At 49.5% G+C, this 121,896-nt stretch overlaps 5 protein-coding genes and 2 pseudogenes across 29 annotated transcripts; 1 reads left to right on the top strand and 6 right to left on the bottom strand.

The window, feature by feature from the left end:
- Positions 1–1,459: 1,459 nt before the first annotated feature.
- Positions 1,460–18,604, bottom strand: G6PD (glucose-6-phosphate dehydrogenase). 7 transcript variants are annotated; one of them, XM_086389418.1, is made up of 14 exons: positions 18,414–18,604; positions 17,413–17,540; positions 10,932–11,021; positions 10,314–10,351; positions 10,131–10,239; positions 9,474–9,691; positions 4,140–4,298; positions 3,929–4,054; positions 3,518–3,611; positions 2,981–3,167; positions 2,647–2,882; positions 2,480–2,556; positions 2,259–2,351; positions 1,460–2,125 (listed from the first exon to the last, which is right to left on the bottom strand). In XM_086389418.1, exons 1-14 carry the CDS (start codon positions 18,523–18,525, stop codon positions 2,035–2,037), a joined length of 1,758 nt encoding a protein of 585 aa, XP_086245544.1. In that variant the 5' UTR covers positions 18,526–18,604; the 3' UTR covers positions 1,460–2,034. The 7 variants fall into 7 exon arrangements, with proteins under 7 accessions (XP_086245544.1, XP_086245545.1, XP_086245546.1 ...); XM_086389419.1 differs by lacking the exon at positions 18,414–18,604 and adding an exon at positions 18,127–18,310; XM_086389420.1 differs by lacking the exon at positions 10,932–11,021.
- On the top strand, positions 13,993–69,300 carry IKBKG (inhibitor of nuclear factor kappa B kinase regulatory subunit gamma). 18 transcript variants are annotated; one of them, XR_015159745.1, is made up of 11 exons: positions 18,960–19,086; positions 22,522–22,723; positions 24,487–24,698; positions 29,827–29,945; positions 32,055–32,207; positions 33,012–33,108; positions 34,105–34,248; positions 34,517–34,659; positions 34,836–34,897; positions 37,107–37,213; positions 66,961–69,300. XR_015159745.1 is itself a non-coding variant. In XM_086389432.1 (10 exons), exons 2-10 carry the CDS (start codon positions 22,537–22,539, stop codon positions 35,279–35,281), a joined length of 1,260 nt encoding a protein of 419 aa, XP_086245558.1. In that variant the 5' UTR covers positions 13,993–14,188; positions 22,522–22,536; the 3' UTR covers positions 35,282–38,553. The 18 variants fall into 18 exon arrangements, 15 of the variants coding, with proteins under 15 accessions (XP_086245558.1, XP_086245564.1, XP_086245555.1 ...); XR_015159746.1 differs by having other exon boundaries at positions 66,904–69,300; XR_015159747.1 differs by having other exon boundaries at positions 33,012–33,087; positions 66,904–68,870.
- Positions 59,885–61,071, bottom strand: LOC147341012 (uncharacterized). Its single transcript, XM_086387151.1, has 3 exons — positions 60,689–61,071; positions 60,223–60,351; positions 59,885–60,035 (listed from the first exon to the last, which is right to left on the bottom strand). Exons 1-3 carry the CDS (start codon positions 61,069–61,071, stop codon positions 59,885–59,887), a joined length of 663 nt encoding a protein of 220 aa, XP_086243277.1.
- On the bottom strand, positions 62,666–65,649 carry LOC147341011 (putative RNA-binding protein 15B; annotated as a pseudogene). Its single transcript, XR_015159743.1, has one exon. The product of XR_015159743.1 is annotated as a putative RNA-binding protein 15B (transcript).
- Positions 66,061–67,326, bottom strand: LOC147341010 (EKC/KEOPS complex subunit LAGE3-like). Its single transcript, XM_086389451.1, has 3 exons — positions 67,027–67,326; positions 66,570–66,698; positions 66,061–66,395 (listed from the first exon to the last, which is right to left on the bottom strand). The coding sequence occupies exons 1-3, from the start codon at positions 67,293–67,295 to the stop codon at positions 66,272–66,274; spliced, it is 522 nt and encodes a 173-aa protein (XP_086245577.1). The 5' UTR covers positions 67,296–67,326; the 3' UTR covers positions 66,061–66,271.
- Positions 69,301–73,513: 4,213 nt separating the features above from the next.
- LOC147341008 (uncharacterized) lies at positions 73,514–74,380 on the bottom strand (annotated as a pseudogene).
- Positions 74,381–89,033: 14,653 nt separating this feature from the next.
- LOC147341007 (EKC/KEOPS complex subunit LAGE3-like) lies at positions 89,034–90,686 on the bottom strand. The gene is made up of 3 exons (XM_086389412.1): positions 90,237–90,686; positions 89,780–89,908; positions 89,034–89,605 (listed from the first exon to the last, which is right to left on the bottom strand). The coding sequence occupies exons 1-3, from the start codon at positions 90,503–90,505 to the stop codon at positions 89,482–89,484; spliced, it is 522 nt and encodes a 173-aa protein (XP_086245538.1). The 5' UTR covers positions 90,506–90,686; the 3' UTR covers positions 89,034–89,481.
- Between the last annotated feature and the right edge of the window lie 31,210 nt (positions 90,687–121,896).

Genomic DNA, 121,896 nt, shown 5'->3' with positions numbered 1-121,896 from the left:
TGCTTTTTCTCCTGAGGGCTTCCCTGGTGGCTCAGATGGTAAAGAATCCGCCTGCAATGCCGGAGACCGTGGTTGGATCCCTGGGTGGGGAAGAGCCCCTGGAGAAGGGAATGGCAACCCACTCCAGTGTTCTGGCCTGGAGAATTCCATGGACAGAGGAGCCTGGCGGACTACAGTCCACAGGGTCGCAAAGAATCAGACATGACTGAACGACTAAGCACAGCGTCTGGCCTTTGTGGGCACACAGCTGCCCCATAGCATCCAGGACAGGACAGGACTCTTTGTAGCTATGCAGGAGCCAGAGCATTAGAACGAAGGACTCACTGCCCCTTCCCCAGGCCACCGGCACAGGGAAGAGAACCAAGGCCAGCGTCCCCACCCCAAATGAAGCCCAAATGTCCACAAGGGGCTTTCTCAGCTGCTCCATGCGGACCTGAAGGCACCATGGGTCTGGATTCCAGCTGTCCCTAGCCCAGCAAGTCCTTTTCTGCTCAATCTAGGTCCACGTGAACCTGGTGGTCTCCCTACATAGCCCAAGCTCAAGTGAGGAGCCATGGTGGCCAAGCTCTTACCAACAAACAGCCTACGGGCCTGGCCCCGCGGTCACAGACCTCCCTGGCTCCATGACCCCTGAGCCCTGCCAGCCGCGGGGACCTGTGGAGTGGACCTTGCCTGCTCAGGTCACATGTTGGGTGGCTGGCTTGGTCCCTCCATGAAACATCCCGGCAAACGAGGAGCATCCTGTATGTTTGTTTTGGGTTAGCCACACGTCCCAGAACTCAGGCCCAGGGCGGGGACCACAGGAGCGGCTGCAGCCCCCTTCCTGATGCTTGGTCGAGGGAAAAGGCTGGACAGACGCCCGGGGGGGCACTGCCTTTGGGGGGCAGGCTCACCTGGACCCTTGTGCCCTTGTTCAGCAATGAGGCATGTGCAGAGATAATCTGGCTAGTTGAGATTAAGGTCATTCTGGGGGAGATTGGGCCTCCAGTCCAGGATGACTGGTGTCCTGGTCAAGGGAGAAGCTTATGTGAAGATGGAGCCAGAGGCAGCCAGGCTCAAGGAAGCCAGCAGATCCCCTGGAGGGCGCCTGCTCTTGGTCTCAGGCGCGAAGGCCAGCTGTGTACCACTCCGTGGTGCCAGACTGTTGTGTGCCCTGGACTCGCCTGTCCCCCTTGGTTTATGTCCCCAAGTCCCTTAGCCACTCCTTCCTAAATACTTTGTCGTGGCGGGGGGAAATGAATGAAAGGAACATGACCTGTTCTTGTGCCACAAGTGGTCTTCTGACAAGATCCCACGGCTCGGTTGGGGTGGAGGTAATCCACGTGCCCACCCAATCTGGTGGTCAAGGGAAGTGGGTGTTGGGGCAAGCCGATGGTGGGGACAGGGCAGGTGGGCAGGCAGCCACAGGGGTGCCCTTCCACGGTCGCAGGAGGCAAGAAAGGACCCAGAGCCGGGTGGCTTAGTTTGCTGATTTAATGGCACTTTGCTGCTTTTGCTTTTCTGGTGGTGAGGGTGCCACCTTGGGGCGGGGGGTGGGGGGTGCTGTAGGAGTGAGACGGGGTGGTTGTGGAGTGCTGAGTTATGGTGATGGGGGGCCTGGGGGGCACACGGACATTTGGAGGGCCCAGCGCAGGGAGGGCACTGGGTGGCGTGAACGTCCCTTCTGTGGGGGGACCAGGAATGTGGAATGGCGCTGAGACTGGGGGTGCAGGGGGCCCATTCTCGGCCTTCTGAGGACCTTGCCCCTGTCTTCCCCAACTATAGCCCTCCTCTTCCTTGCTCCGGGCGGTGGGGTGGGGGGGGGGCTCAGTCCCGGGGATACAGGCTGGCTGGGGTCGGGTGCGGGTGGGGTCACAGTGCTGGCTGGCCGAGGAATGCGACTGGGCCGAGGAGTGGGTGGGGGGTGGCCCCAGCCCAGGGCAGGAATGTGGGGCTGGGGGCAGTGGTCCCGAGTCCTCTGGAGCTGGGTCTGGTGGGAGGGGGTGTGGAGCGAGAGAGGTGGGCAGGCCCAGGGCGCACAGGAGGGGGGCCGGCTCAGAGCTTGTGGGGGTTCACCCACTTGTAGGTGCCCTCGTACTGGAAGCCCACACGCTTCATCAGCTCGTCTGCCTCCACAGGGCCCCGGCTGGCAGGGGGACAGGCAGTGGGGAGCGGTGAGGGAGCCCTGAGCCACAGGGTCCCCCTTCGCCCCCCCTCCACTCCCGTCACCCCCCGATCCACACCCCGTCTTGTCCGCCGCACCTTCTGCATAGACGTACCTGCCGTACACGTAGGGGATGGGCCGGGCCTTCTCGCGTTCGATGTGGTGGAGCAGTGGAGTGAAGATCCGCCAGGCCTCCCGCAGTTCATCACTGAAGGGACAGGGGTGGGGATGGGAGGCCAGTGTGACCACGGAGGGAGGGGGACGAAGAGGGGGATGGAGAGGGGGATGGAGAGGGGGCGGGGGAGGAGGGAGGGCGAGGGGGGTGCCTCTCCTCACCTGCGCACGAAGTGCATCTGGCTCCCGCAAAAGACGTCCAGGATGAGGCGCTCGTAGGCGTCAGGGAGCTTCACGTTCTGTGGGCGGGCCACAGGGTGTCACCAAGGTGCTGAGCCCTGTGGAGCCCTGGGCTGCCGCCCCTGCCCAGGGGGTGGGCGAGTGCCCACCTTGTATCGGTTGCCATAGGTCAGGTCAAGCTCCGACTCCTCGGGGTTGAAGAACATGCCAGGCTTCTTGGTCATCATCTTGGTGTACACGGCCTCGTTGGGCTGCACGCGGATTACCAGCTCGTTGCGCTTGCACTGCTGCCGGAAGATGTCCCCGGCCACGTCACGAAACTGCAGGCGCACCTCGGCCTTGCGCTCGTTCAGGGCTTTGCCGCAGCGCAGGATGAAGGGCACCCCTGTGAGGAGACGGGGGATGGACACAGCAGGCTTTGGGGAGCGCTTGGCTGGCTGCAGGGGCCGGCTCCCATCCCCACGGGATGGCGGCGCCACCTACCGTCCCAGCGCTCATTTTCCACATAGAGGACGGCGGCCGCAAAGGTGGCTGTGGTGGACCCGCGGGGCACCGTGGGGTCATCCAGGTACCCTTTGGTGGCCTCCCCCTCTCCGTCAGGGTTCCCCACATACTGGCCCAGGACCACGTTGCTCGCCTGCACCTCTGAGATACACTTCAGCACCTTGACCTGCAGGAGAGCCAGGAAGACAGGCCCCTTGGGTAAAGAGGACACCGGGCACCAGGGAGCCATGTTAACGCCCAGGGGTGGCCTTCCTGGATGGGCGAGTGGCCCTGATAGTCAGTAGGTGTCCCGCGTGCAGCTTTGCTCCTGCTGCCAGAGCCGGGCTTCAGGCTCCATCCCGCAAGGGCCCTCTGGGACCACCTCACCCCACCCTCGGTTCTTCTCCAGGAGAAGCTCGGTTGCATGGCCCTGCCAGTTCTCTGACAGGCTGCCTGCCTCCTGGCCCAGGGCACCTGGTGCTCAGGATGGGTGGCTAAGGAAAGGGGGCTGGGCAGGGAGGGGGCGGCCCCACCCACCTTCTCATCCCGCACGTCATCTGAGTCAGTGGAGGCGGGCTTCTCCATGGCCACCAGACACAGCATCTGCAGGAGGTGGTTCTGCATCACGTCCCTAGGGGCAAGAAGGAGTGAGGCATGAGCTCCCTTCGCCCCTCGTCGGCCACCTTCCCGGCATTCAGGGCCTCAAAGTCGGCCTTCCAGCAACAAGCAGTGAGCTTCCTTCCTGATCCCCAGTGTCTGCCAGGTCCCCTTGAGGAAAGACAGAAGACAGTGACCCCACCCTTTACAGTCCCCACTGACTGCTCGGACACTCATGCTGCCCAACTTGAACATCAGGGTCCAGGAGCCCAGAGCGGGGCGGGGGGACCTGCAGGGGAAGTGGGATGGTGCCTGTGCCCACCTCCCCAGATAAGGGAGTCAGGCTCTCACCGGATGATCCCAAATTCATCAAAGTAGCCCCCACGACCCTCAGTGCCAAAGGGCTCTTTGAAGGTGAGAATGACGCAGGCGATGTTGTCCCGGTTCCAAATGGGCCCGAAGATCCTGTTGGCAAACCTGGGGGAGGGGCACACGGAGGCTGACTGTGCATCGGAGGGGGGCGGCCCAGGACCCCTGGCCCCCAACCCCTGCCCCAGCGCACCTCAGCACCATGAGGTTCTGGACCATCTCTTTGCCCAGGTAGTGGTCAATGCGGTAGATCTGGTCCTCGTGGAACAGGGAGGCGATGTGGTTGGACAGCTGGTTGGAGCTCTGCAGGTCCCTCCCAAACGGCTTCTCCACGATGATGCGGTTCCAGCCTCTGTGACAACCCAGAACTACATCACCCTCCCTGGGGTGGGGCATGGCTCAGCATCCCATCCCCGTCCACCCTCCCTTCCCTAGAGAGTGAAGGCAGAGACTCCCTGCCTCCTCTCAACAGTCAGCTGGGCCAGCCAAGTTCTGCAGGGCTGGGTCTCTTCCGGCCTCTGCCCAGAGGACACCCCTTCTAATTCCCAGCCCTTGGGGCTAGGCTCAGAGCTTCCTCGGAAGCCTTCTAGCCTGACTGGCTGGCGACTGGGAGGAGCACCTCCTGCCCTCTCTGCTCCCTCCTGGCAACGCAGGGTTCCTGCAGGGTCTGGGGGTGCCCTGAGCTAGTGGGAAAATAGGGGGAGGGGATGACAAAGGCATAGCTCCCCCCAAGGGTTTAAACGTGGGGAAGTAAATAAGTGTTAGTCGCTCACTTGTGCCTGACTCTTTGCGACCCCATGGACTGCAGCCCACCAAGCTCCTCTGTCCATATTTTACAGGCAAGGATATTGGACTGGGTTGCCATTTCCTTCTCCGAGAGATCTTCCCCACCCAGGGATCAAACCTGGGTCTCCTGCACTGCAGGCAAATGCTTTACCGACTGAGCTACAAGGGAAGCCCCCTTTATCCTAACGGACAGTTAATGTGGCCATTCCACATCCAAACCTTGGACAAAGTGGAACAGACATGGTCCTGGTTTGGGGGACATAAGCAAGCACGCAGGAGCTACTGCGTCACAGGAAGCAGGGTTCCGTGGAGCAACACCGCCCCCTGGTGGTGGTCGACGGGACCGTGGGAAGTGCTGAGGGCCTGAGAATAAGCCAGCACCAGTGAAAAAGTTTCGTGGAGCAACACTGCCACCTTGTAGTGTTAGTCGGGACTGCTGCCAGGGACAGTGGGATTTCTGGGGAGCTGACTCTGAGGGTCTATATAGGGATCTGGATGCGTGACGGCGGCTGCGACTGGCGCACTGAGCATGGCCGAGAGGAGCTACCCCACGTCCGAGGTCAGGGGCAGAAGCCGGGAGGACCCCATGCCCGAAGGGTGGCGGCCAAGAGGAGTTACCCCACGTCCGAGATCAGGGGCAGCGGCCGAGAGTGCCAGGCTGCAACGGCGCATGAACGGCAGAGAAGAGTTACCCAAGTCCGAGGTCAGGGGCGGTGGCCAGGAGGAGCTACCCCACGCCCAAGGCTAGGGGCGGCGGCCGGGAGGACCAACCCCATATCCAAGGAGTGGTGGCTGCGCGGGTGCAGGAGGGCCTAGAGGCGCTATCCCATGTTGAAGGTCAGGAAGGGCGGCTGTGAGGAGATACCCCTCGTCCAAGGAAAGGAGCAGCGGCTGCACTTTGCTGGAGCAACCGTGAAGAGACACCCCACGTCCAAGGTCCAAGGTAAGAGAAACCCAAGTAAGATGGTAGGTGTTGCAAGAGGGCATCAGAGGGCAAACACACTGAAACCATACTCAGAAAACAAGTCAATCTAATCACACTAGGACCACAGCCTTGTCTAACTCAATGAAACTAAGCCATGCCCATGGGGCAACCCAAGACGGGCGGGTCATGGTGGAGAGATCTGACAGAATGTGGTCCACTGGAGAAGGGAATGGCAAACCACTTCAGTATTCTTGCCTTGAGAACCCCATGAACAGTATGAAAAGGCAAAATGATAGGATACTGAAAAAGGAACTCCCCAGGTCAGTAAGTGCCCAATATGCTACTGGAGATCAGTGGAGAAATAACTCCAGAAAGAACAAAGCGATGGAGCCAAAGCAAAAACAATACCCAGCTGTGGATGTGACTGGTGATAGAAGCAAGGTCCGATGCTGTAAAGAGCAATATTGCATAGGAACCTGGAATGTCAGGTCCATGAATCAAGGCAAATTGGAAGTGGTCAAACAAGAGATGGCAAGAGTGAATGTCGACATTCTAGGAATCAGCGAACTGAAATGGACTGGAATGGGTGAATTTAACTCAGATGACCATTATATCTACTACTGCGGGCAGGAATCCCTCAGAAGAAATGGAGTAGCCATCATGGTCAACAAAAGAGTCCGAAATGCAATACTTAGATGCAATCTCAAAAACGACAGAATGATCTCTGTTCGTTTCCAAGGCAAACCATTCAATATCACAGTAATCCAAGTCTATGCCCCAACCAGTAACGCTGATGAGGCTGAAGTTGAACGGTTCGATGAAGACCTACAAGACCTTTTAGAACTAACACCCAAAAAAGATGTCCTTTTCATTATAGGGGACTGGAATGCAAAAGTAGGAAGTCAAGAAACACCTGGAGTAACAGGCAAATTTGGCCTTAGAATACAGAATGAAGCAGGGCAAAGACTAATAGAGTTTTGCCAAGAAAATGCACTGGTCATAGCAAACACCCTCTTCCAACAACACAAGAGAAGGCTCTACACATGGACATCACCAGATGGTCAACACCGAAATCAGACTAATTATGTTCTTTGCAGCCAAAGATGGAGAAGCTCTATACAGTCAACAAAAACAAGACTGGGAGCTGACTGTGGCTCAGATCATGAACTCCTTATTACCAAATTCAGACTTAAATTGAAGAAAGTAGGGAAAACCACTAGACCATTCAGGTATGACCTAAATCAAATCCCTTATGATTATACAGTGGAAGTGAGAAATAGATTTAAGGGCCTAGATCTGATAGATAGAGTGCCTGATGAACTATAGCATGAGGTTCGTGACATTGTACAGGAGACAGGGATCAAGACCATCCCCATGGAAAAGAAATGCAAAAAAGCAAAATGGCTGTCTGGGGAGGCCTTACAAATAGCTGTGAAAAGAAGAGAAGCGAAAAGCAAAGGAGAAAAGGAAAGATATAAGCATCTGAATGCAGAGTTCCAAAGAATAGCAAGAAGAGATAAGAAAGCCTTCCTCAGTGATCAATGCAAAGAAATAGAGGAAAACAACAGAATGGGAAAGATTAGAAATCTCTTCAAGAAAATTAGAGATACCAAGGGAACATTTCATGCAAAGATGGGCTCGATAAAGGACAGAAATGGTATGGACCTAACAGAAGCAGAAGATATTAAAAAGAGGTGGCAAGAATACACAGAAGAACTGTACAAAAAAGATCTTCATGACCCAGATAATCACGATGGTGTGATCACTGACCTAGAGCCAGACATCCTGGAATGTGAAGTCCAGTGGGCCGTAGAAGGCATCACTACGAACAAAGCTAGTGGAGGTGATGGAATTCCAGTTGAGCTATTTCAAATCCTGAAAGATGATGCTGTGAAAGTGCTGCACTCAATATGCCAGCAAATTTGGAAAACTCATCAGTGGCCACAGAACTGGAAAAGGTCAGTTTTCATTCCAATCCCAAAGAAAGGCAATGCCAAGGAATGCTCAAACTACCGCACAACTGCACTCATCTCACATGCTAGTAAAGTAACGCTCAAAGGTCTCCAAGCCAGGCTTCAGAAATACGTGAACCGTGAACTTCCTGATGTTCAGGTTGGTTTTAGAAAAGGCAAAGAAACCAGAGATCAAATTGCCAACATCCGCTGGATCATGGAAAAAACAACAGCGTTCCAGAAAAACATCTATTTCTGCTTTATTGACTATGCCAAGTCCTTTGACTGTGTGGATCACAATCAACTGTGGAAAATTTTTCAAGAGATGGGAATACCAGACCACCTGACCTGCCTTTTGAGAAATCTGTATACAGGTCAGGAAGCAACAGTTAGAAATGGACATGGAACAACAGACTGGTTCCAAATAGGAAAAGGAGTACGTCAAGGTTGTATATTGTCACCCTGCTTATTTAACTTACATGCAGAGTACATCATGAGAAACGCTGGACTGGAAGAAACACAAGCTGGAATCAAGACTGCCGGGAGAAATATCAATAAGCTCAGATATGCAGATGACACCACCCTTATGGCAGAAAGTGAAGAGGAACTAAAAAGCCTCTTGATGAAAGTGAAAGAGGAGAGTGAAAAAGTTGGCTTAAAGCTCAACATTCAGAAAACTAAGATCATGGCATCCGGTCCCATCACTTCATGGGAAATAGATGGGGAAACTGGAAACAGTGTCAGACTTTATTTTTTGGGGCTCCAAAATCACTGCAGATGGTGACTGCAGCCATGAAATTAAAATACGCTTACTCCTTGGAAGGAAAGTTATGACCAACCTAGACAGAATATTCAAAAGCAGAGACATTACTTTGCTAACAAAGGTCCGTCTAGTCAAGGCTATGGTTTTTCCTGTGGTCATGTATGGATGTGAGAGCTGGACTGTGAAGAAGGCTGAGCACTGAAGAATTGATGCTTTTGAACTGTGGTATTGGAGAAGACTCTTGAGAGTCCCTTGGACTGCAAGGACATCCAACCAGTCCATTCTGAAGGAGATCAGCCCTGGATTTCTTTGGAAGGAATGATGCTGAAGCTGAAACTCCAGTACTTTGGCCACCTCATGTGAAGAGCTGACTGATTGGAAAAGACTCTGATGCTGGGAGGGATTGGGGGCAGGAGGAGAAGGGGACAACAGAGGATGAGATGGCTGGATGGCATCACTGACTCGATGGACATGAGTCTGAGTGAACTCCAGGTGTTTGTGATGGACAGGGAGGCCTGGCGTGCTGTGATTCATGGGGTCGCAAAGAGTCGGACACGACTGAGCGACTGAACTGAACTGAACTGAACTGGATGGTAAATACGGGTGTGAGCATTTTTGGGAAACTTCCAGAAAACAGAAAATGCCCATTCTCCATAGACTGAATTCATGGAAGTAACAAACCAGGGGCATCTATCTTTTTCAGACTCCCTAGACCGGTTGGCCGGAGAAGGCAATGGCACCCCACTCCAGTGCCCTTGCCTGGAAAATCCCATGGACGGAAGAGCCTGGTAAGCTGCAGTCCATGGGGTCACTAAGAGTCGGGCACGACTGAACGACTTCACTTTCACCTTTCACTTTCATGCACTGGAGAAGGAAATGGCAACCCACTCCAGTGTTCTTGCCTGGAGAATCCCAGGGACAGAGGAGACTGCTGGGCTGCCATCTATGGGGTCGCACAAAGTCGGATATGACTGAAGCGACTTAACAGCAGCAGCAGCAGACCGGTTGGCCCTGGGGGCTCTGCTTAGCTTGCTGGGGCAGGTCACACCAGGGTAGGGCACACCCTGGAGGCAGGAAGGTAGGGACAAAGACCAGCCTTACGTCTGGCTCATGCAGGTCTCATGGATGTTTTTGGTGACAGCCTCATAGACAGTCGGGGGCAAGGCCAGGTAGAAGAGGCGGTTGGTCTGTGTGCCCTGGTGAAGGGCATTTATGTGGCTGTTGAGGCGCTTGTAGGAGGCAGTGTCATCGTACTGGCCGGCCACGTAGGAGTTGCGGGCAAAGAACTCCTCCAGCTTGGACTTCTCCTCCGGGGTAGCCTGGGCAACACGGACACAAGCATCTTGGCTTCCTGCCCTTGCTCTCCTGTGAGCCCATAGGCAGAGCGGGCTTCCTGAGAGGTCAGCCATCCTAGCCTCGCACTGGGGTCACTCACAGCTCCAGCACGCCCATGGGGGTGGGGGTGGGGGCCTCAATGCCCTAAGACAGAAGCCAGAGTCCAGCCAACTGGGACCTGGGAGAAAGCTGTCTCTCCAAAGTCATGCCACCTAAGTACCATGTGTTGAGAGAAGGCAGGTATCTCCATGTTTGAGAGGTCACAGGGTACAGTGGGAAGGAAGTGGTAAGCCCAAGTCACAGGGGGCTGGGAGGTGCCAGGGAGGGGGTGGCCTGGCACAGGAGGGGCAGGACGAAGGGCCTCTGTGATGGGACGGGGGGTGGTGGTGTGTGCCACCTGCCGAGACCCCAGAAGCCACTCACTTTGAAGAAGGGCTCGCTCTGCTTGCGGATGTCAGCCACTGTGAGGCGGGAGCGGGCATAGCCCACGATGTAGGTGTCTTCGGGCAAAAGGCCATCTCGGAACAGCCACCTGAGGGCAGAGCATGGCTGTGGCAAGGGCGAGGGGGCGCGGGGCCACAGAGGGTAGTGGGGACACAGGCTTACCAGATGGTGGGGTAGATCTTCTTCTTGGCCAGGTCCCCCTGTGGCAGAGAAACAGGCGTGGTTAGGAGCTGAGGACATACCCCAGATCACCCCCATGGGGGTAAACCTGCGCATGCTTGTCCTGCCCACTGTGTATAGTCTGAGCCGCTTGAACTGGGGCCCAGTCTAGCCCTTGACCCTGGCCTGGAGTGCCCACACATTGCTGGGGGGCACCTTAAGGGAAAGAGACCTCGCGCTGGCCAGGAGGTACCCCATTAACCCGCTGGTCCCACGATCCACAGACTCATCTTATGGTTGAATGGGCAAAACCAAAGCCAACACAAGAAGCTTGCTTCTAAAGAGCTCATGGGCTAAAGAAAACCCTAGACTCACTGGAATTGAATGGCATTGGAAGTAGCATGCGACAAAACTGAGGCATGACTTTAAATGCTTATGTTAGCAAATAAAAGAATGGCTCGAAGCTGATGAACTCAGCGTTCAACTGAAAAAGTTCGAAAAAGGACCATCCATCGTTGCTCGGTCATGCCTGATTCTTTGCGACCCCATGGACTGCAGCCTGCCAGGCTCTGCTGTCCATGGAATGCTCCAGGCAAAAACACTGGAGTGGGTAGCCGTTACCTCCTCCAGGAGATCTTCCTGGCTCAGGGATTGAACCCGAGTCTCCTGCATTGCAGGCAGATTCTTTACTACTGAGCCACCAGGGAAGCCCTAGAAAAAGGACAGCAGAATTTAAAAGCCAAACAAATCACAAGGCAGGAAACACTGCAAAGTAAAAATGAATAAAATGGAAAACAAGCCAAAAGAATAGCTCAACAAAGCCCCATCTTGGTATTTGAAAAAGACTAATTAAATTAATTCAAACAGTCCCCTGGGAAAGATTGCTTTTTAAAAAGGCACCAAGAATCATGGGGGCAGTGGGACAAAACTACTGACAGGAAAGACCGCAGAGGGTTCTGTGAACGACCTTATCCCACATCTGGTAAGTTACATGAAATGGACACTTTTCTGGAAAATTCCAACATACCACAATGAAATGAGTGACCTAGGGAGGCAATGGTCATTAAGGAGACAGAATGGCATTCACACCCTTCCCAGCAAGCCCAGCCTGGCCCCTGACAACTGTCCCTTACAGAGACAGCTCTGCTAATAGGTCTCACAAAATGCCACGGAGACTGCCATTCAGAGGCAAAGCCTGACTGGGGAGTGTTTGCCAAGCCGTGTGGTGGCCCCAGGACCCTGCGGCCAGAGAGTCTGAGAAATGCGCACAGGTGGTCCCAAGCCTGTCTCATCCATGAACACAGATACAGGTGCAAACAATTCTGCAGGAGATACCAGCAAACCCAACCCTGCAATGTCAAACATGGAGTATGTCCTAACTAAGTTGGGATCATCCTGCAAGTGAAAGCTTGGTTTGATATTGAAAAGAAAAAAAAAGTCATTAACATTCACTACATGAACAGATTAGAGGAAAAAAGCTCTAAGCCATAAGTCTACTCCTTTAGAGTTTTTAATCTAGGAACCTTGTTAAAACTCACCAGATGGAGATTAAATGTTCCAGAAAATTTCGATACCTAGCATGATAGGACCTCTTCCCAGACTAGGCATAAAAGGGAACTTTCTCACCTTGCTAAGCAGCCCCTGTTAAAACTCCACAAACATCATATACTGTAGAGAAACGTTGAAATAATCCTCTTTCAACAACCAGAAGCAAGAAAAGAGGGCCTGTCTTCAGTTCTTTACTCAACACCCCACCAGAAGCCCCACCAGCAGCAGGCAGAGAACAAGAAACATGACAAGGTGGGGAAGAAAGTGTCACGCAGGCCTGGTCTCTAGCTGACCACCTGTCCATTTAAAAAAAGAAAACCACTTGAAACCAAGATTTATGAAAATTATTACAATTAATGAGATTTTAGGTTTGAAAAAGTTAATAGATGGGAGTAGAAACAGATTTCTTAGCTAGGACACAAAATGCAGTAACTGGAAAAATGGATGAATGAAGGCTTGAGCAAAATTAGAAACTCCTGGTCATCATAAGACACTATTAAGAGGATGAATTGGGAAAAAAACAAGATGAATAGACAAGCCACAGACTGGGAGAAAAGATTCACCAGATGTAGAATCTAGAATATATAACCCACTCCCCTCGATATCATGAAATGTGTTAAATGCCACTGGTTAGTACCTTGAACGTGGTTAAAAAGGTCAATTAAAAAGAAAAAAACCCACTGTACAACAAAACAAGAAAAGAATTCAAGATCAGTAAAGGCTTGACCACATACTTCACAACAAGAAAAATCAATGGTTACTTAACACACAAGAAAGTGTTCAAGATGACCAGTTGTCAGAAAAATACAAATTAAACCACAGTGAGATCCAGCTTGACCTTCACCAGAAGGTTGTAATCTGAAAAAACTAATGCCATCTGGTGTTGGAGGTGGTGTGGAGCAAACACTTGCACCAAGGTTCACAGCAGCCATAATTCCCAATAGCCCTGAGCTGGGACACAGTGAAAGGCCATCAACAGGAGATGGACAAGCTGGATATCCACACAGTGGGACACCCACTCAGCAACACCAAGGGATGAGCCAGGGGGATTCCCTGGTGGTCCAGTGGTTAGGACTCCACCACAGGGGGTTGCGGGTTTGATCCCTGGTAGGGGAACGAAGATCCTGCAAGCTGTGCAGGGGGCAAGAACAAAGATTACAAACCAAGAAAAAAGGGACAAGCCAGTGACCTACTCAGCACAAGCAATTCTCAGAACCAGAATGCTGGACACACAAGACTGAACACCTTGAGTTGATTTAAGGGAAGCTTTAGAAAAGGCAAAGCAGCCACAGTGACATAAGTGAGAGTTCAGAGCAGGAGGTGGACTGGCTGGGGAGATGGAAACGTTGTCTCTGGTTATAAAGGTCAGAACCGATTGGACAGAGATGTCTTTCGATGTGTGCGAATGTTGCCTACAAATGAAAAGACTGAAAAGAACAACTGAGCAGACAGTGGGCGGCCCTGGCTGCGTATCGCACTTGCCGTTGACCATGTGAAACTTTCCAAGATAATGGCAAGTGTGTGAAGACACAGCAACTGTGAGCAACAATGTTGTCATCGCACGAAGTCACCCAGTCCCTTCTCTCCAGGCTGGTTTAGCTGCTGTAGCCACGGCCACCTGCTTGCTTTTGGTGACCTGACAAAGGAATTCTCCACTGTGGGTGGAAGAGGTGGTGAGCCTGGGTATGGCGTGGGTGCAGAGCAGGTGCCCTCTCATGCCCCCTGCCCTGTAATCAGCAAGGGCTGCTGGGCAGAGCTGCTAGTCTCGCACTGGGCAGGAAAACCACCTCCAGGGGTGAGGACCTGAGTCTTCAGGGCAAAATGACCGTTTAAGAGTCATGTCAGCACTGGATGTGGTCACATCGGTGGACTGTTGCAGAGAGGAGCTGCAGGACAAGAACTGATTGCAATCTGCACCCCTAGACAGGCCATGAGGAAGGTAGTTGGGGAGCTACTAGGTGGGCAAGTCCTCCTCTGGCTGGGGGCAAGGGCAGGCCACTTTTGAGGCTTGCATGCTCAGTTCCCATTTGTGGGTTCACTCTGCGTCTCCTGGGCCGAGCCAACATCCACACGTGGACAAGTCCATGTGTCTGCTCTGGCCCAGGTCTTGGCTAGTGCCCAGCCCACATGGGCCAGTATTTCTCTGCCACCTCCGGGCTCTAGCAGAACCTGGAGTGCTCCAGTGGGTGGTTCCCAAACCAGGGTGCTCTGTGTCGCAGCCCTTGACCCTGTCTGACAGCCGCTCAGAACTGATTGCCAAAGGCTCTGGAGCAGGGACCTGTCTTGCCGACCACCTTCCCTGGGAAGACTGGAGATAACAGCGCTTCAAGGTCGGTGTCTGACCCCCAGCTGGGGTCTCCCTGGAGCCCAGCTGCAACCCCTGTGGCCCCTCTCCTCCCAGTGCCCAGCAGTGCCCACTTTCCGCTACCCACCTCCTGTTGTGGGGATCTGGCAGGAGAAGCCATCAATCCCCCGTCAGTGAGCACCTCCTGGCCCAGAGGAATGTTTGCTTCTGATCAAATTCCAGTGGGCTAGTGTCCTGTCTGCTGAGTCACAGTGCCCCATAGCTGACTGCCCTCACAGGTTCCTTTGGGATTAGCAAGGGGTGGAACCTGCTCGCCTTGTTCAGCTCAGCCCTGCCACCAGCGGCCCAGGGCTCTGAGTCACTCACCCAAGGGAGGAGTGAGGTAGGACCCAGACTGCGGCGGGGGCGCAGAGGCCTAGGAGGGCCCCCTACCCAGTGGCCTGGGCTCGATTGCTCTGCCGGAAGTACCGTGGGCCAAGAGCACAGTGCTCATGGGGTCTGGAGGAGTCTGGGGCCACATGGTGGCTTAGCAGCAGGATGCGGCCTGCTGCCGCATCTGGCCTGCACCGCAATCTTATCTCAAGTATCCAGGGTGTTAGGGTAGAGCACGCGGCAGTAGAACTTGGGAGACCGGGGTGGGCTCAATCCCCTCGAGTCAAGGATCTGCCTGGCCTCCCTCCTAGGCCGTGGGGCTCATGACTCATAAGCCCTTTGGGGGAGCGCCAGAGTCACTGTGACACAGCAGGAATCTTATCACCCCAGGAGGGGAGGCAGCCCAGAAACACCCCCCGAGGAGAGAGGGCCCGGGTCCTCCTGCTCAGCCCTTGCGGGACCCCATCTCTGGGATGGGCCCTGGAGCACTCATGGAGCCCATGGCCCAGACGGGGAAACTGAGGCCCAGAGGCAAAGACCACCCTGCAGACCCTGCAGGGAGCCACTTCTGCCCGAGGGGGCTCCTTAGCCTGTTCTTTCTCTCATCTCAATTGCTCTGTTTCCACTGGGGATTAGAGTGGCTCGAGCCTGGCAGGCCCAGGGTTCCTCTCTCAACACCAGTCTGGAAGGAGAAATGGGGTTCTTGGGTTCCAGAGGCCTCCGGACCAGTCCTGTAAGTACCTCCACTGCCCTCCTACCGAGGGTGGGAGTCTGGAGGAGGGAGCAGGGAGCGGCTGCAGCTGCAAGGCCATCGGGTAACTCCTCAGCCGGCCTTCGGACAGGGCGGAACTTAGGCGCCTGGGTGCGGGTTGGGCAAAGCCGGCAGGGAGGAGAGGCGCGGAGGACAGCTCATCCTTTTTGCACTTGCAGGCTCCGCTCCAAGGCCCTGGCTCTGCAGGCCTTGGAGCCTCCCAAGGCCTGGGGCATGAAGGCCTGGCAGTGTTTGCTGTCACACACACTCACCTTGGGGCCCAGCCCCCAGGCACGGCTCCCATGGTGGGGAGTGGGGCGTGGGGGGCCTCAGGGCAGGTGCCTACTGTGCTGTGAACTCCTTGGTCTCCCGGAGTAGCAGGTTTCTGCTGCCTGCCTGCCTCCCACACATCCCAGCAGTAACGGGAGAAACAAAACAACAACAAAAAAACAGGCTCTACTCCCGCCCCCCTCCGCCGTCCCGCCGGCTGCAGCAGGCACTTCCCCTTTCTGCCCTAGAAGCCTCTGCTGATTGCTCTCAGAGCAGAGAAGAGCAAAGGGGAACTGCTCGGATTGCAAAGAAACAGTGTTGCCCAATGCCAAGGCCGCCACACATGAAGGCAGGGAGGAGTCACCGAATGAGCTCAACAGAACCCCAGGGCCCCTTGATACTCCAAAGACTTCCATTGCCAAGTGGAGACTGTGGGGTTGAGAGAGGAGGAGACACTTGGCCCAGGCCACAGAACACACTTGGTTGCTCTCAGTGAGGTGTTTAATCGGAGTTGAGGGTCTAGGGTCATAGGCCATTTACTGAAGTCAGGGATCCTCTGCTGGAGTGTCTTGGGACATGCTGGGATGGGGATGGGGGAAGGAGGAAAAATAATCCTGAGTAACTTTCTTTGTCAACCTATTTCTTGGACCTAGTCCCAGGTGTTAATCTTTCTGGCACCTCGAGGGACGAGGCTGGGGCCAGGGTAGGGGCTAAGCCGCCCCCTGTGCGCCCCTACTGGGCATCCTACAGTCTTGGGGTGATAAGATGGTCAGGGGAGAGTTTCGGGCGGCCTTCCCTTCCCTCCCAGTGGCACAGCCCTCCTCACCCACAAAGCCCTGCATTCTGGCTCTTTTTCCAAATTCTGACCAGAATCACACAACCGGCAGGAAGCACATTCTGCAAAGGGCGGTGACCTGTTATGATACATGAATGAAGAATCGAATTCCTCCAGAGCTGAAGGGACAGGGGTGTGGAAGGGACAGAGAGACCATGCCTGCCCTGTCAAGAGCTCACTAGCTTGGTAGAACTCTCGCTTCAGGTTTATACAGTAAGTCACCACCAGAGATGCTCGTAATCCCGGGGAGCGGATTCTTGGTCCCGTCCAGGGTGAAAAGTTTCCCTTTGAGATGAAATGTCGACAGTGTTCCAGCCCTTTCTCATGTCTTGCCACCGGGTCAATCTTATTTCCATGTGGCACATGGAGAGAGTGCTTTTAGTCAGGGGGACCGGTCATGGCTCTCTGAGGACCCACCAATCCTCTCATGTTCCACCACCCCCGACATGTATGGTCAGCACGCTGTTTCTGCCTTTGCTTCTAGTATCTGGCCTTTCTGATCACAGAAAAGTGGCAGTTCCACTGGCTGGACAATGGGGCTGGTCTCAGCTCCTTGAGAGGCCTTGGAAGTTGGGGCAAACAGATGGGGTTTCAAGAAGGGTCAAGTGTGTGTCTTTGGCAACCTTGAGGGTAGACAGACAAGGTACAGATCGGGCCCTGGATCCTACCTCTGGCAATGACTGTGTGACATCTGTCAAGTCAGAAACATGTTTGGAAAACACCCTTCTGGAATGGACTGCTTCCCCTGTTTACCTCTCTGTCTCCCCTGTGGAGGAGGAAGTCCAACCAGACAGTCCCGAAGGGCCTCCCAGCTCCAGGACAGAGGTCTACACTCAATGGCTACACACGGACTTCAGAAATGCCTCACGGTGTGTATACACTGGGTGGTAACGGGTTGACAGTGGCCCCTGAGCAGGGGCAAGAGCCCGAAGGGCCCAGCTGCAAGCAGTTGGGAAAGCACCGGCACCCTGAGGTCCCTTCTGCTGCGTTTAAGCTGTGGGGTTTGGTAGGGGAGACTCACCGATGCACCCATGATGATAAAGATGTGCGTATCGGCCTGATGGAAGTCATCACCCTGGTACAGCTCTTCTCGCAGGATCCCGCACACCTGGGTCCGGCTCAGAGCCACCTGCTCTGCCATGGCGCTCTCTAGTGAAAGAAAAACTCAGTTGACAAGGCAGAAGCTGAGAGGAGCACTGAGAAGCTGGCCCCTTTCTGGAGGAGTCCTTTGGGCTCTCCTCCAGCTTATGTTTCATTACTGAAACCACTGACTGTGAATACCCGGGGAGCAAGATGTTCGGGAAATTAGAAACTGCTGGCCCTGGGCTCCAGCCATCCTCTCTGGGCAACCTTCTTCTGTGGTGTATATTACAAAATGACCCAAAGCATTACTGGATTCTTACTAGGGCCTCAGCTCTGGGGCGACTGAGTAAAACTCCGCTGGAGCAGCGTATGATCTGCCTAAGACCATGTCGCCCAGGATGCAGGCAGAAACTCTACAATGAGCTGGAGCATGTGAGGTAGTGCAGCTGATGGGAGTGTCGCTCCAGCCCTCCTCCTGCCACGCTGGGCAGACCCCCAGCAAGTCCCTGGCCCTCTCGGGGTCTCCGTCTCCTCGGGGGTCCCATGAGGGCAACTCAGGGTACCAGATCGGTTAGGCCCTCTGGATTTTGCCTCGTTCCCAAGTCTGGGCAATCAAAGTGCCTCGCAGCGCCGCGATGGCCCACTCGGTTACCTGTGCTTCGCTGCTCTCGCCCGTCACACCCGCAGACCCCGAGTCCCCGGCCGTTTCCCCGGGCTGTGCCCCGCCGGCCCATTTAACTGGCGGGGGCGGGAACCTGGGCTGAGCTGACCGGCCTCAGGCGAGATACGGGGGTGTGGCCTCCTCGGGCCCCTCCCTCGTGGGGCGGGGAAGGTCGAGGGCGCGGGCAGGTGCGCGCGCATCCCGGCCAGGCCGGGCACCACCCCCCCCCCCCCCCCCCGTGGAGGCCCCAGCCCTGGCCCGCCCTGCCCCTCGAGCACCTGCGCCGGCCGCTGAGCCGCGGGCCGCCTGCTGTCTCGGCTGCGGCTGTGCCGTGTCCCCGCTACCTCGCGAGTCCGCCTGCAGCTCCCCGCAGCTCGCCCGCGTCCCCATCCCTGGCCCGACCCCGCCCCTAGAGTCTGGCTTTCGGCGCAGGGCGGGGAGGTCCTGCGCTTTCGCGCAGGCCTCCACTTCCGCCAGCTGCTTGACCCTGCCCCTTGACCCTGTTGGTGGGTGGGGTCTTCTGCAGCTCCGTCCCCTCGCCGGACCGGTCGCCGGAGCAGGTCAAACCAGCCCTATTAGATAATAGCCTCGTTGTGGTTCCAACCCTAGCGGGAGGGGGGACGGCCCTGCCGGAGAGACAAGAGGGAATGCAGGTCGCGACGCTAATTACTGGGGAATGCCCCGCGGGCCAACCAAGGCTGGCGGGTTCAGGTTTCCGGCTTGGGCAGCCTCCCTTCTAACTTCCGCCGGCCGGCCAGGCAGGGGCGGGACCTGAGCGTTTTACTTCCGGATGCCACAGCTTAGACACCGGAAGCCGGATGTGAGAAGTTGGCAGCGGGAGAAGGGAAGGGCTACAGCGGAACTCGGACTTTCTCGGAGCGCCGGGGGTCCGAGGAACGCTCGGGGCCCGCCGTTCCCGCCCTTCTCACGTCGGACCGACTCAGCTGACAGGTGTGGCCCTCTTCCGAAGACAGGGTACCATTGGTGGGCGTTCTGCCGCCACCGACATCCCCTCCCCGGATGACCAGGCTTCCCCCTCCTATTCGGTCCGGCCGGGTTCTGCTGCGCACTTCCAGAGCACCGGCGGAGGCAGGCCGATTGAGGACTCAGGTTACTTTGGCGGCGAGCGGGTTTGTTTCCGCCTCTCTTTTCTCCGCCAGCGCCGAGTCTGACCACACCCCTAGTTTGTGAATGACTCTTCTAGGTCGGAGACATTTTCTATTCATCATCTGTGCATTTCAGGTTAAAGTTCTTTAAAAAGGCGTCAAATATGACTTGCCAGCTAAGTATCTTACCTCATGTGCATCATTTTGCTCCTTTGCAAAACGATAAATGTCTCCCGGACCTCGTATCATTTCTGACTTGAGGATGAATGGGCCATCCTGACATGTTCGAGGAACTCAGTAACGAGGCCGCTATACCTGGAGTAGAGTGAGCGAAGGAATACTTAGAGTGGGAGCCGGTTTGATTCCTGGGTCGGGAAGATCCGCTGGAGGAGGGATAGGCTACCCACTCCAGTATTCTTGGGCTTCCCTGGTGGCTCAGCTGGTAAAGAATCCGCCTGCAATGTAGGAGACCTGGGTTCGATCCCTCGGTTTGGAAGATCCCCTGGAGAAGGGAAAGGCTACCCACTCCATTATTCTGGCCTGGAGAATTCCATGGACTGTCGCAAAGAGTTGGACACAGCTGAGCGACTTTCACTTTAATGGGAGAACAGATAGCGCACGGCCTTGTACATGGTGGTAGAGACTTTGGGTTTTAAGCTATCGGCAACAAGGAACCATTGTAGGGAATCCCAGCAGAGGAGGGATGTGATCAGAATCACCTTTCAGGCTGACTGGTCTGGCGCGGTGGGGAGAACTGACTATGGGGGTGGCATGTGTAGGAGCCGGGTGGCTTTTAGGAGGTTATTACAATAATTATGTGAACAGTGATGTTGCTCTTATCATTTTATTGTGTAAAATTTCAAAGGTGTAGAAAAGTATAATAGTCTAGTAAATTCAATGTACTCACTTCCCAGCTTCAACAGTTATGAACTCGTGGATATTTTTAATTAATTCACATACCTCACAAATCACCCATTTAAAGTATACAGTTCACTGGTTTTTCAGTGCATTCACAGACTTGCACAACCATCACCATTAATTCCAGAACATTTTCATCGCTCCAAAAAGAAACCCCATGAACTTCAGCCATCACTCTCACCACCCCATCTACCCCTGCTCTAAGCATCCACTAGTCTTTCTGTCTCTATGTATTTACCTATTCTGGACATTTCATGTAAATGGAATCATAATATGTGGTCTTTTGTGAGTTGTTTCTTTTTATTAGCATAATGTTGCAGCATGGGAATGTACTGGATTTTGTCTATTCATCAGTTGATAAACATCTGGGTCATTTTCACTGTGGCTGTTCAGAGTAATGCTGCTACGAACATTCCTGTGCGGACATGAGTTTTCATTTCTTTCAGGTAGATACCTAGCAGTTCACCCATTATTTAGAACCAAATCCCAGACGCCGTGTGATTTCTTTCATAAAAATTTCCGTGTGCATCTCTAAGAAATGACTTTGAAAGAAACATAACCACACCAGCACTATCACATGTAAAATAGTACCATTACCTGCTAAGTGTCATCAAATGGACTCTAAGATACATCTTGACAGGATTTCGTGCTGAATCCTGAGCAGGAATGAGCTGTGAGATGAGCTGTGAGATGAGCTCAGTGACGTGAGCTGTGAGACAGATGTGATTCAAGAAGGACTTGAAGGTTTTGTCCTGCCAACTAGAGCATGGGTTAGCCATCTACTGGTAACAAGGAAGGCCATGAATGGAACTGGCCTCTGGGGATGATCAGGAGTGTAGTTTTACCGAGGTTAGTTTTGAAAGGATGACTGGATATCCAAGTGGAGATCTGGAATTTGATGTGTGAGTTGGGAGTTCAGGAAAGAGTTCTGATTTGGGGCATCATTAGCATTAAGATGAGGGCTACAGTTTTGAGTCTGGATGGAATTAGTACTAGAGTGACTGAAATTAGAGAAAAGGTCCCAGGACAGAGCCCTAGGGCACGACCACATGAAGGGCTGGGTTGATGAGGATGGGCCAGTGAAAGAGCCTGAGAGGGAGCAGCCAGTGAGGTAGGCGGGAAACCAGGAGAGTGGGCTGTTCTGGAATCAGGGATCAGTGATCCATCAGATACTGCTAATGGGTTAGTAGGGTGTTCAAGTCTATTGATGCAGCTCAGGCCCTACTCCTGGAAACTTCTCTTGGAATTAGCTTCCTCTTCATGTAGCCAGTCTTCTTGGGCAGGACTTAAAAGGGCTCCAGGTTGATGCTGTCTAGTGTAGACTCCCTCTCTGTACTCCAGGTAACAAGAGAACACAAATGGCTCAGCCTTTCTCTGTCTCCCTGCCTTCATCTGTGAGCCCAGGCCCTGCTTTCAGATGTCTCAGTACACGTCAAACGCTGGATGATCCACTTCAGCCCCTCAGTTCCAAAGAACACTCACCAGGCTCAGAGTGATCTCTGTGAAGACCCTCTTACTTGGTGTATGGATTTCCTAGGGTTGCTGTAAGAGATAGCCACAAGTGGGGGCGAGGGTTTAAAACAACTGAAGTTTATCCTTTCCTGGCTCTGGAGACCAAGAGCCTGAGGTCAAGGTGTTGGTAAGGCTGTGCTTCCTTCGGAGGCTCCAGGGCAGGGTCCTTTGGGCTTCGTCCAGCCTGTGGGAGCTTCAGGTGTCCCTGGGCTTGTGACCACATCCCTCCTGTTTCTGCCTCTATTTTCACATGGCGTCTCCTCTGTGTCTGTGTCTCTCCTCTTTTGTGTCTCATAAGGACACTTGTTGGATTTAGGGCCTTTCTCATCCAGGATTATCTTATCTCCAGATCCTTAATTTTATCACATCTGCAAAGAACCTTTTCCGCAGTTAACAGTCACAGGTTCTGGGTGTCATAAGGCATGTCACATGGGCATACCTTATTGGGGGTCATCATTCAACTCACTATACTAGGTGAGGGGCCACTCACCTCCACTCATGCTTGGAAGTGTGTGTGTGTGGGGTAGGATTCCCAGCACACTGACACATCCCTCCAAAACTAATTTTCTATGTGATTTCTCCTCTCTGGTGACGTTCTTAACTTCAATTTAGAGTTTACAAGCAGTGCTGAACCATGACCTTTCCAAGCCCCACAGAAGAGCCTGTACCTCCCTTAGGAATGTGACTATGTGCTACCTCTTAGACCAGAAAGCCCATGTTAACATCTCTTTCCACTTGCCAGCATGCTCATCATTCTGCTTGAAGTGTGACGCCAGGACTCCTCGTCCTGCAGGGTAGGAGAATTCTGCATAGGTCTCTTCATATCCTCCCCCTGCTAACTCTCTTTCAGGCCCTGACGTGTTGGATGAGCAGGCCCCCCTGGAAGAGTCCACTGTGTGAGATGGTGCAGCCGAGTGGCAGTCCGGCAGGGGACCAGGACATGCTGGGTGAAGAGTCTTCTCTGGGGAAGCCAGCCATGCTCCACGTGCCTTCAGAGCAGGGCACCCCTGAGACCTTCCAGCGCTGTCTGGAGGAGAATCAAGAGCTCCGAGGTGAGGGCGACAGCGGGTGGGCAGAGTCAAATGTCTGGGGAGCAGGCCCTGCTGGGGGAATTGACCCCACTCACCCAGTGCCTCTGTGTTTTCTGGGACTGGGGTGGGCAGGCGTTCGAGAGCCAGTTGGTGGCTCTGGCTCAGCCAGCCTCCTTCCTTCGTTTCCTGTGGGGTTCTCTGGAAGTGACTCACAGCTACAGAGTGCCATCCAGAATGTTTAGAGTTAGGACCAACACCGGGGAGGGGAGGGGATGGGAAGGGCAGGGCAGGGCAGTGAAGAAGAAGGGGCAGGCAGAGGGAGAAGCTGGGCTGCCCTCCCTCCAAGGAGCTCTGGAGCTGAGGTGACCTTTTTGGGTTGTCCCTGTCGGGCCAATGCCGCCAGGCCCCTGTGTCTCCGTACTGATCAGCCATTGTTGTCATTCAGTCACTCAGTCGTGTGTCTGACTCTCTGCAACCCCATGGACAGAAGCCTGGAAAGGGGCGTGGCTATCTGAGAAAGGGCGTGGCTATCTGGAAGGGGCATGACCTGCTCCAGAAAGGGGTGTGGTCTGCTCTGGGCTAGGCAGGGGCTTCCTAGAAAGGGCCCGTGGGCGGCTTTGGGGAAGGGACGTCCGGGCCACTGTGGGTGGAGCATGAGCCTGTCAATCGTCCCCTCTCCAGGTATGACAACCAACAATATCCCCCAGGTGTCGTTAAATATGTTTCTGTGTTGGGGCCACGTTGAGCTGGCAGCCAAGTTTGGGGCAGGGCGACAGCTCGCTCTCCACATGTGTGGTCTGAGCTCATCCCCAGGACAGTGGGGGCTGGTGGGGGCACCGTGGGCTTGAGGCAGGAAGCCCTGTCTCAGATCAGTCGTTCCTTGCAGGGCTGGAGTCTTACGGGGACTGTGGTGCATAGAAGGTGACTCTGGAGCCAGGCTCAGGGGCCATTGTGGTTCTAGCGAAAGAATGTTCCATCAGTAGGCCTATTTAGCTCGTTGGGGGTTCTGAACAGAGAGGGGGCCCCCTCTAATCCAGTTCTGTGGTGGCTAGCACCTTTACAGGCCATGGATCCGTTTTGTCAGTACCAGTGGTGGGCTGCTGCTTGGGGGTGTCCTGGGTGGGTGGCTCTCCTTTCCTCAGCCCTTGCTGACTGCCCGGGAAGAGGAGGACAAAGTGGTTCTTGAAGCTGTCTCGTGCACCAGGCACTTTGGCTGCTTTTCCATGTTACCCGTCCTGTCTCTGAGATGGGGATGCTTGTCCCCATTGAACGTGTACACGAGGATGGCGAGGCTCAGAGAACTCGCTTGCTCCCAGACTTCTGGCCCTGCCCCCCCAGACCCCCCTCAGTCTGGGGCCAGCAGAGCTCGGGGAAGTTTGCCCCCAGTCTGATCCCGAAGGCAGTGACCCAGGGGCCTGCTCTGACCCACGCAAAAGGCAGATGAGTTCCAGAGTCACTTACAAAGAACAAAGAAACTGACATTTGACATGTTTTTTGTTTTTTGCCACACTGTGTGGCTTGTGGGACCTCAGTTCCCTGACCAGGAATTGAACCCGGGCCAGGGCAGTGAAAGCCCTGGGTCCCAACCACAAGGCCACTAGGGACTCCCTGACACGTATTTTTAAGTGAAGCTCTCGTGGACACTGGGCTTGTCATTTGTGCAGCTGACCTTGAAAGTGATTGGCGAAATGAGGGAGCATTGGGAAGCCGTCCCAGTTGGGGAGTCCTCGGGGCGGTGGGGGGCCGTGGGCCCTGGGCTTATCTGGCCCCAGCCATCTCTGCAGACGCCATCCGCCAGAGCAACCAGATGCTGCGCGAGCGCTGTGAGGAGCTGCAGCGTTTCCAGGGCAACCAGAGGGAGGAGAAGGCCTTCCTCATGCAGAAGTTCCAGGAGGCCCGGGACTTGGTGGTGAGGCTGAGCCTGGAGAAGCGTGAACTGCGCCAGCAGAGGGAGCAGGCCCTGAAGGAGGTGGAGCGCCTGAAGACGTGCCAGCAGGTAAAGACATGGCTGCCTGCCTGGGAACGCCGGGGTGGGGGGCTCCTGGAGTTGGGGAAAGCTGTTGTCCTCCCAGTTATGGCATTAGGGTGAGCCGTTGGCTGGGATACGGGTTAAAATCAGTAAAGATAAAGGGATGGAGGGCAAGTCCAGGAGAGACGGAGCCATGCATGACAGTGTGCCCTCTGGGGGCTTGTGGGGGAGTCATTCCTGGAGGCCTGGGGCGCCTGTACGGCTCCCCTTAGGTACTTGATTTCTGGGCCCCGGAGATCAAGCTGGTACATGTGGCCCAGGGTCCAGCCAGAAATCATGCTGCTGGCAGCGTAGACAGCCTGGCGGGGCCCTTGGGGAGTGTCTCAGGTTCCCAGGGCTGCTGTAACAGAGTACCACAAACAGGGTAGTTGGAAGCCACAGAAACGTGTGGTCTGCCAGTCATGGAGGCCGGAAGTCCATGATCTAGGCGTGGACAGGGTCGGTTCTTTCTGAGGGCAGGATCTGGTCCAAGCCTGTCTCCTAGCCTCAGGGAGGACTCAGTGTTCCGTGGTTTGCAAACATACTGTCACGTGGCCTTCTCCCTGGGTGTCTGGGCATCTTTCCTCATCTTATGAAGACACAAGTGTCAAAGAGCAGTTAAACTGGCCTTTAGGTAAAGGGGTGGGAACCGGTTTTGTTTGGTAACCACTGTCAGCAGGCGAAAGTGCCAGGCACCCTTCTGATTGGCACAGGGGTGCCAGTGATTTGAAGGGAGAGTGAGGTGGGTTCAGCGAGCAGGGTCTCCAGTGAAAACCCACAGCGGGTTGGTCAGGGTCAACGTGGTGAGGTCAGCAACATCTGTCCCCGGGGTCAGTTCTTGGATGTTACGATTCCATCCTACTCAGAGATGGGTAGACTCAGGCCCTGTCCTTCCTGAGGATCCCATTTCAAAGGAATGACTCTCAGGTCCCCTAGAAAGCCTCTCCTGGGTTGTTGGAGGTACACGGACATCTCAAAGGGATAGAGAAGGCAATGGCACCCCACTCCAGTACTCTTGCCTGGAAAATCCCATGGACGGAGGAGCCTGGTAGGCTGCAGTCCATGGGGTCACTAAGAGTCAGACACGACTGAGCAACTTCACTTTCACTTTTCACTTTCATGCATTGGAGGAGGAAATGGCAACCCACTCCAGTGTTCTTGCCTAGAGAATCCCAGGGATGGTGGGGCCTGGTGGGCTGCCGTCTATGGGGTCGCACAGAGTCGGACATGACTAAAGCGACTTAGCAGTAGCAGCAGGGGTTCACATGTCGGGAGCCTTCTTAGGAAAGACTTGGAGAAAGGGGATGCTCAGTCAAATGTTGGCTGGAACAAACTGTACATTCTTTTGCCAGCCTTGTTTTCTCAGATGGGAACTGAAAAGGGAGCTGAGTCGGCCCAGGGTTGTGACCTTTGGCTGCAAGAAGTCACAGTAGAGCTTGCTCAATTGTCCAAGTCTTTTGTAGTTCTCAGGAGTCACTGGATCAGAGGCCCGCTCTCCTCCAGTATGACCTCATCTTCACACCACCACATCTGCAGTGACCGTGTCTCTAGGTCAGATGCCATTGACACGTACTGCGGGTTAGTTCAGTTTAGTTCAGTCACTCAGTTGTTTCCGACTCTATGCAACCGGGGGAGCCTGGTGGGCTGCCGTCTGTGGGGTCGCACAGAATCGGATACGACTGAAGTGACTTAGCAGCAGCATGCAACCCCATGGACTGCAGCATGCCAGGCCTCCCTGTCCATTACCAACTCCCGAAGTTTACTCAAAACTCATGTCCATTGAGTCAGTGATGCCATCCAACCATCTCATCCTCTGTCATCCCGTCTCTTTCTGTCTTCAATCTTTCCCAGCATCAGGGTCTTTTCCAGTGAGTCAGCTCTTCGTATCAGGTGGCCAAAGGATTGGAGTTTCAGCTTCAACATCAGTCCTTGCAGTGAACATTCAGGACTGATTTCCTTTAAGCTGGACTGGTTGGATCTCCTTCCAGTCCAAGGGACTCTCAAGAGTCTTCTTCAACATCTAGTTCAAAAGCATCAATTCTTCGGTGCTCAGGTTAGGCCTAACTGTGGGTTAGGCCGTGGCCATACCATTTTGGGGCCACCAGTAAAGCCACTACCACCCTGAACCAGTGCAGAAGGGAGAAGGAGAAGGCTGCGGTTCTCAGAATGCCTGCAGAGCATCCGCCTGCCCTGTACTCACGGGATGGGATGCTGGCTTCACAGTAGCGATCAGAGCCACTGCCAAAGCCCTATTGCTAGCTGACAAGTCTGACAGTAGTGGGTATTGGAGAGGCCGTGGCTTCATGTTGCTGCTGGAAGCATCAATTGGTGACACTGCTTTGAAAAACCATCTGGCATTTTTTCTTCAAGTTGAAAGTTCAGGTCACTCTCACCTTGTCAGTTGTACCCCAGATATATACATAAGAGAAACTCTTGCACATGGACAGCAGGTGATAGGGGTAAGATGTTAACCATGGAGAAACCATACTAAAACACAAATACCATAAAATTCGCCCTTTGAAAGTGTAGAATTCAATTGTTTTTAGTATAGTCTTAGAGTTGGCCAACCATCTCTTTCCTTTATGTAGTTCCAAAACCGCAAGAAGAAACCCCAGGAAGAAATTGTGTCCCCATGAGCTGTCACTCCGCAGTCCCATCCCCCCAAGCCCCAGGTACCTGCACATCTCCTGTGAGTGGAATCCTGCAATGTGTGGCTCTTGTGTCTGGCTATTTTCTCTCAGCATCATATTTTTGAGGTTCATCCATGCTGTAGTTTGTCCAGATACTTCATTTCACTTTATGGCTGGATGATATTCCAGTATAGAGAGAGACTACATTTTTTTTTTTTATCCAGTCTTCATTTGATGGACATCTGGGTCATTTCTACTCTGGCTGTTAGGAGTAATGCTGCTATGAACATTTCTGTGCCAACATGAGTCTTCATTTCTTTCAGGTAGATACCTAGGAGTTCACCCATTTTTTAGAACCAAATTCCAGACACTGTGATTTTTTCCATAGAAAGTTCCATGTGGATCTCTAAGAAATGACTTGGAAAGAAACATAACCACAGCAGCACTGTCACACATAAAATAGTACCATTACCTGCTAAGTGTCATCAAATAGATTCTAAGATACATCTTGAGAGGATTTCCTGATGGATCTGATGTGAGTTGTGAGAGGCAGATGGGACTCAAGAAGGACTTGAAGGTTTTGTCCTACCAACTACAGCATGGGTTAGTCATCTACTGGTAACAAGGAAGGCCGTGAGTGGAACTGGCTTCTGGGTATGATCAGGAGTATAGTTTTACTGAGGTTAGTTTTGAGGGGATGACTAGATATCCAAGTGGAGATATTCATCTAACAGGACAGGTGGTATGGGCTATTCGCACTCTTAGATGGGGAAGGTCTCACTGAGTTGCCACCGAGTAAGCCTGGAATACAGTGAGGACATGAGCCATATGGATTTCTGGGGAAAGACTGTTTTAGAGGAGAGGAAAGTATGTGCAAAGGTCCTGAGGCAGAAGCATACCTGTAATGTTCAGGGAAGACTAAAGAGGCAAGCATAGCTGGGGCAGAATGGAGAGGGGCTGAGGAGGTAGTCATGGTGGGGACTAGTCATGTGGGATTAGTAAGCCAGTGGAAGGATTCAGGCTTTGATCCTGAGTGTGACAGGAACTGGGGGAGGGGGCTGTGCTATGTGGATTCCTCTGAAGTGTGGGGGATATTATGGATTGTTATGTTACCCCCCAAAAATGTCCATATCCTGACTCCTAGTACCTCAGTAACCTAGTACCTTAGTTAAACATGAGGTCTTTGCAGATATAACCAAGTTAAGGTGAGGTCACAGTGGCTGAGGATGGGTTTAAATCCAATGACTGGTGTCCTTAGAAGAGAAACAGACATACAGGGAAGATGGTCACGTGATGATGGAGGCAGAGATGGAGTGATGCAGCTACAGCTGGTGAATACCAAGGACCTCTGGCCACCCCCAGAAGCCAAGGCAGTGGCCTGGAGCTGATCCTCCCCCAAAGCCCTCAGAATGATCCAGCACTGCTGACACCTTGCTCTTGGACTCCTGGCCTCTAGAAAGCGATCTGTTTCTGTTATCCTAACCACCTGCCAAATTTGTGGTCCTTTTGGGCAGCCCTGGGGAACTCCTACAGCCACAGGGGTGGAACTAGGAGCCTGGGCAAGCTTATTGTAGCTGCTCAGCAAGGGGCTCTCAGCGGGCTGGGCCCAGTGGTGGGTTGCAGTGTGGGCATTAATCCATAGGGTGTGACCATAGGCTTCGAGGTGGAGAAGTTAGGCAGTCAGATAGCTAAGTTGGGTTGCAAGAGACAAGTCTGTCCTGGAGGTAGGACTCTGGAAAGTCTTAGCCTGTGGAGGGTACTGAAGGCCTTGAGACAGAGCAGGTCATCTTCACATGTGTATACATGGAGAGGGTCACGGGCCTGAGACTGCCCTTGAGGAGGAATGGTGGGCGGGGCTGGGTGCACATGTGTGAGTGCATGAGTGCGTGTGTGCAGGCCCCAAGGCCTGGCTGGGAGGTCTGCGTGGTGGTTGGTACTGAGGGGCAGGGAAAGCCGAGGACTGGGGCTTGACCCTGGGCTTGAGCAGGCCACGGTCTCGGGACTGGAGTCTGGACAGCTTGATGAAGGGAGCTGGGCAAAGGGGAGTTGGGCCAACTCTTGCATCTTGTTGCTTGTGCAAGTCTTCTGGAAACGGTGTCAGTCCACATCACCTTCCAATGGCCTGGAGCCCGTGGAGCGGAGTGTGTATCTTTGTCACTCTGTTTGAGTCTTGCCTTCCTTGGCACTGAGTCTCAGAGGTGGAGAAGCTCCCATGTCCCTGCCTCTCCTTTTGCCCCATCTGCAGGGATGAGGAAGGCCTGGGATGGGGAGCTCACGGGACGGGATCTCTTTCCACCGCTTCAGTTGCCTGGATGAGGGGGAGACGCTTCCAGAGGTGGAGGTTAGGTGAGGGGGGCCGCTGAGGGCAGCCCTCAGGAGGCCTGTCACCGTGTTTCCAGGCTTCCCCGGGGACTTGAGGGTGCAAGGGGCAGGCAGCTGGCAAGAAACCACTGCTGACAGAAAGTGGCTCTTTTTTTTTCATGCAGCAGATGGCTGAGGACAAGGCCTCAGTGAAAGCCCAGGTAACGTCCTTGCTGGGGGAGCTGCAAGAGAGCCAGAGTCGCTTGGAGGCTGCCACTAAGGAGCGCCAGGCTTTGGAGAGCAGGTGAAGTGGCAGGGAGGGCAAGCCCAGCCCGAGGCCACTGCCAGGGCTCCTGAGGAGAACAGGACCCTTTGGGAGCCTCCAGAGATGTCCTCTGTGACAGGACACACAGGACTGGGGGTACTGGGCATCCAGGACCTGGGTCCCAGTGCACCTGTGGGCTCTCTGACCTTCTGCCGGAGTTTGGCTTCTTTACTGAGTGGGTGTTTCTGGGGTGGCATGGAAGGGCAAGCCCATGGGCTGCAGGGAAGCCCTCGCAGCTGAGATTGATGACAAGGAATGGGCACACACCAGGACCCCCAAGGGCAGAAGACATGGGTCAGGGGTGAAGACCGCCACGCCTATGGTTCCCTCTCTCCCTCCCTTGAGGGGCCCCCAGCATGCTTCCTTCACAGGCAGCAACAGAGGCCCCCCCTGGAGACCTAGGGAGCCCACTCGAGACTCAGTGCCATGAGTATTATTGAGGGCTGATGGCTTCCAGGCACATGCCAAACTTCCCGACTCCCAGAGGAAAGCCGGTGTGCCCTGTAAACCACCCTGTGGTGCCAACAGCTGAGGCACAGAGACCACACTTATCGTAGAGAAACTGTCTCATCAATGTCAAGGACTTGCAGCAGCCTACTGCCCGGGCACCATCCCTGGGCCAGCCTTGCATGCCAGCCCTTCTGAAGTCAGCATCCTTAGGTCCTCTGGCTACTCTCTTCTGCAGAGGGAGGTTCCTGCAAGTGAGGTTTTTGGGTCAAAGGGCACGGATGTTTCCGGGGTTCTCATGCTGCTCTACTGCAGATGCCCCAGACTGATGGGTTCGGGCTACAGGGTGGCCCTAGCCTTTGCAGCACTGGAGGTGGTCAGGGTGCCCCGGGCGGTGTCCCGGATGCCTTCCTGAAGGAGGCTGGGGGAACAGGCAGGAGGTAAGCGTGTGTGAGCGTGCTGCCCTCTAGGAAATGGACGGCGAGGGGGGAGGCCACTCAAGGCTAAGCCTACAGGCTCTGGGATTGTTGCATCCTGCCGTCTCCCCAGACATGCCTCTGTCACTCCGTATTGCGAAAAGGCACATGTAATTTTTAGGATACTCTGGTATCTTCTCTGCCTATGTTTTTTTCTGTGCACCTAAAAGAAGCTGCTGGAGTTGGGACACTGTCAGTGCAGTTCTGTAACTGCCTTTGGTCCTCTAACGACCCTGGAGGGCCGTTATTCCAGCAGTTATAGGCTCTTGGGCACCCTGCTTTCCTATCACCCCACCTCCACTCCTACCCCCTTGGCTGAGCACGTACATGCTGAGCTAGACAGCTCAGGGCAGGAGGCGTCTCCCATCAGGCCCCTGGCAGGTGGCAGTCCCATCCGATGATGGCAGTGACAGGGCTGGGTTTTGTCAGCTTACAGATAGGATCTGCATCTGATAGACTGGCCCAGGCGTGGAGAGATGCTGGGACCAGAGCTGATCTCCAGCAGCCCCCCCGCCATCACCCTGCAGTGGGGCTGAGGAAGCCTCGATCCAGCCGGTGGCCTGGCCGAAGCCTGGACCCAGAGTGCAGGGCGCTGTTTAGACATAGGAGACCCGGGGTGGTGGGGGGTGCTGGGCCATCAGTGCTGTATACCCACAGGCAGGCAAGTAGGAGGCTCTTTGGGTAGGTGTGGAGCCTGCGTGGCCTCTGGAGCAGTGCCCCTTTCCGGCCCCCCCCCATTTCTCACTTCTCCCTCCCCACCTTCTAGAAATTCTATCAAGGCTGGCTGTCTCTGCTTCCTTTCCTTGCAGTCCCTCCTGACCCATCCACTAGATGGCCCTGGCCAGCGCACCCAGCACCCGCCTGTGATAACCTCATGGGCAGTTCCTGGGGCTCCTCTCCCCTGGGACCACCTCCTTTACCCCCAGAACAGCCTTCCTGGATGGCTGTCCCCAGCCCAAACCCGCCCCGAGCCAGACGCCCTGCAGTCGTCCCTGTCTCCCCAGCCAGCGCCCACCCCAGGGTCACCTGGAGGCCTACCCCTTCGTCGCCCTGTGCCAGGACTGGTCCCCCGCCATGGCGTCCGTCTTGCACCATGTGGCAGGGGTGCTGGGCTGGCCGATGCCCCCTCCCCCCGGGCCTGTCTGTGACCTCCACTTCCTCACAGGGCCCGGGTGGCCAGCGAAAAGGCCCGGCAGCTGGAGAGCGAGCGGGAGGCGCTGGAACAGCGGCACAGCGTGCAGGTGGACCAGCTTGTTCTGCAGAACGAGAGCATGGAAGCTGCCCTGCGCATGGAACGGCAGGCCGCCTCAGAGGAGAAGTGAGTGGGATGCGGTGGAGGGGAGCCCAACACTACCCCTGACTGTCGTTACACCCCAGCGAGGCGTCCTGGAGAGGGTGACATCCTTCACTCTCCCGTCCACATTCCAATTCCGCCCTCTGGCCCATACGTTCACAGCGTCCTGTCGAGGATCCTGCTTTGTCTTTGATGGGGTGTCTTTTGAGTCTTCTTTCATCTCAAACCGTCCTCCTGCTTTTCTGGATTCTTCATGAAGTTGACTTTTTTGAAGGGGACAGGAGAGCTGTCTTTTAGTTTTATTTTTTGCACATAAAAATACATATTCTTGTGAAAAAGAACTATGTCTTCCAGAATAAATACTTCGAGACTGACCTTGTATTACATTTTTATAAATCTCATTCATTATTGTCTCTGGTTCACTAAAAATTGCTGGACTCTCCTGTCCGCTGCTGCTGTGGTCAGTCTGTTGTGACAGGTTTTTTATTTTTCTTTCTTTTTTGATGTGATATGTTTTGATTGAAGTTATTTAGTTTTTGTTGTGATATGTTTTGATTGAAGTACATGAAGAAAAGCTAATCTCACAGAAATGTGTAGTTGGACCAAAGCTCTGCTTTGTGATACACATTGCTTTCTATACTGTTTTGAAAACGCGTGATTTGAGGAAAAGGATATGAACTAGGTAGCAAAGCTTGCCTCGGAGCTGGTGGCCTGCACGGCCCAGAGGCACCTCGGAAGCCACATTCTGGCCTTTGGCCTTGAGGGGAAGGAAGGGGGTGGAGTTGAACGCTGTGGCTGGATCAGGACAAGGTGGTTTCTTTTCCTCAGGCGGAAGCTGGCCCAGCTGCAGGTGGCCTATCACCAGCTCTTCCAAGAGTATGACAATCACATGAAGAGCAGCATGGTGAGCAGTGAGCGGAACCGAGTGAGTATGGGAGAGGCGTCCTCCGGGTGTTGGGGACTGACCTGCCCCTGGCTCCTCTCCCTGCAGTCCGGGAGCTGATCCCCCCCGATAGATCCGGGATATTGGAAGTCAAGGCCCTACCTTAATAGACTCACAGAGCTGGCTTTGGAGAGGGACACTCAATTCACCCTAGAGCTTGGTCAGGGCCCTGGAGTGATGGGTCAGGCCAGATGGTGGGGGGAGGTGGAGATGCTTGGGCTGTGTTGTTTGCTGCCCATGGTGGACGGAGTGGGGGGCCTCCAGATGCTCTGCCCCAAGTAGGGTCACACTTGTCTCCATGGTTGCTCCCGCCTGCCAGGCATCCCCTGGGAATGTTTCCACATCAGTCTTGAAGGTGGCTGGGAGCCCTGTGCTTATTGGTCGTCATCAGACCTATCCTGAGTGTAGTTTCTAGTGATCACATTTCAAGGATATAGTTAAACAGAAACATACTTGGAAGAGACTTATAAGGGTAAAACCTGAAACTGGGTCACATGATGAAGAGCTAGTTACAAAACTGTGGCCCTTTGACCTCAAGAGGGAAGGCTGGGTGTTGTGTGTGTGCATCTGTGTGTGTGAGTGTGTCTCTGTGGGTGTGGTGGGGGTGGGGGCAGGAAAGGGGGTTGTGGGGCATCTGTGAGGTGGTGTCACGGGGGAACCTATGAGACTCGGCTTAGTGGGCACATAGTGGAGCACTAGGGCATGAGACTAGTCTGTGTGGAGTGGTTGGCCCCTGTCCCTTGGAGGGTTGGATGAGGACTGTACAGCTCAGGATGGAATGTCAGCCTGGGCGAGGTTGTGCCAGGTGACCCCAGCGGTCCTCTCTGGCCTCCTCTGCCTTTCCCGTGCCTTGCACAATGCCCCGTCTTTGGTTCCTTTTGGTCCTCCTCCCCAGGAGCAGCGGCCGGCCCGGGGATGGCCCGGCCTCCATGGCTGGGCCAGATGGGGCTCCATCAGCTCCCTGTCCCCCACATCTAGGGACTGCAGCTGGAGGATCTCAAGCAGCAGCTCCAGCAGGCTGAGGAGGCCCTGGTGGCCAAACAGGAAGTGATCGACAAGCTGAAGGAGGAGGCGGAACAGCACAAGATTGTGATGGAGACTGTCCCAGTGCTAAAAGCCCAGGTGAGGGCTCACCCCTGTGGCCGGCCTGCGGGGGTGCAGGCTGGGATGCAAGGGCTGGGACCTGCCATGTGTCTGGTGTCATTTGGCAGTGGCCTCTCAGAAAGCCTCCGAGCCCCTTGAGACGTTCCTCGAACTTGCAACGCCCTGGCAGGGACCGTCTTCATGCTGAGGGGCTCAGGGGCTCTGCCGTCCCCCCCACACCGTTCCCTGGGCCTGGCATGGAGCGGCTGGTGGACAGCACGCGCTGCTCCTCTCTTGGTTTTGCCAGGCGGATATCTACAAGGCAGACTTCCAGGCCGAGAGGCAGGCCCGGGAGAAGCTGGCTGAGAAGAAGGAATTCCTGCAAGAACAGCTGGAGCAGCTGCAGAGGGAATACAGCAGGCTCAAGACCAGCTGTCAGGAGTCAGCCAGGTGGGTGTCGGAGCACAGGCCCCACAGGCAGTGGCACTGGGTCCTGGGCCTGTCGGGTCAAGGGGGGGCTGGCCTCCCCCTCCCCACCTTGCACCCCATCCTTCCCCCAGCCTCGCGCATGCTGGAGACGTGACCCAGATGTGTTGATTGGACGCTTTCTTTTCTTTTCTCAAAAGGATTGAAGACATGAGGAAGCGGCACGTTGAGGTCTCCCAGCCCCCCTTAGCCCCTGGCCCAGGTGAGCGAGCAGTGGGAGGAGGCACGATGGATCCCAATACTATGGGGAAGAGGGAACTGGACGTGGCCCCCTCCTCCCCATCAGTACACCCCCACCCCTGGGGTGGGCCGTAAAGGGAGATGCTAGCCTTGGTGACTCAGGTGGTTATAGCCCAGGTGTTGGTCCTTGCCTTGCCCCACAGTTGTGCAGGGGGACACACACATGAAGCCCACCCCGACTGGTGCCTGATCTCTTTCCCCAGCTCATCACTCCTTTCACCTGAACCCGTCCAGCCAGAGGAGAAGCCCCCCTGACGAGCCGCCCAAGTTCTGCTGCCCCAAGTGTCAGTATCAGGCTCCTGACATAGACACCCTGCAGATACACGTCATGGAGTGCATCGAGTAGGGCTGCAGGCCGCCAGGCAGCCCAGGACAGTGCTCTCTGCTGCTTTCCTCTCCTGTCTGCCTGGGCCTGAACTAGGGGCAGCTGACACAGAGTGGGTGCCCTCTCTGAACCCCGAGACCTAGCCGCAGGCCCCCATGCTTCCACACCCTCGTCCACGGGTTCCCATCTCTTAGGGCAACATGGAGCCCCAGCGAGGCCCACCACTGTGCTCTTTTGTTTTGTTCTGTATGCCTGAGCTGCTTGGCTCTGGGGTTCCCACTTTTTCCACCTGTGCTGGGAAGGTCACGAGCCACAGCTGGGGCTCCCGGACACCAGCTTCCCAGGCTGAGGTGGGCAGAGCCTTCCTCCCAGCCACCTGGCACAGCGCCCAAGGCACAGGTCTTGTAAGCTGGGTGCTGTTCCCTTGGCGGCTGCAGCACATTGGACTGATGCTGTCTGTTACTAATGGACATTGGGGTTGTCACTGTGGTACAAAATCTTTGTGCATCTGTCATACGTACCTTGGGTTGGATCCTTCGAAGTGGCACCATTGAGTATCCACCAGGGCTAGACAGCACTGAGGCCCCTACCCTGGTGTGGCTTCCTGCTCTCCCGACAGCTCTGCCACGGGTGATGGTGTCCAAGAGTGGCAGGGGCGGGGGGGCTTGTGCCCATCCCACAAGGTGAGCTCCTCTCTGTTAAGAGTAAGCTTGACTTATCTCTTCAGAGCTTGAAGGGTCCTTTTCAGTTCTGGTATAAATGGCCTGCTTGGATTTTTTTACCTATTTTTCTACTGGGCAGTTAGTCTTTTATTCCTTGACTTACAAGAGCTCTTTGGTCATTAGGGGGATGGACTCTTCGTGTGTGATGTAACCCATGGTTATCTCTTTCTCCTGACTTGGTACCGGTGTGTTTGCACTGGAGCCTGTTCTCTTGTTCTTTTGTTTATCCTGCACAGCTTCGGATTTAGTGTTGTCACCACCTCTTGGTCTGAGGAGGTGTGCATGCCACAGGTACACTTGCCCCATGCTCTCTGATGCTGCAATGCACCCTGGTCCTCCCCAGGAGCGCTGCCACCAAAGTCTGTGATGCTGTTCCCTATGCCAGCCCCAGATGCCCCAGCCTGGCCAACAGAAGCCACTTCACCATCTCTGGCAGAGTACCAACACCAGAGAACTCTCTTACAGTTTTGCAAGAATCTGGATATTTCCGAGGATGTCAACGCTGTGGGCATCAACCCTGTAATTGTGGTTTCCTTCTCAGTGCCCAGCATCCCTCTGTGCCCCGGGGGCTGCCTGGTTGGAAATGGGATGACACAGATCCCTGTCCCTGGGTTTTGTGCGGGACCCCTGCTATCTGGCAGTGCCAGGGCGGACTAGGATTGGGATATCAGTCTGGCTAGATGAAGGCCCAGCCAGTATCCTGTTCTGAAAACAAGCCTGGGCTGGGGGCTTTCTTGTCATCTGCAGGGGTAGACTGATCTACTTCCTGAAGCCCAGTGTTCAGTTGCAAATGGTCCTTCAGGAACGTGTTAAAGGCACAGATAGGTTCTCTGCTCATGGATGCTCTTTCAAACTGTATCCTGCAACTTTTCTACAAGAGCACTTGCCATTTTGGGGGAGTGTATTAGTTTCCTGTTGTTGCTGGAACAGGTGACTTAGACCTGGAGCAGGTGACTTAGGAGGCCTAAGTCTGAAATCCAGGTGTGGGCAGGCTTTGTTCTTTCTAGAGGCCTCTCTCCCAGCTCTCAGTGGTCTTCCTCAGTGTTCCTTGGCAGGTGGACGTGTCTCTCCAGCATCTGCCTCTGTCTCTACATGGTCTCCTCCACTTTTTCTTCTCTTTCAAGGACACTTACTGGATTTGGAGCTCCCCCCCGCCCTGCCCTGAGTCATCCAGGATGACCTCGTCTCCAGATGCTTGCTTTCATCGCATCTACAAAGACCCTTTTTCCAAGTAAGATCACAGTCACACATTCTGGGGGTCAGGACGTGTGCATCTGTGTTGGTCACCGTTCAGCCCAGCACAGGGTCATCTTCTGGTGCCCACAGATGAGGGCAGATGTGTTTGAAGGCAGGCATCTCTGGGATTGGCAGCTCTGATGGAGGGCTTATTCCCTGGGGTGATGGTGACTGCTGTGCTCTGCAGAGGCAGGTAACAACTGTAGTGAGGAAAAATGGAGTTGGGAGTGGGGTAGGTGCTTGCAGGCTCGGGGACTGTTGAGCCTCAGACCCTTCATCTCCAGCTGGACACCGCTGCTGGGGCTGACGCACATGGCTAGGAAAAAGAAAGGGTGGCTCTGTTGGACCACTTGCATCCTGGGTGGTGGCTCCTGGCTGGGTAGGGATTGGTTTAGTGCTTCTAAGATGATGACACATATACACCAGAGTGCTTCTCTGACCAGCTCCCTCCTCTGAAAGGGGGCTGAAGGAAGGGGAGACCCCAGAGTGGTGCGAGGTGGACATTCTCTGCCCCCCACAACCCAGGAGCATTGCTGCGGTTCGGGCAGAGGCCCCCACCTAGGCAGCACAGTGGCTGTAGTGGGAGCTTCACACACGTTCCACCTCTGCCCCAAAGCAGCTGCTTTGGGGCTGGCTGGGGACTGGGCGCCGGCCAGGACCCACTGCTGTCTGGAACCTTCTCTTCCTGCAGGCTGGGCACCCACCTCCCATGGGGCCCACAGGATGTGAGAGACTGAAGGTTTTCAACCACCCTTCTGAAACAAGGGGGTGGATTCCTCCTGTGAGGGAAGCAGGTGGCCCCTGGACCCTCACGACCGTGGGTTTGGGTGGTGGAGATGGACAGATAGGACCTCCATGTTGGCATTGCCCATTGCTTCCACACACCCTGCTCCATTACCTGGTTAAGAGAATGCACGTTAAGAGCAATCAAATAAGCACAATACAAAAGCATTTCTTCCTCATGAATGACTAGAACAACATAGACTCAAACTAGACAAAAAGTGATGTCAAAATGGCAACAAACGCTGACTTCCAGTGCCCTGTTGACAATGCGTGGGGACCCACTGCCATGGGGCTGGTCGGGTGGGATGGACAAGCACATAGGGAGTGTCCCAGCCTCCTTAAATCTGCGACTTCGGCACTGTCAGGGTGCTGGCTGCAGCAGCCATCTGTAGCCACCAAAGGCCGTGGAGTAGGAGGCAGCACTTCTGGAGCCGTGGCTACCTCATCACCTGGAACCCACTCTGGAGCACGTGGGTGTGAAAAAGCCAACAGACATAGCGATATATGAAGTGTGACCCCAATAAAAGGAGAACTGTTGTGTGTGCCCTGTTACCGTTTGGATGGCTGTGGTGGTAGGATTACCAGTGATTAAGTTTGCCTTATGTGTTTTATGTATTTTCCGGATGCATATCATTTGCATGTATTACTTTGATAGAGAATGTATGTTACTGTGAACTTGGTCCGGGGTGGGAGCAGCCAAGAGATTTGCCTGCGAGTGGCTGGCAGCAGGTGGTACGAGGGCAGACTCCTTGTTTCTGAGCTGTGTGTGTATACTTTGGAGGGGGGTTGCTGCAAACAACAGAAACGTATTGTTTCCCAGTCGTGGAGGCCGGAAGTCCACGATCCAGGACTGGGCAGGGTCAGTTTCTCCTGATGGCCGTGAGAGAGGGTGTGTTCCAGGCCTCTCTCCTGGGATAGGAGAGGCCGTCTGCGCCCTGTGTCTTCACGTTATCTTTCCTCTGTGCGTGTCTGCATCTCCAAGTGTCCCCTTTTATAAGGACACAGTCCCATTGGATTAGGGCCACCCTCGTGACCTCCCTTTAACTCGATCACCCCTGAGAAGACCCAGTGTCCACATGCAGTGGGTGGCATCCTCAGGGCCTGCGGTGAGGGCTGCCCGGTGTCTTCTTGGAGGGGACACATTTCCACCCATAATGTGGGATGCCTAACAGTTTTTTCCTAAAGTGTCTTATTTCTTTTCGGCTCTGCTGGGTCTTTGTTGTTCCGAGGGCTTTCTCTAGTTGCGGTGCACCAGCTTCTCCCTGCAGTGTCTTCTCTTGTTGCAGAGCCTGGGCTCTAGGTGTGCAGGCTCAGTAGTTGCTCCTTGGCATGTGGGGTCTTCCTGGCCCAGGGCTTGAACCCACGTTCCCCGCACTGGCAGGCGGATTCTTACCCACTGGACCACCAGGGAAGTCCCCAGCTCTGTTTTATAGGAGGCTGAAGAGAGCATTTAGGTGACAGCATATAGGAGTCTGCTGTTAGAAAACAGCTGCTCCACCTCCGTGGTGAATTGGAGGCCTTCCATGGTCCGCTGCCTGCTGATGGATCAGAAAGGGGGCAGGGCTGAGTGTGTTCCTTGGCCACAGAAGGACATCATTGGAAGGGCCAGGCCTGACACATCCCTCGGCAGGCTTTGCCGAGGTGCAGAGAGCAGCAGTGGCTCCTTGGAGAGGAGCTGGAGCCCTGCAGTGTGTTCCCTAGGCCTGTCTGCGGTGTGAGGCTTGCATTGGTGATTTTACCTTTCTGAGTCTCAGGCTCCCCATCCATAAAATGGGACCATCCAAGGTTTGACTTTCATTTCAGTCACTGCTGAGAGCAGGCTGTTGTTTGCATGCTGTTCCGCTGGGGTGGGTGGAGAATCAGAGGAAGGGAAATAGGACTGCAGCAGCCGCATTTTGCAGGCCGGTGGTGCGCAGTGTGGCTGCTTCATGGTTTCTGCAACCTCTGCCCTGACATAGCCAAGTGTCTCCTTCCTTCGTGGTGGCAAAGCTGTGGCAAGGGGGGTGCTTGAACAGCCTTGGCCAGGGCTGGAACTGGAGTCAAGATAGAAACCACAAGACTCCAAAACAACTCCAGACATTTCAACTTAGGGTCAAACTGCACACTACACTGTGTGTGGGGGGGTGGTGGTCCCCCAAATCCAGGTGGGTACAATTTGGAGCACATTGTCATTGCATCCATGAGGTGGGCCAGGTGGCCCTGCTGTAGCTGATGGGACTCAGTTGCAGTCTATCTGCATTTGTTTCGCTTGTGGCGAACCATCACAAGCCTTCGCTGCATTTCTTCATTTCTTTGTAAAGACTTCTTTAGCCCCATCGAGGTTACCGTTGTGTGGATACTCAGAAATGGCATGAGAAAATGTGCTGACCACACACTGACCTGTGATGGGACCTTCCCTGCTGACTCTGAGAGCAGTTAAGTGCAACCAACTGAACATACAGCAAGAAGCAAAAGTGATTTCGTGAGTCTAGTGGCATTGTGGGGCTGCCACAGGCATCATAAACAGTGCTCTATGGCAGAGGTGCCCATGTTCTCGGTTGCATTAACTGCTCTGCTAAGCACAGGGGTGGCCACCCCTGGCTTTTGTGCTTGTGTTACCCAGTCATTGGTGAGCACTGACTTCCTAACAGTTGCACGTCTCTGAGCACATCCCCAGGGACTGCATTGGGTGCTCAAAACAAAACACACACACACACTGACTGCTAACTAACTAACTGCTTGTTAATCCTTGCAACTTCAAAGATAATGTGACTCACTCTTTAAACCTAAGAACACATAATTCCAAGCTGCAAATTATGTTTTTAAAAGCTGATTGTTAAAAGTTTATTTTCAAAGGTGTTCTCCAAACACTTTTTTTAAAATTTTATTTTATTTTTAAACTTCACAAATTGTATTAGTTTTGCCAAATATCAAAATGAATCCGCTACAGGTATACATGTGTTCCCCCATCCTGAACCCTCCTCCCTCCCCATACCTTCCCTCTGGGCCGTCTCAGTGCACCAGCCCCAAGCATCCAATATCGTGCATAGAACCTGGACTGGCAACTCGTTTCATACATGATACTATACATGTTTCAATGCCATTCTCCCAAATCTTCCCACCCTCTTCCTCTGCAACAGAGTTAGAACAGTCTTACAGACTCCAAACACTTTAATGATGCAGGTGTTTTTGTTTTTGTTTTTTTTTTCTTGTAGTAAAATACACATAAGATTTACCATTTTAACCATTTTAAGTGCACAGTTTAGTGGCAAGAAGCATATTCACATGGTTGGGCAACCACCCCACCATCCATTCCCAGAACCTTTTCGTCTTCCCTAATGGAAACCTTATCCCCATTAGATACTAACTCCGTATCTCTACCTGCCCGGTCCTCATCTGTCTCATGTCAGCAGCATTAGGATATGCAGTTGTGGAGCAGCTCAACTGGCCTTTAGGTAAAGGGGTAGGAACTGGTTTTGTTTGGTCAGCAGGCGAGGGTGCCAGGCACCCTTCTGATTGGCACAGGAGTGCTGGTGATTTGAAGGGAGAGTGAGGTGGGGTCAGTGAGCAGGGTCTCCAGTGAAAACCCACAGCGGGTTGGTCAGGGTCAGTGTGGTGAGGTCAGCAGTGTCCGTCCCCGGGGTCAGTTCTTGGATGTTACGATTCCATCCTACTCAGAGATGGGTAGACTCAGGCCCTGTCCTTCCTGAGGATCCCATTTCAAAGGAATGACTCTCAGGTCCCCTAGAAAGCCTCACCTGGGTTGTTGGAGGTACATGGACATCTCAAAGGGACAGAGCAGGGGTTCACATGTGGGGAGCCTTCTTAGGAAAGACTTGGAGAAAGGGGGAAGGGGGGTGCTCAGTCAAATGTTGGCTGGAACAAATTACATTCTCTTGCTAGCCCTGTTTTCTCAGATGGGGACTCAAAAGGGAGCTGGGTTGGCCCAGGGTCCTGACCTTAGGCTGCAAAGAAGTCAGCCACAGTTGGCCATTCCTGAGTGCCAGAGGTTGACTGGCATGTTCTTACCAAGAGTCAATGTCACCCTCTTCCCCTTCCTTGACTGTATCTTTAGGCTTTTGCCCCTTTTGCCCCCCTCCCCCCCAGCCCTCAGCCATAGCAGAGGATGCCCTTTCCCAAATCTTTGCATGGCTCGTTTCTTTTTGTTGTTCAGCTTGCAGTTGAAACATTACCTTCATCTAAAGTCTCCATCCTAAATCCATTGCCCTGTTGGAGTCTCCAATCTTTTCTGGTTTGTTTTCCATCTCTGTCCACTATAGGGTGGAACCCCTGGACCAGCGCGAGGATAGGCAATGAGTTTGCTGAGAAGCCCCGTGTGCACTCATCGCAGGTCAGAAGAGAACAGGGGACTGTCTGCCTTGGTCTCTCGATGCAGGTGCCCCTGCTCTGTCCTTTCTTTAGAGGAGAACCCCCCCATAGGGAGGGGTGTGCGTGTCAGGGGCGGGGTGCAGGCACAGCCGATACTATCGCATCCTGGGTGGAGCAGAGCACAGGGCGTGTGGTAGGTCTGATGCGTCTGGAAGCAGGGAGACCCAGGGATGGAGCTGTTCTGTGAATTCTGCAGGTTCCATTGCGTCTGAGCGTTGTGGGTCTGGGCCGAGGTGGGGATTGATCTCTCAGAATCACGTAGATGTCTGCAGTACCAGAATGAGGATTCAGTCAGCATCCAGGAGTGTGACAGAACAAGCCTGGGCTTCTCTAACCGTGGGCAGTAGTAGTCAAAATTTTCTGTTGAAAATAACTACAAATGACAGATGAAATATTCTTCAAATCTGTTAAAGCAGTTTAGAACCAACAAGAGAGTGAAAGCTGAGAGGAAATGGGAGTCTGAGAAGGAGGCCACTGAGGCTACTGTGCCCCAAGGATGCAGGTTCTGGAACTGAACACAAGGGAGGCCGAAAGTCAACCCAACTCACCCCAGCGCTGGGGCTGCAGGGAGTGTTGATGAGGTGCTCACAGACACAGGATACCAAAGCATGAATTTGGGGTTGTAGGCCTGGCTCTGTGCTGTTTGGGTTTGAGTAGCTGGGGTGCTTTAGGGACTTCAAGGCCTAAATTTTGTTCCAAGTGTTCCTGGGCTGATAGCACCCATGTGACTTTCTCAGGGCTGTTGTAACACATGACCACAAACTGGATGGCTTAACAAAAATTTATTCTCTTTCTGAAATCCAGTTGGGAGCAGGGGCACCTCATGCTTCAGACTCTGAGGGCAATCCTGTTCCACACCTTGCTCCCAGCCTCACATTGGTGGCCTGTGGTCCTTGGTGTTCTTTGACTCTTAGACGTGTCACTTCAGTCTCTGCCTCATTTTTATATGGCCTTCTCCCTGTGTGTCTCTATGTCTCACTTTCTTTTCTTATAAGGGCACCAGTCATTGGATTAGGGCCACCCCAAGCCTGTATGACTACATCTTAACTTGATTACATCTAAAGAGACCCCATTTCCAAATACGGTCACATTTACAGGCAGTGGAGCTTAGGTCTTAAACATCTTTTTGGGGGACACTATGGCTTGTCAGGTTGGGCTGCTATCACAGACTAGCACAGTCTACTATAGACAGGCTGGAAGTCCAAGGTCATGGTACCAGCGGATCTCGTGTCTGGAGATGGCCTACTTGTGCTTCATAAGCAGCCACCTTCTTGTGTCCTCACATGGCAGAACGGGTGAGCGAGCTCTTTGGGGTCTCTTTTATCAGGGCACTAATTCCATTCATGAGGGCTCTACTCTCATGACCCAGATCATCTCCCAAAGGCCCCACCTCCAAAGTCCATAATTTTTCAGGTCAGGATTTCAACACATGAATTTTGAGGGGACACAAACATTCAGTCTGTGGCACAATCCATCCCATAATAGTACCATTAAATGCCTAGCAAAAGGAGGCAACAAAGAATCCTCACAAAAAAAGTTTTTTTTTTTTTTTTTTTGGACAGTGAACAGTATACAGTTAAACCACCAAGCACTCAATGCCACAAGGCACCCTGAACAGGACAGTTTGCATGAGACATCCCAGGGAACAGAAATACAAGCAGAAATACACAAATGGGACCTATTCAAACAGGAAATTTTCCACAGTGAATGAAACTATTGATAAAAACAAAAAGGCCACCTACTGAATGGGAGAAAATATTTGCAAATGACGTTTTTTTAAAATTTATGTTGGAGTATCATTGATTTGGCCTTTTTTACAGTTCATGAGGTTCTCACAGCAAGTATACTGGGGTGGTTTGCCATTCCCTCCTCTGGTGGATCACGTTTTGTCCGAACTCTTCTGCTACGGCCCATCTGTCTTGGGTGGCTTTGCACGTCATGGCTCATAGCTTCACTGAGTTATGCAAGCCCCTTCGCCACAACAAGGCTATGATGCATGAAAGGGGCCAAATCATCTCCCATGCTAGTAAGGTCATGCTTAAAATCTTGCATGCTAGGCTTCAGCATTATGCGAACCAAGAGCTTCCAGATGTCCACAAGAAAGAAAGTGAAAGTGAAGTCTCTCAGTCATGTCCAACTCTTTGTGACTCCATGGACTGTAGCCTATCACACTCCTCCATCCATGGGATTTTCCAGGCAAGAGTACTAGAGTGGGTTTCCATTTCCTTCTCCAGAGGATCTTCTTGACCCAGGAATCAAACCCAGATCTCCTGCATTGTAGGCAGATGCTTTACTGTCTGAGCCACCAGGGAAGTCCGTTTTAGAAAAGGAAGAGGAACTAGAGGTCAAATTGTCAACATTCGCTGGATTATAGAGAAAGCAAGGTAGTTTCAGAAAAACATCTACCTCTCTTTCTTCGACTGTGCTAAGTAAGGTCTTTGACTATGTGGATCATGACAAACTGTGGAAAGCTCTTACAGAGATGGGAATACCAGCCCATCGTACCTGTCTCCTGAGAAACCTGTATACGGGTCAAAAAGCAACAGTTAGAACCCTGTATGGAACAACTGATTGGTTCAAGATTGAGAAAGGAAAACTACAGGGCTGTCTGCTTACTCTAAATGCTGTCTGTTTGATCTATATGGTGAGCACATCATGAAATACCAAGCTGGATGAGTTACAAGCTGAAATCAAGATAAGCAGGAGAAACATCAACAACCTCAGATACCCGGATGATACCAGTCTAACGGTAGAAAGCAAAGAGGAACTAAAGAGCCTCTTGATGAGGGTGAAGGAGGATAATGAAAAAGCTGGCTTAAGACTAAATATTTAAAAAACTAAGATCATGGCATCCAGCCTCATTACTGCATGGCAAATAGAAGGGGAAAAGGTGGAAGTAGTTACAGATTTCCTCTTCTTGGGCTTCAAAATCACCACAGATGGTGACTGCAGCCATGAAATCAGAAGATGATTGCTTCTTGGCAAGAAAAGGATGGCAAACCTAGAGAGGCTGTTAAAATCAGAGACATTACTCTGCCGACAAAGGTCCCTATATTCAAGGCTAAGGTCTTCTCAGTGGTCACATATGGTTGTGAGAGCTAGACAGTTAAGAAAACTGAGTGCCAAAGAATTGATGCCTTCAAGCAGTGGTGCTAGAGAAGACTCCTGAAAGTGCCTTGGACAGAAAGGAGATGAAACCAGTCAATCCTAAAGGAAAACCCTGAATATTCACTGGAAGGACGGATGTTGAAGCCAAAGCTCCAGTATTTTGGTCACCTGATGTGAACAGACGACTCATTGGAAAAGTCCCTGATGCTGGGAAAGATTGAGGGTAGAAGGAGAAGAGGGTGTCAGAGGTTGAGATGGCTGGACAGCATCAGAGATGAACATGAACTTGGGCAAACTCCAGGAGATGGTGAGGGATAGAGAGACCTGGCATGCTGAAGTCTATGGGGTCGCAAAGTGTTGAACACAACTGAGTGACTGAACAACAATGGTTGATTTACAATTCTGTGTTAGTTTCAGGTGTACAACAAAATGATTCACTTATCAGTTCAGTTCAGTCGCTCAGTCGTGTCCGACTCTGCGACCCCATGAATCGCAGCACGTCAGGCCTCCCTGTCCATCACCAACTCCCAGAGTTCACTCAGACCCACGTCCATCGAGTCAGTGATGCCATACAGCCATCTCATCCTCTGTCGTCCCCTTCTCCTTCTGTCCCCAATCCCTCCCAGCATCGGAGTCTTTTCCAATGAGTCAACTCTTCGCATGAGGTGGCCGAAGTACTGGAGTTTCAGCTTCAGCATCATTCCCTCCAAAGAAATCCCAGGGCTGATCTCCTTCAGAATGGACTGGTTGGATCTCCTTGCAGTCCAAGGGACTCTCAAAGAGTCTTCTCTAACACCACAGTTCAAAAGCATCAATTCTTCGGCACTCAGCTTTCTTCACAGTCCAACTCTCACATCCGTACATGACCACTGGAAAAACCATAGCCTTGACTAGACGGACCTTTGTTGGCAAAGTAATGTCTATGCTTTTGAATATGCTATCTAGGTTGCTCATAACTTTTCTTCCAAGGAGTAAGCGTCTTTTAATTTCATGGCTGCAGTCACCATCTGCAGTGATTTTGGAGCCCCCAAAAATAAAGCCTGACACTGTTTCCCCATCTGTTTCTCATGAAGTGATGGGACCGGATGCCATGATCTTCATTTTCTGAATGTTGATTCACTTATATATATATACATATATCCACTCTTTTTTAGATTCTTTTCCATATAGGCCATTACAGAGTACTGAATAGTGTTCCCTGTGCTATACAGTAGGTGCTTATTATCTATTTTATATATAGTAGAGTGTATATGTCAATCCCAATCTCCCAATTTGTTCCCACCCACACCATGCTTTCCCCCTTGTTAACGTAAGTTTGTTTTCTACATCTATGACTCTATTTCTGTTTTGTAAATAAGTTCATTTCTACCATTTTTTAGATTTCACATATAAGCGATATCATGATATTTGTGTTTCCCTGTCTGACTGACTTCACTCAGTATCACAGTCTTTATGTCCATCCATATGGCTGCAAATGGCATGATTTTTTTCTCTTTTATGGCTGATATTTCATTGTATATATGTACCACGTCTTTTAAAATCCATTTATCTATTGATGGACATTTAGATTTCTTCCCTGTCTTGGATATAAAAAGTGCTGCTGTGAACACTGGAGTGCATATACATTTTTGAATTATGTTTTTTTCTGGGTATATGCTCAGTAGTGGGATTACTGGGTCATTTGGTAGTTCTGTTTTTAGTTTTTTTAAATTTATTTGTTTTAATTGGAGGCTAATTACTTTGCAGTATTGTAGTGGTTTTTGCCATACATTGACAAGAATCAGCAATGGGTGCACATGTATCCCCCATTCTGAACCCCACTCCTACCTACCTCCCGATCCCATCCCTCAGGGTCATCCCAGTTTGCCGGCCTTGAGCACCCTGTGTCATGCACTGAACCTGGACTGGTGATCTGTTTTACATATGGTAATATACATGTTTCAAGGATATTCTCTCAAAGCATCCCACCCTCGCCTTCTCCCACAGAGTCCAAAAGTCTGTTCTTTATATCTGTGTCTCTTTTGCTGTCTTCCACATAGGGTCATGGTTACCATCTTGCTAAACTTCATATATCTGCCTTAATATACTGTATTGGTGTTTTTCTTTCTGACTTACTTCACTCTGTATAATAGGCTCCAGTTTCATCCACCTCATTAGAACTGATTCAAATGTATTCTTTTTAATAGCTGAGTAATACTCCATTGTGTATATGTACCACAGCTTTCTTATCCATTCATCTGCTGATGGACATCTAGGTTGCTTGCATGTCCTAGCTATTGTAAACAGTGCTGCAATGAACATTGGGGTACAAGTGTCTCTTTCAATTCTTGTTTCCTGGTGTGTATGCCCAGCAGTGGGATTGCTGGGTCGTATGGGAGTTCTGTTCTCAGTTTTTTAAGGAATCTCCATACTGTTCTCCATAGTGGCTGTACTGGTTTGCATTCCCACCAACAGTGTAAGAGGGTTCCCTTTTCTCCGCACCCTCTCCAGCATTTATTGTTTGTAGACTTTCAGATGGGAACCATTCTGACTGCCGTGAGATGGTATCTCATTGTGGTTTTGATTTGCATTTCTCTAATAATGAGTGATGTTGAGCATCTTTTCATGTTTTTGTTAGCTATCTGTATGTCTTCTTTGGAGAAATGTCTGTTTAGTTCTTTGGCCCACTTTTTGATTGGGTCGTTTATTTTTCTGGAATTGAGCTGCATGAGCTGCTTGTATATTCTTGAGACTGACTTTTTGTCAGTTGCTTCATTTGCTATTATTTTCTCCCATTCTGAAGGCTGTCTTTTCATCTTACTTATAGTTTCCTTTGTTGTGCAAATGCTTTTCAGTTTAATTAGATGCCATTTGTTAATTTTTCCTTTTATTTCCATTACTCTGGGAGGTGGGTGATAGAGAATCCTGCTGTGATTTATGTCGGAGAGTGTTTTGCCTACGTTTTCCTCTAGGACTTTTATAGTTTCTGGTCTTAAATTTAGATCTTTAACCAATTTTGAGTTTAATTTTGTGTATGGTGTTAGAAAGTGTTCTAGTTTCATGCTTTTCCAAGTTTTCCCAGCACCACTTGTTAAAGAGATTGTCTTTTCTCCATTGTATATTCTTGCCACCTTTGTCAAAGATAAGGTGTCCATATGTGCATGGATTTATCTCTGGGCTTTCTATTTTGTTCCATTGATCTATATTTCTGTCTTTGTGCCAGTACCATATTGTCTTGATGACTGTAGCTTTATAGTATAATCTGAAGTCAGGCAGGTTGATTCCTCCAGTTCCATTCTTTTTTCTCAAGATTGCTTTGGCTACTCGAGGTTTTTTGTGTTTCCATACAAATTGTGAAATTATTTGTTCTAGTTCTCTGAAAAATATCGTTGGTAGCTTGATAAGGATTGCATTGAATCTATAGATTGCTTTGGGTAGTATACTCATTTTCACTATATTGATTCTTCCCATCCATGAAGATGGTATATTTCCCCATCTATTTGTGTCATCTTTGATTTCTTTCATCAGTGTTTTATAGTTTTCTATATGTAGGTCTTTTGTTTCTTTAGGTAGATTTATTCCTAAGTATTTTATTCTTTTCGTTGCAATGGTGAATGGAATTGTTTCCTTAATTTCTCTTTCTGTTTTCTCATTGTTAGTGTATAGGAATGCAAGGGATTTCTGTGTGTTAATTTTATATCCTGCAACTTTACTATATTCATTGATTACCTCTAGTAATTTTCTGGTGGTGTCTTTGGGGTTTTCTATGTAGAGAATCATCTCATTTGCAAACAGTGAGAGTTTTACTTCTTTTCCAATCTGGATTCTTTTTATTTCTTTTTCTTACCTGATTGCTGTGAGTAAAACTTCCAAAACTATGTTAAATAGTAGTGCTGAGAGTGGGAACCCTTGTCTTATTCTTGACTTTAGGGGAAATACTCTCAGTTTTTCACCATTGAGGATAATGTTTGCTGTGGGTTTATCATATATGGCTTTTATTATGTTGAGGTATGTTCCTTCCATACCTGCTTTCTGGAGGGATTTTTTTTTTTTTATCATAAATGGATGTTGAATTTTGTCAAGAGCTTTCTCTGCATCTATTGAGATAATCATATGGTTTTTATCTTTCAATTTGTTAATGTGGTGTATTACATTGATTGCTTTGTGGATATTGAAGAATCCATGCATCCCTAGGATAAAGCCCACTTGGTCATGACGTATGATCATTTTAATATGTTGTTGGATTCTGTTTGCTAGAATTTTGTTGAGGATTTTTGCATCTATGTTCATCAGAGATATTGGCCTGTTGTTCTCTTTTTTTGTGGCATCTTTGTCTGGTTTTGGTATTAGGGTGTTGGAGGCCTCATAGAATGAGTTTGGCAGTTTTCCTTCCTCTGCAATTTTCTGGAAGAGTTTGAGTAGGATAGGTGTTAGTTCTCTAAATTTTTGGTAGAATTCAGCTGTGAAGCCATCTGGTCCTGGGCTTTTGTTTGTTGGAAGATTTTTGATTCCTGTTTCGATTTCCGTGCTTGTGATGGGTCTGTTAAGATTTTCTATTTCTTCCTGGTTCAGTTTTGGAAAGTTATACTTTTCTAAGAATTTGTCCATTTCTTCCAAGTTGTCCATTTTATTGGCCTATAGTTGCTGATAGTAGTCTCTTATGATCCTTTGTATTTCTGTGTTGTCTGTTGCGATTTCTCCATTTTTATTTCTAATTTTGTTGAATTGATTCTTCTTCCTTTTTTTCTTGATGAGTCTGGCTACTGGTTTGTCTATTTTATTTATCTGCTCAAAGAACCAGCTTTTAGTTTTGTTGAGTTTTGCTATAGTCTTCTTTGTTTCTTTTTCATTTATTTCTGCCCTAATGTTTATGATTTCTTTCCTTCTACTAACCCTGGAGTTTTTCATTTCTTCTTTTTCTTGTTGCTTTAGGTGTAAAGTTAGGTTATGTATTCTACTTTTCTCTTGTTTCTTGAGGTAAGCTTGTATTGCTATGAAACTTCCACTTAGCACTGCTTTCCCTAAATCCCATAGGTTTTGGGTTGTGTTTTTGTTTTCATTTGTTTCAATGCATATTTTGATTTCTTTTTTGATTTCTTCTGATTTGCTGGTTATTCTGAAGCATGTTCTTTAGCCTCCATATGTTTGTATTTTTAATAGTTTTTTTCCCCTGTAGTTGACATCTAATCTTAACCACATTGTGATCAGAAAAGATGCTTGAAATGATTACACAGTTTTTTGAATTTACCAAGGCTAGATTTATTGCCCAGGATGTGATCTATCCTGGAGAATGTTCCATGTGCACTTGAGAAAAAGGTGAAATTCATTGTTTTGGGGTGAAATGTCCTACAGATATCAATTAGGTCTAACTGGTCCATTTAAAGTTTGTGTTTCCTTGTTAATTTTCTGTTTAGTTGATCTATCCATGGGTGTAAGTGGGGTATTAAAGTCTCCCACTATTATTTTGTTACTGTTAATTTCCCCTTTCATACTTGTTAGCATTTCCTTTACATATTGTGCTGCTCCTATGTTGGGTGCATATATATATGTAAATATATATATATATATACATACACACACACACCTATATATATATATATATATATATATAAAATGTTTTATATATATATATAATAGTTACATCTTCTTCTTGGATCGATCCTTTGATCATTATGTAGTGTCCTTCTTTGTCTCTTTTCACAGCCTTTATTTCAAAGTCTATTTTATCTGATATGAGTATTGCTACTCTTGCTTTCTTTTGGTCTCCATTTGCATGGAATATCTTTTTCCAGCCCTTCACTTTCAGTCTGTATGTGTCCCTTGTTTTGAGGTGGGTCTCTTGTAGACAGAATATATAGGGGTCTTGTTTTTGTATCCATTCAGCCAGTCTTTGTCTTTTGTTTGGGGCATTCAACCCATTTACATTTAAGGTAATTATTGATAAGTATGACCCCATTGCCATTTACTTTGTTGTTTTGGGTTCAAGTTTATAAACCTTTTTTCTGTTTCCTGAGAAATAAATTAAGTAAATGAAATAAATGCTTTAGCATTTGTTGAAGAGCTGGTTTGGTCGTGCTGAATTCTCTCAGGTTTTGCTAGTCTGTAAAGCTTTTGATTTCTCCTTCATATTTGAATGAGATCCTTGCTGGGTTTCTTGGACTTGGGTGGCTATTTCCTTCCCCATTTTAGGGAAGTTTTCAACTGTTATCTCCTCAAGTGTTTTCTCATGCCCTTTTGTTTTGTCTTCTTCTTCTGGGACTCCTATGATTTGAATCTTGGGGAATTTAACATTGTTCCAGAGGTCTCTGAGGCTGTCCTCATTTCTTTTAATTCTTTTTTCCTCTCTCCTTCATTTATTTCCACCTTTCTATCTTCCACCTCACTTATCTTATCCTTTGCCTCAGTTATTCTACTGTTGGTTCCCTCCAGAGTGGTTTTGATCTCAGTTATTGCATTATTCATTATTGATTGACTCTTTTTTATTTCTTCTCGGTCCTTGATAAACATTTCTTGAATCTTCTCAATCCTTGTCTCTAGTCTATTTACCTGTAACTCCATTTCGTTTTCAAGATTTTGGATCCTCTTTACTATCATTATTCTGAATTCTTTTTCAGGTAGACTCCCTATCTCCTCCTCTTTGGTTTGGTTTGGTCGGCATTTATCATGTTCCTTTACCTGCTGACTATTTCTTTGCCTTTTCATTTGTTTATTTCTTTTTAAATATAAATTTATTTATTTTAATTGAAGGCTAATTACTTTACAATATTGTATTGGTTTTGCCATACATTGACATGAATATGCCATGGGTGTACATGTGTTCCCCATCCTGAACCCCCCTCCCACCTCCCTCCCCATCCCCTCCCTCTGGGTCTTCCCAGTGTCATTTGTTTAGATTGCTGTGTTTGGGGTGGCCTTTCTGTAGGCTGGAAGTATGTGGTTCCTCTTTATTTTGGAGGTTGCTCTGTGTGGGTGGGGTTGGACGAGTGGCTTGTCAAGATTTCCTGGTTAGGGAAGCTTGCATCTGTGTTCTGGTGGGTGGAGCTGGATCTCTTCTCTCTGGAGTGCAATGAAGTGTCCAGTGTGATTTTTGGGGTGTCTGTGGGTTTGGCATGACATTGGGCAGCCTGTATTTTAATGCTCAGGGCTGTGTTCCTGTGTTGCTGGAGAATCAGCATGGTATGTCTTGCTCTGGAATTTGTTGGCTCTTGGGTGGAGCTTGGTTTAAGTGTAGGTATGGAGGCTTTTGGATGAGCTCTTGTCAATTCATGTTCCCTGGAGTTAGGAGTTTTCTGGTGTTCTCAAGTTTTGGATTTAAGCCTCCTGCCTCTGGCTTTCAGTCTTATTCTTACAGTAGCCTCAAGAATTCTCCATCCATATAGCACAGATGATAAAACATCTAGGTTAATGGTGAAAAGATTCTCCACAGTGAGTGGCACCCAAAGAGGTTCACAGAGTTACATGGAGAAGAGAAGAGGGAGGAGGGAGATAGAGGTGACCAGGAGGAGAAGAGGGATTTATTATGAGGGCCTAATTGTTTGCTTATATTGGCCTTAGGCACTCTTGGCCCTGTTGTTTTCCACTGGCTGGAGGAGGAGGGTGTTTCAGTATTTCTTGTAGCATAAAATAAAGCTGAACTATCATTCTGTGTCTGAATATATTTTCAAATACTGGGCCTCCACAGTTTCTTGCCTTTCTCCTTGGTTTCAAGGGAAGGTTCTGGGCTTCAGATAGTCTAGTAGTACAGTATAATTGAAGACAATTTAGGAAATGGAAGAAAATTAAAATCTATTATGGCTTCTCATTCAGCATGAACTGTGGTCGGTACTTTGGAATATTTTCTTAGTTTTATATTGGCATTTATATGGCTCAGCTGGTAAAGAATACGCCTTTAATGAGGGAGACCTGGGTTCGAGCCCTGGGTTGGGAAGATCTCCTGAGAAGGGAAAGGCTATGCATTCCAGCATTCTGACCTGGAGAATTCCATGGATTGTATAGTCCATGGGGTCACAGTGTTGGACACAACTGATTGTCACATCATCTATAACAATAATTAATTTTTGCATATTCAGGATTAATTTTTTCCTGGAATCGTTTTTATTTAACATATAAGCATTTTGTCTTTCAAAAATTTATTCAAAAACATGTACTTGGATGCATATAAGAAGTAGCATAATGTAAGTGTTCAGTCAGTTCAGTTCAGTCTCTCAGTCATGTCCAATTCTTTGCAACCCCATGGACTGCAGCACGCCAGGCATCCCTGTCCATCACCTACTCCCGGAGTTTACCTAAACATATCCACTGAGTCCGTGATGCCATTCAAACATCTCAACTTCTGTCATCCTCTTCTGCCACCTTCAATCTTTCCCAGTATCAGGGTCTTTTCAAATGAGTCAGTTCTTCGCATCAGGTGGCCAAAGTACTGGAGTTTCAGCTTCAACATCAGTCCTTCCAATGAATATTCAGGACTGATCTCCTTTAGGATGGACTGGTTGGATCTCCTTATAGTCCAAGGGACTCTCAAGAGTCTTCTCCAACACTACAGTTCAAAAGCATCAATTTTTAAGCACTCAGCTTTATTTTATATTCCAACTCTCACATCCATACATGACTAGTGGAAAAACCATGGCCTTGACTAGATGGACCTTTGTTGGGAAAGCAATGTCTCTGCTTTTTAATGTGCTGTCTCAGTTCAGTTCAGTTCAGTCGCTCAGTCGTGTCCAACTCTTTGTGACCCAATGAATTGCAGCACGCCAGGCCTCCCTGTCCATCACCAACTCCCAGAGTTCACTCAATCTCACGTCCATCGAGTCCCTGATGCCATGCAGCCATCTCATCCTCTGTCGTCCCCTTTTCCTTCTGCCCCCAATCCCTCCCAGCATCAGAGTCTTTTCCAACGAGTCAACTCTTCGCATGAGGTGGACAAAGTACTGGAGTTTCAGCTTTAGCATCAGTCCTTCCAAAGAACACCCAGGGCTGATCTCCTTTAGAATGGACTGCTTGGATTTCCTTGCAGTCCAAGGGACTCTCAAGAGTCTTCTCCAACACCACAGTTCAAAAGCATCAATTCTTCAGCGCTCAGCTTTCTTCACAGTCCAACTCTCACATCCATACATGACTACTGGAAAAACCATAGCCTTGACTAGATGGACCTTTGTTGGCAAAGTAATGTCTCTGCTTTTGAATATGCTATCTAGGTTGGTCATAACTTTCCTTCCAAGGAATAAGCATCTTTTAATTTCATGGCTGCAATCACCATCTGCAGTGTGATTTTGGAGCCCCCAAAAATAAAGTCTGACACTGTTTCCACTGTTTCCCCATCTATTTCCCATGAAGTGATGGGACCAGATGCCATGATCTTTGTTTTCTGAAAGTTGAGCTTTAAGCCAACTTTTTAACTCTCCTCTTTCACTTTCATCAAAAGGCTCTTTAGTTCCTCTTCACTTTCTGCCATAAGGGTGGTGTCATCTGCATATCTGAGGTTATTGATATTTCTCCCAGAAATCTTGATTCCAGCTCGTGCTTCTTCCAGCCCAGCATTTCTCATAATGTACTCGGCATATAAGTTAAATAAGCAGGGTGACAGCATACAGCCTTGACGTACTCCTTTTCCAATTTGGAACCGGTCTGTTGTTCCATGTCCATTTCTAACTGTTGCTTCCTGACCTCATATAGGTTTCTCAAGAGGCAGGTCAGGTGGTCTGGTATTCCCATTTCTTTCAGAATTTTCCACAGTTTATTGTGATCCACACAGTCAAAGGCTTTGGCATAGTCAATAAAGCAGAAATAGATGTTTTTCTGGAACTCTCTTGCTTTTTTGATGATCCAGCGGATGTTGGCAATTTGATCTCTGGTTCCTCTGCCTTTTCTAAAACCAGCTTGAACATCTGGAAGTTCACGGTTCATGTACTGCTGAAGCCTGGCTTACAGAACTTTGAGCATTACTAGCCTGTGAGATGAGTGCAATTGTGCAGTAGTTTGAGCATTCTTTGGCATTGCCTTTGCTGTCTAGGTTGGTCATAACTTTCCTTCCTAGGAGTAAGTGTCTTTTAATTTCATGGCTGCAATCACCATCTGCAGTGTGATTTTGGAGCCCCCAAAAATAAAGTCTGACACTGTTTCCACTGTTTCCCCATCTATTTCCCATGAAGTGATGGGACCAGATGCCATGATCTTAGTTTTATGAATGTTGAGCTTTAAGCCAACTTTTTCACTCTCCTCTTTCACTTTCATCAACAGATTCTTTAGTTCCTCTTCACTTTCTGCCATAAGGGTGCTGTCATCTGCATATCTGAGGTTATTGATATTTCTCCCAGCAATCTTGATTCCAGCTTGTGCTTCATCCAGCCCAGTGTTTCTCATGATGTACTCTGCATATAAGTTAAATAAGCAGGGTGACAATATACAGCCTTGATGTACTCCTTTCCCTATTGGAACCAGTCTGTTGTTCCATGTCCATTTCTAACTGTTGCTTCCTGACATGCATACAGACTTCTCAAGAGGAAGTTCAGGTGGTTCAGTATTCCTATCTCTTGTTAAACATTTAATATGTTTCTATTTGTCCCTAATAATGATTCAGTGGAATTCTTCTGTATAAGTCTTTGCCTGATTGGTTATGTCCTCAAGATAGATTCCAAAGGGTAGAAATACTGAGATAAAATTTTACTTTTCTATTGATTTTTTAAGGCTATTGGCCTACAGTAGGTGGTTGCTACTCAAAAGTGTGCCTCCCCCCCAGAATTCTAGTTTGCTGACCACCTTTACCAGTAGGTCTGATTCCTCCCAAAGTAAAAACCTTAGCTTGCAGAAGATCAAACAACTCAGAAACTATAGAACTGTAACTTTATGGCCTACTGACCTTGTTTCTGATCAATGTAGAAAAGTTTGGGGACAATTAGTTAAGTCTTTGGGGGAGGAGTTAGCTCCCTCCAATGTTTAGTATTTGCTGCAACCTCATGAAATTTCCTGATAGTTTTAGTAGTTCTGTGAATAACACCATATTTTCTACATGTATGATCAGGTTATCTGCAGATAAGGTGTACTCAGTCACTCAGTTGTGTTCAACTCTTTGCAACCCCATGGATTATAGCCTGCCAGGCTCCTCTGTCCATGGAGTTTTCCAGGTAAGAATACTCAAGTGGGTTGCCATTTCTTCCTCCAGGGGATCTTTCTGACCTAGGGATCGAGCCCACATCCCCTGCAGTGGCAGGCAGATTCTTTACCATTGTGCCTCCTGGGAAGTGGCACAGTGTTAACATTGAAAGAAAGTAAATGTGCATCTTCACTGAATAAAGATTAAGTAAATCAGAATAAGCCCATCCCTTGGTGGCTCAGTGGTAAAGAACCCACCTGCCAATGCAAGAGACTCGGATTTCATCTGATTCAGGAAGATCCCCTGGAGTAGAAAAGGACAACCCATCAGGTATTCTTGCCTGGGAAATCCCATGGACAGAGGATCCTGGTGGGCTGCAATCCATAGGGTTGTGGAGTAGAATACAATTGAGCAACTAAACAACAAAACAATAAGAAAGAAATCCGAAGAAGTTGAGAATCTGTGTGAGGAGATGATATGTTCCTGTTTTAATAGTATGCTCCCACTATGTGACTGTGGGTATTACTTTTGACCTTTTTTTAATTTGTGTGGGTCTCAGTTGCAGCATGCAGGATCTTCAATGCAGCATGCGAGCTCTTATTTAATAATTGCAGCGATGTGGGATCTAGTCAGCTCACAAGGAATTGAACCTGGGCAACCTGCATTGGAATTGTGGAGTCCTAGCCACTGGACCACCAGGGAAGTCCCTGACATCAGTATTTTCTTTATTTGGGAAAATAATTGTCTGCTCTATTAGATTAATGGGCTTCCCAGGTGGCACAGTGGTAAAGAATCCACCTGCTAATGCAGGAGATGCAAGAGATGCAGTTTCAAACCCTGGGTTGAGAAGATCCCTTGGAGAGGAAATGGCAACCCACTCCAGTATTCTTGCCTGGAAAATTCCAGGGACAGAGGAGACTGGCAGTCTACTGTCTATGGGGTTGCAAAGAGTTGAATGTGACAGTCGGACTGAGCATGCATGCTCTATTAGATTAAGAAATAATCTTTCCCAGTCTTGTTCCTTTAAAACATTGGAACTTGATTTTGAATTTGATGAAAAGTGTATACCACTGTCGAGGACATGTATGAGTTTCATAACCCAGCATCTATTTTCCTTTTCTTGGTACTGATATGCTGTCACCTGGGAAAATTGCCCCTTTCCTTTTCTCTCAGCCACTGTGACTGTGATAGAGTTGACTTCACCTCTGATTCCAGGGGTTGGCATGTGGCCCAGGCCTGCCTACTTGAAGCACTGCTTTCCTGCAGCTGTGGTGATATCATCCAACCAGTGACACTTTGGGTCTCTAGGGGAGACAGGATGTCAAAGGACAGAGGGAGAGTTGGAGCAAGAAGGCAAATCTCAGGGAACAAAATGCTGGATCTAGCCATGCCTAAAGACAAACTACTTCTGTACCTTGTAGTTACACAGACCCAGAAACTCTCCCTTTGGCTGAAAAACCACTGTGGATATTCTTGGTTGTTTTTGTTCCACTTGTTTTTCACTTGCAATAGCAAAGTCTTGACTATCAGTGAATTGAAGAATCATAATTTTCTTTTTTACTTAACCAATGTGGTCTGATGGAGAAGGCAATGGCACCCCACTCCAGTACTCTTGCCTGGAAAATCCCATTGGCAGAGGAGCCTGGTAGGCTGCAGTCCATGGGGTCGCTAAGAGTTGGACACGACTGAGCAACTTCACTTTCACTTTTCATTTTCTTGCATTGGAGAAGGAAATGGTAACCCACTCCAGTGTTCTTGCCTGGAGAATCCCAGGGACGGCAGAGCCTGGTGGGCTGCCGTCTATGGGGTCACACAGAGTCAGACACGACTGAAGTGACTTAGCATAGCATAGCAATGTGGTCTGAAGACTTGGTCCTTCTTTAATACTTCAAGGGAGAAATAGGCCTATTTTGTTACTAAGGGATTAGTTCCTTGCTGATCAACCCATATCATGGTAGAAAAGGAGCCCAGTGAGTCAAAGGAGGGGAGGGACACTGCAAGGGGCAGCTGGAGGAAGGGGACAAGGAGGGTGACCATCCCTTGCCAGATAGGGCACCCAGAATCGACCCAAAATTGGGCCATATAGTGGATACGGCGAAGCCTGTGCCATCCACAGTACTTTAAGAGCTGTATAATATTCCTCAGAATGTGTAATCCATAGTTATTTTAACCAATCTCTTGTATATAGGTCTTTAGGCTGTTTGAAATTTGTCAGTATTATAAACAAACCTGAAATGGATATCCTGGTACATTTGTTTTTGTGTAATACATTATGTGGAGAAAGAAATGGCAATGCACTCAAGTATTCTTGCCTGGGAAATCCCATGGACAGAGGAGCCTGGTGGGCTGCTGTCTATGGGGTCACACAGAGTCAGATACGACTGACGTGACTTAGCAGCAGCAGCAGCAGCAGCAGCAGCAGAATACATCCTGTGAAATGCTGAGCTGGATGAAGTACAAGCTGGAATCAAGACTTCTGGGGAAAATATCAATAATCTCAGATACACAAATGACACCACACTTATGGCAGAAAGCAAAGAACTAAAGAATCTCTTTATGAAACTGAAAGAGGAGAGTGAAAACGTTGGCTTAAAGCTCAACATTCAGAAAACAAAGATCATGGCATCTGGTCCCTTCAATTCATGGCCAACAGATGGGGCAACAGTCCAAACAGTGACAGGCTTTATTTTGGGGGGCTCCAAAATCAGTGCAGATAGTGACTTCAGCCATGAAATTAAAACACACTTACTCCTTGGAAGAAAAGTTATGACCAACCAAGACAGGATATTAAAAAGCAGAGACATTACCTTGTCAACAAAGTTCCATCTAGTCAAGGCTATGGTCTTTCCACTAGTCATGTATGGATGTGAGAGTTGGACTATACAGAAAGCTGAGTGCCGAAGAATGGATGCTTTTGAACTGTGGTGTTGGAAGAAGACTCTTGAGAGTCCCTTGGACTGCAAAGAGATCCAATCAGTTCATCCTAAAGGAGATCAGTCCTGAATATTCATTGGAAGGACTGAGGCTGAAGCTGAAACTCCATACTTTGGCCACCTGATGGCAAAAAGCTGACTCATTTGAAAAGACCCTGATGCTGGGAAAGATTGAAGGTGGGAGGAGAAGGGGATGACAGAGGATGAGATGGTTAGAGGGCATCACTGACTCAATGGACATGAGTTTGAGTAAACTCTGGGAGTTGGTGATGGACAGGGAGGCCTGGCATGCTACAGTCCATGGGGTTGCAAAGAGTCGGACATGACTGAGCAACTGAAGTGAACTGTGTAGGAAACCAGTGTAGGAATCAATGCCCTGGGGAAGGATGCACTGCCTAGGTTAATATTAGGTGCTCTTTCTTGGCCTAGGCTTAGGGATAACTAGGGGCACAAAGTACCCTGTAATTGGTTGGTTGATCCCAACCAACAGGAAAAGCTGCTTGAGACAGAACATGATGGAAATTTGGAGCTGGCCACCATCTTCAGCAATCAGCCGGCTAAAAGGGAGGGAAAAAGAAAATAAAATTAAATGTGGGAACTGTTCTCCTAATTCTGCCCCCTCAGCTGGTGTCAGGCACACTGAACATGTCTACATCCTTAGACTTCGTCTTTTGGTGGTCTCCAGTTCACTATTAGAATGACCCCAGACATCTGCCACCCACCCAGGCCCCTTTGCAAACTAACATTGCTAGGATGCTGCCCTTCACTGTGAGCTCCTTCCCTACTGCCCTGCGATAGGGCTGGATGTGTGGGCTCAGGGACTGGCGGGCCATCTCTGCCTCCATGGGTGACGGGAAGAGCACTACGATGGAGCTGGTGGCGGCGAGGTTAAGGGACCATCTCCACCAACCTTGCCTGTGCCTCAGGCCTACTCTTCATTTGGAGGCCTGTTTCCTTCTGGCCATTCTCACTTGTCTCCATCCCCACCCCAAGTCTGCTCCCAGCCCTTCAGGCCATCTGCCCCCTCCATCTCTCCCTGCCACCCCTGACCCATGCCCCAAGGCCAGACCCTCTAGCCATCTTCTTGGTCTCCCTCCCCACAGCCCTTCCTATCCCCAGGCTGACTGCTTTCTCTCCATTCCACTGTCTACAGGAGGCCCATTCCTCCCTGCTCCAGCCCCCGCCCCTGGCCTCTCTTCAAATAGGATACAAATTGAGAAGTTGGCTTCTTGGTCCTCTGGCCATGGGTGGCACACACCCACCAACTCCTGATGCAGCATGTCCAAGAGGCCATGGCCTGACGTGTCCTGGCCCCAGGGCACCGTGGACACCAGGCCCTGGCGCTGCATGTCCACCTGGTCCTGGAGCGGGGTGGCCACCCGGCCCTGGCATGGCATCTCTGCCAGGTCCAGGAGCGTGAGGTGCCTGCACCAGCTCTGGGGCTCCAGCCGCGGCTGCACCTGCCTCTCCCGCGCCTCCGAGGCCCTCGTGGCCTTCACGGCCATTTGAGTCACCAGCTCCATCCAGACCTCTCTGGTCTTCAGCATCTCCCGCCACTCCACCTCTGCCAGCACCTGGGTCTGCAGCCTCCATGACCACTCACGCTGCAGGTCAGCCCACCACGGCCACCTGGAGCGTCTGAGAGTCCGAGGCACCCAAAGGAAACCACGCCCCTGGGCGGGTGATGTCACTATGGGTGCCGAGAACGCCTGTGCACTCAGGCCCTGATGCCAGTCCCAGGATGTCCCTCTTAGGTGGTTATGAGCACGTCAGTGTTTCCCGCCAAACGTGGAAACACCAAGTGAGCCCCTTCCCCTTAGACCTCTGCTGCCATGTTCACATGTGACCCTCCTGCTGACTTCAGCCTCTGGAAGAGAGTCGAGCACCAGGGCCAGGCCCGGGGGATCCCATTGGTCTTCCACACATAGCTCAAGTCTGCGTCCTTGTCTGTGCGTGTGGGCATGTGCATCCTTGTCTGTGCATGTGGGCATATGCAGGTGCATGCACATGGGGGTGCGAGACCAGGCTGTTCCTGCCCACCTGGGGAGGGAAGCAGGGACTACTGTTGGGCCCACTGCGGAAGGCATGGGGTAGGGCTGCCTGGAGGTCCAGGCACACAGAATGCAGGGACTCCAGGCTGTGGGCATGCCCCAGGCTCCTCAGAAGCGCTGGATGAACCAGCTAGACTCAAGGGCAGAGGGAAGGGCCATGTTGCCCTGGACACCTGCAGTCTCCTGCTCTCTGCTGGCACAACTCTCATGGCCTTTCCCTTCCCAGGAACAGTGTCTTGAGGCTGTCTGGAGGGATGGAGGTACTGGGGGACCTCAACTGGGAGGTGACCCTGTATCTGATAGCCTGCTGGTCTACTTCTGTCTACAAGGGGAGTCAAGTCAACAGGCAAGATACAGCCGGGGGAGACCACGGGGCTGGGGCAGCACTGCCTGGGTGTGGGATGCATCTGCCAGACCACTGGTGCCACAGGAGGTGACTGCATCAGGGATTGTACTTCAATCCGGCCCCTGAGCCCCACCCCCTGGCCGGAGAGTCCTCTCAGCCCTCCAAATCCAAGGCCAGCAGCCTTCCCCCACCCCTACCCCCACTGGAGGGGAAGAGGCACCAGCAGTGGCTGACCATTTCCTGTGTGTGGGGCATCCCTGTCCCACCTTCCTACCCTTCCCAGTTTCTGTTGATTCTGGCTCCCAGTCAGTTTTAGGGTGTGCAAAGACCTGGTCTACTGCCTGTGTCTGTGCCCTGCTCTGTGGCCAAGAGGACCCCAGTGGGGAGCCTGGACATGTCAATGTATGGCAAAAACCACTATGATATTGTAATTAGCCTCCAATTTAAAAGATAATTTAAACAAAAGAAGTAAACATTTAGGTCAGTATTTCTAATTCTTGGAATATATTAATACTTTAAGGAAATAACTATTAATGGAAAGACTTATAAATTCCACTAAATCATTAACCATAGTATTGTAAAAAGTGGAAACAACTTAAATGTTCCATAATTATATTATTATTGTTTTTTTTTCTTATTTAAAGACCCAATCTTAATTTTTTGGCCACACCACATGACGTGGGATCTTAGTTCTGCTGCCAGGGATTGAACCTGCAGCCCTTACACTGGAAGTGCAAGTCCACTGGGCTGCCTGGGAAGTCCCAATAATTACATTAGGATGCATCTTATATCTATTCAATAACACATTTCTTTTATTTTTTTTTAAATCCATCCTCTGACAAAGGCTTTACTGACAATTTTCCATACAGTTAGTCAAAAAATAAAAAAATACAGAACACAACAGACAGTATTTCATACACTAGAAGCCGACATGACAGGAATCCCTTCTCATCATGGTAAAAAAAAAAAAAAAAAAAACCAAAAACCCCCAAACCTAAGAACTTAGTTTTTGGTGGGGAGATAGGACTTTGGTCCCCTGCCAAATGAAATGGAGTAACCCAGCAGAGAATTCAAATCAAGGGTGTAGGATGGGCCGGGGGTGCAGGGCAGCAGTGGTCAGATTTAAAAATAACTGCTTTAGTGACAAACAGGCTGGAAAAGCCAGGCTTGGGCTACGCTGTGTCTCTTACTATAACTATCACCATGTGCTCCTCCTCTAGCTTGCCCAATGTCCTCAGCGCTGACTGGAGGTACTGCTGTGAGAAGTCACAGGGCGGGAAGGCATAGAGCATGCCTGTGCTGTCTCTGCCCTTGGATCCACCCACTGGCAGGCTGATCACCCCTGCAGCCTGCTTCTGTTTCAAGTAGGAGACCAGGTTCCTGAGAAGCCGCCTCTGTAGGCCAGGCTCCACCGTAGGCATCCCCTCAGAGCCAGGCCCACTGGGGGTCGCCTGGGTGGCCAGGAGCACTGCGTAGCCATTGGGGCTCCCCTGCTTGATGTGTCGTGTGACCTCATCGAGCTTGGGTTGGTCCAGGCGAAGGCGCTGGGCAATCTTCAGCTGGGTCAGCTTACTCCCAGAAGTATGGTCTTTGAGGAGACTGCTGATCACCCCCTGGTCCCCCTCTAGGATGTGCAAAGATGTCGGGAAGCAGCTGTTTTTCAACACTAGAAGCCCGTTCCAACCCAGCTGCAGCGTCTGGGCATACTCTGAAAGATTCTTGAGCTTTTTGGTCTCGTGTTTTGGCTCTTCAAGAGGCTTGGGCTCGGCCTCAGTGGTCCGATGATTGCGCTCGCTCTCTCGGGTCTTCTTCCCGTGGGAAGAGTCGGGAGCCTCGTGGTGGTGGTGGTGGCTCCGCTCCTCCGCCCCGTGTCGGCTGTTGCTGAGGGAGTTGCTGCCGGACTCCGTGGTCCCTTCACTGGAATGGTTTTCCTTGCGGCTACGCTCCAGGGTGCGGTCGGAGCCTCGGTCCGCAGGCTGCCCACCACCCTTGGTCCTGCTCCGTTCCTCGTAAGGGGAGTGGAGAGGCTCCGGCGCTTCCGCCTGTCCTCCCAGGCCTTGGGCAGGCACCGGTCCCCATCTCCTCCCCAGCGCTCACCACTCCGGCTGCGCACTGAGTGGCTGTAGCCCTCGAGGCTGTTTCGGCGGAGGTGTGGAGGGGTCCTGTCCCGCACCCGCAGGTCGGCATCCAGGTTCTGGTGCCGGGTATACGGAGTAGCTCATAGTGCACAGGGAGGGGGGAGGGCTGGTACTGCTGGGGATACCGAGTCTCCTCTGCTTTGGCAAAATCCACGCGCAGCCTGCGGTCCGGACCCCCCCAAGGGAAAGCCCCTCATTTTAGCACAGGCGGCCTGGGCTGCGTCCAAGCTCTCGTACTGGATGTAGGCAAAGCTATCTCCCTTGACATGATCAATGGTCTGAATGCTCCCAAAACGGTCAAACTCCCGGGCCAGAGCCGCCAGTGAGGTGTTAGGTCCCAAGCCACCCACCCAGAGACGTGTAGTGGGGTTGGCCTTGCCGTACCCTGTCTTAATGGGATTGCGGCCTATCACACGACCCGACATGCCCACCTTGGCCCGGTGGGCCATGTCTAGGTTCTGGAACTTGAGGAAGGCATACGCACCGCCCTGCCCACGGGCGGGTCTCTTGATGACCACCTCCTCAATGATGCCGTACTTCTCGAAAGCCCGTCGCAGCTCCACCTCTGACACGCTGTGGTCCAAATTCCCAATGAAGAGGTTGCGCGTGGCCCGCTGGTCGTCCTCGGGCATCAGGTCCTCTTCGCACACGGCCGGGTAGCCGTAGGGTCGCCCGCGGTCGTCGTACAGCCCGTAGTAGTCCATGCCCCGCTCCCGGGACAGGCCTACAGCGGCGGCGGCCGCGGCCGCATCTAGAGCAAAGGCTGCAGCAGCGTGGCGGGGGCGGGGCTCCCGCAGCGGAGGGGCGGCAACCGGGGACAGCAAACCCTGCTTGTACTGGTAGCCGCCGTGCAGCGGGAGGTAGCCGAGCGGGTCGGCGGGCACGGGCGGGCCCGGGGGCGGAGTGGAGGCGGCGGCGCTGCTGCTGCTGCTTCGCCTACTGCTCCCGCCGCCGCCTCGCACGTACACGGGCTCCACCTTGAGCGGACGGTCGTAGAGCAGTAGCTGGCGGGCCAGGGCGTGCTGGCGGGCCTCACGCGCGTACTGCGGGTGCCGGAAGTTCACGTAGGCCTCGCGGCCCAGCTCAGGCGTGTGCGACAGGCGCAGGCTGATCTCGCCGAAGCTCTTGAACTGGTGGAAGAGCCGATCTTCGAGGTGCTCGGCAGGCAGCGCGGGGCTCAGGCTGCTGATGAGCAGCGTCTTGTACTCGGGTGCAGCCGCTGAGGAGCCGGGACCCGTGGGCTCAGCCGCGGGCGGCGGCGGAGAGCGGTAGTGGAGATGCGCAGGACGACGCGCCCGAAGCGCCTGGGTCCCCTGAGGCCTTGCCGCCGCGCTCCCCGCCGCCGGCGCCCGAGCCCGAGGAGCGGCCGCTGCTCGCACGGTGATTCGCGTCCCCGGCGCCTCGGCCGTCGCGATGCCCACCGCCGCTGCCCCCGCTACCGCGAGGTTTGTCGCGAGCCCGCGTTGGAACGGGGTGCTTGGCGCCGCCCGAGGCCTTGTGCGCCACCCGCCCGCCCGCCCGCCTCCGCCTCCGCCTCCTGTTCGCGCTCCCGCGGCCGTTTGGCCGACGATGAGGAGCCGCGCCCGTTCGGGCTGGAGTCTCACTCGCTATGCCTCTTCATGGCGCCGGCGCGGCTGGCGGGTGGGCGGCCCGCAGACCCCTCAGAGCGGCGGCGGCGGCGGCCGAGGAGGCAGCGCCCCCGGCGCCGCCATCTTGGACAATAACACATTTCTTAAGAGATTTTAGGAAGTGGAAAAGCTAGTATATTAAATGAAAAAAGTTCAGGAAAAAAATTAAACTTGATAAGTTCTACATCACATGCTGTTATACGTTTAATATGCAAGTACAACCAGAAAATATTCTTAAATGTTGACAGTATTTAGTGCTGAACATAGGGCTCGGTTTTCATTGTCCGAAATTATTTCCAATTCCCTTGTAACTGAATTCAAATATCTGAATTTCAGAACCTTCCCTCTAACACGAGAACAAAGATAAAAAGTGTTTTTAAAATCCAGAAGCGCATTAGCTGAAAGGAAACTAGGGCACAAAAAGTGACTTAGTTTTATTTTCTGCTGTAATAAGCACTGAAGCATCCCACTCCTCAAGCAGCAGGGAAACAAAGCAAGTGAACCGCAAGAGACCAAAGGCCAGTACAGGCCAAAACTTAGACTCAAATAACAAAGTGGCAATGACTCTTAGGTTGAATTCCCTATGCCCTGCCGAGTAGGGGACACAAGGTTAGGCCTCAGCCCCTTTCCTCAGCTTCGGCTTTGGCGAGGTGGGAGCCCGAGGCTCCGAATGTTCCGAATCACCAGGGAAAGCTGATCGAGGAACGGGTTCATGGAAAGTCGGATGAAAGCAAGGTCGTCAGCAGTCCATCTACTAAAAGCAGGGAAAAGAAAATCAGGCCAAAGGGAAGATTGCTCTTCCCAGGGTACCAGCCCCCCTCCTTATACCAAGCCCCTCAGTGTCTCCATCATAGCATGCTTAAGAGGGAGCCTAGACCACAGCACCTGCCACCCCCCACTCCCCAAGGCAAACTCGTCTGGAACTGACACAAGCAGGTCACTGCCATTCACTGCAAATTCCTTCCGAATCAATCCTTGGTGGCGTTGGGCATCTGGGAGCAGAGATCTGCGAGCCATGTCTGCCTCCAGGGGTGACTGGAAGGGCACTCTGAGTGTGCTGGGAGAGACACGGTTAAGGCACCATCCATTACAGAATTTGCTGGTATCTCGGGCTTCCTCACACCTCAGAGGCCCGTTTTTACCCCAGGATGCCAGGCTCCCGACGACAACCTGAGACTACCCTCAGGTGTCTCCGTAACCCTTGGGTCCATCTTCCCCACCCTCCAGGCTCCTCAGGCCTTGACAACCTCCTTTCCTTCCAGGCTGCCCAGTCCTGCTGCCCCGGATAGCCCCCGTGCTCCCTTCTATCCCTTCCTCAGGCTGCCGGCATGTTTCCCGCCACCATACCACTGACCGTGCCCAGGGAGGCTCCATGAAAAGGATACAGCACCACCTCTCCACGTCTAGGTCTTACAGCCAAGGGTGCTACATCTCCAGCAGATCCTACGCCACCTGGTGCCTGCTCACCTTGGGGACGAGCTACAGCAGCTTCCATCACCGCTCTTCCTCTGCCAGGCCCACCCCGGCCTTGTGGGGCTCGGCGAACAGCCTCACCTTCAGCGCTGCCTGAACCACTCTGGCAAGCAGGTATTCTGGAGCTCTGCTGGTCATCTCGGCCCTCTGCACCACCGGCGCCACCACCCGACGCCTGCATGGCTGCTGCGCGTCTCCCTCAGACTGCGAATAAGGGGCGGAGAGACTGGGCCCCTCACGAAGTCCCTCCCCTTCTGCGCAAGGACGCAAAAGTTGCGCCTGCGCACACACCCCATCCACCCACGGGCTGCTATGGAGACCCCGTGACGCTGGCGGGACTCAGCTCCCTCACAATGCCACCACGTTCCTTTCAGGTGCCCCTCTATGCGCCTGCGCACACGGGCCCCTCCAGTGCTGGCTCAGATGGCGTGGAATGGACCTCGCCAAGTGTCCACAGAGACGCCACTGAGACACAAATGCCGACTTTCCAGTCTCAAGGCCTGAAGCTAGTTCCACAATGCAACTTTGATTTCTCCACCGTATGCCTCAGAAGGGTCTCACTGGAGTAAGGTGGGAGTCGAGGGCAAGGGGCCAAGCCACACGATGCACCAGCATCACGTCTCTGCCCACTCCACATCATACCTGTGCTCTTTGACCATAGTGATCGCTAGCACTTCCTATGGTCTATGCGTTATTTCAGGTGCTTTCATGTGTTAGTCCATCACGTCAGTTTTCAGATAGTGTTGCCATAGCGCAGGCTTCCTTTGTGGCTCAGCTGGTAAAGAATCCGCCTGCAGTGCGGGAGACCTGGGTTTGATCTCTGGATTGGGAAGATCCCCTGGAGAAGGGAAAGGCCACCCACTCCAGTACTCTGGCCTGGGAAATTCCATGGACTGTATAGTCCATGGGGTCGCAAAGAGTTGGATACCCCTGAGCCACTTTACTTCACTTCACATTGTCATGTGAGTCTCCTGTCTCCCATGATGCAGCTCTCCTGCAAACTAATCACACACACCCACCCTCTCTCCAACACCAGCAACTCAAAGTCTTGGACATTTTTGTTATTGCCTTTCTGAAAACTATGATGACTGCAGTGCTCCATCAGGCACCGGACTCAGGTTAGGTCTGAATGGTGAGATCTACAAAGGATAGTGATAATAACAATGACAAATAATGTGTGTGACACAGACAGTGACAGAACTATGAAGGAAAGAGAGTGTACGATAGAATGAGTTTCCAGAGAATTTACCACTCTGATAGGTGAATGCTTTTGAGTGAGTGTGACAGAGTGAATGTGTGATTGGGACAGGAATTTAAAGGGACAGAATGTCATGGGAAGAGACTAAGATGCAGAAACCAAGACAGAGGGAGTGTGTGTCCGAGTGTCAGAGAGACATTCTAAGAGAGATAGGATGTGAGAGAGAATAAGTGTGATGGAAAAAGAATTATAGAGTGACACAGGACTATTAAAGAAAAAGAGTGTGTGATGGTACTCTAACTCAGTATGAGAAAGTAAATGTGAGAGACAATATATCGGTGAAAGAAAATGGGTCTGTCACACATATCAGAGTGTGACAGGGAATGAACCTGACAGTGGGAGGCAGCAGCCTGGGCAAGTGGGTCAGTCCTTGGAGCCCATGTTTCCCCCAGGGCGGTCATGCCCAGGTCTCTGCCGGTCTGGAGGAAGTCAGCAAATTGACTTGGTTCAGTTGTCCAAGAAACATTGCTGTTAATAAAGCTAGTGGATGAAATGTAATTCCAGAAGAAATAGTCAAATCCCTAAAGGAGGATGCCACCAAGGTTTTGTATTCATTATGTCAACAAGTCTGGAAGACCACAGGACTGGAAAAGATCAATCCTCATCCCAGTTCCCAAGAAGGGAAGTAAGAATGGGCTAACCATTGGACAACTGCACTCATCTCCCATGCTAGTAAGGTGATGCTTAAAATCTTGCATGCTAAGCTTCAGCATTATGCGAACCAAGAACTTCCAGATGTCCAAGCTGAGTTTAGAAAAGGAAGAGGAACTAGAGATCAAATTGCCAACATTCACTGGACTATGGAGAAAGCAAGGGAGTTTCAGAAAAACATCTACCTCTGTTTCCTTGACTACCCTAAAACCTTTGACTGTGTGGATCATGACAAACTGTGGAAAGCCCTTAGAGAGATGGGAATACCAGACCATTATACCTGTCTCCTGAGTATCCTGTATGCAGGTCAATAACCAATAGTTAGAACCTAGTATGAAACAACTGATTGGTCAAGATCGAGAAAGGAGTATGACAGGGCTATCTGCTGTCACCCTGTTTGTTTAATCTATATGCTGAGCACATCATGAGAAATGCCAGGCTGGATGATTCACAAGCCGGAATCAAGATAGGCAGGAGAAACATCAACTACCTCAGATATGCAGATCAGATCAGATCAGATCAGTCGCTCAGTCGTGTCCGACTCTTTGCGACTCCATGTATCGCAGCACGCCAGGCCTCCCTGTCCATCACCAACTCCTGGAGTTCACTGAGACTCATGTCCTTTGAGTCAGTGATGCCATCCAGCCATCTCATCCTCTGTCGTCCTCTTCTCCTCTTGCCCCCAATCCCTCCCAGCATCAGAGTCTTTTCCAATGAGTCAACTCTTCGCATGAGGTGGCCAAAGTACTGGAGTTTCAGCTTTAGCATCATTCCTTCCAAAGAAATCCCAGGGCTGATCTCCTTCAGAATGGACTGGTTGGATCTCTTGCAGTCCAAGGGACTCTCAAGAGTCTTCTCCAACATCACAGTTCAAAAGCATCAATTCTTCAGCGCTCAGCCTTCTTCACAGTCCAACTCTCACATCCATACATGACCACAGGAAAAACCATAGCCTTGACTAGATGGACCTTTGTTGGCAAAGTAATGTCTCTGCTTTTGAATATGCTATCTAGGTTGGTCATAACTTTCCTTCCAAGGAGTAAGCGTCTTTTAATTTCATGGCTGCAGTCACCATCTTGCAGTGATTTTGGAGCCCAGAAAAATAAAGTCTGACACTGTTTCCCCATCTATTTCCCATAAAGTGATGGGACCGGATGCCATGATCTTCATTTTCTGAATGTTGAGCTTTAAGCCCACTTTTTCACTCTCCACTTTCACTTTCATCAAGAGGCTTTTTAGTTCCTCTTCACTTTCTGCCATAAGGGTGGTGTCATCTGCATATCTGAGCAGAAAGCAAAGAGGAACTAAAGAGCCTCTTGATGAGTGTGAAGAAGGAGAATGAGAAAGCTGGCTTAAAACTCAACATTCAAAAAACTAAGATCATGGCATCTGGCCCCATTACTGCATGGCAAATAGAAAGGGAAAATGTGGAAGAAGTGACAGATTTCCTCTTCTTGGGCTCCAAAATCACTGTAGATGGTGACTGCAGACATGAAATCAGAAGATGATTGCTTCTTGGCAGGTCAGGGATGACAAACCTAAACAGAGTGTTGAAAAGCAGAGACATCACTCTGCCGACAAAGGTTCATATAGTGAAGGCTATGGTCTTCACAGGATCACATATGGTTGTGAGAGCTGGACTGTAAAGAAGTCATAGCACCAGAGAATTGATGCCTTTGAACTGTGGTGCTGGAGAAGACTCCTGAAAGTCCATTGGACAGTAAGAAGATCAAACCATTCAATCTTAAGGGAGATCAACCCTGAATATTCACTGGAAGGACAGATGCTGAAGGTGAAGCTCCGGTATTTTGGTCGTCTGATTCGAACAGATGACTCATTGGCAAAGTCCCTGATGCAGGGAAAGATCAAGGGTAGAAGGAGAAGAGGGTGTCAGAGGATGAGATGGCTGGACAGCATCCTGGATGCAATGAACATGAACTTGAAGAAACTCCAGGAGACGGTGAGGGACTGGGAGGCCTGGTGTGCTGCAGTCCATGGGGTTGCAGAAATTCGGACACAAATGGGAAACTGAACAACTACAGCTGCCCAGCTGTATAAGGGTCCTTGTTTTTGCTTCCCTGGTGGTCCAGTGGTTAAGAATCTGACTGCCAATGCAGGGCACATGGGTTCGATCCCTGGGCCAGGAAGATCCCACATGCCCAGGACAACTAAACCCGTGTGCCACCACTACTGAGCTCCCCAAAATCAGAGTCTGTGCTCCTCCACAAGGAAGCCTCCACAATGAGAAGCCTGAGCACAGCAATTAGAGTAGCCCCTGCTGGCTGCAAGTGCAGAAAACCTGCACACAGTTAACAAGATTCAGCACAGCCAAAAACTAACAAATAATTTTGGTAAATAAAAGTTTTTTTAATATAAATTTATTTATTTTAATTGGAGGTTAATTACTCTACAATATTGTATTGGTTTTGCCATATATCAACATGAATCCGCCACAGGTTTTAAGAGTCCTTGTTTCCAGCTATAGCCTTCTCGGACATTGAAGATTTCAGTTAATTAAGCTCATCCTACACTAAGATCTGCTCTGGTCCTACAGAGTCAATCTTAAAAAGTAAGACCCAAAAGGATCAAACTGTTTTTTTCCCAAGTAATTTAACAGGATTCCATAATAAAGCTCAAGAGTAAGTTTAGGAATAGAAAAAAGTCAAGCATGCAAGGGAAATTTGATAATGCTTGGCATCCAATCTAAAATTACCAGGAGGCAAAGAAGCAGGAAAATCCAACCCATTATGACAGAAATCAGTGTGTTGTTGTTGTTCAGTAGCATCTAACTTTTTTTGACCCCATGGACTGCAGCATGCTAGGCTTCCCCATCCTTTACCATCTCCCATAACTTGCTCAAACTTATGTCCATTGAGTCGAGATGCCATCCAACCATCTCATCCTCTATCGTTCCCTTCTCCGCATGCCTTCAATCTTTCCCAGCATCGGGGTCTTTGCCAATGAGTTGGCTCTTTGTACCAGCTGGCCAAAGTGTTGGAGATTTCAGTTAAAATGCATCAATTGGAAAGGAAGAAATAAATGCATATTTATTTACAGTCAAAATGATTGTCTAAGCAGGAAGTTCAACGGGATCTACAAGAGCTATTACAATTAATTAGTTAAGCAAGGTTTCAGGATACAAGGATACTCTTGAGAGTGCCTTGGACTGCAAGGAGATCAAACCAGTCAATTCTAAAGGAAATCATTCCTGAATATTCATTGGAAGGACTGATGCTGAAGCTGAAGCTTCAAAACTTTGGCCAGAAGATGTGAAAAGCTGACTCACTGGAAAAGACCCTGATTCTGGGAAAGATTGAAGTCAAAAGAACAAGAGGACAATGGAGATTGAAATGGTTTGATAGCATAACTCACTCAGTAGACATGAATTTGAGCAAACTCCAGGAGACAGTGGGGAGAGAGAGCCTGATGTGCTATAGTTCATGGGGTCCGAAAGAGACGACTAGACACAACTTAAGAGACTGAAGAACAACAACATTCTGGTATTATATCTTAATATATAAATATAACTAGGGCTTTCTTGATAGCTCAGTTGGTAAAGAATTTGCCTGCAATGCAGGAGACTCTGGTTCATTTCCTGGGTTGGGAAGATCCCCTGGAGAAGGGAAAGGCTACCCACTCCAGTATTCTGGCCTAGAGAATTCCACAGACTGTATAGTCCATGGGGTCACAAAGAGCTGGACACAACTGAGAGACTTTCACTTCACTACACTTCATAAAATGAGAAAATATTCCAAAATTAATACTGAATGGCAGTACACTACTATCTTATTCTCCTGCTTCTTAAATTGTCTTCAGTTATGTTGTACTCCTTGACTATCTGGATCTCAGAACCTCCTCTCCAACCAGAAGACAAATACAGTATTAAGACGTGTAGAAGCTAAAAATAGTCAGAGATAGCACAGTATCTCAGTTTTATTTTCTGCAGTTAACAATCACCAAACTATGTGGAACCTGAGCCCCCAAGCAGCAGCACATGCACAAGATGAAGCCCAATCCACCTACTGCAGAAATCAATGCCCTGGGAAAGGACACGTGAGGCTAGGGCACATAGGCTAGATTTATCCCTGACTTTCACACAGAGGCTTAGTAAAATGGGGGGGCACATAGTGCTGCAAGGTCCACATACCAGGGAAATCTTCTGCAGACAGAGGGTGATGGACATCTGGAGCATGGCATGGTCTTCAGCACTCAACTGGCTAAAAGGGAGGGAAAATGAAATTCAGGCTCCAGATGAGGAGGAAGAGGAGCATGTCCTCCCTCTGTCCCCGCACACTGACAAGCCCAGGGCACCACACTTCTCCTCTAGGCTTAACCCTCCATTATGGCTCCTCCTGGGCTGAGACTGGTCACCACCCACCACCCCTCCCCCACCTCAGCCCCCTTTAGAACTGACAGAACCAACAGGTGGCCATTAACATCGAGCATCTTCCGAATTGACCGTCGCAGTGCAGTACATCGAGACAGGAAGAGAAAGGCACGGTGAGGCTACTGGTGGAGATATGGTTAAGGCACCATCCACACTCATTTTGCCTGTACGTTAGGCTCCCTGCTCACAGAGACCCGCCTTCTTTCACGAGGCTGCCGCCTAGGCTGTCCGGACCTCCCAGCCTATAACCTAAGGACACCCTGGATATCACCGCTGGACCCCTCTGGTTCCCTTCAGGTTGCTTTTCCTCACTATCTTCCCCTGGCAGCCAGACCACCCCTGACCCACACCCTCCATCCCCCGAGAGTACCCTCCTCCTACACTTTAGGCCCCTCTGCCTGAAACCCCCCAAACCACCCCTAGCCCACACCCCAACCCTCACGGTCGCCCAGCCCACCAGGGCTCCTGGAATAGGACACAACTGGAGGGCTTGGTTACTCAGAACTTTGACTCCGGGTGCAGCATCTCCACCAGGCCCTGGTGCTTGGGGTGCCCCTGGGATCTGTGGAATGGCACCAGCTGCACCACCTGACTCTCTTGCAGTGCTGGGGTTTCTTGGATCAGCCAAGTCGCTGGGGCCGCCAGGAACTCCACGACTGATGGTGTCACCAGGGCCAGTTGGGTCGCCAGGGTCATTGCGGCCACCAGCACCACCTGGCACACCTTGGCCGCTTTGTGCTGTGCCACTACAAAGGCCATGGCTCCTGCATCTTCATCTGCTGTCCTCGTGGTTCCTCAACCATGTGCCTTGAACTCCATCTTGAACCCCTCTCCCTTTCCCTCCACGTTGGGAAAGACTGAACCCTCCCTCCAGAACCCAGCCCTGTAGTGCGACTTTCAACCAAGCATCAGCAGAGCGCCTGCACACACACACCCTGGTCTTGCCTCACGATTGGTTCCCACCGACCATTGGCTTCCACAGTGGCTGCAGGCTCTCGGGCAATGGGCGTTCACTGCTGAAGCTTCACGTGTTCGCGTGCTGTGTCACCCCAATGAGCCTGCACAGACACACATCCAGGTGGTCTGCGTCCTCTCAGTCAGCCCTGCCTCAGGCCCAGAAACCTGGTAAACAGCTTAGCAAGGAGGCCTTTGGGTGGCTCTCCATCCTTTAGTATGGCAACAGCTCCTCAGTGCGCATGCTCAAACAGACCCTGCCCCACTCATCAGGGCACGTGCCTGTTTCCAGTCCAAGCCTGCAAACCCTAAGTGAGCCCCGGTCCCTGTGCACCGCCAAGACTGCACTGCTGCCAACTTGGCCACACTCACAGGTGAGCATCCTGCTGAGTGCAGGTCATTGTCATTGACTTCCAGAAGGGAGTCAGGCACCTCTGGGTCAGGCCTGGTCTGTCCCTCTGGTGTCCCACACGTAGCTCACGTGTGTGTGCGTGTGTGCATGTGTGTCCATGTGCATGTGGGCAAGTGCATGCACATGGGCATCTGACGTGCATGTCTGTGTGTGTGTGTGTGTGTGTGTGTGTGTGCCCGAGAGAGAGAGAGGGAGTAGTGGCTGTGCACAGGTGCTAGCCCATGTCCGTTTATGTGTGTGAGTGCGTGTGCAGGGGTGCATGCACATAGGTGTGTGCATGTGTGTTTGTGGAGGTGCTTGCAAATGAGCGTTCCCATGTGCATCTGTGTGTGAGAGAGAGTGTGTGGTCAGGTGCATGCACATGGGCATGTGTGTGTGTGTGGGAAAGAGAGCATAGGTCAGAGGCATGCACATTGGCATCTGTGTGTACTTGTGTTCATGTGCAGGTGCCTTCACATGGCGGTGCATGGGGACCTGGTCCTGGAGTCCTAAGACTAGGAATGCAGAGCAGGCTGTGCTTGCCCACCTGGGGATGGAAGTGGGGACTGCTGTTGAATTAACTGGGGATGGCATGGGGAAGGGCCACCTGGGGCTCCGGGCACACAGACTGCAGAGACCCCAGGCTGGGAACTTACAACAGGCCCCCCCAGAAGCACCGGTTAGAACAGATGCACTCAAGGGCTGCCAGAAGGGCAATGACCCCCCCCCCCCCCGCCGGACACCCCAAGTCTCTTCGCCTCTGCTGGCACAAAACGCACGGGCTTTCCCTCTATAGGAACAAAGTCTTGCAGCTCTCCGGAGGGCTGGAGGTGCCGGGGGCCCTCAACTGGGAGGTGATCCTGTGTCTGCTGGCCTGCTGGGTGCTGGTCTACTTCTGGTCTGGAAGGGGGTCAGATCAGCCCACACAGTACAGCCAGGGTTGATGACAGGGCTGGGGCACCACTGCATGGGAGGTGGAACCACTGGTGCCACAGGAGGTGACTGGATCAGGGCCACTGCCCGAGGAGGGGACAGGTACTTCCATCAGGCTGCTTGATTCCCACCCCCTGGCTGGATAGGCCTCTCCACGGCCCTCCAAATCCAAGGCCAGCAGCCTTCCCCACCCCCAGTGGAGGGATTATATTTTCCTCCATTATGTTAGCTGCAGGAGTTTTTTAGTTTACCTTGATCAGATTAAGAAAGTCTGTTTGTAGTCCTAGTTTTCTGACAGTTTTTATCATAGTCGTTGTTGAATATTGTCAAATGCTTTTATGGCATCTAAAGTTTTTTTCAAATCCAGAAGCACATTAGCTGAAAAGAAACTGAGGCACAAAAAGTGACTTAGTTTTATTTTCTGCTGTAATAAACGCTGAAGCATCCCACTCAAGCAGCAGGGAAACAAAGCAAGTAAACCAAGAGAGACCAAAGACCAGTACAAGCAAAAACTTAAGACTCAAATAACAAAGTGGCAATTACTCTTAGTTTGAATTCCTTATGCCTTGCCGAGTAGGGGACACAAGGTTAGGCCTCAGCCCCTTTCCTCATCTTAGGAACGGTGGGATCCCAAGGCTCCGAATGTTCTGAATCACCAGGGAAAGCTCAAGGAGGAATGGGTTGATGGAAATTCGGATGAAAGCAAGATCTTCAGCAATCCATCTACTAAAAGCAGGGGGAAAGGAAAATCAGGTTAAAGGGGAAATCATTCCTGTAGGTCCAGGATACCAGCCCCTCTCTTTACACCAAACCCCTCAGTATCTCCATCATAACACTCTTAAGAGGGAGCTCAGACCACAGCACCTGCCACCCGCCACTCCCCAAAGCAAACTCTTCTAGAACTGACACAATCAGGTCACAGCCATTCACTGCATATTCCTTCTGAATTATTCCTTGGAGGCGTTGGGCATCTGGGACCATACCCCTGAGAGACAAGGATGCTTCCAGTGGTGACTGGAAAGGCACTCTGAGTGTGCTGGGAGAGACACGGTTAAGGCCCATCCATTACTGAATTTGCTGGTATCTCGGGCTTCCTCACACCTAAGAGGCCTGTTTTTACCCCAGGATACCCATGTTCCTGACTACAACCTGAGGCCACCCTGAGCTTCTTCCCTAACCCTACGGTCCCTCTTCCCGACCCTCCAGGCTCCTCAGGCCTTGACAACCCCCTTTCCGGCCAGGTTGCCCAGTCCTGCTGCCCCAGATTGCCCACGTGCTCCCTTCTATCCCTTCCTCAGGCTGCGGGCATGTTTCCCACCACCACACCACTGACCGTGCCCAGGGAGGCTCCATGAAAAGGATACAGCACCACTTTTCCATGTCTATGCCTTACAGCCATGGGTGCTACATCTCCGCCAGGTCCTGGGGCATGTGGTTCCCGCTTACCCCGGAGACGAACTCTAGCAGATTCCATCATCGCTCTTCTTCTGCCAGGCCCACCCCAACCTTCTGGGCTCGGTGACCATCCTCACCGTCAGCACTGCCTGAACCATGCTGCCAAGGATGTGTTCTGGAGCTCTGCTGGTCATCTCGGCCCCTTGCATAGCTGGCACTAACAGCCGAGGTTCACATGGCTACCGCCCATCTCCCTCTGAAGCCAACATGAAGGGCGGAGAGACTGAGCCACTCACCAAGTCCCTCCCGCTCTGCGCAAGGACGCCAAAAGTGCCTCTGCGCAGACACGCCTCAGGGTGCTCTTCATACCGGATTGGTTACCACCCAGCCTGCCTGGCCACACACAGGCCTCTATGGAGACCCCGTGGGGCTGGAGGGACTCAGCTACCTCACAAAGCCACACTTCTTTCAGGTAGCCCTGATGCACCTGCGCACACGGGCCCCTCCATTGCTGGCCCAGCCCATGTGGAATGGACCCTGCCAAGTGTCCTCAGATACGCCACCGAGATACAAATGACAGCTTTCCGTCTCAAGGCCTAAAGCTAGTTCCACAATGCAACTTTGATTTCTCCAACATATGCCGCAGGGCAAGGGGCCAAGCCACACGATCCACCAGCGTCCCCTCTCTGCCCACTCCACATCTATACCTGTGCTCTTTGACCATAGTGATAGCTAGCCCTTCCTACGATCCATGTGCTGTTTCAGCTGCTTTCCGTGTGTTCGTCCATCATGTCAGTTTTCAGACAGTATGGCCATGTTGGTGTCTTGTCTCCCATGATGCAGATCTCCTCCAAACAAATCACACACACCCACTCATTCAGCAACACCAGTGGCTCAAAGTCTTGTGCATTTTGGTTTCTGCATTTCTCAAAACTATGATGACCGTAGTGCTCCATCAGGCACTGGACTTAAGTTGGGTCTGAATGGTGAGATCTGTAAAGGGTAATGATAATGACAATGACGAATAATGTATGTGACACAGACAGTGACAGAACTATGAAGGAAAGACAGTATATGATAGAATGAGTTTCCAGAGAGTTTACCACTCTGACAGGTGAATGCTTTTAAGTGAGTGTGACAGAGTGAATGTGTGATTGGCACAGGAATTTAAAGGGACAGAATGTCATGGGAAGAGACTAAGATGCAGAAACCAAGACAGAGGGAGTGTGTGTCTGAGTGTCAGAGAGACATTCTAAGAGAGATAGGATGTGAGAGAGAATAAGTGTGACGGAAAAAGAATTATAGAGTGACACAGGACTATTAAAGAAAAAGAGTGTGTGATGGTACTCTAACTCAGTATGAGAAAGTAAATGTGAGAGACAATATCGGTGAAAGAAAATGGGTCTGTCACACATATCAGAGTGTGACAGGGAATGAACCTGACAGTGGGAGGCAGCAGCCTGGGCAAATGGGTCAGTCCTCAGAGCCCATGTTTCCCCACAGGCGGCCATGCCCAGGTATCCATCTGGGGGAGGTCAGCAAATTGACTTTGCTCTGCTGCCCGAGAAGCACTGCTGTTAGAAAAGCTAGTGGATGTGATGAAATTCAAGCAGAACTTTGCAAATCCATAAAGGAGGATGCCATCAAGGATTTGAATTCACTATGTCAGAAAATCTGGAAGACTACAGGACTGGAAAAGGTCAATCCTCATCCCAATTGCTAAGAAGGGTAGTACCAAAGAATGTGCTAACCATCAGACAATTGCACTCATCTCCCATGCTAGTAAGGTCATGCTTAAAATCTTGCATGCTAGGCTTCAGAAGCATTGTGCAAACCAAGAACTCCCAGATGTCCAAGCTGGGTTTAGAAAAGGGAGAGGAACTAGACATCAAATTGCCAACCAACATTCACTGGCTTGCCGGGGTCCAGCCCCGGTGGATCCAGGGAATTCGAAGGGGGTACGGCGTTGGCGAACAGGATAGGATAGCTTAATTAAGTGTTAATTAAAGATATAAAGAGTGGTTAAATAGGGATAGCTCAGCGAAGAAATTCAGTGAAGAAAAGAGGCTGAATAACTTGGTTTACGTGGAAAACCAATAAAATTCCAAGACAAGGAATTTGCGCCACCTATGTAGGCCGCAGGCATCCTCCCATTCTCCTGAAGGAGAGGAGACACTAAGGCCTCCCTGGTCAGATCTTAGAAGCCCAGGCAAAATTAGTAGGCTTGGCGAGCCTCCATGCTCCAGATGGGAATTCAGCCAGAAGGTGAGAGAAAGAACGACATGGGGAGACCAAGCTTCGGTGAGCAAGGCCAGCACTTTATTTTCCAAAGTAGTTTTTATACCTTAAGTTGTGCATAGAGGATAATGGGGGAAGGGGTAGAGTCAAGCAATGTCAGCAGTCCTTGATCCTTATCGAAGCCAGGCTTTCTTCCTGCAAACTTATCATATGCAAAAATTTAGGTGATTTACATCATCTTCTGGCCAGGAGACCTGTTAACATTTTATGACCCTTTCTTCAGAAAACTTATTTTTCTCTAAAGGTGATTATTCTAAAGTCAGGTGCCACCCTCCGAAAGCATTAGATAAAGTTGCATTCCTATAGGGCAAAAGAATTAACTCAAGGGTCCAAGGTTACAAACATTAAAGCTACTACTTACATTCCTATACACCAACTATATTAATCACTACACTCTCAGGGACACAGTAGGTAAGGGATATGGAAACTTAGCAGCAAACATTGGCCCAATAAATGAAAACCTTTCACCAATATAATTTCTAATCAACCCACTATACTATACTAATAATCTTCTAACTGCTCAAAGGAATCTGTATTTAGAAAGTTTAGAACATCTCGTGCCTCTCATGGTTGGGAGGCTGTGAACAATCACATGTGGCTGGAAGAGTTCAGGCAGGCTAGAGAAATTCCAAAGGAGTTTGTGAACTAAAACACTCTTGTCACACCCAGGAACTTTATTAACTGGAGCTCTAAGTTAACTCCTTCTCCGAGAGAGGTGGTGGGGGACAGCCCCCTGTAAAGTAAGAGGTGTAGGTGAGAGCACAAAGCAGTAAAGTAGGCAGACTCTGGTTTTGGGGGTAGATGCTCGAGAATTTCCAGGGGGACTCCTGAGGCTCGATCCCACCTTTGCGTATGCCGAGCCTCCTTCCTCATGACCTTTGCCACAGGCGGAGTTCCTCACACTGGCTCCCGGCACTGGCTTATATAGAAATCAGGGGAATTTCAGAAAATCATCTCACACTGTTTCCTCGACTAAGCTAGAGCCTTTGATTGTGTGGATCATGACAAACTGTGGAAAGCTCTTAGGGAGATGGAAATAGCAGACCATCCTACTTGTCTCCTGAGAATCCTGTGTGCGGGTCAAAAAGAAACAGAACCCTGTATGGAAAAACTGATTGGCCAAGATCGAGAAAGGAGGATGACAGGGCTGTCTTCTGTCACCCTATTTGTTTAATCTATATGCTGAGCACATCATGATAAATTCCAGGCTGAATGAGTTACTTGCCAGGATCAAGATAGGTGGGAGAAACATCAACAACCTCAGATACACAGATTATACCACTCTATGGCAGAAAGCAAAGAGGAACTAAAGAGCCTCTTGATGAGGGTGAAGGAGGAGAGTGAAAGAGCTGGCTTAAGACTAAATATTTAAAAAAGTAAGACCATGGCATCTGGCCCCATTACTGCATGGCAAATAGAAGGGGAAAAGGTGGAAGTAGTGACAGATTTTCCTCTTCTTGGACTTCAAACTCACCATGGATGGTGACTGCACCCATGAAATTACGAGACGATTGCTTCTTGGCAGGAAAGTTATGACAAAACAAGACAGGGTGTTGAAAAGCAGAGACATCACTCTGTGACAAATGTTCATAGAGTCAAGGCTATGGTCTTCCAATTGATCACATACAGTTGTGAGAGCTGGACCGTAAAGAAGTCAGAGCACCAAAGAATCTGTGCCTTTGAACTATGGTGCTGGAGAGGACTCCTGAAAGTCCCTTGGACAGCAAGAAGATCAAACCAGTCCATCTTAAGGGAAATCAACCCTGAATATTCACTGGAAGGACGGATGCTGAACCTGAAGCTCCAATATTTTGGTCATCTATGGGAACAGTTGACTCACTGGAAAATCCCTGATACTGGGAAAGTTTGAGGGCAGAAGGAGAAGAAGGCATCAGAGGATGAGATGGCTGGATGGCATCAGGGATGCAATGAACATGAACTTGGGCAAACTCCAGGAGATGGTGAGGGACAGGGAGAGGCCTGACGTGCTGCAATCCATGGGTCGCAAAGAGTCACACAGGACTGGGTGACTGAACAACAACAAAAGCTGCCCAAGCTACATTCTTCTCAATCAGATTCATCAGTAATAAAGCTGATATTTAGCTTGAAAAACATGTCAACAGGAATGTGTAAAGGCTGCAGAGGCTAAGCTGCACCTGTTTGAAAGGAGTGGGAAAGGACAGGCAACAGGTGTGAGTGGATGGTGTCAGTGAACTCCTTGTACAGGAAATGATTCAGGTGGTCCACTTTATAAAGCCACACACTTTCTTTTGGGCTTTTGAAAGACAGGTGGCGCTAGTGGTAAAGAATCCGCCTGCCAAAGCAAGAGACGCAACAAACACAGGTTCAATCTCTGGGTGGGGAAGGTCCCCTGGAGATGGAAATGGGAAGCCACTCCAGTATTCTTGCCTGGAAAATTCCGTGGAGAGAGGAGCCTTGTGGGCTACAGTACATGGGTCGCAAAGTTCAGTTCAGTTCAGTTCAGTCGCTCAGTAATATCTGACTCTTTGTGACCCCATGAATTGCAGCACGCCAGGCTTCCCTGTCCATCACCAACTGCCAGAGTCTACCCAAACCCATGTCCATTGAGTCGGTGATGCCATCCAAGCATCTCATCCTCTGTTGTCCCCTTCTCCTCCTGCCCGCAATCTTTCCCAGCATCAGGGTCTTTTCAAATGAGTCAGCTCTTTGCATCAGGTGGCCAAAGTATTGGAGTTTCAGCTTCAACATTAGTCCTTCCAACGAACACCCAGGACTGATCTCCTTTAGGATGGACTGGTTGGATCTCCTGGCAGTCCAAGGGATTCTCAGTAGTCTTCTCAAACACCACAGTTCAAAAGCATCAATTCTCCAGCACTTAGCTTTCTTTATAGTCCAACTCTCACATCCATACATGACTACTGGAAAAACCATAGCCTTGACTAGACGGACTTTGTTGACAAAGTAATGTCTCTGCTTTATAATATGCTGTCTAGGTTGGTCATAACTTTCCTTCCAAGGAGTAAGCGTCTTTTAATTTCATGGCTGCAATTACCATCTTCAGTGATTTTGGAGCCCCCCAAAATAAAGTCAGCCACTGTTTCCCTTGTTTCCCCATCTATTTCCCATGAAGTGATGGGACCAGATGCCATCATCTTAGTTTTCTGAATGTTGAGCTTTAAGCCAACTTTTCCACTCTCCTCTTTCACTTTCATCAAGAGGCTCTTTAGTTCTTCTCCGCTTTCTGCCATGAGGGTGGTGTCATCTGCATATCTGAGGTTATTGATATTTCTCCTGGCAATCTTGATTCCAGCTTGTGCTTCCTCCAGACTGGGGAATATTAAATGGCTCTTAAAAGTACTGTGGATGGCACAGGCTTTACCATATCCACTATATGGCCCACTTTGGGGTCAATTCTGGGTGCCCTGTCTGGAAAGGAATGGTCTTCCTCCTTGTCCCCTTCTTCTAGCTGCCCCTTGCAGTGTCCCTCCCCTCCTTTGACTCATTTGTCTCCTTTTCAACCATAATGTGAGTTGATCAGCAAGGAGCTAATCCCTTAATAAGAAAATAGGCCTATTTCTCCCTTGAAGTAATAAAGAAGGGCCAAGTCCTCAGACCACATTAGTTAAGAAAGAAAATTATGATTCTTCAATTCAGTAATACTCAAGACTTTGCTATTGCAAGTGAAAAACAAGTGGAAAAAAAAAACAACCAAAAATATCTACATTAGTTTTTAAGCCAAAGGGAGAACTTCTAGGTCTGTGTAAGTACAAGATACAGAGGTAGTTTCTGTTTTCAGGCATGGCTGGATCCAGAATTTTGTTCCCTGAGATTTACCTTCTTGCTCCAACTCCCCCTCTGTCATTTGCCAGTCTGCACCCCCTACAGCCAGCACACTGTCACTGGTTGGATGATATCTCCACGGCTGGAAGAAAGAAGTGCTCCAATGGCAGACAAGTCCATCCCTGGAATCAGAGTTAAAGTCAACTCTATCCCAATCATACTGGCCTAGAGAAAAGGAAAGGGGCAATTTTCCAGAGTGACAGCATACCAGTACCAAGAGAAGGAAAATGGATACTGGGTTACAAAACCCATACATGTCCTCGACAGTGGTATAGACTTTTCATCAACTTTGAAATTATTTTCCAGTGTTTTAAAGGAAAAAGACTGAGAAAGATTATTTCTTTATCTAATAGAACGTGCATCCTCAGTCGCTCAGTCATGTTCGACTCTTTGCGACCCCATAGACTATAGACCGCCAGGCTCCTCTGTCCATGGAATTTTCCAGGAATGAATACTGGAGTCAGTTGCCATTTTGTTCTCCAAGGGATCTTCTGGACCCAGGGATTGAAAGTGCATCTCTTGCATCTCCTGCATTAGCAGGCAGATTCTTTACCACTTTGCCACCTGGGAAGCCCATTAATCTAATAGAGAAAAGTACTGTTTTTCCCAGTAAAGAAAATACTTATGTCAGGGACTTCCCTGGTGGCCCAGTGGCTAAGACGCCACACTCCCAATGCAGGGGGGTGAGGTTCAATTCCCGGTGAGCTAACTAGATCCCACACACTGCAATTATTAAATAAAAGCTTACATGCTGCAAATGAGACCCACACAAATTAAAAAAGTGTCACAAGTAATACCCAAAGTCACATGGTGGGAGCATACTGTTAAGAACAGGAATGTATCACGTCCTTACACAGATTCTCAACTTCTTCTGACTTCTTATTGTTTTGTTGTTTAGTCACTCGGTTGTGTTCTACTCTGCAACACTATGGATTGTAGCCCACCAGGATCCTCTGTCCGTGGGATTTCCCAGGCAAGAATACTGGATGGGTTGTGCTTTCCTACTCTAGGGGATCTTCCTGAATCACGGATGGAATCCGAGTCTCCTGCATTGACATGTGGGTTCTTTACCACTGAGCCACCAAGGGATGGGCTTACTCTGGTTTACTGAATCTTTACTCAGTGAAGATGTGCATTTGCTGCTAAGTCGCTTCAGTCGTGTCCAACTCTGTGCAACCCCATAGACGGCAGCCCACCAGGCTCTGCCATCCCTGGGATTCTCCAGGCAAGAACACTGGAGTGGGCCGCCATTGCCTTCTCCATTGTGTGAAAGTGAAAAGTGAAAGTGAAGTCACTCAGTCGTGTCCGACTCGTAGCGACCCCATGGACTGCAGCCTACCAGGCTCCTCCATCCATGGGATTTTCTAGGCAAGAGTACTGGAGTGGCTTGCCATTGCCTTCTCCGGAAGATGTGCATTTACTTTCTTTCGATTTTAACACTGTGCCAGTGGTAAAGAATCCAGGGGACGTGGGCTTGATCCCTAGGTCAGAAAGATCCCTTGGAGGAAGAAATGGCAACCCACTCAAGTATTCTTACCTGGAAAATTCCATGGACAGAGGAGCCTGGCAGGCTATAATCCATGGGGTTACAGAGAGTCGAACACAACTGAGTGACTGAGCACACCTTATCTGCAGATAACCTGATCATACAATACATGTATAAAATACAGTGTAATTCACAGAACTACTGAAACTATCAGCAAATCTGGTGAGGTTGCAGGAAAACACTAGACATTTTAGGGCGCTAACTCCTTCCTCAAAGACCTAACTAATTGTCCCTAAGCTTTTCTACATTGCTCTAAAACAAGGTCAGTAGGCCATAAAGTTACAGATCTAGTGTTTCTGAGTTGTTTGATCTTCTGCAAGCTAAGCTTTTTACTTTGGGAAGAATCAGACCTACTGATAACAGGTGCTGGGCAAACTAGAATTCTGGTGGGAGGGCACACTTTTGAGTAGCAGCCACCTACTGTAGACCAATAACCTTAAAAATAAGTAGAAATGTGAATTTTTAAGTCCATACTTCTACCCTTTGGAATCTATCTTGAGGAAATTACCAGTCAGGCAAAGACTTATACAGACGATTTCTGCTGAATCATTAATAGGGAAAAATGGAAACATATTAAATGCTTAACACTTACATTATAGTACTTCTTTTATGCATCCAAGTACATGTTTTTGAAGAAATTTTAGAAGGAAAAAAATGCTTATATGTTAAATAAAAATAATTTGAGGAAAAATTAATCCTGAACATGCAACAATTACATTATTGTTATATATGAAGTGACAGTCTCTCAGTTGTGTCTGACACTGTGACCCCATGAACTATACAATCCATAGAATTCTCCAGTCCAGAATCCTGGAGTGCATAGCCTTTCCCTAATCAGGGGATCTTCCCAACCCAGGGATCGAACACAGGTCTCCCACATTGCAAGCAGATTCTTTACCAGCTGAGCCATATAAATGCCACTATAAAACTAAGAAAATATTCCAAAATATGGGCAGCAGTTAATGCTGAATAACAAGACATAATACATTTTATTTTTTTTCAATTTCTTAAATTGTCTTCAATTACACTGTACTACTAGACTATCTGAAGCCCAGAACCTTCCCTTGAAACCAAGGACAAAGGCAAGAAACTGTGGAGGCGCAGTATTTGCAAATATATTTGGACACAGAATGATAGTTCAGCTTTATTTTATGCTACAAGAAATATTGAAACACCCTCCTCCTCCAGCCAGAGGAAAACAACAGGGCCAAGAGTGCCCAAAGGCCAATATAAGCAAATAGTTAGGCCCCCATAATAAATCAGCAACCAGTGTAGGAATCAATGTCCTGGGGAAGGATGCACTGCCTAGGGTAATCTTAGACGCTCTTTCTTGGCCTAGGATTAGGGATAACCAGGGTCACAAAGTACCCTGTAATCGGTCGGTTGATCCCAACTAACAGGAAAATCTGCTTGAGACAGGAGATGATAGAAATTCGGAGGTGGCCACCGTTTTTAGCAGTCAGCCAGCTAAAAGGGAGGGAAAAAGAAAATCAAATTAAATGTGGGAACTGTTCCTCTAATTCTCTCTGCCCTCTCAGCTGGTGACAGGCTCACTGCATATATCTACATCCTCAGACTTCACCTTTGTGGGGGTCTCCAATTGACTGTTAGAATGACCCCAGACATCTGCCACCCACCCAGGCCCCTTTGCAAACTAACATTGCTAGGATGCTGCCCTTCACTGTGAGCTCCTTCCCTACTGCCCTGCGGTAGGGCTGGACATGTGGGCTCAGGGACTGGCGGGCCATCTCTGCTTCCATGGGTGACGGGAAGAGCACTATGATGGAGCTGGTGGCGGCGAGGTTAAGGGACCATCTCACACCAACCTTGCCTGTGCCTCAGGCCTACTCTTCACTTAGAGGCCTGTTTCCTTCTGGCCGTTCTCACTTGTCTCCATCCCCACCCCAAGTCTGCTCCCTGCCCTTCCAGTCCCTCAGGCCATCTGCCCCTTCCATCTCTCCCTGCTGCCACTGACTCATAGCCCTGAGGCCAGACCCCCCCAGCCGTCTTCTTGGTCTCCCTCCCCACAGCCTTTCCTATCCCCAGGCTGACTGCTTTCTCTCCATTCCAATGTCTACAGTAGGCCCATTCCTCCCTGGTCCAGTCCCTTGCCTTTCTTCAAATAGGATACAAATTGAAAAGGTGACTTCTTGGTCTTCTGGCCACGGGCGGCACATGGCCACCAAGTCCCAATGCAGCATGTCCACCAGGTCATGGCCTGACGTGTCCTCCTGGCCCCGGGGTGGCGTACCACCAGGCCCTGGCGCCACATGTCCACCTGGTCCTGGGACAGTGTTGCCACCCAGCCCTGGCATGGCTAGTCCACCTGGCCAAGGCACAGCATGTCCACCAGGCCCTGCCAAGGCCTGTCTGCCCAAGCCTGGCAAGGCGTCTCCGCCAGGTCCTGGAGTGTGAGGTACATGCGCCGGCTCTGGGGCTCCAGCCATGCCTGCACCTGCCTCTCCCATGCCTCCCAGGCCCTGGTGCCCTTCAAGGCCATTTGGGTCACCAGGTTCTTCCGCACCTCCCTGGCCTTCAGCATCTCCTGCCACGCCACCTCCGCTGGCACCTGGTCTGCGGCCTCCAGAACCACTCACGCTGCAGGTCAGCCCACCAAGGCCAGCCGGACTGTCTGAGGGGCTGAGGCACCCAAAGGAAACCACGCCCCTGGGTGGGTAACGTCACTATGGGCGCCGAGAACGCCTGCACACTCAGGCCCTGATGCCAGTCCCAGGATGTCCCCCTTAGGTGGTTATGAGCACGTCAGTGTTTCCCGCCAAACGTGGAAACACCAAGTGAGCTCCTTCCCCTTAGACCTCTGCTGCCATGTTCACATGTGACCCTCCTGCTGACTTCAGCCTCTGGAAGAGAGTCGAGCACCAGGGCCAGGCCCGGGGGATCCCATTGGTCTTCCACACATAGCTCAAGTCTGCGTCCTTGTCTGTGCATGTGGGCATGTGCATCCTTGTCTGTGCATGTGGGCATATGCAGGTGCATGCACATGGGGGTGCGAGACCAGGCTGTTCCTGCCCACCTGGGGAGGGAAGCAGGGACTACTGTTGGGCCCACTGCGGAAGGCATGGGGTAGGGCTGCCTGGGGGTCCAGGCACACAGAATGCAGGGACTCCAGGCTGTGGGCATGCCCCAGGCTCCTCAGAAGCACTGGATGAACCAGCTAGACTCAAGGGCAGAGGGAAGGGCCATGTTGCCCTGGACACCTGCAGTCTCCTGCTCTCTGCTGGCACAACTCTCATGGCCTTTCCCTTCCCAGGAACAGTGTCTTGAGGCTGTCTGGAGGGGTGGAGGTACCGGGGGACCTCAACTGGGAGGTGACCCTGTATCTGATAGCCTGCTGGTCTACTTCTGTCTACAAGGGGAGTCAAGTCAACAGGCAAGATACAGCCGGGGGAGACCACGGGGCTGGGGCAGCACTGCCTGGGTGTGGGATGCATCTGCCAGACCACTGGTGCCACGGGAGGTGACTGCATCAGGGATTGTACTTCAATCCGGCCCCTGAGCCCCACCCCCTGGCCGGAGAGTCCTCTCAGCCCTCCAAATCCAAGGCCAGCAGCCTTCCCCCACCCCTACCCCCACTGGAGGGGAAGAGGCACCAGCAGTGGCTGACCATTTCCTGTGTGTGGGGCATCCCTGTCCCACCTTCCTACCTTCCCAGTTTCTGTTGATTCTGGCTCCCAGTCAGTTTTAGGGTGTGCAAAGACCTGGTCTACTGCCTGTGTCTGTGCCCTGCTCTGTGGCCAAGAGGACCCCAGTGGGGAGCCTGGACATGTCAATGTATGGTAAAAACCACTATGATATTGTAATTAGCCTCCAATTTAAAAGATAAATTAATTTAAACAAAAGAAGTAAACATTTAGGTCAGTATTTCTAATTTTTGGAATATATTAATACTTTAAGGAAATAACTATTAATGGAAAGACTTATAAATTCCACTAAATCATTAACCATAGTAATGTAAAAAGTGGAAACAAATGTTCCATAATTACATTATTGTTGGTTTTTTTTTTATTTAAAGACCCAATCTTAATTTTTTGGTCACGCCACATGACATGTGGGATCTTAGTTCTGCTGCCAGGGATTGAACCTGCAGCCCTTACACTGGAAGTGCAAGTCTTATCCACTGGACTGCTTGGGAAGTCCCAATAATTACATTATAATGCATCTTATATCTATTCAATAACACATTTCTTAAGAGATTTTAGAAAGTGGAAAAGCTAGTATATTAAATGAAAAAAGTTCAGGAAAAAATTTAAACTTGATAAGTTCTACATCACATGCTGTTATACGTTTAATATGCAAGTACAACCAGAAAATATTCTTAAATGTTGACAGTATTTAGTGCTGAACATAGGGCTCGGTTTTCATTGTCCGAAATTATTTCCAATTCCCTTGTAACTGAATTCAAATATCTGAATTTCAGAACCTTCCCTCTAACACGAGAACAAAGATAAAAAGTGTTTTTAAAATCCAGAAGCGCATTAGCTGAAAGGAAACTAGGGCACAAAAAGTGACTTAGTTTTATTTTCTGCTGTAATAAGCACTGAAGCATCCCACTCCTCAAGCAGCAGGGAAACAAAGCAAGTGAACCGCAAGAGACCAAAGGCCAGTACAGGCCAAAACTTAGACTCAAATAACAAAGTGGCAATGACTCTTAGGTTGAATTCCCTATGCCCTGCCGAGTAGGGGACACAAGGTTAGGCCTCAGCCCCTTTCCTCAGCTTCGGCTTTGGCGAGGTGGGAGCCCGAGGCTCCGAATGTTCCGAATCACCAGGGAAAGCTGATCGAGGAACGGGTTCATGGAAAGTCGGATGAAAGCAAGGTCGTCAGCAGTCCATCTACTAAAAGCAGGGAAAAGAAAATCAGGCCAAAGGGAAGATTGCTCTTCCCAGGGTACCAGCCCCCCTCCTTATACCAAGCCCCTCAGTGTCTCCATCATAGCATGCTTAAGAGGGAGCCTAGACCACAGCACCTGCCACCCCCCACTCCCCAAGGCAAACTCGTCTGGAACTGACACAAGCAGGTCACTGCCATTCACTGCAAATTCCTTCCGAATCAATCCTTGGTGGCGTTGGGCATCTGGGAGCAGAGATCTGCGAGCCATGTCTGCCTCCAGGGGTGACTGGAAGGGCACTCTGAGTGTGCTGGGAGAGACACGGTTAAGGCACCATCCATTACAGAATTTGCTGGTATCTCGGGCTTCCTCACACCTCAGAGGCCCGTTTTTACCCCAGGATGCCAGGCTCCCGACGACAACCTGAGACTACCCTCAGGTGTCTCCGTAACCCTTGGGTCCATCTTCCCCACCCTCCAGGCTCCTCAGGCCTTGACAACCTCCTTTCCTTCCAGGCTGCCCAGTCCTGCTGCCCCGGATAGCCCCCGTGCTCCCTTCTATCCCTTCCTCAGGCTGCCGGCATGTTTCCCGCCACCATACCACTGACCGTGCCCAGGGAGGCTCCATGAAAAGGATACAGCACCACCTCTCCACGTCTAGGTCTTACAGCCAAGGGTGCTACATCTCCAGCAGATCCTACGCCACCTGGTGCCTGCTCACCTTGGGGACGAGCTACAGCAGCTTCCATCACCGCTCTTCCTCTGCCAGGCCCACCCCGGCCTTGTGGGGCTCGGCGAACAGCCTCACCTTCAGCGCTGCCTGAACCACTCTGGCAAGCAGGTATTCTGGAGCTCTGCTGGTCATCTCGGCCCTCTGCACCACCGGCGCCACCACCCGATGCCTGCATGGCTGCTGCGCGTCTCCCTCAGACTGCGAATAAGGGGCGGAGAGACTGGGCCCCTCACGAAGTCCCTCCCCTTCTGCGCAAGGACGCAAAAGTTGCGCCTGCGCACACACCCCATCCACCCACGGGCTGCTATGGAGACCCCGTGACGCTGGCGGGACTCAGCTCCCTCACAATGCCACCACGTTCCTTTCAGGTGCCCCTCTATGCGCCTGCGCACACGGGCCCCTCCAGTGCTGGCTCAGATGGCGTGGAATGGACCTCGCCAAGTGTCCACAGAGACGCCACTGAGACACAAATGCCGACTTTCCAGTCTCAAGGCCTGAAGCTAGTTCCACAATGCAACTTTGATTTCTCCACCGTATGCCTCAGAAGGGTCTCACTGGAGTAAGGTGGGAGTCGAGGGCAAGGGGCCAAGCCACACGATGCACCAGCATCACGTCTCTGCCCACTCCACATCATACCTGTGCTCTTTGACCATAGTGATCGCTAGCACTTCCTATGGTCTATGCGTTATTTCAGGTGCTTTCATGTGTTAGTCCATCACGTCAGTTTTCAGATAGTGTTGCCATAGCGCAGGCTTCCTTTGTGGCTCAGCTGGTAAAGAATCTGCCTGCAACGCGGGAGACCTCACTTCGATCCCTGGGTTGGGAAGATCCTCTCGAGAAGGGAAAGGCCACCCACTCAGTATTCTGGCCTAGACAATTCCATGGACTGTGTAGTCCATGGGGTTGCAAAGAGTCAGACACGACTGAGTGACTTTCACTTCACTTAGTAAAATGAGAAAATACTCCAAAATTAATACTGAAAGGCAGTACACTACTGTCTTATTCTCCCACTTCTTACATTGTCTTCACTAATGTTACTGCTTGAATATCTGGATCTCAGAACCTCCCCTCCAACCAGAAGACAAATACAGTATTAGGAAGTGCAGAAGCTAAAACTAAAGTCAGAGACAGCACAGTATCTCAGTTTTATTTTCTGCAGTTAACAATCACCAAACGAACTATGTGGACCTTGAGCCTCTCAAGCAGAAGCACAGGCACAAGATGAAGCCCGATCCATCTACTGCAGAAATCAATGCCCTTGGGAAGGACACTTGAGGCTAGGGCACATATACTAGATTTAACCCCGACTTTCATGCAGAGGCTTAGTAAAAAAAGGGGGGGCACATAGTGCTGCAAGGTACGCATCACCAGGGAAATCTTCTGCAGACAGAGGGCAATGGACGTCTGGAGCATGACATGGTCTTCAGCACTCAATTGGCTAAAAGGGAGGGAAAATGAAATTCAGGCTCCTGATGAGAAGGAGGAAGCGGAGCATGTCCTTCCTCCGTCCCCACACACTGACAAGCCCAGGGCACCACACTTCTCCTTTAGGCTTAACCCTCCATTATGGTTCCTCCTGGGCCGAGACTGGCCCTGGCCACTGCCCAGCACCCTCTCCCCAGCCCGGCCCCAGCCCCCTTTAGAACTGACAGAACCAACAGGCGGCCATTAACATTGAGCTCCTTCTGAACTGGCGCTCACAGTTGAGTACTTTGAGACAGTAAGTTGCGGGCGATTTTTGTCTGAGTGAGCGATGTGAATGGTACGGTGAGCCTGCTGGTGGAGATATGGTTAAGGCACCATCCACATTTCTAATTTTGCCTGTCCATCAGGCTCCCTGCTCATGGTGACCCACCATCTCCCACAAGGCTGCTGCCGGACACCTTGGATAGCACCGTCCCGACCCTCTGGATCCCTTCAGGTTGCTTTTCTTCACCACCATCCCCTGGCAGCCAGACCAACCCTGACCCATACCCTCCAGCCCCTCAGAGTATCCTCCTCCTACACTTTAGGCCCTGCCACCTGCAATCCCCCAAACCACCCCTAGCCCACACCCGGACCCTTGTGACTGAGGCTCCTGGAATAGGACACAACTGAAGGGGTCAGTCACTCAGAACTCCGGCTCCAGGTGCAGTGTCTCTTCCACACCCTGGTGCGTGGAGTGACCCCAGGATCTGCAGAATGTCACCAGCTGTGCCTCATGACTTTCCTGCAGCACTGGGGCCTCTGGGATCACCCAGGTTGCCGGGGCTGCCAGGGACTGTAGGACTGATGGTGTCACCAGGGCCAGCTGGGTTGCTAGGGCCATCACCACCACCATCACCACTGGGCACACTTTGGCTGACATATGCTAAGGCACCTGCATCTTCATCAGCTGCCCTCGTGGCTCCTCCACCGTGTGCCCCTCTCCCCCTCCCTGTGCATTGGGAAAGACTGAACCCTCCCTATAGAACCCAGCCCTGTAGTGCGACCTGCAACTCAGCATCGGCAGAGCGCCTGCACAAACACACCCTGGTCCTGCCTCACGATTGGTTCCCACCAACCATTGGCTCCCACAGTGGCTGCAGGCTCTTGGGCAATAGGCGCTCTCTGCAGAAGCTTTACCCGTTTGCACGGTGTGTCGCTGCAATGAGCCTGCACAGACACACTCACGTGGTCTGGTCCCTCTAAGTCAGCCCTGCCTCAGGCCCGGAAACCTGGTAAATGGCTTAGCCAGGAGGCCTCTGGGTGGTGCTCCACCCTTTAGTGTGTCTGCAGCTCCTCAGTGCGCTTGCTCAAACAGACTCTACCCCTCTCCTCAGGGCACGTGCCTGTTTCCAGTCCAAGCTTGCAAACCCCAAGTGAGCCCCAGTCGCTGTGCACCTCCAAGACTGCACTGCTGCCAACCTGGCCACACTCACAGGTGAGCATCCTGCTGAGCGCAGGTCCTTGTCATCAACTTCTGGAGGGGAGTTGGGCATCCCTGGGTCAGACGTGGTCTGTCCTTCTGGTGTCCCACACATAGCTCACGTGTGTGTGCATGTGTGTGCACGTGTGTCCATGTGCGTGTGGGCAGGTGCATGCACATGGGCATCTGATGTGCATGTCTGTGTCTGTGTGTGCCCGAGAGAGAGAGTGCCTGTGCACAGGTGCTAGTCCATGTGCGTGTATGTGTGTGTGAGAAAATGGGTGTTCAGAGGTGCATGCACATAGGTGTGTGCGTGTGTGTTTGTGGAGGTGCTTGCAAATGGGCATTCACATGTGTGTGTGTGAGAGAGAGCATGTGGTCAGGTGCATGCACGTGGATGTTGGCATCTGTGTGTACTTGTGTTCATGTGCGTGGCCTTTGCATGCTGGTGCATGGGGACCCAGTCCTGGAGTCTAGAGAATAGGAATATGGAGTGTGTTGTGCTTGCCTGCCTGGGGAGGAAAGCTGGGGCTGCTGTTGAACTCACTGGGGACGGCATGGGACAGGGCCACCTGGGGCTCCAGGCACACAGACTACAGGGACTCCAGGCTGGGAACTTAGAACAGGCCCCCCTGTTCTAAGCACAGGCTGGACCAGCTGCACTCAAGGGCTGCCGGAAAGGCAATGTCCCCCATCACACTCCCAGTCCCTTGGCCTCTTCTGGCACGAAACTCAAGGGCTTTCCCTCTCCAGGATCAAAGTCTTGTGGCTCTCCAGAGGGCTGGAGGTGCCGGGGCCCTCAACTGGGAGGTGATCCTGTGTCTGCTGGCCTGCTGGGTGCTGGTCTACTTCTGGTCTGGAAGGGGGTCAAATCAAGCCACACAGTACAGCCAGGGTTGATGACGGGGCTGGGGCAACACTGCATGGGAGGTGGAACCACTGGTTCCACAGGAAGTGACTGGATCAGGGCCACTGCCCGAGGAGGGGACAGGTACTTCAATCAGGCTGCTTGATCCCCACCCTCTGGCTGGATAGGCCTCTCCACGGCCCTCTGAATCCAAGGCCAGCAGCCTTCGCTGACCCCCAGTGGAGGGATTATATTTTCCTCCATTATCATGTTAGCTGCAGGAGTTTTTTAGTTTACCTTGATCAGATTAAGAAAGTCTGTTTGTAGTCCTAGTTTTCTGACAGTTTTTATCATAGTGGTTGTTGAATATTGTCAAATGCTTTTATGGCACCTATGGACATGATCATATAGTTTTTCTCCTGTGTTTTCTTAATATGATGAATAACACTGGTTGATGATCTTTTAATGCATAACCAATCTTTCATTCTTGAAATAGATCTCATTTGGCCATAATGCTTTATATATTGCTGGATTAAATTTTCTAACATTTCATTTTTTGTGCTTAACTTAATGAAGAATATTGGTCTTTGGTTTTCTTTTCTTGCAGTGTCTTCATCTGGTTTTGGTATTTTGTAAAGCTGACCTCATAAAATAATTTGAGAAGTGTTTCCCGTCCTCTACTTTCTGAAAGAATTTGTATGGGATTCGTGATATTTCTCCTTTACATATTTCATAACATTCACTAGTTAAGTCACATGGGCCTGGAGTTTTCTGTTCCATATCTTTGATAGATTTATTCCATATCTTTGATAGATTTATTCCATATCTTTGATAGATTTAGGGATATTTAGGGTTTTCACTTTCTTCTTGAATTAGTTTTGAGAATTTGTGTCATTCAAGGAATTTCTTAATTTCATCTAAATTGGCAAAATTTTTTTCTTGCTTTTCTTTTTTTTAAAATTTATTTTAATTGGAGGCTAATTGCTTTACAACATTGTAGTGCCTTTTGCCATACATTGACATGAATCAGCCAGGGGTGTACATATGTCCCCAATCCTGAATCCCCCTCCCACTTCCCTCCCCATCCCATCTTTCAGGGTCATCCCAGTGCACTGGCCCTGAGTGCCCTGTCTCATGCATCGAACCTGGACTGGCGATCTATTTCACATGTGGTAATATACATGTTTCAATGCTATTCTCTCAAATCATTCCACCCTTGCCTTCTCCCACAGAGTCCAAAAGTCTGTTCTTTATCTCTGGGTCTCTTTTGCTGTCTCACATATAGGGTCATCATTCCCATCTTTATAAATTCCATGTATATGCATTAATAGACTGTATTGGTGTTTTTCTTTCTGGCTTACTTCACTCTGTATAATAGGCTCCAGCTTCATCCACCTCATTCAAACTGATTCAAATGTATTCATTTTAATAGCTGAGTCATATTCCATTGTGTATATGTACCACAGCTTTCTTATCCATTCATCTGCCTACTGATATCCAGGTTGCTTGCATGTCCTAGCTATTATAAACAGTGCTGCGATGAACATTGGGGTACACATGTCTCCTTCAATTCTGGTTTCCTCAAATGTGTATGCCCAGCAGTGGGATTGCTGGGTCATATGGCAGTTCTATTTCCAGTTTTTTTTAAGGAATCTCCACACCATTCTACATAGTGGCTGTATTAGTTTGTATTCCCACCAACAGTGTAGGAGGGTTCCCTTTTCTCTGCACCTTCTACAGCATTTACTGTCTGAAGCTTTTTTGATAGCAGCCATTCTGACTGGCATGAGATGGTACCTCATTGTGGTTTTGATTTGTATTTCTCTGATAATGAGTGATGTTGAGCATCTTTACATGTGTTTGCTAGCCATCTCTATATCTTCTTTGGAAAAATGTTTAGTTCTTTGGCCCATTTTTTATTGGGTCACTTATTCTTCTGGGATTGAGCTGCATGAGCTGTTTGTATATTTTTGAGATTAATCCTTTGTCAGTTGCTTTGTTTGCTATTATTTTTCCCATTCTGAAGGCTGTCTTTTCACCTTGCTTATAGTTTCCTTCGTTGTGCAAAAGCCTTTAAGTTTACTTAGGTCCCATTTGTTTATTTTTGCTTTCATTTCCATTGCTCTTGGGAGTGGGTCATAGAGGATGCTGTGATTTATTTCAGACAGTGTTTTGCCTGTCTTCCTCTAGGAGTTTTATAGTTTCTGGTCTTATGTTTAGATCTTTAATCCATTTTGAGTTAATTTTTGTGTATAGTGTTAGAAAGTGTTCTAGTTTCATTCTTTTGTAAGTGGTTGACAGGTTTCCCAGCACCACTTGTTAAAGAGATTGTCTTTTCTCCATTGTGTATTCTTGCTTCCTTTGTCAAAGATAAAGTGTCCATATGTGTGTGGGTTTATCTATGGGGTTTCTATTTTGTTCCATTGATCTATATTTCTGTCTTTGTGCCAGTACCATACTGTCTTGATGACTGTGGCTTTGTAGTATAGTCTGAAGTCAGGCAGGTTGATTCCTCCAGTTCCATTTTTCTTTCTCAAGATGCCTTTGGCTATTTGAGGTTTTTTTTTTGTATTTCCATACAAATTGTGAAATTATTTGTTCTAGTTCTCTGAAAAATACCTTTGGTAGCTTTATAGGGATTACATTGAATCTATAGATTGCTTTTGGTATTATATCATTTTCACTCTATTGTCTCTTCTGATCCGTGAACATGGTATCTTTCTCCATCTATTTGTGTCCTCTTTGATTACTTTCATCAGTGTTTTATGGTTTTCTATATATAGGTCTTTTGTTTCTTTAGGTAGATTTATTCCTAAGTCTTTTATTGTTTTCATTGCAATGGTGAATGGAATTGTTTCCTTAATTTCTCTTTCTGTTTTCTCATTATAAGTGTAGAAGAATGCAAGTGATTTCTATGTGTCATTTTAATATTCTGCAACTTTACTATATTCATTGATTAGTTCTAGTAATTTTCTGGTGGAGTCTTTAGGGTTCCTTATGTAGAGGATCATGTCATCTGCAAACAGTGAGAGTTTTCCTTCTTCTTTTCCAATCTGGATTCCTTTTATTTCTTTTTCTTCTCTGATTGCTGTGGCCAAAACTTCCAAAACTATGTTGAATAGTAGTGTTGAGAGTGGGCACCCTTGTATTGTTCTTGACTTTAGGGGAAATGATTTCAATTTTTCACCATTGAGGATAATGTTTGCTGTGGGTTTGTCATATATAGCTTTTATTATGTTGAGGTATGTTCCTTCTATTCTTGCTTTCTGGAGGGTTTTTATCATAAATGGATGTTGAATTTTGTCAAAGGCTTTCTCTGCATCTATTGAGATAATCATATGGTTTTTATTTTTCAATTTGTTAATCTGGTATATTATATTGATTGATTTGTGGATATTGAAAAATCCTTGCATCCCGGATAAAGCCCACTCGGTCATGATGTATGATCTTTTTAATATGTTGCTGGATTCTGTTTGCTAGAATTTTGTTAAGGATTTTTGCATCTATGTTCATCAGTGATATTGGCCTGTAGTTTTCTTTTTTGGTGGCATCTTTGTGAGGTTTTGGTATTAGGGTGATGGTGGCCTCATAGAATGAGTTTGGAAGTTTACCTTCCTCTGCAATTTTCTGGAAGAGTTTGAATAGGATAGGTGTTAGTTCTCTAAACTTTTGGTAGAATTCAGCTGCAGAGCTGTCTGGACCTGGGCTTTTGTTTGCTGGAAGATTTGTGATTACATTTTCGATTTCTGTGCTTGTGATGGGTTTATTAAGATTTTCTATTTCTTTGGTTCAGTTTGGAAAGTTGTACTTTTCTAAGAATTTGTCCATTTCTTCCAAGTTGTCCATTTTATTTGCATATAGTTGCTGATAATAGTCTCTTATGATCCTTTGTATTTCTGTGTTGTGATCTCTCCATTTTCATTTCTAATTTTGTTGTTTTTATTCTTCTCCCTTTGTTTCTTGATGAGTCTGGCTTTGGTTTCTCAATTTTATCTATCTTCTCAAATAACCAGCTTTTGGTTTTGTTTATTTTTGCTATGGTTTCTTTTGCATTTATTTCTGCCCTAATTTTAAAGACTTACTTCCTTCTACTAACCCTGGGGTTCATAATTTATTCCTTTTCAAGTTGCTTTAGGTGTAGAGCTTGGTTATTTATTTGACTTTTTTCTTGTTTCTTTAAGTAAGCCTGTATTGCTATGAACCTTCCTGTTAGTACTGCTCCTACAGTGTCCCATAGGCTTTGGTTTGTTGTGTTTTCATTTTCATTCGTTTCTATGCATATTTTGATTTCTTTTTTTATTTCCTCTGTGATTTGCTGGTTATTCAGCAGCGTGTTGTTCAGCCTCCATATGTTGGGATTTTTAATAGTTTTTCTCCTGTAATTGACATCTAATCTTACTGCATTGTGGTCAGAAAAGATGCTTGGAATGATTTCAGTTTTTTTGAATTTACCAAGCCTAGATTTATGGCCCAGGATGTGATCTATCCTGGAGAAGGTTCCGTGTGTGCTTGAGAAAAAGGTGAAATTCATTGTTTTGGGGTGAAATGTCCTGTAGATATCAATTAGGTCTAACTGGTCTGTTGTATCATTGAAAGTTTGTGTTTCCTTGTTAGTTTTCTGCTTAGTTGAAAAAAGTACAACTTTCCAAAACTAGGAAACAATTTCATTCACCATTGCAATGAAAAGAATAAAATACTTAGGGATATATCTACCTAAAGAAACAAAAGACTTATAGTCCTTTGTAGTTTTCTATAGAAAAGTATAAAACACTGGTGAAAGAAATCAAAGAGGACACAAATAGATGGATAAATATACCGTGTTCATGGATCGGAAGAAACAATATAGTGAAAATGAGGATACTACCCAAAGCAATCTATAGATTCAATTCAATCCCTATCAAACTACCAACGGTATTTTTCACATAACTAGAACAAATAATTTCACAATTTGTATGGAAATACAAAAAACCTCAAATAGCCAATGAAATCTTGAGAAAGAAGAATGGAACTGGAGGAATCAACCTGTCTGACTTCAGGCTCTATTACAAAGCCACAGTCATCAATACAGTATGGTACTGGCACAAAGACAGAAATATAGATCAATGGAACAAAATAGAAAGCCCAGAGATAAATCCACACACCTATGGACACCTTTGGAAAAGGCAATGGCAACCCACTCTAGTACTCTTGCCTAGAAAGTCCCAAGGATGGAGGAGCCTGGTGGGCTGCAGTCCATGGGGTCACGAAGAGTCGAACACGACTGAGCAACCTCACTTTCACTTTTCACTTTCATGCATTGGAGAAGGAAATGGCAACCCATTCCAGTGTTCTTGCCTGGAGAATCCCAGGGACGGGGGAGCCTGGTGGGCTGCCATCTATGGGATCGCACAGAGCTGGACACAACTGAAGTGACTTAGCAGCAATGGACACCTTATCTTTGACAAAGAAGGCAAGAATATACAATGGAGAAAAGACAATCTCTTTAACAGGTGGTGCTGGGAAAACTGGTCAACCATTTGTAAAAGAATGAAACTAGAACACTTTCTAACACCATACACAAAAATAAACTCAAAATGGATTAAAGATCTAAACGTTAAGACCAGGAACTTTTAAACTCTTTGAGGAAAACATAAGCAAAACACTCTCTGACATAAACCACAGCAGGATCCTCTATGACCCACCTCCCTGAATATTGGAAATAAAAGCAAAAAATAAAACAAAACAAAAACAAATGGGACCTAATTAAAATTAAAAGCTTTTGCACAACAAAGGAAAGTATAAGCATGGTGGAAAGATAGCCTTCAGAATGGGAGGAAATAATAGCAAATGAAGCATCTGACAAAAAATTAATCTCAAAAATATACAAGGAACTCCTGCAGCTCAATTCCAGAAAAATAAACGACCCAATCAAAAAGTGGACCAAAGAACTAAACAGACATTTCTCCAAAGAAGACATACAGATGGCTAACAAATACATGAAAAGATGCTCAACATCACTCATTATCAGAGAAATGCAAATCAAAACCACAATGAGGTACCATTTCATGCCAGTCAGAATGGCTGCTATCCAAAAGTCTACAAGCAATAAATGCTGGAGAGGATGTGGAGAAAAGGGAACCCTCTTACACTGTTGGTGGGAATGCAAACTAGTACAGCCACTATGGAGAACAGTGAGGAGATTCCTTAAAAAACTGGAAACAGAACTGCCATATGACCCAGCAATCCCACTGCTGGGCATACACACCAAGGAAACCAGAATTGAAAGAGACATGTATACCCAAATGTTGATTGCAGCACTGTTTATAATAGCCAGGACATGGAAGCAACCTAGATGTCCATCAACAAATGAATGGATAAGAAACAGTGGTACATATACACAGTGGAATATTACTCCACCATTAAAAAGAATACATTTGAATCAGTTCTAATGAGGTGGATGAAACTGGAGCCCACTATACAGAGTGAAGTAAGCCAGAAGAAAACCACCAATACAGTATACTAACATATATGGAATTTAGAAAGACGGTAATGATAACCCTGTATGGGAGACAGCAAAGGAGACACAGATGTATAGAACAGTCTTTGGACTCTGTGGGAGAGGGCGAGGGTGGGATGATTTGGGAGAATGGCATTGCAACATGTATATTATCATATGTGAAATGAATCGCCAGTCTAGGTTCGATGCATGAGACAGGGTGCTCGGGGCTGGTGCACTGGGATGACCCAGAGGGATGGGATGGGGAGGGAGGTGGGCGGGGGGTTCAGGATGGGGAACACATGTACATTCATGTCAATGTATGGCAAAACCAATACAATATTGTAAAGTAATTAGCCTCCAATGAAAATAAATAAATTTATATTAAAAATATTACTGAGATTCCCATCAAAAAGAACATGTCATGTGTTTGTGTGCTTGGTTGTGTCCAGCTCTTTGTGACCCCATGAACTGTAGCCCACCAGGCTCTGCTGTCCATGGAATTTTCCACACAGGAATACTGGAGTGGGTTTCCACTTCCTACTCCAGGGACTCTTCCTCACCCAGGGATCGAACACACATCTCTTGCACCTTCTACATTGGCAGGCAGATTCTTTACCACTGCAGCACCTGTGAAGCCCAAAATGAACATGTGAAGCTTAGAAGTCTTTTAAAAGCATCTGTGAGCTCAGACTATTAGGTTATTGCCACTCCGTCCAGAAGGGACCACCCTCCCTACATTGCGTTCTGGCTGGAAAGAGTACAGATCAACACAGCAGTAAAACTTCCCTGAACAGTGAGCAGTGTTGTAGATAAATCCTCATACCCTGGGTGGGGCCTCCTCCAAGACCTGACATGTAGACACCACAGCTTTCACACTGACTTTCAGTAGCTTCTCCATTGTGAATAGCAAAGAAAAGTGAACTGTGTCCATGGATCTGCTGTGCTCTTTCCACATGCATCCATGTTAGCCTAAGGGGAGAGGAGAAATGGTCCAGTCCACCAGGACCAGTTACTTCTGCCGGGCCCGTCCCCCATCCCAAGGCACTAGAAGGGGCTGGTTTTTCCCCAACAGCTCCAGCACTTCCCTTACAGACAGCCCACTTGGTGACTCCCCCTTACAGCTGCCTGTATTCTCATGTTTACCTGATCTACAATAAGTGAAAATGTCGAGGACAGGAAAAAAAAAACCCTGGTTTCATTTTCTCTGACCTCTTTTCTCTCATGATAATGGTTGTAAGCCCTGTTCTTTCAACCGTGTTTGATCGCCTTCCATTTGCCAGGAATCCCCCAGCCTTAAGGACCACCAGCTGCTATGTGTTCCCTGATGGCTCCACCATCCTGTTCATATGAAACAAATAGGCCGGTATTTATTTACACAAGGCTGGTAAAGCCAGGAGCATCTTTCTGAGTTCTGCTTCCTAATACACCATCTTAGGTGGAAACAACCCATGAGAAGCAGCTTTAAAGTGTTTTGATGCAACCCAGATATTTTCTGAAGGTTGTTTTCCTCCACACTCCTAGGTGGAGTTCCTTAATGTTATGGAATAAAGAGGCGAGAGTATAGTAGATGGTCTGGGGCTGGACTGTAGGTACAATGTGGAGAGCTAAGGAAGGTGGCAGTACATAGCAAGGAAATTATTCCATTTTCAGTTCTCTTCCAGACTTTGGCATATAGATCAGGAGAAAGTCTTTGACAGGCCCTGATGCCTGCTAACACTGTTTTTTAACCAAGAGACCTTTAAGTAGATCTTAAACAGGTCTTTAGGTAGACCTGGACAGAATTAGAAATAATGTTTGGTTTTGTTAGTGTTTGTTTATGCCTACCACCTCTTCACTACTGAGAATACTGGTGTTCCCTTCACGCTAGTGAGGCAAAATATCCCTTTTAAATGAAACTTGCTTACATTGAAAGGGAAATGATTGAAAAATAACTAGTAAATAATAGTACTGTGCAGAGTTGCTCAGTCATGTCTGAATCTTTGTGACCCCATGGACTGTAGCCCATCAGGCTTCTCTGTCCAAGGAATTCTCCAGGCAAGAATACTAGAGTGGGTTGCTGTTTCCTCCTCCAGGGGAATCTTCCTGACCCAGGGATCAAATCCACATCTCCTGGTTGGCAGGCCGATTCTTTACCACTGAGCCACCTGGGAAGCCCCAAATAATAGTACTAAGTACTAGTCAAATCAAAATCCAAAAACATCACGGAGGAGGTTGATGGTGAACCAAACTTTGGGAAGCACTCCCCTGGTGGAAAGAATAGAGTTTAGAAGCAGCCCGAACTGGATTAACATGAACTTGGGCAAACTCCAGGAGACAGTGAAGGACAGGGAAGCCTGGCATGCTGCAGTCCATGGAGTCGCAAAAAAAGTCAGACACGACTTAGCAACTCAATAACAACAACAGCTGAGCTGGATTGAAACCCAGCCCTGCCACTCATAGGACTGTATGACTTTAAAGACTCCTCAGAACCTCAGTTTCCTCATCTGTAAACAGGGTAGAAAGACCTTCAGGCATGCCGTGAAGTTTATTGGAACAACTCATGAGCAGCCTTCTTTGATATGGCCAATGTTAGTTCCCTTTCTTGGCCACTGATGTGGAAGGAGAAACCTAATAGTATCTTGAATCTGACCCAAAGAAATAATTTTTGCCCAAATGATGAGAAAATTACAAAATGGAAAAATGTAGACTTTTGAGCCAGGCGACCCTATTAGCTTTTTTGACTTTGAGCCTTCTGAGTCAGTTTCCTCATCCATAAAATGAGGGTGGTTAAGATGCCAAGTTTGCATGTTTATTGGGAGAACCTGGGTTAATCTAGATACTCAAATCACATAGTAGTAAAATCCACATAGAGTGTGCTGCTGCTGCTGCTGCGTCACTTCAGTCATGTCCGACTCTGTGTGATCCCATAGACGGCAGCCCACCAGGCTCCCCCGTGCAGCAGGCACTAAATGACAGCTCCTGTTGTGGTCCAGGTTAGGGGATGACCACTGCTTCCCTTCCTCCTTTGGAACTGCCTTTGGTGGTTTGGGAAAAATCCTCTAGCACAAAGCCTATTTTATAATCAAGTGTTGGATATCTCATGTAATTTACTGGACAGTGTATTGAAGGTAAAAAGCAGAATGGCCGTCTGGGTCCAGAGTGGTTGTCAGTGTATTGTGGTTTCCCCTGTAGTCATGAGGCTGATTGGGAGTTGCCCTGCCCAGCATCACGAGAATCGGACCACACAGCACTGCCCAGAAAAGAGCAGATTTCAAACTTCCAAGTACAGCTTCTACTACAGTCACAGCATCATGAGTCAGGGGCTGTCTGCACAGCGGTCCCCTGGTCCCCTTGTGGTTATGATGGTGCCCTGGTTCCCATTAAAGGAAAGCAAGTGTGGAGCACCCTCAAGGAGGACCCGTCTGACGATGGTTCCTTTAAGTCTTCTCCAAGTCACATTTCCATAATTCCAAGTGAGAGTTTGCAGCTTAAATGTCTCCTGAAATTCTAAGGACATTGAAATTTTGCTTTATTAATTAACAATTTCATTTTGCTAACGTTTTAGAGTGCACTGATTTTCCAGAAGTGCTAATTACCAAGCTCAACACACAAGACCGGCTGCATATTAAACTGTCCCACCACATGCTCCCTGCTGGGCTCTACCATGTCCTGGTTCAGCAGAGCCAGCCTCCACAGATGGGTAGGAGGCCCTAGCTGGTGCGGCCCCTTCAGAACCAGGCAGAGCACCGAGTGCCTTAGGCTGGGCTCCCAAAGCCATTGCCACCACATCTGTCTTTAAGACAAGTGTGTCCTTGGGTGCCAGACCTGCCTTGTGATATCAGAGAGCCAGAGCCTCTCTGCCACCCTTCCCCACCCTCAGCTTCAGGCTCAGCTCCTGTCAGATGCCATGTCATGGTCCTGTGGCTCCTGGTGGGTCTAGGAGGCCCTGGAAGGTTCTGACTGAGTCGAGTGGGAACAGAGCATGTGTGTGAAGTCACTTCAGTCATGTCTGACTCTTTGTGACCCTGTGGACTGTATGTAGCCTGCCAGCCTCCTCTGTCCATGGGATTCTCCAGGCAAGGATACTGGAGTGGGCTGCCATGCCCTCCTCCAAGGGATCTTCTCAACCCAGGGATTGAACCTGTCTCTTAGAGATGCCCTAAAACACCCTCCCTGGTGTCATTGCAATAGGTGGACACAGACACACATGAAGGTTCATGTGTGGATATGTATAACCATATAGGAAGATGTGGGACTTTGGGTTTTATTTTCTTAATTTTTCTCATTGATTGTCCAGGGAATTTTCAACCCATGATACAGGTAATAAAGACCAGCTGAGCCCTCCCCACCATTTACGAGTCACCTGAACCAGGGTGACAGGCCACCCCAGTTTTTCTGAGTGTTCAGTGTTAACACAGGACAGTCCCAGATGCACAGGCGGCTGACCTACCTGCTCACAACCCCTGAGGGGTGTTCGTAACCCACCCTCTCCTCCTCAGCCCCCAGCTCATCTCTTCCTACCTTTCCCCACACACCTGCCTGCACATGATCTTGTCCAGTGACTTCACCTCACCAATCAGGTCAGTTAGTAATAATTCGCCTGTTCCCCACCTGTTCCCAGTGTGCCTGGAAAAGTGAGATTTGCCTCCTGAGACATTTCAAAAGATAGCTTCTGTTTTGTCATTAAAATGCGCCCTGAATCTATGGCTGGTGAGTGACAGAGATGGGGGGCAGACATCACCATTCCCCCGCCCTCCCCCGCATGTGGCACTGTGGTCCTGAGATGCTGGTGTTCCGTTAGGGGATTAATTGAGGTTGTGTGAGGCTCAAGTCCTGGTGCAGAGCTTGCTGCTTGCTTACCAGTAGCTGAGGGGGCTGGTGGGACCCCAGGCCAGGAGCAGAGAACTCTGATGGCTCAGACCCAAAAGCATAAGCCCTGTGTTTTTCCAGAGCTGTGCCAGTGTTTGTATGAGATAAAGGAAAAAGTGTGGCCTGAAGGAGATTAATATTTGGACAAGACGCATACACATGACATAATCTAGGAAAGTCATTACAGACTTTGAGAAGCTAAAGAGTCTTAACTCCCCTGTTTTTTTAAGACAGGGAACTGTGCTTGGTGATCGCTGCAGTTCAGAGATTAAATGATGCATTTTATCACATAATGGTGATTGGTGCTCATGCATTAGAGGGAGGGAGATGGAGGTAGTCATGGAAGGCTTCCTGAAAGAGGCAGAACAGGCTTGGGCTTTGCACAGCAGGGCTGGAAGGCTCTGCTATGGGCTGAATGTTTGTGCCCCCAAAATTAATGCATGGAAACCCTTATCTCCAGTGGGATGGTGTCAAGAGTGGCAGCAGGCATTGGGGTGATTAGGTCATGAGGGTGGAGAGCCCACAAGTGGGATCAGTGCCTTTATAAGAAGACACATGAAAGATCTGTCTCTGCCATGTGAGGACACAGCCTGGGGCACCGTCTGTGAACTAAGAGGGAGGTTTTCATTAGAACCCAACCCCGACGGCAGCCTGATCTTGGACTTCCAGCCCCCAGAACCGTAAGCTATACATGCTTTCTGTTTAAGTGGCCCCATCTGTGCTGTTCTGTTATGGCAGCCCGAGCCGCTGAGACAGGCCTTAGTGAGGAGGAAGCAGTAGTGGCCTGACACAGGGTGTTATTAGCAGGGCGCTGAGTGGATGGGGTGTCTCTGGGAATGAGGTCATTGGCCTGGCTCTATGCCACTGACCCTGAGACATGTGGCCCTGGTGGATGAGCACCTACACACACGTCTTTAACACCAATTACAGAGGATTGCCCCGTGAATAGAGGGGGCACAGAGGTGGATCCTGGAGTCACAGCCTGGGCCGGACCTCAGCTCGGCCACCCCCACCTTTCATGTCGGGCAGATTGCTTCCCCTCTCTGCGTCTCATCTTCCTCCAACTGGGGATGGAAGCTGTGCCTGCCCATGGCTTACAGGAGGATGTAATTGAAAGTATTTGTGACTCCACAGTGGTATTTGTTTCCTGAAAGAGCTGTGGGGAGACTATGGGGGGCAGGGGGAGGGGGAAGGGCCTAGGCAGGCCTGAGGGCTCCATCAGGTCAACAGAGCCCTGCCCTGAGCGGGGGAGAGGGCATGGGACATGGTGCTGGCTTCCAGAAGGTCCCCGTCCTGCTCTGGTCACTGGGTCTCACATGGTGCTGAAATGAGCAGCCCCACCGAGGGCTTCAGAGCCCAGTATTTAGGAACCAGAGGGGACATGAACACGGCTGTCCACCGTGAGCCGAGGACCCTGCCAGGTGCTCTGCACAGGCACCCAAGGTCATCTGATGGGCGAGAAAGTCTGGGGACATCTGGCGGGTCACCCGAGGCTGAGTGCCAGGTCGGTGGCGGAGCAGCTCTGAGTCCAGGCTGCCTGCCTTGAGAGATGTAACTACCCCCTCACCACCTCCCCCAAACATCTCCATGTGCCCCCTGGAAGCTTGGTGCCCTCCACCAAGCTTGGTGCCCTGGCTCAGCCTTCCCCCAGCCAGGTACCTGCAGAGATGCCCATGGCCTCCGATGGTCAGAGTCTGCACAGGAGCTAGCTGTCATGCGCCCACCATGATGGGTGGGCAGGACTTCCCAGCACAGACTCAGGGCCGCCCCGTCTGGCCCCTCCAGCCTCAGCCCTGGTCGTCGCAGGATAGAACCTGCAGTCAGGATGACCCGGCCCGCTGTGGGGGTGGGAACACACTGAGGTCTCTCCGGCAGTAGTGACACAGGCACCAGGTTCGCCCTGGTCCTGGACAGCAAAGTCCATGCCCAGGGCATGAGGGCTCACTGTGTCCTCTCTGTCTCTGGAATGCTTGTTGACTCTAGTGTGAGTTATCCATTGACACAGGGACTGTTTTCAGACAAGCAGCCATGAAGGACACAGTGAGTGTTGAGGTGAACAGGAGTCCTCTCTGGGGTCCTTGGACCCCAAGCTAGGATTCTATGCCCCACTGGCTCCCCGCTACTCCCCCATATCTTCTGGTACCCACCTCATGTGCTGAATGCTTGTTTCCAGATCCTTTCCCAACACATATGATGCATAGAATGAGATGATTAGATAGCATCACCAACTCCATGGACATGAGTTTGAGCAAGCTCTGGGAGATGGTGAAGGACAGGGAAGCCTGGGTTGCTGCAGTCCATGGGGTTGCAGAGTCGGAACAACAACCACGTGACACCCCATGGCAGTTAGGATGCTTCATATTCATTGTTTTATCCCCACTTCCCAGGACTGGTGTCCAGACCATTTTAGGTAGTTGATTAATTTTTATTATTTATTTCCCTACTGTAAAAATAATACAAAATATAGAAAGTAAAAAATATGGAAAGCAGGGGAAAAAAGTCTTATAAAAGGACCAGTAGATCCAGTATCCATAGGCAGTTACTATTAATATTTTAATGTGTTCTCTTGATCTTGTTTCCCAGAGTAGAAACCTTATAGTTGTAATAATAATATAGTTATAATAATTATTATTTTATAGTTGTAAGAGTTAGTTTTATATATCTCAGCTTGTGCCTAGTATGATTCAGTTAGCATTTTATACAATTAAACACTTGTTCTAAACATAATTTTAATAGTTACATAACAGTTCATAGAATGGATTTACAAAAATTAAGTCATTTCCCTGTGGACATCTAGACTATTTATAATATATATATAGTATTACACTGGGGCTTCCCTGGTAGCTCAGCTGGTAAAGAATCTGCCTGCAATGCAGGAGACCCTGGTTCAGTCCCTGGGTTGGGAAGATGCCCTAAAGAAGGAATAGGCTACCCACTCCATTATTCTTGCCTGGAGAATCCCGTGGACAGAGGACCCTGGTGGGCTACAGTCCATGGTGTCACAAAGAGTCAGACACGACTGAATGACTAAGCACAGCACAGAACATGGTATTACAATTGATACAGTGGAATATCTTTAGGCCTAGAATATTCCTAATGAGGAATTACTGAGTCAAAACAATGAACTTTTTTTTTTAACAATTGATTTTTTTAACTGAAGTATTACATGCTTTTTTAAGGCTCTTGATACATATTTACAAATTGTTTACTGTGTGCTTAATCAGTCATATATTTACTGCATAAAGCAGCAGGCTTTATCATTAAAAATATGGTTGAGTCTATGAATTTTCAAAAATCTTTGCTAATATAATTCAATAAATCAGCATGCATTTAATTATATACCATGCTGCTGCTACTGCTAAGTCGCTTCAGTCGTGTCCGACTCTTTTCGACCCCATAGACGGCAGCCCACCAGGCTCCCCCGTCCCTGGGATTCTCCAGGCAAGAAGACTGGAGTGGGTTGCCATTTCCTCCTCCAGTGTATGAAAGTGAAAAGTGAAAGTGAAGTCGCTCAGTTGTGTCTAACTCTTAGCGACCCCATGGACTGCCACCCACCAGGCTCCTCTGTCCATGGGATTTTCCAGGCAAGTGTACTGGAGTGGGGTGACATTGCCTTCTCTGATTATATACCATAGTTGATAAATTAATATGTATTTAGTAGTTGATTGATTATTTTCCATAAATTAATACCCATGGCATCTTTCTTGTGAATTTTCTGGTTTGATTCTGGGTCCATTTATCTTTTACTGTCTTGGTGTGTAAATAATAGAAAAGATCACTGATGAGAGCTCCACAGGTCGTAGAAGTCAGCCTTAAGCACCTAACAGGATAGCACAAGCTGGTCCCAGCAGAACTGCGGCAGACATCTCTGAGCATCAATGCTGAGGATGGTGGGCTTCTGAGCCGGACTCTGACCCCCTGCGATGCTGATGAGCAGTAACAGGCTAGGAAGTGAACAGCCAGAGAAAAGAAGAGCTTCAAAGACTGCGGATAATCTACAGACCAGATAATGAGCCCCTAGTGGCTGAAGAGAAGGCTGGCTGTTTATCTCATTACCTTGGAGAAGAAGAAAGTTCTAAGACCTGTCACCCTGGGAATCAGAGGGGACATTTCCGATGGGGCTGAGCTGGCGTGTCTGGGATGGTGTTAGAGGCCTCAGCATCCCTTCAGAGCGGACCCTGCACACCTCACACACCTGGTACCACCCAGGTGATCCCACCAGCAAGGTCTGAATGACGTTTCAGGGGCAGCATTGCCAGCCTCATGTTTGGACTGTATACAAAAAGGCCCAGAAACTTACCAAGGAAAAAAATTGTCCTTTTCCATTCCCTTAGGAAAGTACTGCTGAATCCTTTCACTTCTTCAGAGTCAGAAGCCTGTGTTTGGCAACCGATGAGGCTTGAATTTAACTGCAGCATAAAAAGATTGAGAGGGTGCCTGTTTTCTACCAGTCAGTACACTTGTCAGCTCTCTCAGTGCTTTTAGAGAGTTTTAGATTGAGATTGAGATTCAGTTCTCAATCTGTGTTTTTGTTCAGACCCCTTTCATGAAGGGGTTCAGCCATCCTCACCAGCAGACTGTCCTCATCAGCAGAACTGCCGGAAATTGTTTATGATTTTCCATTGATATCAGTCACCAACCGGAGAGCCCACTAAAACCCAGCTGGCCTGGGAAAGCACCTGAGAATTAGAGGTTCCAGCTGGTTCTACAGGCTGCTGGCGCTGCTGGTCCCAGAGTCACAGGCATGTGGGTTAGGCAGTTTGTTTCTAATTCTGTCACGAGCACCGTAACCTCATGTCAAAGCTCAGCCTCTCCAAGCCTGCATCTCATTTCTAAAAAACTGAAATAACATCTTCCTTGCCAAGGTGTGTGGACGATGAGAGGCCACAGATCATGGGCTCTGTGTTGTTGTTGTTCTGTCTTTCAGTCGTGTCTGACTCTGTGACTCCATGGACTGCAGCACAGTAGCCTTCCCTGTCCTTCAGTATCCACCAGAGCTTGCCAAAGTTCATGTCCCTTGAGTTGGTGAGGCCATCCAACCATCTCATCCTCTGTCATCCCCTTCTCCTCCTTCTTTCAATCTTTCCCAGCATCAGGGTCTTTTCAAATGAGTCAGTTCTTTACATCAGGTGGCCAAAGTTTTGGAGCTTCAGCTTCAGCATCAATCCTTCCAATGAATATTTAAGGTCTGTTTCCTTTAGGATTGACTGGTTTTATCTTCTTGCAGTCCAAGGGACTCTCAAGAGCCCTCTCCAACACCACAGTTCAAAAGCATCAATTCTTCAGCTCGCAGCCTTCTTTATGGTCCAACATCCGTACATGACTACTGGAAAAACCAAAACTTTGACTGTACGGACCTTTGTTGACAAGTATGAAAATAAACCAAATGTGGGTGAGCATCTTTCAGTGCCAAGCACACGAAAAGCCCTCAGCTAGTAGCAGTGGGTATTTTTGGAATCATCAGCAAATCTTTAGCATCAGGTCTCTGCAGGCATTGATGAAGGTGTGAAAACAAGCACAAGTGCGGTCTCCATCTTCTTAGAGATTATAATCATGTGGGGAGACATAGTAAAATGAATTTAGTAACAGGGAGTTTGGATAAACGCTCCACACACAGCTCAGAGAGCGATGGGCCAGCGTCGTCTTTCTGAAGGAAAACGCCACGTGCTGCAGAGTGACCAGAGAGGGTGTCAGGGTCTGAGACTCAGACTGAGCCAAGCATTCTTGAGGCTGACAGGAAGAAAAAGAATGGTGCTTTGGGGGATCCTTGTGGTCGTGTGTGGATGGCTTGGGCTGATGCAGTCTTGTTCAAAGGCCAGTTCCAAAGCACAATTCAGTTCTCAAAGTGAAACATCAAGGGGAAGGTTCTGCATTGATATGTAGACATGCTGCCTTCAAACAGGATGAGCGAGGCCACTTCCTTGGGGCAGGCGGGCGCCCCACCACATATTTACATCCCCTCGGTCCCCTCAGGTTCTCCAGGTGAACAGGTGCTCAGGCCCCCCCCTCCCCCACTGGGAGAGCAGGTCCAGCCCCTGCCTAGGTTCTCAGATACATCCTTGACCATTTACCCTTGACCCTTGCCGTTCAGCATCACCTATCCTCAGAAACCTCCCCACCCATGTGCGTTTGCCTCCCACCTCCCCCATATGACCCAGAGGTGCTGGCTCTTTCTTTCTCAGCACAGTCATCTTTGATCTTCCAAGTGACTGTTGGGCTGGGTGAGTTCACTTGCATTAAGAATCACTGAGTTAGGCTCACCTCCCAGCTTCTTCTTCCTGTCTAACTGCAGGTTTGTCCACAGGGTGGGCTTTCAACCTCTGCCCCACTGCCTCCCACCAGTGGAGTGGCCCCTGTGCTGATGGCCAGAGGCTGAGTCTAGTGCCTTGGTCAGCTTGGAGCCCTGGCCTTTCCCTGGGCACAGTCCAGTGCTACCCAGTCTGGTTCCCCTTGAGTTTCCCACCTGCCCTGGTTTTGGAAGTTGCTGTATTTTTTGGTGGGCATTTTGGGAATTTGAGAGCAGCATGCACTTCATCACTTACCCAGGTGGGCGTGATCCAGTCTGGACTTCAGCCTCGGGCAGGATGTGTGGGGAGTGTCTGGAGTGACCTCTGATGACCACATCAGTGCTCTACCCACCACTGGCCCTCTCATCTTTGCTTCTGTTGATTTATCCTCATCTCTATCCCTGCCAGCCTCTGAGAGGTCTGTGGACCTCTGGATTGCATCAGGTGTCTCCTTCAGTGAGCCAGAAAAAATTACTCTCTCAGAGCTATCACTTGGAAAATGTAAGGATGAGATCTCCTCCAGAAACCAAAGGGCTGATCACTGGGTGTGGCACAGGAACTAATGTTCATTATCTGCCATAAGCTTGTGCACCTCTTTTTAAACGTAGATAAGGATGTGCCTGAACCTGGAGCTACTTGAGGGCAAAGACCTCATCATTATTCATAATACCTGGCACAAGAGAGAGTTCAGACAGAGGGAGAAGGCAGACCACAGAAACATGGTAACTAGTGAAAGAAGAGTATACATTCACTAGGATTTTTCAGTTACAAAGGACAGCATTCCCACTTAAAATGGAATAAACAAAAAAGAGGCTCTCTTACTTGTGAAGGATGGGCAGACATAGCTTTGACACCAGGCACAGCTGTATCCAGGTGCCAGAGTAAATCCTCAGAGTATCCGTGTTTTCCCTCTACCTTCCTTTTCTGCTTACCCTTTGCCTTCACTTCTCTTTAGCTCCACTTCTCTCTGGGTATTTGTTTCACTCTCTCTTACCATGAAAAAACATATTCTATGGCACCAGGTAGATCGGTAATCCCTGGGACTTCCCACATCAGAACACAGTGGCAAGAAACAATTAACTTCATAACTCTATCAGGGGGATGCTGAAGGATGACGTGGACTGAACCCACACTGAGCATCGCCGAGGCCAGGGTCGTGTGGGAGGGGAGGCTCTTGGGGTACACAGGCCTGAGCTGCATGTCCTAGCTGGTGTTCAGGGCCGAAAGTGGTGCTCACAGGCAGGTCAGCTCACAGGCATGGGGGAGGGATGGCTTCAAACTAGGCCAACAGAGCATGGGGATCTCTGCTAAGGGCTCAGCCAGAACATCCTGGAATAAGACAGAAGCAAATATTCCCTCCAATTAAAAATAAATTTAAAAAAATGCTGGAAGGAGAGGTGTGAAGTGAAACTCACTCAGTTGTGTCTGTCTCTTTGCTACCCCATGGACTATACAGTTCATGGAATTCTCCAGGCCAGAATACTGGAGTGGGTAGCCTTTCCCTTCTCCAGGGGATCTTCCCAACCCAGGAATCAAATCCAGGTCTCCCATATTTGTAGGCGGATTCTTTACCGTCTGAGCCACCAGAGAAGCCCAAGGATGCTGGAGTGGGTAGCCTATCCCTTCTCTAGCGGCTCTTCCTGATCCAGGAAGGAGAGGGGTTACCACCAAAAGAATTCTGTCTCAGCAAAAGTTAACATATATAAAGCACTTTGAACAATGCCTAGAATGACATATCAAATGCTGCTCCCCCAAATTCATCAAATATAAATGAAAATTTACTGTAAAATCAACACTTTTTCACTTACCTCCAAGAAAGAATAATATGCTATGATTTTAACGTTGACACACCATCAATTTTAATACATTTGAATTTTGGTGATGTTGAAATGTGAATAATTTGTGCATATTAGATTTGAAAAAGTTAAATGCGCATCTTTATATATGTTCCCACAACAAAGGACTGACAAATATTCTTCTTCCTCTATAAAAAGAGGCAAATACGCTCCTAAGTCTGGTGACCCGGGAAATCCTCCTTTTGTTGGAAGGATAAGCACCCTTGCTGCGGAGCAGCCACAGCCGCACTAGTGACGGTGATGACAGCACCACTGAGGGGTGCACAGCTCGGCTTAGGAGGCAGTCTCCCCAGGAAGGGTGGGGCCCCCTCCAGGAGCTGCCAGCAGCCCAGAAGCCCCTGAGAGAGGCCCTAGTGTGGCTTTGAAGGTCCCTCCCGCCCAAATCCTCTAAAGAAAGGTGACTTGCTCAGTGGTAGATGCTGACCCCAGACGGCGAGTGATTCTGGGGGCCTTTCCCTGGGAATACTCAGAGTACCTTCCCCCATGAGCTGGGAACTGGGGTGCCCCAGGGACGGGGTGGCCTTGTCCAGGTGCCACCATGAACAGCACTGGCTCTCAGGCAGGGGCCGTGCTGCTGGCCACAGACGGCAGAGGGTAGGAGGCCTGCAAAGGCTGATTCCACAGTGGGTTTGGCGCACTCGGGGTTGACAAGCCGCTGCCTGCTATGTCCCAGCTCGGAAGCCCTGGAACCCTGCACCCAGGTGCACTGTCCCTGGCCTTGCAGCCCTTCACATACTTCTTCCCAGCACTCCCCAGCTTGGCATTATGGGAGGCCGACCAGGCTGTCCACGGGCAGCCCTGCAACTCGGTGGTCCACGGGGAGGAGAGGGGGCTTGGCAGGTTCCCCTGCCCCCGCCCCACGCTTGGGCCAGGCAGCCCTGCCCGAGGCCCTGGGTGCAGTCGGGGCCTTGTCCCCATGGTCGCTGTGAAGTTACTTAGCTCCGATGTTCCCAGGGACTGAGCACAGTAATCAGCTGCACTGGAGGGTAATTTGATTTTTGAGGCTTTCCCTCAGCTTTGGAAAAATAGCACCTTTGAGCTCTGCAGGTTAAAGTCTGAGTTCAGCAGTAGAAGAGATCCTGAGAGCTCTTCCTGGGGTGGGGGGTGGGGGGAGACTCTGAAAAGGACGCTTTTCCTTCACCATTTGCACTGAGAGGGGAGGGGTCTGTATGGTGATATTTCAGATGCTTTTCCTAGATTTTGGTTGACATTTGAAAGGATGAGCAATGTGAGTACTTTCTAGTAAAAAGGATGGTTTTAGATGGTGTGCAAGACTTTCTTGGCACTGAACTCTGCTCTTTGGCATTAAATCCTATGTTATTTTGCTGTGTCGAAATGTGACGCAATGTGTTGCACTGATTTCTGCAGGAAAGGCTTGGGTGGGCAGTGTTGACAGTGAAAAGCTGAAAGGACTCTGTTATTTGATCAGTATCCTAGCAGCAAGGACTGGACGGGTTGATGATAGTTATTATGCTAATAGTGCATTTCCTTTAAATATGCTTTAAAACCCTCAAGTTTTTCTGCAGCACAATTGTCTCCTTTTATCCTCCCAACACCACCACAAGGCAGACACAGCAGGTTTGATTATTTGTATTTCACAGGTGCAGAAGTCCGAATGGAGAACAATTGTGTGAATTTTGCCATGTCCCACCGCTACCTGGGCAGGAACCAACGTGAGAGCCAAGTGTGCTGAATTTGGGGTGATGGATGGACTGGGAACATGAGCCGTTCACACAGCATAGTTGTGGCCACAGCACCGGTCAGACAAGAGCTTGCAGAGCCAGTGCCCAGCGCCCTGTCTGGCTCTTTGGAGGCGCTCACGCGTGTGTCTGTGGGATTGATGGTGATGCTCCTGAGTTGGACAAGAGCCACTAAGAGTCTGGAAAACCCTCACTTAATCAATAGCGTTGCCACCCCCTCAACCACCATCAGTGCATTACTAGACTCAGATACCAACTAGAGGAACAGATGGTCATTTCCTTGCTCAGTAGAATGGCCAAAGCAGGGGCTACGACTGCAAAACAGAGTAAGCAAAGAACTGCTCAATTTCTGAAATGAGCTTGAGTAATTGGAGAGTGAGTCTCAGCACCTTCTAGTGTTGACCTGGGAGATAGCGCACGTCTACATACATATATGTCTTTTGTTCCCCTTTAGATCTGAGGTTACAGCTTCCCACCGCCGTCAGGTTCTATAGACACGGTTTGAGAAGGCTATGCCTTCTGCCCAGCATCTTTCTCACATTATCTACCCAAGAAAAGTCTCTTTCAACGTGGTTTTCTGACTGTGTGTGCAGCCAATCTCTGCCCCTACCAGGAGATCACATGGCCTCCTTAGCAACTTTGGGTATTGCTGTTCAGTCTGGAAATCTGATAAAAAATATGTTCTCATTGTTATAAGATTTCTTTGTGTTCTTAGTATAAACATTTCTGTATGGTCAGTACTTTGTGTGGTTCTCTGACCCACCTGTTCCTCTCCTCAACCCATTTTTAAAAATTGCACAAGGAGCATGATTCATGGTTTCTATTCATAGGAATTTATCCTTGGGAAATGGCAGAGATCCAGCCAAGTCCTAAGACGCTCACAAGAGCATTTTTATTCTGATAAGAATCAGAATAGATGTCAAACAGCCCGGACATAATTAAATAAGCTATGGTGTATCTCCTAAAAGGCACATCTCAGAGCATGCTTCCGTTCAGTTCAGTTCAGTTCAGTCGCTCAGTCGTGTCCGACTCTTTGCGACCCCATGAATCGCAGCATGCCAGGCCTCCCTGTCCATCACCAACTCCCGGAGTTCACTCAGACTCACATCCATCGAGTCAGTGATGCCATCCAGCCATCTCATCCTCTGTCGTCCCCTTCTCCTCTTGCCCCCAATCCCTCCCAGCATCAGAGTCTTTTCCAATGAGTCAACTCTTCACATGAGATGGCCAAAGTACTGGAGTTTCAGCTTTAGCATCATTCCTTCCAAAGAAATCCCAGGGCTGATCTCCTTCAGAATGGACTGGTTGGATCTCCTTGCAGTCCAAGGGACTCTCAAGAGTCTTCTCCAACACCACAGTTCAAAAGCATCAATTCTTTGGTGCTCAGCTTTCTTCCCAGTCCAACTCTCACATCCATACATGACCACTGGAAAAACCATAGCCTTGACTAGACAGACCTTTTTTGGTAAAGTAATGTCTCTGCTTTTCAATATGCTATCTAGATTGGTCATAAGTTTTCTTCCAAGGAGTAAGGGTCTTTTAATTTCATGGCTGCAGTCACCATCTGCAGTGATTTTGGAGCCCCCAAAAATAAAGTCTGACACTGTTTCCACTGTTTCCCCACCTGCCTCTTGAGAAACCTATATGCAGGTCAAGAAGCAACAGTTAGAACTGGACACGGAACAACAGACTGGTTCCAAATAGGAAAAGGAGTATGTCAAGGCTGTATATTGTCACCCTGCTTATTTAACTTATATGCAGAGTACATCATGAGAAATGCTGTGCTGGAAGAAGCACAAGCTGGAATCAAGATTGGTGGGAGAAATATCAATAACCTCAGATATGCAGATGATACCACCCTTATGGCAGAACGTGAAGAGCAACTAAAAAGCCTCTTGATGAAAGTGAAAGTGGAGAGTGAAAAAGTTGGCTTAAAGCTCAACATTCAGAAGATGAAGATCATGGCATCTGGTCCCATCACTTCATGGGAAATAGATGGGGAAACAGTGGAAACAGTGTCGGAGCATGCTTAATGACATGGAAAAGCATTTCTGATATAGATTCTCAAACATTGTGCAAAAATGTATGTTATATAACTTCAGTTTTATTAAAACTAAATTTTATATGCCACCCACCAACCCTGTAGCATTCTCTTTCATCTAGAAGGGAATAAAATACAAGACAGTCTATTTTACTGATAATAGTCATATACTGTGTATATGTGTGATTTGTAGGGTTGTGAATTTTAACTTTTCCTGTATACACTATAATAATGGTGAGAGTTCGGTGGCATAGTCAGAGTTCGGTGGCATTTGTTGTCCTGGTTTCCACCTCATGGTTGGCCAAACTGATGTGTGATTTCCCACTGGCCAGTTTGCTTTCCAAAAAAAAAAAAATCCCAGTGCCGTTTTATTCACCTTCTGTGGGTGTTGGTGAACATCCTTCTTGTCACTGTTCTGTAATAACTTCACTCCATAAAGACACAGGAGTCCCACCATCACCAGTGTCTCCTGACCTGAACCCAGGGAACAGGGGCTGTTCCAGGAGCCTGATGGCTGCTTGGAAATACCCACAGGGACTCTTGTATCCACCAAGCAGACAGGTTGACTCACATGCCTGGCACCAGCCTGGCACCAGCTCGCCTCAGCAGGGTGTGGACAGAGGCCATTTGTCAGCAGATGTTCCTGGGTGTACTCCCCCATGGGACTTCTTGCAGCTGTCCCCCCAGCACCCCCGGGGGTTCTCCTCTGCGTCCCCACTGCCAGGTGACAGCACAGCACTCAGGACCCCCATGGGTGTGTGTGGAATCCCTCCTTTTGCCCCTCCTGAGCCCACAGGTGCCCAGAGGGATGTGCCTGGTGACTAGAATCATGCAATTGGAGAGGCCATGGCAACGGCTTCCTCCCAGTGTGTACCATTCTCCTCTGCCAACTGCAGCGTGTCAGCAATAGTGTGCTTCCCTTTGAGCCCACACCCACCCTTACCAGAGTCCAGGGCAGTAGAAATAGAAAGTTACCAGAAGATCGAGTTCTGTGCAGAGACCATTCAGCTCTGAACACAGGAGGGGTGTCCAGTCCCTTAGTCACAGTTGGTGGTTCTGACTTGCTGTTCTGTGGCCCATGGATGAAGCCATTCAGGGGACAAGAGGTGACATCTAAAATATACCCAGAAGTTAAAGCCAGGTGGAGACAAGAACCTGATGGGTTCCAGCCTCCTCAGGTCAGCTGGCCCCTCCGTCAGCCATTTCCTTCTCCTCCAGAGTCTGCTGAAGGAAGTGTTGACCAGGTTTCAAGATCTAGAGACAGAATTTCCATGTTCTGGTGATGTGTTTTGTCTGTGTGCAGTGTTCCAGTGACGTGAGTCAACTGTGTAGAGTTTCCAGTGGGAACAGAATGAACACAACAGGGATGACCCCGTTTGCTGTAGGAATACAGTGTATTGTCACTGCTGAACCAGTGGGCGCTCTGTGACCACCCGAACTGTTCCATCTCGCCCTATAAAGTAAACTTAATGTCCTATGTAACAGAATCTTTCATCCTCCTTTATTGTGAAAATGTTAGCAAAATTGTGCTTGGTCAGGAAGGGGGGGAACTCAAGAGAAGTAGCAGGAAACAAAGGGAAAAGCGATTAGTAGATCGTGACCACTCCCAGGAATGTGTTCTTGAGAGGGGCAGTTGCTGTGCCATGTCAATTAAAGAAACCCAGGATGAGTGATATTTGGGGGTTTTAGCTGGAATCCAGAGAATCTGTTTTCACCTTAATAGTAATGTGTTGGGTTCACCGTGAATGTTGAATTTCCCCTTCAGGATAAATAGTCTCCTTTCAATTACAAGTTTGGTAGTGGCATCACTAATTAATTTGCTGAATGTCTTCTCCAGATCTTAGATACCTTTGGGACTCAACAGGGTTAAATATGGAGGAAATATTAGGGATCATCGAGTCCACCTCATGTTTTGTGGTGAAGGACATGAGATTAAGTTACAAGGACAAGGTTAACTAATGGACTCAGAACTGGATGTCTAGTAGTCTCAGCTCGAATTTAAGTTTCTATTTCAAGTCCAGCGTCCCTTCTGTTTTATCATTCCACTGGAGCTGTGCTGCAGCCTTTTAGTCAAGCCCTGAGCTGTGCAGTATGGCTCCCTTTGGGTCTTGATTTTCTAGGACCAATAGCTAAACTGTACACAGTTATGGTGATTATCCCATCCCTGGCATCCTGAGATGACAAGCTCCCCCTTTGGCTCCATGTGTCTCTGGGCTTTCTTGTAACCACCCTGTGAACATGTGGGTGTTCTACCTGGTCACTTCCACCAGGAATTCTCTCCTAATCTCCCCAGGCAGAATAAAACTTTGTCATGATGAGAGTAACCACAACAAGACTAGCAGGTGTGTTATTGAGCCCTGACTGTGCTGGGCACTATCCTCAGTGTTTGAAGTTGTCAGCTCACTCAGTCTCACGCCCACCCTAAGACTGGGCTCTGAATTTATCTCATTATTGTTTAGTCACTTCAGTTGTGTCTGACTCTTTGCAACCCCATGGACAGTAGCCTGCCAGGCTCCTCTGTCCATGGAATTTCCCAGGCAAGAAGACTGGAGTGGGTTGCCATGTCCTCCTCCAGGGCATTGTCCCGACCCAGGGATTGAACTCACGTCTCCTGCATTGGCAGGTGGATTCCTTACCACTGAGCCACCCAGGAAGCCCGTGCCTTTATCTCCAGTGACAGATAAAGGGACCTCTGGGAGTCCAGCCCTGGCCCAGTCCCGCAGAAGTTCTGTGGTACTCCCTGAGCATGGGGTGCAGGTGTCCTTGCGGGGCCTAGAGAGGACTGAGCTGTGTAGAATCCAGACTCACGTTGTAAACATGAACATCTTTAAAGCAAAATGCGTTGTTCCTTACAACTTGTTCTCTTTTGTTTTCCTTTCATTAAAAATGCAGCCAACGTGAAAATGGATTTAATGTCTACCATAGCAAATTTTACTTATTCAGAATATTAATTGCCTATGGTATGACTTGATTAAAAAATGCAGTGTTAAGCTTAGAACTCATAAAGAGAAGTTAAAATTTCATAATACATCTTTACCCTTTGGCAACTTGTAAGAACAGCTGCAGAAATTAAACGAGGATGTGTACTTGTGTCTGAAAGTTTTCAAGCTCATTTCTGGTTGAAGTGAGTGTTTAAGAAGCAGGAGGCCTGAGCAGGAAGCCGATACTTGAGTTTTCAGCTCCATCCTTCTGTGGGAACCATCTGTAGGAACTGCCCTTTTGCCATAATTCCATTTAAAATGTCAATATCTGCGCTGTTTCTTATGCTTGCAAAACACCCTCTCACTGGTCTCATCAATGACACTGACAATATATTTTTTAGAATTACTTAAGAAAAAAAAGATTGAGTCCTGTTCTTGGTCCATGTAGCTCTGCTTCTATAGACGTTGGATATTTGCATCATTTCTGAAGTCCCCGTGGGGGTGGAAGGCAGAGCATAAAAACACAGAAAACAGAGCACAGAAAACACAGGCATAACTGACCAGGGCCTTGAGAACAGGCTGATTCATACTTTAAGAGCTCTGGGAGACATTGGATTTTTTCCTGGACCGCTGTTGCATAGATTTGGCTGCACTTTGGAATCACCTGGAGTGTTTTTTTAAAATACTGATGCCAGGGTCCTACCCCTAGATTCTGATCCTTGGGCTGGACTCCTTGACCTGGCAGTAAGGCTTTTCAGAGTTCTTCAGATCATTCTAATACATAGCCAAGTTTGAGAGCTACTGACCTAGATCACCCTCTTCCCCGACTCCAGAGAATTTGGGGCTGACCCAAGGTCAGAGCTATAACATCCTCCAGGGCACCCCAGTACTGCACACGGGTCACCCAACCACCCAGAAAGCAGCCAGAGGACCTCTCTGCCTCCTCCCATGACTACACTCGCCACAGTCAGGGTGTCCTCCCTGCTGTCCCTGCCAGGTCCACTTCTGTCCACCTCCATCCTCACTCCCATAGGTGATGCCTGCCCATCCTCTTCGCATCCTCACGGCCTGGGGCTCACCTGCAGAAGATTCACCTCCAACCCTAGTGCTCCCTCCTCAAGCCTCAGCTGAGCCTTCCTGCTGCCCCTGGGGTTCTGTGCCTGGCAGGATTCTGGTCACTGGGAGCTCGCACTCAGTTCTCCCAGCCCCCCAAGCCCACACCTGCCTCTGGTTTCTTGCAAGCTGTTTGCCCTGTGTCATCTCATTTCTCAGCCCCCTTTCATCATCCTGCTCCCCATTCAGATCACAACCTAAAACCCACTTTCTCGGAATCCTAATCCTTGCTACAACCCAGGTGAACCTTGAGGACATAGTGCTCCATGAAATAAGCCAGACACAGAAGCACACACATTGCACTTTTCTATTCTATGAGGTCCCTGGAGTCATCAGATGTGTAAGATGCAGAAAGTAGAATGGTGGATGCTGGGGGCAGGGAGCGCAGATAAGTGTTTTATGGGGGCAGGGCTTTAATTTTGCAGGATGACAAGAGTCTGGGAGATGATGGTGGTGACAGGTGCATGACAGTGTGAGTGCATTTAATGCCACTAAACTATGCACTTGAAAAGTAGCCAAGGTGGCAGATTTCATGTCAAGTATGTTTTACCACAATTAAAAACATATTTTTTCAGTCACTTTCTCAGG

The sequence above is a fragment of the Bos grunniens genome, chromosome X (assembly GCF_055505025.1).
Source record: "Bos grunniens cultivar Pamir isolate PY7600 chromosome X, Bosgru_T2T1.0, whole genome shotgun sequence".
NCBI lineage: Eukaryota > Metazoa > Chordata > Mammalia > Artiodactyla > Bovidae > Bos > Bos grunniens.
The sequence above is the reverse complement of the archived record's forward strand: the minus strand, read 5'-3'. Positions and strand labels throughout refer to the sequence as shown.

Coding starts and splice junctions, on each gene's coding strand:
- G6PD (XM_086389418.1), bottom strand. CDS start 18,525: ATGGGGACGCGGGCGAGCTGCGGGGAGCTGCAGGCGGACTCGCGAGGT. Junction 4,299..9,473: donor GAGACCTGCATGAGCCAGAC/GTAAGGCTGGTC, acceptor GGGTTGTCACAG/AGGCTGGAACCGCATCATCG. Junction 2,352..2,479: donor CAGATGCACTTCGTGCGCAG/GTGAGGAGAGGC, acceptor CTGTCCCTTCAG/TGATGAACTGCGGGAGGCCT.
- IKBKG (XM_086389441.1), top strand. CDS start 19,156: ATGACCAGGCTTCCCCCTCCTATTCGGTCCGGCCGGGTTCTGCTGCGC. Junction 22,724..24,486: donor GGAGAATCAAGAGCTCCGAG/GTGAGGGCGACA, acceptor CCATCTCTGCAG/ACGCCATCCGCCAGAGCAAC. Junction 34,660..34,835: donor AGCTGTCAGGAGTCAGCCAG/GTGGGTGTCGGA, acceptor TTTTCTCAAAAG/GATTGAAGACATGAGGAAGC.
- LOC147341012 (XM_086387151.1), bottom strand. CDS start 61,071: ATGGAGGCTGCAGACCCAGGTGCTGGCAGAGGTGGAGTGGCGGGAGAT. Junction 60,352..60,688: donor AGAAGCCAACTTCTCAATTT/GTATCCTATTTG, acceptor CGCCGCCACCAG/CTCCATCGTAGTGCTCTTCC. Junction 60,036..60,222: donor AAGGGCAGCATCCTAGCAAT/GTTAGTTTGCAA, acceptor CCTCCCTTTTAG/CCGGCTGATTGCTGAAGATG.
- LOC147341010 (XM_086389451.1), bottom strand. CDS start 67,295: ATGCAGGCGTCGGGTGGTGGCGCCGGTGGTGCAGAGGGCCGAGATGAC. Junction 66,699..67,026: donor AGACGTGGAGAGGTGGTGCT/GTATCCTTTTCA, acceptor TGTCTCTCCCAG/CACACTCAGAGTGCCCTTCC. Junction 66,396..66,569: donor AATGGCAGTGACCTGCTTGT/GTCAGTTCCAGA, acceptor CCCTGCTTTTAG/TAGATGGACTGCTGACGACC.
- LOC147341007 (XM_086389412.1), bottom strand. CDS start 90,505: ATGCAGGCATCGGGTGGTGGCGCCGGTGGTGCAGAGGGCCGAGATGAC. Junction 89,909..90,236: donor AGACGTGGAGAGGTGGTGCT/GTATCCTTTTCA, acceptor TGTCTCTCCCAG/CACACTCAGAGTGCCCTTCC. Junction 89,606..89,779: donor AATGGCAGTGACCTGCTTGT/GTCAGTTCCAGA, acceptor CCCTGCTTTTAG/TAGATGGACTGCTGACGACC.